The sequence below is a fragment of the Polypterus senegalus genome, chromosome 4 (assembly GCF_016835505.1).
Source record: "Polypterus senegalus isolate Bchr_013 chromosome 4, ASM1683550v1, whole genome shotgun sequence".
In the NCBI taxonomy this organism is placed as follows: Eukaryota; Metazoa; Chordata; class Cladistia; order Polypteriformes; family Polypteridae; genus Polypterus; species Polypterus senegalus.
The window spans coordinates 28,834,087-28,978,265 of record NC_053157.1 but is presented as its reverse complement, the minus strand read 5'-3'; the positions used below and the strand labels follow the sequence as shown (position 1 = coordinate 28,978,265).

The following is a 144,179-nucleotide window of genomic DNA, read 5'->3' as shown; positions in this document are numbered from 1 at the left end:
TAAGACACCACGAATTCGGGAAAGTGGACTAAGTGAACCGTTGTGAACAGTCGAGAAACTAAATAAGTGCCGAAGGAGCATAATACAAAGAAACATCACGAAACCCGAAACGTGTTGTTATATCAAGAAGGGAGACATCCTTACAAACTAAGAACTTTCGCATACAAGATTGCGAAGCGTTGAGTGAGCGCGAAGCAACAGAAGGCCGTGACAATGATAAAATACTTTTGAGTGACATAATACGGTGCATTCACGTCTTTTACTATTATAAATATATTACTTTATTATTACATTTATACCTATACATACTTATCTAAATGTATAAATGTAATCTATGATTATTAGAAATAAATAATAATATACACACATACATGTGTGTATAATTTTGTATAAGGACCCACACACCTTCTTTGCACCCGGGCCCAGTTTTTCTCTCAGCAGCCCTGGATGAAACCAGGGTGCCTAACACATGGGAGAGCGTGTAAATTCCACACAGACACTGAACAGGCTGGAACTCGAACCACGGTCCCTATGAATGTGCCACTATAATCCCAAAATAATATTATTCCCATTTCCAAAAAAGTTGAGACATAATGTAAAATGCAAATGCGACTTCTTTGGGCTGAAGTTCATCTGAGGTGGACTGATGCAAAGTGGAAATATGAGCTATGGTGTAATGAGTCCACCTTTCAATTTGTTTTTGGAGAAAATGGACATTGTGTTCTCAAGACCAAAGTGGCTAAGAATCATCCTTTGTCACCAACACCAGGTTCAAAAGCCCAAATTCTGTCTTGGTCTGGGGGGGGTGTTTGTGCCCATGGCATAATAAACTTGCTTATTTGTGAAGACAACTTTAAGGCTGAAGGGTACCTATGCATTTTGGAGCAACATGTAGACAGTGTCTTTTTCAGATATCTCCTCACTTATTTCAGCAAGACGGTGACAACCACATTCAGCGATTATTACAACAGTGTGGCTTCTCAGTTAGAGAATGCAGCGCTAGACTGGCCTGCCTACAGTCCTGATAAGTCTCCTCTTTAAAACATGTGATACATTATGAAGAGTAAAATATGCCAATGGAGACCTAGGACTGTCCTATATCAAGCAACAATAGGAAAAAAATCCCACTTACAGCATTAGAACAATTAGTGTCTTTGTTCCCAAATGGTTATTTAATGTTATTAAAAGGAAAGGTGATGTAATACATTGGTAAACGCACTCCTGTCCCAACTGTTCTGAATCGTGTTAAAGAATCACATTAAGAATGAAACTGATTAGTTTAAACTTCACATATCTTGTCTTTGTACTGTTTTCAATTAAATCACTGCTTTCTGTTTTTCTTTGCATTTCACGTCCTGTCTCAACTTTTCTTGGGAGTGAGGTTGTGCAATTAATCATTTTGTATGAAGCAAAGTCCTTTTGAAATGAAATCCATTCAGTTAAACTTGAAAGAACATTATGTGGTTTCGTGTGTAATAGTTCTCTACTGTAATGAAAGTGAATGTCGAGGAAAACAATTAGTTTTGAACGTTGGCCATTTAAAAGATAATCAGTATAACAGAAATTCTCAGCCCACTGTATTATCCAATTAATTCTGTGAATCAATGGTTTTTAAGTACTTCTGCCTCTTTTATATATATTTTAATGCCTACAGGTTTGATCAATGATCTGTAATCACTATCTTCTGTTTGTAGTTTCTGCCATGCTGGAGAGTGAGAGCATTCAGAGTCTTTCTGGAGTGAAGCCCATGGGTTATAGAAAGCGTTCATCTAGCATGGTGGATGGTGACAACTGCTACTCTCTGGAGGCTGTCATCCGACAACTAAATGCCTTCTACAATACCATGTGTGACCATGGACTAGACCCTGAGATTATCCAGCAGGTCTTTAAGCAGCTTTTCTACTTAATCAATGCGATTACCCTGAATAATCTTCTGCTTCGTAAAGACATGTGTTCCTGGAGCACAGGCATGCAGCTCAGGTGGGTGGTCTTGCCATGTTTGAAGACTATATTGACAGTACTTTGGCTGTTACTGTGTGTCTCATTTTTGTCTTATGTTAGTGTGTCTGTGTTCTAATAGTAGCAGGTTTGCACACTCATGTAGTGCTACATATAAGTGCTAATATAAATGTACTTTAAGTGGTATTTATGAAATTAATTAGTGGAAATATAGGAAATTATCAAGTTTGTCTTCATTTGCCCTATTATTCAAGTACAATTTAATATAATTTCCGTGTAATTAACAGGTTTACCGACTACTCAAGAGTATGAGTAAAACATTTGTGACCTACATAAGGCACTCCTGCCACGCAAACCCGACACAGACAGACGCAGAGGCACAATTACAGCACACATGCTTTTTATTTTTCATTTGCATCATGGGAAACGCCTTCCCCTTTTCCCAAAAGTACAGCACAGTTCAAAGCACAGCACAAAACTGTTCTTGTTTGTTTCTTTCTCTTCCTCTTTCCTCCACTCCTCTGGACAGACTTCGTCTTCTCCCACCTGACTCTGGCTCTCGGAGTAGTGGCTGCTGACTTCTTTTATAACGCACCCGGAAGTGCTTCAGGTGCTCATTGTTCCACTTCCGGTAGCACTTCTGGGTGTGGCTGTATCACACTCCAACTCCCATGGAGCCCTGCGGGAGTCCGAGGCACCGCTGCCACCTAGCGCTCCAGGGGAGGTATTGCTCTGGATATGCTCCTTTCCCCAGTCCTTCTGGCCACACATTTCATTGATATTATCTGGTAATATGGATCTCTTAACACTTCGGTACTGACGACACAGAGAGTTACTTATTTCCATCTTAATTGTGATTAAAGGACAAGTAACCTGGATCTTTGTAATTCACAGTTCCATGTAAAACCTTTGGACACCCCTGACCCAATTACATAATTTATTGATACTTGAAGTAAAAAAAAAAAAAACAGTAAACAGTAACTTCAATAGCAAACAAATACAGTTGCAATTTGTGTTCGAGTTATAGAACTTCTTAGGTCGTTTTTCTGATGTACCAGTTAAAGAGCTTGTTAGATCAGACGTGTGGTCTGGCTGAGCTCAATTAAGTGGTAATCTGTTCAAGAATTGTTAGAAGGGCACCCAAACATTTTCAAATACCACATTTACTCTTTTATTTTTTTCTTACATTTCATTAAATAAATTTTAACAATTTCCGAAAAAATGTATTTGTTTTAGGTTGTTTGCTGACAGGGTTGTATTTACTATATTTTATAGTAATGCCAACATAGTTTAGCCAGAAGTGTCCAAGGTTTTGGATGTAACTGTATAAAATTCACAGTTACTGTAATGCAGTGTACCTCTATAAAATTAAGAACGCTGACAGTTAGCACACCTATAACATCTTTAGTATTCAATTCAATAATTCAGAACTGCTGAGCAGGGAGGGACTATTCATGCAATAAACAGAACATTTTGTTTGCACTGTCTAAGTCTGAACTGATGTACAGCATATTTCCTGGTGGTGTTTCACAGGTATAACATTAGCCAGCTGGAGGAGTGGATACGAGGCAAAAACCTGCACCAGAGTGGAGCAACCAGCACTTTGGAGCCCCTTATCCAGGCTGCACAGCTACTTCAGATCAAGAAGAAAACCACAGATGATGCTGAAGCCATCTGCTCTCTTTGCGCAGCACTGACCACACAGCAGGTAGGGGTTACTTAGCAGCCCCCCAACATTCTTCATTTAATTTAGCTGTAATGCTGCTTGCTCAGACTCTTTTGACCAGAAGCAGTTGAGAAGGGTGTATAATTTATTTTTATGAAATGAAAAAAGTAAGAGAAAGTCTAACCTTACATTGTCTTCAAATTCTCACTCAGTGCTGTACCTCACAGGTCTTTTTTGACCTGATTCTAAGATTCCATTTTAGAAGCCCTGGGCATCACATTTTTCACCTCAAATCAATTTTATATGGATTGGCAATCTAAACCTGTGGCACTGATGATCCCGAGGTTTACAACAAATGACAATTAGGATGTTTTTATGGGTTTTGAACAGAGTACAATAAATGGAGAGCAAAATCCACTAAAGCATATGGTGGATCAAGATTGACCCAACGGACATGGCAGTGTACAATAAAAACTTTTTTTTTTTGCATTGTTAAGGCACTTTAATAAATGCTTTCACACTTCTCTGCTTAAAAGTTGACACCTGGTATGTTTTTATGGGACATAAACAAACAACATACCCTAAGTGCAGTGGAAATGCCCCTAAAGTCAATGGTGGGTCAAAAATGACCCAAAAGATGTGGCAAGGAAAATGTTTTTAGATGCTGTGCAAATTATGTGATGTTTACATTATTCCTTTTCACTGTTCATTAATTGGGGGAAATGTACTGAAAGTCACAAAGGTTTAACCTGAGCAGATGAGGTTCCATCCATCCATTTTACACAGGGTCACGGGGGTCTGCTGGAGCCAATCCCAGCCAACACAGGGCACAAGGCAGGAACCAATCCTGGGCAGGGTGCCAACCCACCGCAGGACACACACACAAACACACCCATTAGGGCCAATTTAGAATCGCCAATCCACCTAACCTGCATGTCTTTGGACTGTGGGAGGAAACCGGAGCGCCCGGAGGAAACCCACGCAGACACGGGAGAACATGCAAATTCCACGCAGGGAGGACCCGGGAAGTGAACCCGGGTCTCCTAACTGCGAGGCAGCAGCGCTACCACTGTGCCACCCGCAGATGAGGTTCTTTTACTGATTTCAAACAAAAAACTCTGTTATGAAGGTATGGTAACGATTAACTAAGTAGATGTTGCTTAACCTTCCCATAGGCCTCTTTATAATGAGTTATTGTGACTGTCTGGATCAGACTATTTTTAAAAAGTATAACTGGATATGCAAGCAAGATATTTGTCTGTAAGCTTGCCATCATAAAGGAATACACCACTCAAAAAAGTTTTTATTTTTATTGTTTTCATTATTTACTTCATGTAGCTTGTAGTGATAGCTGAGAAAAAAATGTAATTTCATCTTTTCATACAGAATGGAGATAAAAAAAAGTGTTTGATATAATAAAGGTCCATGGTGACCAACGATGGACAACAGCAAACGATATTAAAAAGTCCGTGAAAAAAAATTTCAAACTAGTCGTATTGTACAATCCACATGTCATGTTGTCCAGTCGTATGTTCACAATGTCCCAAGTTTATATAGTTTCGGTATATTGTTAAATAAACCACTTCCAGGAAATGCTCTTTTGAATTGTAGACCCACCTCCCACAATTACATTTCATAATACCAATGTGATGTCAAATATAAGTAAATGGTAAAAAAAAAATATATATATATATATGTTTTATAGGTATTTATATAGTGGCTTACCTGGACAAACCCTCTCCGAGATTAATTCAAGGTGCTTCTACAGCAGGGAAAATAAGTATTGACCGCGTCAACGCTTTTCTCAGTAAATATATTTCTAATGGTGCTATTGACATGACATTTTCACCAGATGTTGCTAACAACCCAAGTAATCCACACTTATAAAGAAGACAAAACAAATCAGTCCATAAATGAAGTTATGTGTAATAAAATGGAATGACACAGGGAATAAGTATTAAGCACATGAAGAAAAGGTGGTGCGAAAAGGCCTGGAAAGCCAAGAAACAGCTGAAATCTGTCAGGATGTAGAAAGCAATCCTGCCTCCTATCAGTGAAAATGAATATCAGCTGGTTTAGTCCTAATTGATGGCCTATAAAAAGGGCTCTCATTACCAAGATGTCACACGAAAAGCATCTCATGATGGGTAAAAGCAAAGCGCTCTCAAGGCCTTCGAAACCTTATTGTTGCAATCATACTGATGCCGTTGGTCACAGACGAATTTCTAAACTTCTGAATGTTCCAGTGAGCACCGTTGGGGAAAGAACATCATTTCACTATAAACCTTGAGTTTGTTATACACAAGATGCATCTGCTGCTTATTTTTTATAATAAATACACATTTTTTGGGTGATGTAGTCATTGTAATGAAAAATCTCTGTAGGCACTGTAGAAATAAAGTTTTTTTCTGTGTTTTTTAAACTTCCATCAAGTTGCATAGTAGTTCCCCAGTACTCAATAGGTAAATATGGGTACTACAGCTGACAAGTTTTTAAAACTAATAACTGGTTGAAACTTCCTGTGTAAATGCATTTTGTAAACAAATATTCTTATTTTTCCACCTTAACATTCTACTTTGTTTTGACACTAGATTGTAAAAATACTGAATCTGTATACTCCCTTGAACGAATTTGAAGAAAGAGTAACTGTGTCATTCATCAGAACTATTCAGGTAAGTTTCTTTTAACATACTCATCTATATATTTTGCAGTGTTCTGTTATCATATAATTATTCTAGTTTTTTTCTAATCATGCTCCCTCCATTTCTGCCTATTTTCCCAATCTGCACGGTAACACATTCTGAATCTATCCCTGCAAGAGTAAGTTTAAACCTGATGGTGTGGCTTTTGGCTTTTAGGAGCAAACTCCTATGTAGTCTCCACACTGAAGCCGACCCCAACGATAATTAATGTATGATCAACCGCAGGGCTGTTGCTTTTACTTCTCACTGCCAGTTATTAGATTTTCCCACATCCTAGTGTTGAATTTTGTTAATTAAATATCCATCCATCCATTATTCAGCCCGCTATATCCTAACTATAGGGTCACAGGGATCTGCTGGAGCCAAACCCAGCCAACAAAGGGCACAAGGCACGAAACAAACCCCAGGCAGGGTGCCTGCCCACCACAGGTTAATTAAATATGACTTTGATAAATTAAGTTCCAACTGTAAAATGGCTTATGCGTGTGAATGTGCCACACAGTTGACTAGACGTGTCGTCAGATGAGATACCACCTCAAAAATGAGTGCTTACATCTTGCACCCCTTGCTCCCAGACTGGAAGGATAATACCTGATAGAAGTAATTGTATGGGGCCAGTCTAGAAACACCTAAAAAATCCAAAAGGACTTACGCACTTGGGCGGCACAGTGGCACAGTGGTAGCACTGCTGCCACTCGTTAAGGAGACCTGGGTTCACTTCCCGGGTCCTCCTTGCATGGAGTTTGAATGTTCTCCCCGTGTCTGCGTGGGTTTCCTCCCACAGTCCAAAGACATGCAGGTTAGGTGCATTGGTGATCCTAAATTGTCCCTAGTGTGTGCTTGGTGTGTGGGTGTGTGGCACCCAGCCCGGGGTTTGTTTCTGCCTTGCGCCCTGTGCTGGCTGGGATTGGCTCCAGCAGACCCCCATAACCCTTTATTTAGGATATAGCAGGTTGGAAAATGACTGACTGACTGACTTATGCACAAAGCTACATAAATTAAATTGTACAGAAGAATGGGTGACTAGGCCTTTTGGTCAGTACCCATGCCAGTGTACAGAAAAGTGTCCTCAGGTAGGGACACAATCAAGCCTTGTTAGAAGAAGATTAAAAACAAAAAATTAAAGTTTTCTTAAATATTGCCCAGACCACTTGGCTGAGTAATCCTGTGGGTTACAAACATCTGCACTCATACAGATGATATAAACTCCAAAGATTCCTTCATAGTTCATGCCAGTGATGTCTTATTCACTGTAGCCAGATGATAGCAGCTAATTAGCAAGCCCTCCCGAGGTAATATTTATAAAAATAAACAGAAGAATATGCGTTACACAATCATTTTCCTCAAAATATTTTTGATAACATAATCTGTAGTGGTATTCCACAATAAACTATGCAATATTTACTGCATGGTGTTTTCTTTTTGAGAACTATAATGGGCTAAGCCAGCTCCTTCACTTAAAGTTTGACTTGGCAATAATGCTACTTGTGTGGAAGACGTCCATTTGAAATATAGTATACATAAAGCGTGCTGTTTCTAGAATTATACGTATTTTCCAGAGGCTTCAGCAAATTACAAAGAATTAACTAGGCCAGGGGACATGGGACTGAAGTAGTGGAGGTCCTGTTTTGGAAAAATTATCGCTCCTTCCAGAACTTTTTTTTTTGTTCTGTCTTATACAATTCCTTGTATTAGGAATTTGATAGTTTTCACATGTCTCTAGGGGTCAGAGCACAGCGTCAGCCATTGTACAGCGCCCCTGGAGCAATTGCATGTTTAAGGGCTTTGCTCAAGGGCCCAGCAGAGTAGGATCCCCTTTGGCAGTAACAGGGATTTGAACCGGCAACCCAACACCGGTCTTTAGCCTCAGTCATTATGGCTGACTACTGACTGACTGTTGCGAGCTGTGCTCATTGCTGTCGGCAGCCAAGTTGACTTAATGCAAATTAACTTTTCCATGCTGACAATTCACTTTAATGTACGCATATGTGTATAATGCATTCACTCGTACAGAGCTAACTCGACATGGGTACGTATGTTGAGACGTCATGTAAGATGCAACATTAATAATGCATTCCAAACAGTAATAAACTAGCACATAGAACACATGTAGTATCTGATTGATACGGAGGGGCCGGACATAGTTATTCGCCTACCCAGTAATACTGTCAAATAAATGGAATAGATGGTTAGTGATGCTACTTCACAACATGAGGGATGTGGTTTCAATTTCCAGGTGGTCCACTGACTTTCAGGAGTGTAGACATTGACTGTGTGCCCCATGTATTGTCACAGCCCAACGACATGCAGCATAGCTTAATCTGCACAATATGTAGCAGTGTGGCTGTTTGCATACGTGTGTTCTGCTTTAGAGTCTGTGCTGTCAGAATGGGCTTCATGTTGCTGCAGTCTTGTACTGAGTACAGGATTATATAGCAGGGGGTTTTCTCTTTTAGAGCTGTAATGACCTAAGCCAGCTTCCTTCCTTAAAGTTTGACTTTACAATAATGCTACTTGTCTGGAACGTGTGCATTTGAAGTCTAGCATGCTGGTGTTACTAGTCAAGCTTCTGAAACGCATAAAGTGTGCTGATTCTAGTATCCTATGCAGAGGCGTCAGATACCAGTGAATAATAACATTACAACTGCATCACTTAAGCAGTATTTAAAAAAAAGAAAGCCATGATGAGTGTGTGAATGTGCTGTGTGTTCTCATGTTATGTCTTGTAACCACCGTGGAACGTCTCCCAGAGTTTATGCCCTGTTGCTAATTATTAGGATTGGGGTGAAGTTCTACCCCAGCCTTTTCTTTTGCCTCCATTTTGCTTCTGTCCTTTTGTACCTGTGTGTGTTGCCATCCAACAATAATTATGCTGCTGTCAAGTGATTAGAGAAGTAAGATCCATTAAAACAGGATGTTCTGCTACGTCATTTGTTGAAAAACTAGTGCAAAAAAGTCGTTTTCCAAAAGCTGCTAATGTTTCTGTGATTCTAGCACCTTTCTGACTCATTTGCCTGCCTTTACCTGTGTATGGGCTTCTGAGTGTTTAACTTTAATGACTACTGGGATTTGCAGACTTTAATAAAGCATTTACAGTAATCCCTCGCTATATCGCACTTCAACTTTCGCGGCTTCACTCTAACACGGATTTTATATATAAGCATAACTAAATATATAACACGGATGTTTTGCTGCTTCACGGGTTTCTGTGGACAATTTACTTCTGGTACATGCTTCCTCAGTTGGTTTGCCCAGTTGATTTCATACAAGGGACGCTATTGGCGGATGGTTGAGAAGCTACCCAATCAGAGCATGCAGTTAAGTTCCTGTGTGCTGATTGGCTCAGCGACAGAGCGCCGAATTCGATTCCGCTGCGTTATCCAGGAAGTCTTGTCTTGCTCATTCAGCAGCAACGTGTTTCGCTGTGTAAAGAGTTAACTGTTGTGTTTATGTGACGAGGATGGATAGGATTAGAAATGAGTACATGAGCTCAAGTTGGACGGTTGGGAGACAAAGACAGAGAGGCAAGATTGCATTGGTTTGGACATGTGCAGAGGAGAGATGCTGGGTATATTGGGAGAAGGATGTTAAGGATAGAGCTGCCAGGCAAGAGAAAAAGAGGAAGGCGTAAGAGAAGGTTTGTGGATGTGGTGAGAAAGGACATGCAGGTGATGGGGGTAATAGAACAAGATGCAGAGAACAGGAAGATATGGAAGAAGATGATCCACTGTGGTGACCCCTAATGGGAGCAGCTGAAAGGAGAAGAACAAAATTGTTTACTTAATCATTTATTTTCTTTGAGTGGCACAGTACTGAGTGCTGCTCCAATAACCCTGTTTTCCTTCTCTAATCTCCATGGAGTTCAGCTGTTCTTCCCTTGTCTGTGTGATTTACTCCCACTTCCTAAGTACACAAAAGTTAAGTAACAGGTGTCTCTAGATCGGCCCTGGATGAGCATGTGTGTGTGTGACTGTGACTTGCAGTGAACTGTCACTCCTTCTAGAGTTGATTCCTGTCTTGTACCTGATGTCGCTGAAATATAGTGGCAAGAAAAAGCATGTGGACACTTTGGAAGCAACCACGTTTGTGCACAAGGAGAAGTCGAGCAAAATGACACCTTTTATTGGCTAACTGAATAGGTTACAATATGCAAGCTTTCATTGCAACCTGAAGAAGGGACCTAAGCTGCCTCAAAAGTTTGCACATTGTAATCTGTTCGGTTAGCCAATAAAAGGTGTCACTTTGCTTGACCTCTCTTTGCATCCATTATGGCTAACACGGTACAACACCGTACTGCTAGACACAGTTGTGTATAAATGTACCTATAAATATGGTGTGAGTGTCAAAGTTACAATAATGACCTAGCACAATCTCTTTTAACTAATAATGCACATATTATTGTATTGTTCTTGATAACTTCATCATTGACGAATTCACAGGTATACAATGGAAAAGGTTTGTGAACCCCTAGGCTGATGACTTAAACCAAAGCAAACTGGAGTCAGGAATTAGCAAACTTGGAGCCCAGTCAATGAAATAAGATTGCAGGTGTGGTTTTGAGCTACTCTGACCAATATTTTGACCGTTTTCACTTTGATATTCACAAGATTCATCTGCTGATATCAAGTGGGCCTTGAAGAAAAAAAAAGATCTCAGAAGGTTGATGATCAAGAATTGTGGATTTTTTAAAGTTTTACAAAGTAATTTCAAAGAGTTTTGATATTTATTAGTCCACAGTTAATCAAACTGTGCATAAATGGAGGTGATTTAGTACTATGGCTGCTCTCCCTAAGAAATGGGCGCCCAGCCAAGATGGCTCGAAAAGCACAGCTAAGAATGCTCAATGCGGTACAAAAGAACACCAGGGCAACAGCTAAAGGCTTCACAGAATCATTAACACAAGTTAACATCTCTGTTCACGAGTCTGCTTTACACAAATCATTGAACGGACGTGGTCTCCATTACGAAGAGCCTCTGCTCTTCAAGAACAACATCACTTCATGCCTGAAGTTTGCCAAAGACCACCTTGGCACTCCACAACACTACTGGGGAAAATGCTGTGCAGGCTGATGAAAATATGATTCAATGTTTTTCATAAGGAATACATTGCAGTGTGTATGGTGTAAAAAAAAAAAAAGGGCAACACGTAACATGAAAACCTCACCCCAGTGATGAAGTACAGTGGAGGAAGCATCATGATTTGGGACTGCTTTGCTGTCTCGGGGCCTGGAAAGCTTGCCTTCATCGAGGGGAAAATAAATTATTAAGTTTAATAAGATATCCTATGGGATAATGTTAGGGTGGCTGTCCACCAGCTAAGCTCAGTAGAAAGAAGATGACCCTAAATATTGAAGTAATTCTGCTACAGAACGGCTTAAAAAAAGGCAATCTGTCTTTGGTAAGTTTCTTGGTCAAACTGTCAAAACCCTAACCCTAATCCAACAGAGTGGCTGTGGAATGACCTCAAGAGAGCCTTTCACTCCAGACACCCTAAGAACATGACTGAGCTGAAGCAGTTCTGAAAGGAAAAACAGCCCAGAATTCCTTGTGAACGTTGTGCAGGTCCCGATCCCCAGCTACTGGAAGAGCTTGTTAGTTATTGCTAGCAAAGAAGGTTCAACCATTTATGAAATCCAAGGGTTTATTTTCTTCTTCCACAGCACACTGTGAATGTTTGAAGGTTGTGTTCAAGTAAGACTAGTAAGATTATACTTGTTTTTGTCATGGTAGCATAAGCATTTTGTGATTGTCTATATTTCTGACTTAGATGATGATCAGATTGCATTTTATGACCAGTTAATCCAGAAATCCAGGTAATTCCAAAGGATGCTTTTTCTTTCCACCCTAGGCTCGGTCCCCCTACAACGCTGAATTAGAATAAAAAAGTTTCTAAAATAAATGATTGCCATCATTATTATCATCATTCAATGTAATTTTTCTTTTCCTTCCCCAGGCTCAACTTCAGGATCGACAAGACACCCCACAACTGCTGCTGGATTTCAAACACACCTTCCCGGTTCTGTTCCCGTACACACCTTCAGCCCTCAGCCTGGACTCCCTGCACATACCTGCCAGTCTTAACCTGACCTTCCTCACCAGAGTTTAAAATGGCGCCATCCACAGCTGTCGCAGTTGAAGGGGAAATCGTGTGAGGTAGCCCGCCTTGGACGATCTAGGAATTTATTTGCAAGGCAACTTGAAGTACCAGAAATGTACTGAACCTTTTTTATCAAACATTGGTGGCACTTTACGACAATAGTTACTGTTCTGAATAGCACTGTGATACGTTCCTCATCACTGCAGCTAAACGTCAAGGATCAGCAGTTTGCATTTAAACAAAACAAATGCATTTGAATGACTGGCGTGGGATTTCTAAGGAACCCATTTGCACTGTGTTGAACACACTGGTTGATTGTTGTTATTTCAATGGAAAAAGTCTGGTTTTCTTTTCTGTATGTTAACTTCACGTATTTATTTTGTAACAAAATAGAAGATTGACAGTACATCAGCTTTTGTGTAAATTTAAATATATAGATATTTACCACTTTCTAAATAGCCTGCTTCACCCATCCTCTCAGCATATTTTCCCTTAATAATTATCAGCACCCGAGTGATGGTCATAGAAAGAATTAAAGCCTCACCTTTATTGAGTCTCTTTTTTTTTTATCCTTTTACCCAAATTCTCAGCAGCAGTCAGAGACTATTGACTACACCAAATAGAGCCTTATGTTTCTTTATCAGTTTTACTTCCCATTCTTTATGATAATGAACATCATAAAAAAAAAATCCTGGGAGGTCCAGGCTGATATGACATTTTAGAGCACTGTCATCAAGACAAAAGAGCAGTTGAAACTTCTCACTATTGCACACTACTTTTTGATTCTGTGAGTAGCACCAGTATATGTTTGCCCTGTTTGGTTTAGGGCTCACTCCAGCCCTCTTTTAATGATTTTATTACACTATAGAAAATGTTCTTGGTCAAGAGAACTCCTGACATTCATCTCGTAATCCACGTTCATACAAACCACACAGAATATCACCGCTACACTCAATGCAGATTAAGTGAGATGATGCCATCTAGTGGATGCCAGTTAAACCTCACATTGCACATGCAGTCTGGTCTTTATTAAGACTTGGGTTTCGGAAGCCACATCTGATCACAGCATATCTTCATTTTGGGAAAGAAAATATTCCTCCCTTCTTAACATTCACAAAGCTGCACTAAAGTGCAATAAAGTCATTCAGTAAATGCGTCAACTTAATGTCACGACGACGGATGTGGCCACTTTGGCAAAGCAGTGTGTTCAAATAATCACTGAGGATGGCAAATTTAATCAGTGTAATAGAAAACCATAAAAGAAAAAGAAAGCTTGAGCACGTTTTTATATCACATAGTAGAAAGAAGTCAATTTTGTTTTCACTTACGGTAATAATGCATATACCAAGTTTCTCATTTGTGTTTTTTATGTGAAGGTTTGTATTGTAGCATTGTTTTCTTGGCTACTCAGTTCAGAAGGCGTGTGAATATTATTATATACGTTAGAAGGATGGATGAATGTGTTAAGTGTCTCAAAGCCTCACCTTGAGTGCCCTGCGCGGGTGACGTCCTCTAATATAAAACGAATACACGTCACTCTCTTCACGCGCGAATCGTGTTGTATTTACGCAGAGTGTGTGCTTAGGAGATTTGTCTGGGACTTCCAGTGGGACGGTGGAGAGAGGAGACCCACGCACAAACCACTTGCTGAATATTCCACAAGAAGGGAACCGTTTGCCCAGATTTGTAAACAGAAGGCCCTCCCTCAGTTTTAAATAATAGACGGGTGCTTTGTTTTATTTTATGAGATTTGGTGCAAGTTTAGTATTTTATCCCTGGTGATCCCAATTAGTTGGTATATTGATGATTTGGCACTCATGATAGACCATATGACTTCAATCTAAATGAGCAATCATTCCTAAAATAGCGTTGCCATGTGCACACCAATCCAGAGATCTGAACAAAATCTTACCCATTAAAACATGACATGCTAGGAAGTTGTAGGGTCAGCCATTCTGCTGGTGACGTGCAGGTTAACGATTCTGTCGTCCATTTTTAGCACATGCTAGTTAGATCGGACTCTTCCTTACTGAGTGTGAAGATAAATCAAATGAAGCGATTTCCTCACCCAATATTTGCTGTCCCAAGCCTTACTGAGCCAGGCAGACGGGAGCTCGCGGATCTGAAGACACTGACATTCCTTTCTCATATTCTCGAATTTAGCTACGTGTGTAAATCCTAGAAACACATTCAGATCTCAAGGGCAGCGTGCTGGATTTTTATATTTGTACTGTGATCTAAACAGTAAACTGACCAATGTAAAAGACAAAAAAAAAAAAAAACGATTCTAAACTTTCTTTAATATGAAGTTCTAACACAAGCAGCTAGCTGACGTGATTGAAACACGGTACCACTTACTTCTTAATGCACGGCCAGCTAGCACAAGTTAGGAAATGGTTTGTTTTTTGTCATGTATTTGTTCATTTGTATTTATTTTGAAATATAAATAATAGATATATATTTTATTTTATGCCAATTTCTCGAACAGCTCCATCTGGACTCCTCACCTCCTCGGGCAGCTTCACCGGCCGGGCGTCTCGACGCTGTGTGAGCTGCTGGACGTGACGTGGCGTGACGTGACGTGACGTAAGCAGGGGGTACCAACAGCTCAATGTGGTCTTCTCAACCACCAATGCTTCCTTGGCTTTAGTAACTAATAAATGTTTATATGTAATTTTTTTGTATGTAAATTATACTGCAAGCCAAGGTTAAAGGGGAAATTCACTTAAAAGTACACCTTTCTTTGTTTATTTTTTTATCCAGTAATTTCTAATTTGTGTACTTAGAGTCTGCTTTCCTGATTACTGTCAAGGCCTGGGTAAAATAAGGGTGTATACAGTACGCCTTCTCTGTGTGTGTATATGAAATGTACTTAATATAAAAATGAATACTTATACATACAAATAGAAAAAAAAAATGTTTTTCCCTTTTTGAACAATGTGTAATAAAATAGTCACAGAACAAAGTTATTATATGAATTAAAATAATTTTCATTAAAGTGTTGCCTATTTGGTTACTTTAAAATGACAAAAGGGTTTTTGTATATCATCTGTATGTATATAGAATGCTGAGGGATGTGTCCTTCTGTCCCGTGATTACTCACAAATCACTTTAGCTTGGACCTTCATCTTTATTGAAAGCGATACACACTGGTGAACACACAAAATGTGGCTCCCCATAAGTTATCAGGTTTTGCGTCTTTCTTATGGCCAACAGTACGGGTGAAATGATCAAGAAGGTGACAATTGCAGAAAGAAAAAGAAGAGCAGGAACATCTGCTGAGCATGAAGCAAATTGCGGAAGTTGATTACACCATAGGAAGAAGAAGAATGTCAGCACTGGCATCTGCTATCTTAATCAAAAGCTTATGACGTGATGTAAGCTCTTAAATGAAAAAAATGTAGCTAGTGACACAAAGGTATTGGCGTGCGCGCCTTTCAGACGGGCGGCAAGCTGCATAGGTAAACTGATCGAGTAAGTGACATGGCGGAAACAAAAAGAAAAGTCAACATCTGCTGAGCTTGAAGCAATTAGCTGCAGCCTATATTATGTGATTAGGACAAGAAGAAGAAGGACAGCTTCAGCATCCGCTGCGTGTTGAACACATGTGGCACGGCAACCTGCTGGTCATCGAAAACTATAGGGGCTGCAGCCTTCACTTTGGGAGGTCCGTATGTTTCCTGATTTAATAATAATAATAATAATATGGAGAACTCATACAATTAATTAGACCTCACTCTGCTAGAGCTCTGCTGGTATCCTCCAGGATGCACAAGTCACCCCCCCCCGACATCTCTTAGATCTCCAGGCCTGGTTGCTGCAGGTTTTCATGTTTTTCCTAATCAGTGACCAGTTTTTCACTACTAATTCACTCCTTTTCCCTTCATTTTAATAGCCCTGTTTTTAAGGATTCAGCCCTCTGAACTGATTATTTTCTTCATTAAATGACAGCCAAACAGAAATGAGACATGAAACGAGCCAACAGATGACCAGCTAAATTGGGGCTTCAAACTCCAACCAGTTTCTTAATGAGAAGCCGATTCTTGCTGTTAATTAAACTCGTTATTTAATTCCATGGCTTGTTGCTGCTCTCATTGTGCCACAGCTGATATTTCCAAAACTGTTGGTTTTCTGTTTTTTTATAAGACCACCGTCAAGATGTTTAGGTGACCTGAGAGATCAGCCTTACTGAGACCTTCATCTTTCTTTATTTTCAGATAGTGTGTGCTGGGCACAGGTGAGCTGGTCATGTGGTGGTTTGTTTTGTGTCTCATTATTGTTTGGCTGCTAATTAAGGAAAAAGAAACAACTAAGGAGCCTGAGCCAAGTTAATTAAAACTAAGGCAAAAGAAGTCAATGAGCAGCAAATGAATGAAAAAGATGGTTAGAATAAAAATCTGTTCCATGACCGGAGTCCGACACCCCGTCTTAGATGTGTCATTTGCTTTGAACAGGTGTAGGCACACTGATTTATAAAGTTGTTAAGCAATTCCATACATTTCTTGTATTTATTCAAAGGGGGGGGGGGGGGTAAATGGATGGCATTAAAGGAATACCATCCATCCATTATCCAACACGCTATATCCTAACTACAGGGTCACGGGGGTCTGCTGGAGCCAATCCCAGCCAGCACAGGGCGCAAGGCAGGAAACAAACCCCAGGCAGGGCGCCAGCCCATCACAGTTAAAGGAATGATCCTCCTAAAAATGATATCTTTTTATAGGTTACTTACCCCTTGTAGCATTTAGTGATGGCTAAAAAAAAAAAGAATCTCTTATTTTCAGGTATAGAGGAGATAACAATGTTTCTCACAGGATAGGCGTCTATGGTGACCAATGAAGGACAACTGTAAACCGGATCAAAAGATCCATAAAAACAATATCACACTAGTCATGTCGCATACTCATCAACTCGTCAAGTCATACACTAACAACATCTCAAACATGTATTTCTACTAAAATATTCTCAAATAAACCACTTTCAGAAATTGAAATTGTGAACAAAAATGGAACACAATCTGATGTGCCCAAGTGTTTGAATTGTAGACCCGCCTCCCTGCCTCATTCATTGGTCAGGTGTCCAGCTAAGTAGCAACTTATTCATTGGCTAACGTCACTCTTCACCTGATATCAACAGAACGCAGGCACGGAGAGGAAAGTAAAACTAAAGATTACAAGTTCAGTAAGAAAAGTGAATGAAAGCCTTATGAGGATGAGAATATACTGCAGACTGCAGACTTGAGCATATCCAAGCTGCTTCAACAAGCAGAAGCTCAATTGACCCGTGCAGCTTCACAAACCGACACTAAGCAATCCCGAGGTCCTCCAGTCGTGGCTCACCACCGCAGTAAATATAAACTTCATGATCTTCATTTCAAATGCTTGTTGGAGTCTATTAGGGTTCTGGTTTCTGTTTTAACACTTGGATTTCTGTGATCAAACTTCATTTTACAGTTTTTAATGCTCCTGATCATGATAATGCTATTAACTTATGTAATATTTTGAACCGTTTAATCCTTCACTTTGTTATTGTTATGTGTTAAATATATATATATATAATATATATTTATTTATTTATATATGTGACAGACAGGAAATGATGTAATAGATGGGTGTAGTCTTGAAAACGGAAGTGACATAATGAGGAGGTGGAATCTGGAGCCACAGAAGAGGAATTGGTAAGTGAAGACTTCTGAGGTCCGGAGGAGGACATAAGATGCTGGTTTTTCTGTAGGTCTACCAAGAGGAAGAGGGCAGCGCTAACCCCTGGTCTGGCAGGGAAATACAAGTATTCAAACCTGTAAACAGTCTCCCATGTGCATGTGTGTGACCCATGATTGCTGCTGTGTCCTGAGGTCACCATCTGCTCTTCAGAACAGGTCATCCACGTGAAGTTAAGCATGTTTGGACTCAGCCAGTGTTTAGATGGTAACCAACCAGGATGGTTTGCTGCTGGAAGAGGCGTTGGTGAGGCCAGCAGGGGGCGCATACCCTGTAGGCTGAGTGTGGATCCCAATGCCCCAGTGCAGTGACGAGGACACTGTGCGGTAAAAATGGCGTTGTCCTTTGGATGAGATGTGAAACCGAGGTCCTGAATCTCTGTGGTCATAAAAGATCTGTGGGCATCCTTCGTAAAGAGTAGGGTGTATTCTGATGTCCTTGCTAAACTGCCCACCACAGACTAGTCATTCTGACCCCCTAATCATCCCCTGCCTCTGATTGGCTATATCTCTCTCACCTCTTCACCACCTAAGAGCCAATGTGTAGTGAGCGGACTTTAATAAGAATGGCTGCCGTGACATCATCCAGGTGGATACTGCACATTAGTGGTGTTTGAAAGAGGCTGCCCACTCCCTACCTAAAGCACTCTGAGTAGTGAGAAAAGCAATATATAAATGTAAAGAATTATTATTAACGATGAGATTGGATAAAAGGTCAAGTAGGAACTTACTTCCTTATGCAAGTTGCACATAAAAATAAACTTCAGATCACCGTTTGTAAAAGTCTTTAATTTTTTTTTTTTTTCTTGGTTCTGTCTTTTTTTGTCCTGTAGTTTTGATTTGTGTCTCTAATCTTTGGCTTTGATGCTCATGTCTTTGATCTCTTGATTTGGCCCCGTTTCTCAGATCTAGTCAGTTTGCTCAGATAACCGCATCGGAGTCCATGTTCACTTATCAGGCCCTTTTCCAGAGGTGGGTTATTTAAATGTTTTAGTATTTTGTATTATGAGCAGGAGAAAAATCTTATGTGCTTGGATAACTATTTGAGTATTAAGTGAACTGAGAGGTGAGAGTAATTGTGGTGAAAACCAGTAAGAATTGTTATGGACAGGACAAAACATGCTAGTACTGTAAAGTTCAGTCAAAATGGCCATTGAGGTAACCAGGGCTCGGCAAAACTAGTTTCCAAAAACTAGACAGATGGTCCCAACCAGGCTGACAAATACGTTCTCAAACCAAAGTAATTCTCTAATATAGTTTTATTTGGTTTTTTTTTTTATAATTTTTATATTTATTTTTCTTTATTCAAAAGCTTGGACACCAGTCAAGCCCAAGTAAATTAGTGCTATGGAGATGTCACAAAAATAATTCAAAACGGCAAAAGACAATTCCAGACACAAAAGGTAAAGCCAGAATAATATACAGTGGTACCTTGAGATACGAGTGCCCCAACGTACGAGTTTTTTGAGATACGAGCCGTCACCGTGTCGATTTTTTGTCTTGAGTTACGAGCCAAAATTCAAAATACGAGCCATCTATTTCATGACACTTGCCTAACGCTTGACTTTATGGAAAAGAAACCCTGAAAAAGTTACAACTGATCGTGCAGCAGCGCTATTTAATGCCTAACTCATTTCAGAAACATTCTAAAGTAGAGGACTAAACAAAGCTCCGATAGACAGGTTTCTATTGAAACGCCCTGCGAATGAAAGTGACGAAAGCGTGGCAAAAAAGAAAAAAAAACTAGTGAAGAAGAAAATTGAGTTAAGCAAAAGTGAAGTGAAAGAAAAAAACATTACAATACGCTAATCGGCTTCGCCAATATCTGTTTATTTGTTTAGATTGTCTTTCATGAATTAGATTTTATTTTGTTTATAATATAATATTTGTTCATTATAAATTCATTTTTCTTATGTTGAAAACATTAAACAAGAAATTGGGATGGTTTTTTGGGGGCTGGCATGAATTAATCCCATTTCAATTCATTTCAATGGAGAAAATTGATTTGAAATAAGAGCATTTTGACTTACGAGCTCGGTCACGGAACAAATTAAATTCGTATCTCAAGGCACCACTTTAAAAGGTTTCAAATTCAATTCACAATAATAGGCACAATATTATTGGAAGGAAAGAAAACATGTTATTCCGGGAATGCTTCAACCATATAACATTTTATGGAAAACTGAATGTGGCTGTTTTTTGCAGCATTCGATCAAGCATTTGACAAGAGGGGCCTCCATCTTAGGCGGGAGGTACTAAATTTGGAATTTGTTGTCATGGATGGAGTGGCATCCCAGCAAAAACAGACCCCATTCCCTTACCTGACTAGGTGGTTTGATGTTTCCCTTTTCTAGCCAGAAGATGGGTATGGAGGGGCACGGTGGCAGCAGGTACAAATAGGACTGGCATCTCAGTATAGTGGATGGGCGACTTGGATGGGAAAGCATCCTGACTGAGATGGTAAGCAGTCTCTCTCCCGGGCATGATGCCAGAAGAAATGGGGGCAGCAGTATAATGTCTCCCATGCTCAGGTTGCCCCCCACGTACACTGGGTGGCTGTACACCTTGTGGCAGACCCCTGTTTGAATATCCGCACAGTAGCATGGGAAGTGTGGTTGCTTAGAGCTGCCTTTTTTGGTTTTCCTGGGTGTTGCCAAGGGGGTATCTGTCGGGTGGTGAATCCCCTGTTCTTGGGGTGGTTCCACCTGAGATGGAAGTGCTTCCTGGAGACAATGATTTTGTTATATCTTAGCCAGGGTTTCTCCCTTGGCTGGGGTTCTAATGTTTGTTTTATGTCATTGCTGGACATGTTTGCTTTCTTTGATGATTTGCAGTATTCTTTATTTTTTATGTGTCTACATCTAATCCTGTGTTATGTTCCATGTGTTTTGTGGGTGTTTCCCCCAAAAGGCAGCGCCCCCTAACAAGCACTGCCATGAACTGCCCTTCACCCTATAAATCCAGAGGGCCTTTCAAAGTTCCTGGCAGTTCATTTCGAATGTGCTTTGGAGTGGCAAGTTCTTCTGCTTCTTGTAAATTCAATGTGCTTTGTTATTTTCTCGATGTTTTTCAACGTTGTGCATATTATTGGAATCTGAGACTGATTTGGATTGCCTTCTTTTTATCTGCAATTCCATTTTGTCTCTGTGCTCCATGGTGCTTCATTATTATTGGAGTACATTTTGTTAAGAATAAATACTATTTTATAAGGATTCTAGGCCCTTTTTGTGTCTAGTTGGGGTTTTTGATTAAATTTCCCCCTCTAGTGGCCATTTTTTGTAAGTGCTTTTGTAACTTACATACATTAGGACTCCTAGTTTACGACAGGTTTGGGCACGAGAAGTACTTCTAAGTCAGGTTTAAAAGGCAGCTCCCCAATTTGCCTGAGGATTGTGAGTCACGTGCGGAGGAAAGATGAAGCTTGCTAGGGAGAGAGTGAAGGAAAAGGAAACAGTCTGTGACAAAGCTATTATCTGTTTAACTTCTTTAGTGTTGGACCCGAGCATCACTCGGACTGTGAAAATAGTGATAAAAAAGTGTTAGTCTCGACCAATGGTACGGACGAGGTCTCGCCAACAGCGTTAGTGCCGAGCTGGGCAATGGTATAGGTGTGTTTTGCATAAGCGTCAGGCCTGAACATTACCTGGGCAATGGTGTAGGCACATTTCCTGGCCTCATAATGGCGTCTTGTAAGAAATGCCTCACATCAGCAGTGATGACGAAGTGAATCTGTCTTCAGGCAGTGAAATTGAAATGGTCAGCAAAAATTAAAGTGATTCTGGAGAGTCCGAAAGTGACACTCGCACATATGCAGTGTGCTGTCCATATTATTATTATTATTTGTATCATTATTATACTTTCTACACTTCTGACTTTGTGCTTTTAGTGTTTGGCACATTTTAAAGTAGAAAGATGAGATTTCATAAAAATATTATTTTTCAAGCCAAAAAATGCAGAAAAAAATGAAATGCTAAGGAGGCTAATAAAAGGGCTGATATGAACCCTGGGCTATTACCTGTGTAGTTGTGTAAAGGGGTTGGGACCCCTAGGGTCTACAGTGGGTCCTCTCACTTTGTGGAAAAGATCCAACCAGGGACCATCTTTACCTAGAAATGTATCTTGACTTCTGTTTTAAAAAAACACATTGTCCTAGTGTGAAAATTACGGTTATGTGGAGAAACATTGTTTTAATGGTTTAAGTGGCCAGCCTCGTATCGTTCAGCCAAAGCCTCACAGCTCAGTGGTTGGTGTCACTACCACATTGTTCCTGAGTGCTGTACTCAAATACACCAGCCAGTATTTCTGGCCAGTTTTAATTCCCTTTTGGTAACTTCAAAAATGAATGGCAAAGAAAACAGAATTGCATGATCACAGGCTCCATCTCCGTTTTGCTTGGGAAATCAGTTTTCTTGCAATGGCTACAAATGTTTTCTTTACTCATTAACTGGTATCTGCCCAAACCCCAAGCACATTATGTAGATAAGTTCAAAAATTTCTCTTACTATCCACAAGACCCACAATGGCAGGTCTACATAACTGGGAATGCCTCACTTCTTGTCATTTCCACAGCACCTGGCAAATCAACGACCATCCACGTGGAGTGGTTCAGGCTTTCATGTCTCTTGCTGGAGTGGACGTCAGCCTTCAGAAATGCCAGATTCGTGCCATTTACTTGGTGGTGGAGATAAAATTAAACTACCAGCACAGCAACAGAACTACGGCTCTAACCTTGGACTGCGTTGCTAGAGGCTGATTTAATGCCAAGCATAACCATCTCTCAAATGGGCGTACATTAAAGCTTGTGTTAAAACTCCATAAACATCATCCTCCATTGTGCATCACCACCTGTGACTTGACTGATGATTAAACTCTCCAAATTTCTCAGCACATTAAAAACATTCTCCATTGTCTGTCTCTTGTTGGAAAAACTCTGAAACTGTGCATTGATTGGATGATGATATTGCATTCTTTGCATACATAGATGAGGATACATTAAACATTGTGAAAAGATCAGACTCTACACACTTAAAAAGGTTTGGGGCAGCCACCCGTATATTATCACCACCACCTACTCAAAGCATCATGATGCACCAACATTGATAGACTGAAAGCCAGAAGTCTACGTGACCATCATCATCAGGTCCTTCCATTAAAACCCTAAATACAAAGAGGACTGTTTGACTTATGTTAGGTAGATTGCCCAGAGGGGACTGGGCGGTCTCTTGGTCTGGAACTCCTACAGATTTTATTTTTTTCTCCAGCCTTTGGAGTTTTTTGTTTTTCTGTCCACCCTGGCCATCGGACCTTACTCTTATTCTATGTTAATTAATGTTGACTTATGTTTATTTTTTATTGTGTCTTCTATTTTTCTATTCATTTTGTAAAGCACTTTGAGCTACATTTTTTTGTATGAATATGTGCTATATAAATAAATGTTGATTGATTGATTGATCGCTGGCTGCAATGGGTTGATTTATTTGACAGAAGTGTCTTGGTTGGAGTCCAGACATGAACTGATTGAGGTTTGGGAAGATGGCGGTTTTAAGTGGGAACACCGTACGTGTCCTTCTTCTGATGTCATCATAGGGGCCGGAACCGGAAGTGACCTCAGCCTAGGCACCAGAATCGGAAGTGACTTTGTCTCGGACACCAGAACCGGAAGTGATGTCTTCAAGGTAAGACAACAGAAGAAGGTTTAGTGCACCCCGCCACCCCCTGGCCTGGTGTGGAATTATCTTCACTTGATCCATACAACGTCCTCATACTCGCACATGTGTGACAACAGTTATCATGGGTTTGTCTTTAAAGATAATCATTTTTCTTCAATTTCATTGGATTTTGTGATAAATTAGACAAATTATTTTAAGGGTCATAAGTTTAATGCATATATTTATGGGGCTGCATTATAATTCTATTATCACATTCATCATAATCTACCTGATAGGCTGACAGGTTAAATAGAAACCTTTGCAAAGCTTGGTTATGCTGCTTTTAAATGGTAAATTCCTTTTCAGTTATGTGACAAAAATAAAAACTTTTTAGAGAAACGAGGGAGGCAAAAATGAAGGAATGCCTGCCAATGGTGAGCAAATACTATGTGTTTTCTGAAATGTTCTGTTTCTCCCAGACATTCTTGCCAAGTGACTCCTCTTTCATGACCATGGGTTTCTACACACAGATTCAGCAGTGAGGATTTCATCCATGAATGATGGTATCTGAGGTGATTAGCACATGCAAGTCAGAATTTCACTGTACTCCCTACACATGGTAATACTGATCCTATAAAAAAATAAAATTCCAATGAAATTCTAAATTATGTTACTGAGAAACACAATTCATAGATGTGCCTCCAAGTCATCAAAACCCCCTAAAGTGTAGTATATAAAGTAATAAAGAAAATGATGGTGTGTAAAATAAGACATCCTCCAAAAATGAAATATCAGGGCGAGAAGGTCCTTAGTGAATGAGGTCATCACAGGGTCTATGGCTGCTACTGGAGATACTATAAAATGAACTCGTGTCACCTTTATACTTAAAGAATGTCAAGGAAGTGGATGAAGAAGACTGGGTAGCTAAAAGCAGACAGAATCTGTACAGACTGGAATTAGTTTTCTCTTTTATAATGGCAGCATGAAGGAGATTAGGGTTGATCAGCGCTTTTCACACCAAATTTGCTAGGCTTGTTGGTAACCTTGTTTGCCAATTATTTTCCTGAAAATTTTTCTGTGCAATCGGCTCAGACAAACTTTTTTTTCCCAGCAGCCCATAATGCTTTGTGAGGTTAGCATGACATCACAGAGCTAAAGTAACTGATGTTGGATGAGACAGTCCCAAGTATATAACGCTTATCATAGTAGTGGGCTAAAAATTATCAGAAAACTTGCAAAAACACTTAAGTGCAAAATGCACGCACGCCCTTCTAGGAAACTGGAATCGTGTCAGTGTTTTCATGTCTTAATGTCTTTTTGTATGGACTTTAAAGTGACCTGTGCATAACACATGAGCCTACCCCTTGAACAGTATTACCCAGAGTGCTGTGCAGTTGATTCAAACAGGAAGGAGTGAAGAATCCATACGCTTTAGTATTGTGATTATCTGGTTGCTGCAGCGGGCGGCACGGTGGCGCAGTGGTGGCGCTGCTGCCTCGCAGTTAGGAGACCCGGGTTCGCTTCCTGGGTCCTCCCTGCGTGGAGTTTGCATGTTCTCCCCATGTCTGCGTCGGTTTCCTCCCACAGTCTAAAGACATGCAGGTTAGGTGGATTGGCAATTCTGAATTGGCCCTAGTGTGTGCTGGGTGTGTTTGTGTGTGTCCTGCGGTGGGTTGGCACCCTGCCTGGGATTGGCTCCAGCAGACCCCTGTGTTCGGATTCAGCGGGTTGGAAAATGGATGGATGAATGGATGGTTGTTGCAGCATCAGGGGAAAAATACAAACAAAATTTCTTCTTGGTTCAAGTGATCAAATCTGTGAGGGACAGGCCTTAATGAATTCATGTTTCCTGATCCTGTTCACAAAAAATGCATTCTTCTGATATTTAATTCTATTCATTTAACCTCAATGGGATGCAGTGGTTAGCGCTGCTTCTGCACAACTTGGGTCACACTTTCTCCCCACAATTGGACCGGCATCATTGTCAGATGCTTTCCTAGCCCTTGGGGCACTTCAAAGGCCATTGCAGTATTACAATCCATGCTAAACTATTTCAGTTTCTCCATCCACATGTGCTTTAGCACATTTCAACAAAAATTTCTGTATTTTTGCCAAAATCAAGGTGTACGCAAAGAGGTGTTTCTTAGATTTAGGTAATGGAAGATTTAAAGAGGGCTTAAAGAACATAAAATGTATTTATTGAGGTGGAGTGGAATTCTAGATCAAAACCAAAAAGATGTAAATACTAATATAATTCTTACTCCACACTACAGGGTGTATTTGTCTGCCTTTAGCAATAACCAGTTGAACCTTCAATAGTTGAAGTCTCCACCAGCTTTTATTTAGACATAATCGTGACCCAAGCTCTGAGGGCATTTGAATCAATAAAGCGACTGTGGAAGGATAAAATGTGGCACTGACTCAGCACCCTGTAACTGCAAAGCCAGACTTTTATCTTAAGAGATATCAAAGGCAAATACCCTTTGGAATGTGCGGGAAACTGGACTTCAGACTGGTGTGTGTTTTTTTTAGCCTCTACCAGTCACATTTCTATTGCCTTTAAAATTCTACTGGGCTAAGTGTTAGTTTGCAGGACTGAGGGATTAATGCAGTGGGGTTAACTGACTGCCAGCCTGCCATCATGTCAGGCACTTGTTTGTCCATGGGCTTAGTTTAGATTTAACTCTCTATCAGGAACTTCTTGCAAGAATTTTATTTTAACAAACATAAACTATATTTAGCTACAGACTCCCTCCAGAACTACATCTAATAAAAGTACATCAAGTGATGCAATTTTTACATCATTTAAAAATCTTTGTGCTTTCGAAAACAGTTCATTAATTCTCTGAACACATTACTCCATATGTGCATTTTTAAAACCTGCTTTTTCCAGTTTTGTTTTGTTAAATATTTCTTAACAGTGAGTCACGTTCAAATATAATATACTGTAATTACATGTATTTGTAGAGTACATACATTTTTTCTTAGCATATTGCGTAGTTAAAAACAGAGCCGAAGTATGCTTGTGCTATTTGAAGTAGGCTTCATATACAAGAATGTCCAACTCAACACATGTAAAAATTGCACTATTTGATGTCTTATTCTTAGTTGCTAGTTGTGGGAGGTCTGTGCCTACATTTACTCCATATTTCTTAAAAGCAACATTTTTGAAGGATGTGCCTGAGGGAGAATTAAAATCTGGTTATTAACACACAAGCAGCTAACTTGATGGTGAGTTTGTGGTCACATGTGAGTTGGCATTAAAGTAACTTATATTGGGAATATGTTTTTTGCGATTAGGAGTGTCCATCAGATGCCTAAAAAAATTATATTAAAATTTGAATCGCGGAAACAATTTATTCACAAAACAAATTTTGCATGTGCAAGATGATTTACAGGAATGTCTCAACCATCATGTTCATCACATGTACCATATGTGGCACATAAATTGTCCACAAAAATTGTATATAAGTATATACATAGCACTACCATTAATGTTAACATAATTTTGACTCACCCTTTATAAGCTGAAGCAACATTTGTCAAGGTCAAGAGAAAATTAATCAGCAGGGCTGTGGAGTTGCTATACAAAACCTTCGACTCTGACTCCCCAAATTATAGTACCACTGACTCGGATTCTGACTCCTGAATTTCCTGTACCACCAACTCTGACTCCTCTATTTGTAATAAGGCTAGTTACTCTGTTGATTAAAAGCACACAACATACAAGAAAGATGGCATTTCCTCACTGCCGCTGGAAATCATCAGGCACCCTAACCTGTTAGGGCCAATTTATACTTCACACTCAGAATATTTACACTCACGCATCATGGCTGCCCTCCTCCTTGAACCGTCACCTTATCGTGGTGGAGGGGTTTGCGTGTCCCAATGATCCTAGGAGCTATGTTGTCCGGGGCTTTATGCCCCTGGTAGGGCCACCCAAGGCAAACTGGTCCTAGGTGAGGGATGAGACAAAGAGCGGTTCAACAAACCTCCAATGATGAGCGAAACCTTTGGACGACGTTTTCCCTTGCCGGACGCAGGTCACCGGGGCCCCCCTCTGGAGCCAGGCCTGGAGGTGGGGCTCGATGGCGAGCGCCTGGTGGCTGGGCCTGCACCCATGGGCTCGGCGGGCACAGCCCGAAGAGGTAACGTCGGTCCTCCTCCCCATGGGCTCACCACCTATGGGAGGGGCCAAGGAGGTTGGGTGCAGTGTGAGTTGGGTGGTGGCCGGAGGCGGGACCTTGGCGGTCTGATCCTCGGCTACAGAAACTGGCTCTTGGGGCGTGGAATGTCACCTCTCTGAAGGGGAAGGAGCCTGAGCTAGTGCGCGAGGTCGAGAGGTTCCGCTAGATATAGTCGGACTCACCTCGACGCACAGCTTGGACTCTGGAACCAATCTCCTTGAGAGGGGCTGGACTCTCTACCACTCTGGAGTTGCCCCCGGTGAGAGGCGCCGAGCAGGTGTGGGCATACTTATTGCCCCCCGACTCGGAGCCTGTGCATTGGGGTTTACCCCGTGGAGAGAGGGTGGCCTCCCTCCGCCGGGTGGGGAAGGGTCCTGACTGTTGTTTGTGCGTATCGCCCGAACAGCAGTTTGGAGTATCCACCCTTTTTGGAGTCTCTGGAGGGGTTGCTAGAGGGCATACCTTCTGGGGATTCCCTCGTTTTGCTGGGAGACTTCAATGCTCACGTGGGCAATGACAGTGAGACCTGGAAGGGCGTGATTGGGAGGAATGGCCCCGATCTGAACCCGGCGGTGTTTTGTTATTGGACTTCTGTGCTCGTCATGGATTGTCCATAACGAACACCATGTTCAAGCATAAGGGTGTTCATATGTGCACTTGGCACCAGGACACCCTAGGCCTCAGGTCGATGATCGACTTTGTGGTGTGTCGTGGACTTGCGGCCATATGTCTTGGACACTCGGGTGAAGAGAGGGGCGGAGCTGTCAACTGATCACCACCTGGTGGTGAGTTGGCTTCGATGGTGGGGAAGATGCGGTCAGACCTGGTAGGCCCAAGCGTGTTGTGAGGGTCTGCTGGGAGCGGCTGGCAGAGTCCCCTGTCAGAAGTAGCTTCAACTCCCACCTCCGGCAGAACTTCAACCCGTCCCGAGGGAGGTGGGGACATTGAGTCGAATGGGCCATGTTCCGTGCCTCTATTGTTGAGGCGGCTGACGGAGCTGTGGCCGCAAGGTGGTGGTGCCTGTCGTGGCGGCAATCCCGAACCCGTTGGTGGACACGGCGGTGAGGGATGCCGTCAAGCTGAAGAAGGAGTCCTATAGGACTTTTTGTCCTGTGGGTCTCTGGAGGCAGCTGATAGGTACCGGCAGGCCAAGCGAACGCGCTTCGGTTGTTGCTGAGGCAAAACTTCGGGCATGGGAGGAGTTTGGAGAGCCATGGAGAGCGACTTTGGACGGCTTCGAGGAGATTCTGGTCCACCGTCCGGCGTCTCAGGAGGGAAGCAGTGCAGTGTCAACACCGTATATGGTGGGGATGGTGCGCTGCTGACCTCGACTTCGGGCGTTGTGGGTCGGTGGGAGGAGTACTTCAAGACCTCCTCAATCCCACTAACATGCCTTCCAATGAGGAAGCAGAGCCTGGGGACTCTGAGGTGGGCTCTCCCATCTCTGGGACTGAAGTCACCGAGGTGGTCAAAAAACTCCTTGGTGGCAGGGCCCGGGGTGGATGAGATCGCCCGAGTTCCTTAAGGCTCTGGATGTTGTAGGACTGTCTTGGTTGACACGTCTCTGCAACATCGCATGGACATCGGGACAGTGCCTCTGGATTGGCAGACGGGGTGGTGGTCCCCTCTTTAAAAGGGGACGGAGGGTGTGTTCCAACTATAGAGGGATCACACTCCTCAGCCTCCCTGGAAAAGTCTATTCGGGGTTCTGGAGAGGAGGGTCCGTCGGATAGTGAACCTCGGATTCAGGAGGAACAGTGTGGTTTTAGTCCTGGTCGCGGAACAGTGGACCAGCTCTTCACCCTTAGCAGAGTCCTGGAGGGTGCATGGGAGTTTGCCCGACCGGTCTACATGTGTTTTGTGGACTTGGAAAGGCATTCGACCGTGTCCCTCGGGAATCCTGTGGGGGTGCTCGGGAGTATGGGGTACGGACCCCTGATAAGAGCTGTTCGGTCTCTGTACAACGGTGTCAGAGCTTGGTCCGCATTGCGGCAGTAAGTCAGCCCGTTTCCAGTGAGAGTTGGACTCCGCCAGGGCTGCCCTTTGTCACCGATTCTGTTCATAACTTTTATGGACAGAATTTCTAAGCGCAACCAGGGTGTTGAAGGGGTCGGTTTGGTGGACTCAGGATTGGGTCACTGCTTTTGCAGATGATGTTGTCCTGTTTGCTTCATCAGGCCGTGATCTTCAGCTCTCTCTGGATCGGTTCGCAGCTGAGTGTGAAGCGGCTGGGATGAGAATCAGCACCTCCAAATCCGAGCATGGTCCTCAGCGGAAAAGGGTGGAGTGCCCTCTCAGGGTTGGGGAGAGATCCTGCCCCAAGTGGAGGAGTTCAAGTATCTCGGGTCTTGTTCACGAGTGAGGGAAGAATGGAGCGTGAGATCGACAGGCGGATCGGTGCGGCATCCGCAGTGATGCGGGCTCTGCATCGGTCTGTCGTGGTGAAAAAGGAGCTGAGCCATAAGGCAAAGCTCTCAATTTACCAGTCAATCTACGCTCCTACCCTCACCTATGGTCATGAGCTATGGGTAGTGACCAAAGAACGAGATCGCGAATACAAGCGGCTGAAATGAGTTTCCTCCGCAGGGTGTCTGGGCTTTCCCTTAAAGATAGGGTGAGAAGCTCAGTCATCCGGGAGGGGCTCAGAGTAGAGCCGCTGCTCCTCCGCATCGAGAGGAGTCAGATGAGGTGGCTCGGGCATCTGATCAGGATGCCTCCTGGACGCCTCCCTGGTGAGGTGTTCCGGGCACGTCCAACCGGGAGGAGGCCCCGGGGAAGACCCAGGACATGCTGGAGGGACTATGTCTCCGGCTGGCCTGGGAACGCCTTTGGGATTCTCCCGGAAGAGCTGGAAGAAGTGGCCGGGAGAGGGAAGTCTGGGCCTCTCTGCTTGCTGCCCCGTGACCCGACCTCGGATAAGCGGAAGAGGATGGATGGATGGATGGATCATGGCTGCCACACATTCCCAGTGTTCTTCTGACATGTGTTCAGAGCACATCCTCAGAAAATAAGGCGACAACTGTGTGTGTGTTCAAGTTTTGGTACGTAACGTCAGCATCGTTGTTTGCTATCAACATATTTTTTGCACCATTGCTACAACTTCAAAACGCAAAGCATTTTCATTTTTAACATCTCTCTCTTCCCTCAACTCACAACACTGCAAAACCAGATGTTGTTTTCTCCCCCTGATGATTTCTCACACTGACACCTGGTGGAGTCCTCCAGATTTACTTTAAGTACGAGTGCAAGTATAGACGGTACACTGCTTGCATAGCAGTGTCCTCAAGAGCATGCATCGCATAGTGTTAAGTATATACTCGGCCTTAAAGTTTGGATTTAAATGCTGTAACGATGTCACTGTGGCTTTTTTATTTTACTTATTAAATACTTAAAAATTAAAGAGGCTTTAATTTTACCAAAAGGCTGAAAAAAAAAAATGAGTTTAATTGAATTGACATAAGTGAAACTGGACATTTTAACACATTACTTTACACTTCTTGGTGTTGGAGATAGTACATTTTTATCGATTCCGACTCCAGTAACTCAATAATTGCTTCTGACGCCACAGCCCTGCCAATCAGTATCTGAGGCTGCACGGATTGTTTTCATTTTACGAAAGATGATTTGCAAATTCCAAGAATTTCTCTAAAATTTGTATAATGACCTCTCGCCAAGTGGTCTTAATGAAACCTGAACTTTCCAGAGAAACGTTCTTGAAGAATAACTGTGCCAAAAATCAATAGAACTGGCTCACTGGAAGTCCAGTTGCTTCATGCAGACAAGAAAAGGAATTCATTTGCTTAATGTTTCTTCGAGCCATCAAACAAACAAAGGGTAACAAGGCCTTCAGCCCTGATGGTTTCTTATTGAGATATTCAAATGGTGAAGGACTTTACAGTACATGTTTCATATCACTAACAAAACCAGGAATGATGAAGCCCCACTAGACCTTAGAAATGGCAAAACTGTTATCTTCAATAAAGAGGACAAGTTAAAGTGTGGAAATTATTAAGGCATCACCATGTCTGCCCACCATCACTGGGGAAGAGCCCAACGTGTCGATATGAATCAGTTAAACTAACCTGAAACTCTTTCGGATGTGGATGACACCACTGTCCCCAAAGAGACATACAAACTGGACAAAAACCGTGACTGGACCTGGACTTGAACCCTGATTTTTTTTTTTTTTTAATAATGCCATATAAAACCAAAGGTGAAACTGCTGGATAGACAACAACCTATAAAGTGCCTTCAGGAAGTATTTAGACTCCTTCACTTCTTTCACTTTGTTATGTGACATTCAGCCTTGTGCTAAAACCAAATTTATTTTGACCTCCTCAGCAACACTCAATACTACCAGAAAGACAAAGCAAAAACAGGATTTTAGGAATTTTTGATTTAAATATATAAAACTGGAATCTCACATTGATTCAAGTGTTTAGACCTTTTGCTATGTCACATGAAAACTAGCTCAGGTGTATCTCATTCCATTGATCATCATTGAGATGTTTCGGCACCTGGTTTGGATTCCACCTGTGGTCACTTCAATTGATTGCACTTGATTAGGAAAGACCACATCTGTCTATATAATGTCACAATTAGTGACAATGTGTATCAAGAGCAAAAGTCAAGCCATGAGGTTGAAGATAATGCCTACAGAGATCTGGGAGACACAAATCTGGGAAAAGCTACAAAAAATTCTGCTGCATTGAAGGTTCCCAAGAATACACTGGTCTCCAAAATACTTAAAATGGAAGAAATTTAGAACAACCACAATTTTTCAACTATGACCCAGCCACACTTATCAATCTAGGGAGAAGAGCACTGGTAAGAGAGGTGACCAAAAACTTGACCATTATCCTGGCTGAGCTCCACAGAACCAGCGTGAAGATGAGAGAAAATTCCAGAAGAACAATCGTCACTGCAAAACCCTACCAACCTGAGCTTTATGGCACAGTGGCAAGTTCACATATATAAACCTACTTGGAGCTTACAAAAGGGCACCTAAAAGATTCTCAGAATGAACAAACAAGACTCCCTGGTTTGATTACATCTTGACTGAATTTTATGTCTTCAGTTCTAAGTATCATGTTTGGAGGAAACCAGGCACTGCTCATCACCTGAGCAATACCATTCCAACAGGGAAGCATAATGGTGGCTGTGGGGTTGTTTTTCAGTGGCAGACACTGTGAGACTAGTCAGGGGTGAAGGAAATCTGAATAGAACAAAAGTCCAGAGATATGCTGAAAGAAAACCTTCTGCAGAGTGGAGTGGACACACAAACTGGGCTGAAGGTTCACCTTCCCACAAGACAATGATCTTATGCACAAGGCAAACTACCCACATGAATGGTTTAGAGTCAACATTGTGAATGTTCTTGAATGGCTTAGCCAGAGCTTTGATTTGAACATTTCTGGCAAGACCTGCATATAGCCATCCATTGACTGTCCCCATCCAACGTAAAGGAGCTCATAAGGATCTGCTGAGAAGAATGGCTGAAAATTTCAAAATCTAGGTTTGTGAAATTTGTTGCAACATACCCAAGAAGACTCCAGGCTAGAATGACTGCCAAAGGTTCTGCAACTAATTACTGAGTAAAAGGTCTGAACACTTGGGTCAATGTGATATTTTTAATAAATGTGCAAAAGTTCTAAAATCCTGTTTAATTTTCTGTCATTCTGGGGTATTATGTGTTGCCTGATGAGAAGATGAATTTAAATAATGTTAAAAATAAGGCTGCAACATAACAATGTGTAAAAATTGAAGGGATCTGAATACTTTTTGAACACACTATACATACCAATAGTTTATTAACAAGCAAAAAGTAGCTGCCACTAAACGTGTTAGCAGTAATAACACTGGAGGGGAATACCAGCAACCCCATTCATAGACCCATATCCATGCAGCCAATGTACCTTGGTGATCTCAGCCCTGTTTACAAATGTGGCTCCGTCACAGTTAGGAACTCAGATTGCGCAGTGGGCAGTTCATCATTGATCACCAATACCAAAGATATGATTAAATGTTTAAAAAAAGAGAGAGAAAAGAAAAACACGTACTACAATTTAAGTCTCACTAAATCTGCTGAAAATAAGAATTTGTAGATGGCACTGCTAAATCATCAACTTTGCTGCATACTTTGTTAGCGTGACAATATATATATATAAAAATCTAATTACATTTACGCTTTTTAAGCTCACTTCCACATGAGCCCAGCGCGCTATAAAATAAATACAAATACGGCTCAAGTACGACAAACACTAAACATATTGCTATTTATTTCACACTGTACCGTCATGAAATCGATTGCATTTTACTATACATTTGCCTCCAAACCTTTAAACGACACATTCTGAGTTAAAACTAAATCTTTAAAAAGAGATCTAAGTGATCTCTTTATCAAAACAAAAACTCACATGCATCCGAAACTTTGTCTCACCACCCAACCTATCGCCCTACAAGAGATAAATCGAATACAGAAAATGGATATTTTGAACTCCGTTCAACTATTCTGCACGAGCTGGCACGTCGCAAAAACCCGTCACCAACCATTACCTAATCATTTCAAGCCAACTGGGCTCTGAGGCCAAGGCCTGATCATATAAGGAAAATATCGGGATCACTGGGGTCACAGAACGCGAACGTGCTGCCCGCCATCCCTAGTAAATCATTTCTGATTTTCTTTTTTTTCCCCAATCTGCTTCCCTTCGAAAACAACAGCGGCAAGAATACCAAAAACGTGATTGGAGTCTGCACTTTCCATCGTGTACTATGAGGATCAATTTCTTCCCTTCGCGTCCAGTATACATTCTAAAATTAAATTGATATTATATTCCTAGTGGATGTGTATGAATAGCTGCGCACATTAACTAATTAAACATAAAAAAACTAGACAGATAAAGTACTAAAGGAATTTGTCGAATGTGCTGCCCCTAATAAGATGACACTATTTTAGACCGTTTGAACTATTTAGGTAAAAGGTTAAAAAAATGTAGGTGATAGGTCATCGAGAAGGCGCCACCTCAGAGCTGGTGTCTACTGAATTGCACACGCGAGTGTGTCCTCTGTATGTAGTACTGATGGCAGCTTCATTTTTAATTGCAACATGTCAGTTGCGTCAAATTACACTTTATTTTTATAGTTTCATTATGTAAGTATACAACTTTATTGATAAGATATTCAGCATGGCATGTCCTGAAAACCCCGATCAGTTGAGAAAATTAAACACAATACATAAAATCCTTACATACGAGTATTTTCTTCATATTTCTAATAGCATTAAAAATAAACTATACAGAGATTCAAGGCTTTATAATAGTAGTTTTGTTGTTTTGTTTTGCTTTTGCCTTAGCATTTATCACTTTTTCCGACGTATTGCTGCTATAATGAGCAATGTTAAATTGTGTAAAATTAGACACCTTATTGGAGCATTTATATTTATGACTGTGGAATTTACCATAAATCATAAATACACTTAGGATATATTCTACATTATATTCTACATTACCATTTTAACAGAATAAAACATTTTTATCCTTTAAGGAAATAGCAACACTAGTAGTCATCTTAAACAAAGATTTTTCTTCATGCCAAAAAAAAATTGTGCAAATACAGCCAAAAAATAAATTAATAATTCTTTCCCTTTCAAAGTTAGAAAATGCACAGATTAAATCAATGTTCCAAACCTTACTAGCAACTGGTTAATAGGGTAAATACAATGAATAATTTCAAAAGAAATTTTATCAGTAATAAAGGACCTTCTTGAGATATTATACATTTATTTCCATTTCAAATTTTCTTAATAAGAAAACCAGAAGCTTTTTGCTGAAGGAGTTGTATATTTCTGGCAAACGTTCCTAAGATACGTATTGTTTCAATTTTTGTCTTTTATGTTTACACCTTCCAGCTTCTTCTTTCGGCTGCTCCTGTTAGGGGTTGCCACAGCTGATCATCTTTTCCCATAATGTTTACACCTTCAAACATATTTACATTAACTTTAGATTAAAACCCACAATGTTTGTTTAGCACATGCAGTTATCTCATCTCAACCAGTAAATAGCAGATGCTGAGGCTGTATGCAGCCTGGTAAGTCCACTGCTGAACTTTAGGATGGGACAGTCATTGACGATTTGGCCCATGGTTTGCTGTTGTCCGCCGGAACAGAGCTGGTTGTCACGATACCTCCATCTATGTAGGTTTGTAGCACATCTGCCAACCCCAGTTCAGTAGCAGTTCAGGGTGACCCAGTCCCACCTGAAAAGGTCAAAACCTGGCACGTGTTTTGTCAGGTTGCTGATCCGGAAAGAGTTTGCAGGAGGGTCTACCTCCCATAGCTCTTTGCATGTGTCAGCAACAACAACATCCCTAGGCATCCACCAAATATCACATCATTTTTGAATTTTATCATTTTAGGAAAAATAATTCAGATTAATCATTTGTATTTTAACCTTGCCTGTTTTATACCCGATAAGAAAATCAATCTTTAATTGTAATACTGTAAAGGTCTCTTAAATCATTAGGCTTGTCTTTTAGAACAAAAAGTCTTTTTAGGTGCATTCACATATACTGTGTCCAGTTCCTATTGTGATAGCCATGTCTGTCGGCCAGGAAAAAACAACTTGGCCCCCAATGGATGAGTTTTGTGGAAATGTGGCACACTTTTTCTTTAAGGAAATTTCTCATGGCAGTTAATTGAGATATCGCATACAAACTGTGTTGTACACAGTTTTAAAATTTCTGAATCTTCCATTGAAAAGAGCTGGTGAATTTGCAAACTCATCAAATTAGTTTACTGTGTCAATTTCACCTTGACAGAAGTTACACTATCTTGTATGTTTGAATATTTTCCTCTTTTTCACCTCTGATAGCCGCTACTGACAGCAAACAGATCCCCAGTACAAGTTAATGAAACACCCGCACATAGAACTCGCTGTAATTAGTTGCATGCGTGCACATGGGATGGCAGTCCTGCTGGGTGTGTGTGAAAACTTCTGCATCAGCAAACTGATTCTGCTTTATGAAGTCTTTCCAGCAGCTTCACCACAAGTAGAACAGAACCGGTACATCAGTACCTCACTCGTACCAAAGCTTTAACTCATACATAACAGGTAAGTTTAACGATCTTCCTAATTATAAATGTATAAAATGCAAGCAAGGAAAAGAACAGATTATCTAAGTATAAATGAAGAACCGTGAGGCAGGTAAGCTGTTGTGCACAGAGCAAATAAATATTTATTCAGTGTTAACCTTTCTGTAAACCAAGCTTTTTTTCTGTAGATTATAATGATTCACTATCTCCCTGTCTTTTTAATTGGCTACTATGAACAGACATCCTGGTGACAGGGACAGTCCAGATTTCACACCGTGTCCCAATAAATAAATGAAGAATATTAAAACGTCCAGGTTTTAAAAGGCTACCCATCTAATAAAACATTGCTTTGCAGAAACAAACATTGTCCTAATATATTTAGAACAGTGCATACAGAACTCCAAGTGGGACTGCAATACCTAAACCATAAATGCCCCCCCTCAACCCTAATGTAATATAAATATAATAGTGCAGTTAAAACTGAACCAAGGAAAGCTTGATTAAGAGCTTGTTTAAAATTTAAACAGCATCGTGAGGAAAACCAAGAAGCAGAAAGAAACAGACTGTACTGCCATTTTTTTGACTCCAAATTAAACACTGTATGGAATCCTCTGTGTTCATTTGTTAAAGTGTTTTTTGTCCCGTGCCATGATTCCTTTCTAATGATGATGAGACAAGAGGAGGCATTGAACACGTACAGTAAGGATGAGTTTTATGTACGGGCTTACATGTGACACAAGTGTCCCAGTTTGAGACTTTGAGAATCTAGTCACTGTATCATTTTTGCTATTAGGCTGCCATATTCACCTGATATCCATAGTGGTCAGTCGCTGTAATGAATTTTGCCTTTCATTTCTGTTGTTCCCTAACATTTGTCATAACTTAATAGTTTTGCCCCATTTTATGAAAATTACTATGGCCAGAAATGTTCAAGCAAAGAAAGAATTAATTACAAAAAGGTTTTGTTTAGGTTATATTAATTACCAATTGCAAATTGTGACTGTGTCTGAGTATGAGGTGTGTAGAGGGCCGGCGCCACTATTAAGGCAAATTAGACATGCGCCTAGGGCACAGATCATAAAGGGGGGAAAAACCCAGCTGCAAGGGTTAGCCACTTGGTTGACACACTAATAAGCTTGGCCTAGGGTGCAAAGTAATCGAGTACCTGCACTGGGTGCGTGTATGTGAGAGTGGACACCAATGTTCCCTCTAAGGAGTAGCATATAGTGAGCAAAAAACATTGTTTATGAGCGACATTTTGTTTAAGCCAAAAATTTATGAGCACCAATTTTTACGATAAGTATGACGCCGTCGGAATGAGCGATCGTGCGGGAAGTATGAGCGTCGCTCTGAATTCGTGTGAGTGATCGCTCACACGCTCAGCTTAGAGGGAACATTGGTGGACACTGTAATGGACTAGAGTGCTGCCCAGGCCTTCTTTCAATTTCTTAATTCTGCTGAGATAGTCTATGGCTCCTTCAACCCTGAAATTAAATAAAAAAGTTTTAGAACCGACCTACTGAAGTCCATTGAAGGCTACAGTGCCTGCACAGACCTCAAACACACATGAGAACTGGGTTTATTTCAGTTTCCACTTTAGTCCACTCAATTTTTTGATATATTTTTATTGATTTTAATTAGAAACAGATAACATTCCATACAGTCAAGTCAAATTTAACAAATCATAGCAAAATGTGACCTCCACCCAAGAGAATGAGTTAGAATTAAACAACTGAAGCTACTTTATAAAGTGAGCAAGAAAAGAATGGTATCCATCCGTCCATTATCTAACCTGCTATATCCTAACTACAGGGTCACGGGGATCTGCTGGAGCCAATCCCAGTCAGCACAGGACGCAAGGCAGGAAACAAACCCCGGGCAGGGCACCAGCCCACCACAAGAATGGTATCCTTTTCCCCGAAATGGAAGCTTATTCTAAGATTATATTGATTAGATCCTGCCATATCTTTAATAAGTATTGAACACATCCTCTAAGTGAGAATAGTGGTGGGGTGAGGTTCTTCAAGGTGAGCAAGATAAGTATACATGCTAGTATTGTAGTAAAGGAAATTTATATCCAACGTCTGTATATATATATATATATATATATATATATATATATATATATTTTTTTTTTTTGTTTAATGTTCATTTGGATCTGACTGAGTGTTCCAGTGGAATGTACCTGTCGTACATTCAGTGACATTCACTCTTCGCTTTCAATATTTACAGGTAATGTAACCTACCATTGCTATCTGTTCATGCATAATTTTCCTGACCTTGATTAAATAAAATCTTTCTTTCAGTTCCCAGGCACTGAACCTTCAAAGATAAACCATTGCACAGCATACATTTTTTTTTATTACTTGGGTCAGAAATACATGAATCATATGGAAAAAGCACGTTCAGAGTTCAATTAAAGCCAAACAGTAGAATGGTTTTACAATTTTTAGAGGCCGGAACCTCAGGTTTATTGGTTGAAGAGCTAAAACAACAGTATTCTTGTAAAGCACTTTATAGTGCAGTGACTTTCTGACAAAGAACCCCAGCAGGTTAAAACGTTACATGTCGCCTGCCTGCCTGTCCTCTTCACTGGGCAGGTCAGCGCTATTTCAGAGCAACCTGAGATCGACACGAAGCTTCTGTACAGAATACAGCAGTCAGTGGTAAGAAATAAGTTCGTGTTTGTTTTTTATTAGTAATTAGTTAGCATCACTTAATATTTGCAGTCGTCACGTGCAAAGTTTTGGCTTACTCTTTTAGACTCTGAGTTTAAGTTGCAAATCTAATGGAGTTAACTGTTTTATAGAAGCATGATTATACACGTAAGATAATGAAGATGCCCATATAAATGTATTAAACTAGTTTGTTTAAGGGAAGACAATTTTCTTTAGCTTTATTGTTTGGCGTAATAAAGTAAAGGTACAGAATTGGTTTACGAGGCGGCTGTTTTCATGTCACGTCCAGTAGCTGCCAGAACTTCGTAACTGTCCGTCTCTCGAGTCTCCGCCCACTCAGCCCCCTTTCCCTTCAACTTCCGGTTTAGGAAGTCTGAGTAAAATCGTCACATTCTTGATAGAGCGGCGTGACCTCCAGTTGTCGAGCAGCGTACGGTGCTGTGGTGCATAATGTCACTCGTAAGAGGTAATTATGTATTTGCCGTTTTTACTGTGCTGTCTGACGTGGTTTGTTACACCGCACCTTTGCAGAGATCGGTTCGTGGTGGAAGGGCTTACGCACATTCAGCTCAGCTGTTGTTCTTCGTGAAGCGGGGACATCAGCTGAAGCAAAGTGCCAAGAGGAGCTTGTCCGCGTTTCTCTTTCTGTATGTTCAAAAGTAAAATTCTCTTTAAGGTTGCAAAATAATGAATTAGTGTACCGTCCTGTCCGATACTAATTAATGTGATGTTGGCATAAATTGTCTTGGAAGCACAGGATCAGAAAATAAATAGCAAGGTAAAGAACGTACTTCCATTAAGTACATTCGTTTCAACTTTGTGGAACTAAGCTAATTATATTACGCAGGAGTGAGAATTGTTTTTTAAAAGATCAGATCGCTTGTATAAGGAATGGTAGATTATTTTTAATTGCAAGCAAGAACATCCGGCTGGCTGTTAAGCACATATGAAAATATATTAGGATTCTTCCTTGTTGCAGCCAAAGGTAATTATTATGTAGGACATCTTCACATTTTTCCACCTTTTCTTTTCGTCAAATCAGGTACCATGTGTTTTTTTTATATACTGCAAAATCTGATATGTCAGCAAAATGACACTTGACAGTACACATTTCAGGACTTCTAAGTTGTAGGGTGTGCCAAACTTACTGACTGATTCAGTTGCTGATGCCATTGCTGGATCATGCCAATTTATATGACTGAAAATCGCAGGGTATGCCAAATTGAGTGACCATGTGCTGATTTTCCAGCACAATCATGCTCAACCCTTCTTCTGACACCCAGTAACATGCTACCTGGCAAGTTCAGTCACAATCTCTGCCCCCTTTTTTTCTTTTGTGGTACATAAAACATGACACATCTGTTTGTGAGGTCCAAAACACGCACATTCTTTATTCCTCATCATTGCATTTGGTGTGACAAGGATGGATAGGATTAGAAATAAGCACATTAGATGGTCAGCACAGGTTGGATAGTTTGGGGGCAAAGCTAGAGAGGTGAGATTGTGTTGGTTTGGATGTGTGCAGAGGAAAGATGCTGGGTATAATGAGAAAAGCATGCTAAGGATAGAGCTGCCAGAAAAGAGGAGAAGGTTTATGGATGTGGTGAGAGAGGACATTCAGGTGATGGGTATAACCGAGCAAGATGCAGAGGACAGTTAGAGATGGAAAAAGATGATCCACTGCGGCAACCCATAATGGGAGCAGCCAAAAGAAGAAGATTGCATTATATGCATTGTACTGCCGGATGAGCAGTCTTTGGTTAACAGCTCTCATGCGCACAGACCCTGCCCATACAACTAAAGACAACATTAAACATGTTTGATTTTGTCAGGGTGAGTGTCAGACTTGTTGGACTGTGTTGCTGGGTATGTCAGACTGTGTGACCGGCCTTCAGAGCAGCGTGCCACTGACTGCGTACAACTCTGTAAAATTATGTTAGAAGACTGTGACTGAGAAATGCCAGAAAAGTCCAATAATATGACATGTCTTCTAGATGAAACTTGAAAGCACACCTCAAGAGAATGACACAGTAGATGTTGTGGACTCTTCACTATCTAGATTTAGACAGTGTACAAAAGTGATCAAGAAAGGTAATGGGATGTTAGGTTATATATCATAGTATGTGGCTTTGAAGTCAAGGTGGGTTACTCTTTTAAGTTATATCACACACTAGTGAGGCCTCACCTGGAATTCTATGTTCAGTTTTGGTCACCAAATTGACAAAATGAAAATCCAGAAGAGAGCAACTAAGCTGATTCCAGGACTAAGAGGTATGATCTTTGAGTAAAGATTAATGGAGCTGAACCATTTCAGTTTAAGCAAACTGAGATTAAGAGGGATCATGATTGAAGTTTTTAAAATAATAAAAGAATTAGTAGTGCAGATCCCAGTTGATACATTATAATAATTCTGCAACGAGAACAAGGGGACACAATTGGAAAGTGATTAAGGACAGATTTTGCACAATTGTTAGAATTGTTTTCTTCATGTAAAGAACCATAGACACATGGAATAAATTACCAGGTAATTTAGTGAAGTGTAGGACTTTAGGTACCTTCAAATATGAACATGATTTTATTTAGGACAATCTCGATGAGTAGGATGGATGCACTTGTTGGGCTAAAATGTCTGTTATCATCACATATTTTCTAATGTCCTAATGGATTGTTTATTTATTTTCTTCCTTTTCAATCACCTCCCATTAGTCTCCTGATTTCATTTATTCATTTGTCTTTATTGAATATTAGATAAATAGCTCATTAATGGTGTTTCTACAGAGTACTATTGAAATGCTGTGTGTGTTTTTATAGAGCTATGCTCTTTTCTTTTCATTTGGGTTTTGTTACACAAAACTTTGCATGCTGTGTACAAGCATCCACAGACATTTAGGCACATTTAGATATTATTTTAAAGAGCTATAGATGATGCAGTGGGTAGTGATGCCACCTCACAGAATTCGTGCCTAAGGTTCAAGTCCTGGACATAGGAATTCTCTCATGAAAATGTGTGAAATCTGCACATTCTTCCTGTGTCTTCATGCACTTTCCTTCTACAATTCTAAAAGTGGGTTAGCAGTTCTAAATCAACCCATTAGTGAGTCTAGGGATCAGTAGGCAAGCTTGGGAATTGATTGGTGCTCCGTTTTTTTGCTCTATGTTTACTTGGTTTGTGTGCAGTGCTAGTCTGTGACTCCCCTGACCATACATTGAATTAAGCTGGGTTAAGAATATTATGGTAGTTATGTTATGAAAATTATGTATCTTAGCTCTTCTACTATAAGATTGGATATTTCTTCCACTTTTTTTTTCATTTTCCCATGTTGCTGACTTTTCTGTCATAAAGTTTTGCCTTTTTTAAGCAGGTTCTTTTTTGTTGTCTGCGGATTCCTTTTTTGTCTGCATTGATGCATAAAGACCAGTAGTGGGCCTTCCTTGTCCACTCTTGTTTATTGCATTGGAGCCAGTGTTAAGATTATTTCCTACTATATATACTGGACTTTTATGAATAAAGGTGAATTATACAACAGAGAAGCAGTTTGCTGATTTTTGATACCGATTGTGTTTACATTTTTCACTAGGTGTACCAATAATAACCAAATATGCAGCATGTGTTCAATTTGGCACTAGTAAGGTAACAAATTATGAAACAAGTTTAGTCATTTAAAAGGAACCATCTGCACGAGTATACTTATATACAAGTATACAGCTTACCTAAAAGCTTAAGGGTGAAAACATGCGTAAGCGCTTGCTGCTTTGGTGTTATTTGGGCTATTAATTGAAACATTGTGATAATCATTACTAGTGTACCGGTAATTGCCATTTTTCCAGATATATCCAGGATAGTTGATTGTCCCCACATCTTTTTCCTCCATGGGCCTGGGCATCTTTTGCAGTAAGATCAATTCTTCTCATAATATCTGACACTGCCTTCATCTATATCAGCTTTGACCTTCCTCTTAGCCTAATATTCTTCAGTCTAATCATGCCATGCTCTTTCACCCAGTTATCCTCTGCGTTTTGCTTTACAATCCAGAACCACCTAAGTTTGTTTCTTTTCAGCATGGAGGCTTGGGCTTTTATTTAAAAACATAAATATTTTAGTCAGGTAATCTGAAAACAAACTCCTCTGATGTTCACGATTCCAGCACACCACATTTCCATTTAAAACAAGTGAAAAATATTCATCCAGTAAACAGCGGCTGTTGACGGAGGCCGGGTGTTGACACAGCATTTGCAGTGACAGTGAAAGCTGAATACGTAAAGCGTGTGACGAAGAAAACGATTGACTGTGTGACAGTTGTTTAGGAGCTGAAGGTGACAGCGTGATAGATTCTGGTTCAAGTGTTAGTGAAGTATACCAAGGTGATGGTTTTGCTTTGAAAGCTGCTGTTCACTGGATCTCCAAGGCTCAAGAGAGAAGTGTTAGATACAGATAATCCTTTACAGAATTTTAGTCTGTTCATAAATGATGGCATGTTAGCTGTAATTCTGACTGAGCCCAAGATACAGTTACGTACACATCAACTAATACAGCAGCACACACTAAGCTAAATTCCATGGTGCATGAGTCTGATGTCTGTTATGATGAACTGTTGCATTTCTTGGTGCTACTTGTATATCAATATGTAATTCAGACACCTGAAGTTGGAACGTGCTGGTCAACAAAACCTTTACAGTATGGACAGAAAAATCACAAGCGAGTAAGTTTTCAGTTTTTCTCAGGTGTCTGTGTTTTGTTGACAAGAATTCACCTACTACTTTGCACAGGGGAAATCCTTTTTGAAAATTAAACAGCACTGATCAAGAGACTGACTAGGTCAACATACAAGATTAGCATACTGTTGCTGACCAATCACTTTTGCTTTAAAAAGCAATACAAACCATATAAAATTCTTGAGTTGGTAATGTCTCTACTTTACAACAGGTAGGGAGGTGAAGAGAGTCTGCCAACTGTTGAAAAACTAAACTTACTAACATATTTTTGTATTTATTAATTTATTTAGTTTTTAGTGTTCATTTACAGCTTAAAATACCTGATGTTGTGAAAATAACTCATTGGCATAATTATGTTTTAAAGTATTTTTCTCCCTCCTTTCAGTCTTACTCTCTCTCTCTCTCTCTAAGTAGATAGTTGAAATATCATACTCTTTTTGTACTTCATATCAGCCATGTCATACATAATGTATATAATATATAGTATTGTTGCAGAAGGCTGGTACCCTGTCTAGGGATTTTTCCTGCCTTGCATCCAAAGCTGCTGGGATAGGCTCCAGGTTTCCTGAGATCCGGCTCTGGATAAGAAAGAATATATATATATATATATATATATATACTCAGCAAAAAAATAAACGTCCCTTTTTCAGGACTGTGTATTTCAACAATAATGTTTTAAAAATCCAAATAACTTTACATATCTTCATTGTAAAGGGTTTAAACAATGTTTTCCATGCATGTTCAATTAACCATAATCAATTAAGTAACATGCACCTGTGGAATGGTCGTTAAGACCTTAACAGCTTACAGAAAGTAGGCATTTAAGGTCACAGTTCTAAAACGCAGGACACTAAAGAGACTTGTCTACCGACTGTGAAAAACACCCAAAGAAAGATGCCCAGGGTCCCTGCTCATCTGCGTGAACGTGCATTAGGCATGCTGCAGGGAGGCATGAGGACTGCTGATGTGGCTAGGGCAACAAATTGCCATGTCCGCACTGTGAGACGCCTAAGACAGCGCTACAGGGAGACAGGAAGGACAGCTGATCATCCTCGCAGTGGAAGAGCCCGTATCTCAATCCCATTGAGCATGTCTGGGACCTGTTGGATCGCAGGCTGAGGGCTAGGGCCATTCCCCCCAGAAATGTCCAGGAACTTGCAGGTGCCTTGGTGGAAGAGTGGGGTAACATCTCACAGCAAGAACTGACAAATCTGGTCCAGTCCATGAGGAGGAGATGCACTGCAGTACTTCAAGCAGCTGGTGGCCACACCAGATACTGACTGGTACTTTTGATTTTGAGCCTCCCTTCATTCAGGGACACATTGTGAAACATTTTTAGTTTATGTCTTATGGTGTTGACTCTTTTAGTGTTCATACAAATATTTACACATTAAGTTTACTGAAAGTAAAAACAGTTGAAAGTCAGAGGACGTTTCTTTTTTTGCTGAGTATATATATATTGCTCCGGATGGCATGGTGGCACAGTAGTAGCGCTGCTGCCTCGCAGTTAGGAGACCTGGGTTCGCTTCCAAGTTTGCATGTTCTCCCAGTGTCTGCGTGGGTTTCCTCCAACAGTCCAAAGACATGCAGGTTAGGTGCATTGGCGATCCTAACTTGTCCCGTGTGTGTGTGTGTGTGTGTGTGTGTGTGTGTGTGTGCTTGCCCTGCCCTGGGTTTGTTTCCTGCCTTGCACCCTGTGTTGGTTGGGATTGACTCCAGCAGACCCCCGTGACCCTGTAGTTAGGATATAGAGGGTTGGATAATGGATGGATGGATATATTGCTCCTAATCTCAGATGCTAATTCTGTCATTTTGTGACTGTCCTTACTCCCATTACCTGCTCTTACTCTTCTCATTAAGGGTTTACTGTCTTGGGCTATTCAAGTCTCACTCCTCTTACTTTAACACTACATGCTTGTTTTTCTTTGTTTCCCTCAATACTGCTAGGAGGGGTCTGCACACTGATTCAAGCCTAAGAGCCCTGTTCTTCCTAATTCCCCTATGATTTTCTTGATTACACCTGTCGGAGCAAAGTAGAATTTAACTTTATGTTTTTTGATATCTTTTCAGGGTTAGGATTAGAGGGTTAGGGGGTAGGCTAGGTTAGGGTCAGGTGGCAAAATTATGTCTATAAATTGTACGTGCCTGAAATGGAATCAGAAATCAAAATGGCTGGTAGAAAATGACAAAGCCCAGTATGGGAGATTTTTCAATGCAGTATTGTAGGCATTAATTGTAAGCACATTGTCTTGAAGGAGGATATGTTGTGTGCTGTAGATGTTTAGAATTAAAAACCCTCAAACCTTAAAATTCACCTATATTTCATCATAAATTGGTTCATTCTGGGAAAGAAAAGAAAAAAGATTAAATGTGCCAACAATCAGTGCACATTTGTTTAGCAAAAATAACTTGGAACATATTTTAATAATTATAACATTGTTCATATTCAGTATCTGGTTTTAATTGTGCTTGTTTTTAACAGTCAAAAACAAAACCAGATAGTAAACCATGTTGTGCAGAAAGCATCCATTGACATTAAACTCGTATCCAAACCCGTTAAGTGTACAGTTCTGTCTGACTGTAACACAAAGCTAAACTGGTAGCTCTTTAACCATACCATAATTACTAAAAGTAAAACATATATAAATAAAATAGAAATTTCTTTGTGAAATAAATACTAAATTAAAACTAAAAATACAGGATGAAGGAAAACTAAAACTAATCTGAATTTCCAAGTAAGATCAGAAATAATATAGAAATAAAAAGTAATATAAAAAGACAAAAGTATAAAGCTATAATAACCTTGTAAGGTAGTTATAGTTACTCTTGTAAAGATGCACAGCATTTTTGCGAACTCTGATACCAATTTTTTTTACCAAGCAAAAGTTGCAATGTACAATGCATTTTTATTGCTGCTACACTATATAGAGTTAATTTTCCTATGATGTATTGGATTTTTTATATTACTCTTGCTTTCCCCTTGGGGAAATATCTATCTATCTATCTATCTATCTATCTATCTATCTATCTATCTATCTATCTATCTATCTATCATTGTAAACTTTACATTAACATATTTCACAATTAGAGCTACAACATCACATCTGAAAAGGTGAATGGAAACCTTCCTTTTATTCAGGTACTTTTCTTTTGTAGTTTAAAACACCTTTCAAACTTCCATTGTTCAGTAGATTGCAAAAGTAATTGCATGCCAGTCTTTTGAAAAGTGAAATGTATTTAAATTCATATACAATGCTTTTAATGTTTAGGCTTCCTCATACAGTATCTGAACATTTGAACGTTTGTTTTCCATCCATTCATATATCCTAACTACAGGGTCGTGGGTTGGGATTGCGGTCTTATTTAAACATTAAATCAGGTTAGTTATTAAGAGTGACTTTTGCCAGCATTATAAACAGTAAATAAATAAAATTAACTACTTGTTTCAAGCAACAGAACAGATGAGTAAAAGCCTGTGTTTTTGCATGGAAATGTTTTCAAACCAGGAGAATTAGGCTATGGATAAAAATTAAACTTAGTGAAGTGTACCGATAAATATTTTGTCATATTTTATGTTGATCATACTAATAAAATGCACATAATACTACATAAAATCAATATTCTTTTAGAATATCCCCTATTGGAAGCAAGTTTTGTTTGAATTTGCCATTATGCAGTATAAATTTTAACTATTTACTGACATATGAAGTAAGTCTAATTCTACTATCCACTGTTTTCTGGAACCATAATGCATACTACTGCTTCATCTTACCTTCTGCCTTTACAGTTTCAGGCCAGCCTTAACTGTGTACAGTAAATTAAAGTTGATTGTTCATTTTATTTAGCAGAAAAAATATTAGATATTCAGTGGAGTTCAAAGGCAGAATTGGAAGAGGAATGACAAAATTGTGTAGACAAAAATGTATGCTTTTTCAAATAAGTAAGTAGGTTAGTGTTCTGTTTCGAAAGCTTTTACAAGAAACCACAGGTCCACACCACTGAAACCACTGCATAGTGTGTTAAATTTAGTGTAGCCAAACACAAATAAATGTAAAAAATCTGCCAGTTTATTGAAAAATTGTTAATGATCTGCGGTTGCTAAATTACATTTAACATGTTTTTCTCCTCAGCCTCTTTTCTTACATACATGACCTTTTCTCAAGGCGATGACCATTGCAATTACTACATCTTTAGACGGCAAGATAAATGAGTTCTTATTGGCTACACAGACATTTCCAGAAAAGGAGAGACACCATGTATACTTTAGGACATTCTTTTAATACAAAGAATACTGCGTGTATGAAATACTGCATAATGCTAAAAACTGAATATGTAACACATTTAAAAACGTAGACATTGTGTACAATTCTAACAGTTCACTGCTGGGCAGCCCCAGCCTTAGTTGTTAGTTTGATTTCTCTCCAATGTCAGTTTGAGAAGAAGCATTTTGCATTTTTTTTAGCTGTTAAATTGAAAGAATCTGTGTGAATTCTTTATTGTGTGCTGACACATAATCTTAGCACTTACAATAGCTTTGATTAAAATTACTTATTTATGCACAACTTTATCCATTATATAGCATTGCAAAAACAAGCTGCAACACCTATAAGATAACAGAAGAGCTAAATATGTATAAATGAAGTTTGTGTTTCAGTGGATCAAGTGCATGCACGTTTATTTGAATGTGGACTAGTGAAAGTTATACTTGATCTGTCTGCCATGTAGGCATTTGGTGTTATTAGGGTTAGCCTTCTATTGTTTGTTTTCTTTTAAACATTTCATTATCACTGATCTCCTGGCTTTTTTATCTGCATATTGTTTTCTTTGGAAAAAGCTCAGCATAAATTTATAACAAAACCATTTTTTTAGATTGCAGGGTTGAATAAATTAAAAGCCCAAGTCCACATGACTGTGTTGTAGCTGTGAGATAAAATGATTATAGGGGAGCATTAACTCAAACAATGTGTTACATGTGCTAATCAACAAGTAAAGTATGAATTCCATTGAACTTCTGCATGTGACAGTATTGACCTTACAAACCTATACAGGTATATAGCTAATACAACAGGATCTGTAGCTCAAATGATAGATTCCTCAGTCAGCTATGGATAATTTCACATGCTGTAATTCTCATTTCAAGAAAACAATAAGTGAAGGAAAATGTACCATATAACAAGAAAACCCAATGGAAGAAGAAGCAATATGAAAATTGCATACTGTAACAGGCTCAGAATTGACGCAACTTCACAACAGTTTCTTAGAAGAAAGGATTATTGGATAAGTAGGTATGGAAAATGAATGCATACATATTTATGAAAGTCTGAAATACCTGGAATACGTTTAACTATGAAACGTCTCTTACACATTGGTAACATAGATTGAACTTTGGATTATTTTAATATGTAGGACATGATGACCTTTAGGAGACATTTGTTTCCTTTAGCTTGAAGGTAGGTACTACTGACATTTATATTCCATTAGAGAAATGCAGTTGCTTTTAAGAAAAATAAAAGAAGTTAAAGGAATACCCACCCAAAAATATTTTTTTTGTCCAAACACACACATTTTATTATTTTATATTTAGTCTTTATGGGTTTCCTCCAAGTGCTCCAGTTTCCTCCCCAAAGTCCAAAGACATGCAGGTTAGGTGCATTGCCGTTTCTAAATTGTCACTGGTGTGTGGGTGTGTGTGTGCCCTGCGGTGGGCTGGCGCCCTGCCTGGGGTTTGTTTCCTGCCTTGTGCCTTGTGTTGTCTGGGATTGGCTCCAGCAGACCCCCGTGACCCTGTTGTTAGGATATAGCAGGTTGGATAATGGATGGGTATATTTAGTTTTACATGTCTCTCAGTGTATGGTTTTTAATAATAAAATGGAAAGTACAGTGTTAGCCAATACATAAGCTGTTACTGGGCTGGATTCCTGACCAATGAATGTGGCAGAGAGGGACATCTACAATTCAAAAGCTTGTTTATGCCTGTTCCTTCGTTCTATTTCCATTCATAAGAGCATTTTCCAGAAGTGATTTATTTAACAATGATAAAATACATGTGGTTCAGATTTTGTTGGCATGAGATGTTAAGATATTGGGACTGGATGACTTGATATGTAGCTTATGCAATGCAAGTAATGTTTCAGCGACATTTTGATGTTGATTGCTGTTGGCCAGCATTGGTCATGTTAGACCTCTGTTCAGTCAGTAAATTTGTTATGTCCGTCCTTCATGATTTACATTTTTTTCTCAGCCATCAGTTCAAACTGTGTGGGGCAAGTGACCTAAAGTATCATTTTTGGATTCATAAAGTGGTGATTATAGTAGCACATTGACTCAAAGGTGATTATGATCACTTTCAAGATTTAGCTTTGCCTGCTTTTAAATAATAATAAAATTAAGATGTTACCTATAATCTCTGTAATGCCTTAAATAGTTGCTCATTAATCAAACAGCAAAAAAAAAAAAAACCTTTGTGTGTTATCATGCAGATAAATGATTGTGAAATTTAAAAAAAAGCAATTTGTTCCTTTCAGTGAGTCTTTTGGTTTTTTTTTTCTTTCATTTCTACTTAAATAATGGGTTACATGAAAATAAACAGATATCATGTGTTACTTTGCTGCTTATTGGAGACTTAATAGATTTTTTTAAATATACATTTTTATTAAAGGGTTTGAATGGGCTCTCTGATGCACTAGCACTATTAGTTTGATGTATTTTCACTAAGGACATTGCAGTTTTGTTAGACAGCAATATTTGTGTTTCGTTGTTGTTTGATTAATGACACCATTTTTAAAATGCACATAAATTATCTCCTGAGAAATAAGAATAAATATAGTGTTTGATAGAATTTATATCCTGAAATACAGGAGGCTTTTTACTTTTTTGGAACAGGTGGATATAGACAATTAGGCAATGTAACGTGGAAGGCTAGCATTCTTACCTTGTAAATGGTATTTTCGGTTTCCATGTTTCATCAGTCTACCTTTACTAAAGTATATGGCTAAAAGAAGTAAAATTAATCCAAAAATTATTTTTCTTCATTCAGGAGTGTTTATTGTAGCCGCCAAGCGGATTCCTTTTGGTACATATGGCGGTGTGTTGAAGGCTCATAGTGCAACAGATATGGCTGCACACGCTGCCAAAGCTGCTCTGACTGCTGGAAATGTGGCTCCAGAGATTGTGGACAGCGTTATTGTCGGCAATGTCATGCAGGTATGTATTTACACATAATACTGAATGTTTTACTGGCACATGTACATGCACTTGGCAATTTGCCTTTTACTGTCTTCTTTTTGTTGTATTTTATGAGTCTGTAATATTTAAATAGAGCTTATTTATTACTGTAACCACTGTCAGTGCTCTTTAAAATTTTATGGGATGCACCATGCTAACTGCTATGCGATCCTGCTTTTATCTGCATAATACTGCAATGTTAGAGGTCAATTCTAATTCCATTTGTTGTATATGAATAAGTTAATAGTTAGAAGATGGAGAAACTACTTCCTAGTCAGAATAGCATAATTTCTTAAGTTTAGGTCTATTAATGTATGTGCTAATGCATATACTTTCACAAAGTATTTAATGTGATGGTTAAAAGAAAATTAGCACACTTGTTGCACTGTTTTGCATTGTCCTCCATCTGGAAGTTGTCTTTTTGCACACAGTAGTCACCCAATCAAACATTTCTGTATTCTCAGCACAGTCCATCTTGATAAGAGGCATACAACTAATTACATACATTTTTGTAAAATGGAAAAAGTTTTAAGTAAAAGGTGTAATTTTAAATTAAAAATCCAAATTACAAGAGACAGGAATTCAGAGAGTGGTATTGTAATGGTTGTAAGAAAGCTTTAGGCACATAGTGCAGTGGGGTATGATATTAGATATTAGTTTTTCTGAATGAAGAGATATAAGACATCTTGTGACCAGTGCTAAATTTGAGATACTTTTTTAATTTCTAGAGATTATGTAGATAGAAATGAATCAAACAAATCTGAACTTGACATTTAATTAATGTCAATAAAAGATACCCTGTAGCAGGAGCCCCCCATCACAGTCCTGTAGGGCAGCAGTGGCTGCAGGTTTTTGTTCCAACCAACCATTGCTGTTAATGAAAATTGGTGTTTGATTGTACAGCCTATTAGTACTTTCATTATTCCACAACTTTAAAATGTTACAGATTTTCATTTTTGTGGACCAGAAAGGATATGTACTTTTTTGTTTTTTTTTTTTACTCTCTCAAATATTTCAATATTTTATTAAAACAGAAATGTCATGATGCATATAAACAGTGTTAAATAGATTTAGTTTAGCTGGAGTGCTGATGGTTCCTTGATTGTTTGCATCTCATCATTAACTAGTGGCTTATTAAGAAAATAGTAAACAATTAAAACTGAAATTCAGCTACTTAAAACTGAAATAACAATTAAGGGATCCAAATTGTAATAAGTGGGTTAATTAAAATGAAACCCAAAAAACATATTGTTTTAGTAGCAAACAAATAGCTTCTAATTAGGAAACTGGTTGAACCAATACATGAAGCCAGTGTGTAGGACCCCTGCCTTTGATTTGCCAAGTTATGTTCAGTTAGGCAGATTTAAATTCAGGTTTGGCAGTTATGTGCCAAGTGAAGCTTTAAGACCAGTACATGAAAAGTGTTATGCACTGAAATTATCCATAATGTAAAAGATCTTAGGATTTCTTGTGTAAACATCACTGTCCATAGGCAAACAGTGCATAGGAATGATCAAAAAGTCAGTGTACTGTGTTATGTAGTATGATATATAGAGTACAAGTCAAAAGAGATTATGCTTAAGTTTTACAACAAAATTGTGGTGCCACAGGTTGAATACTTTGTGCTGTATTGGTGTCTGTATTATAATAACAGTACAACCTTTTTTTTTTAAAAAAAAAAACACAGATTGGTCAAATGTTCATAAGGTGTTTATCAAGAAGATACAAAGATAACATGTTTAACAAGTTTACTAGTTTTGTTTACAAGTGAAATAGGTTCACAGCGAAAAAAGACATGCACTAATTCAACTACTGTAGTATCTTGCATAAAGGAGAACTACAACTAAATTACTGTAAAGCTTAGAAAAGCAAATGCTCAAAAAATGTGTTTTTGTGTTCAGTCAATTTACTGATCACAAGTCGAATCTTTTGTGGTGAAAGTCAGCCAATTTGGATTGGTTTACCAATCGCTTGGAGCATCACTATCTCCTCTGCATGGTACTTTCTTGGATTTACCTGATGATGAAAAAATAGCTCATTCAGTGTTTACATCTTTCATTTTATTTTTAGATTGTTTAAAAGACTTACAAATACTTTTAATTTTATAGAGGCATGTTTGTTATTCATAGTTATGTCTTGTAAATATATATACCTCTAATTATATTACTGCTCTCCATTTTTCTTTTTCAGAGCTCTTCAGATGTACCTTATATTGCCAGGCACGTAGGCTTACGTGTTGGCATACCAATTCCAGTGCCTGCTCTCACAGTTAATCGTCTCTGTGGATCTGGTTTTCAATCCATTATCAACGGAGCACAGGTAAAATATTTGAAGAAATTAAGATGTAACATAATTTTAACGTGGTTGCAGTCACATGTTTATTGCTGTTAAGGAAGAAGAAGAAGGGCAGTCTGGTGGTAATTAACTGTGGCCCAAGAAATCTTCTGTATGGTCATTACGTTTATGACTGTTTATTGACCAGTGTTTAAACTTCAGCATTAACACATATAATATTACATACTGTATGCTGCGATTTTTGGCTTTATTTTTACATTCCATTTCTCTATATTGTTACCTGTCTTCCATACAAGCTCTCACTTTAAAGCAGTTGACAGCTCTCACAAGTATTTCCATGGCTGTTTAACTTTAGAACAGAAATGAAGCTACAAGTAAGAGGGGTATTTGACTAAAAAGAAGATTTAGTGCTGAAAAACTGCTGTATATGTCAGTGTTTTCGTTTCAGGACAGATATGGACATTTGCAGAGCTTCTTCAGTGTTGTACCTCCAAACCAGGGTAACATACTGTTTTATCAAACCAGGGTGACGTGCTGTTTCATCATGTTATTAGATCACCTATGGTATGCATCTAACACAAAAGCTACCAATGTACCTCGTAGGTTCTTTTCTATATGGGGAATAGGAAGAAATTTCAAAAGCAACTATATAACTGTTACCTGTAACCTTTTACCTGTCTCACTGTCCATTCTGCACTCTGCATGTGTAACCATTGGGATACAATGGCAGACTGCTCTCTAACTGGGGCTTTCTTTTACTGTCAGACCCTTATTTCAAACCAGTTGTGCCCTTAAGAGGCCACAGTTAGGCAAGGAATATGAACAGTCTATCCTCCCAGTACAGTAGTAGCAGTCAGACAAAGAATGACTGGCTTTAAACTTTGACTCACACATTAAAACCAACAAAGCGATATAATTCTACAACCTGTTTCTAAGTTGCAGATACATTCTACATCAAAAACGAAGAGGACGGTTACTTTTTGAGGGAGAATGGCTGTCTAAAAAGTGTCAGGTTTTTAAAAGATCGCAGCTCACACATATGTCCAATGAACATATAAACAAGACACTTTGGCTCACTTATTAAGAGGTCCTTAACTCTGCTAGTAAGGTACGCTGACATTTTACAGTTTCTCAAAACACAGGGAAGGTATTGGTAAAAACAAAATTAAGAAAATGTTACAAAACATTATCACTCAAGTTCATAAACTGTGAACACATCCAGCTCCAGGTTAATTCCCTGGGACTCGAAGCTCATAAATAACCTGACTATGCAATTCCACTTTTCATTTCAACTTTCCCAGCATATACTGTACTCCTTGTTCATCTTGACTAAATTCTAGCTAAATATCTATCACCTGACCTCTGTCAGCTGACAAGTTTAAAGTATCCCATATATACTCATCATTTAAAGTACAAGAACAATCCTTAATAGCTAATCCAGCTGGAATTCAGCACATGGCAAAAAAAAAACCCAGAATACCAGTCCATCATAGGTAAGACTATTGCGTAATAACCATTTTTCAGTGAGGACTTTTTCAAAAATAAATCTCATGTCTAATCTCATTTTTACAAACCACAATCACAAATGCATTTACAAACTATAAAAGAAAAGCTTCCTTAGGTACAAAGGTATAACTTAATAATATCATCACTTTATGTTTAATCATGAAGGACGTCCCATTAGCTGTATCCACTCCAGATAAAACATTTTGATGGATGGACTGGTACCCTGACGAGAGTGAGTGGTGTTTCCAGACCTGGCCAGTAGGCCATCATGGATAGACAGCGTGGATGGATGTGCATTCTGGGCAGAATGGTTCCTGTTCCTTTTCTAAGTTGGGAGTAATATATAAGGGATGAACAGAGGGAGACTGCTTCCTGTGAACAACTGCTCAACCATATGATAGGTAGCAGCGCTGCTAGGACAAGGCTGCATAGGAATTTTAGTCCTGAAGGGCAGCACTGCTTGGTTTACCAGGTGCCTGTCGATGCAGTCCAGTCCAGTACTCTAAAAGTTATGAAGGTAATTAGGACACAGCTGATTAGCTCACTTTCAGTGACCTTAGTATTTTGAAAGGACAAAACTACAGTTAACTATTCAACTTGGAGCTTTCGAACTCTGCTTTGAAGTCCCTTAAATGCTGAATTTTACAAATACTAATATGTTTGATAGTGTTGCTTTTTCACTGTAATTTATTTGGGTGGCTTTAAAAATGTGTAACAATGTGCAACAGCAATAAGTAATGAAGTTATACAGTCAGTGTGGTGTATTGGCTAAGGCACTGAGGCTTTAAACGTCCCTCGCTATGACCCTGATTAAGTCACTTCCCATGCCTGTATTTCAGTTTAGAACATACGTGGGAGTGTTGTGGCAGAAACACGCTGCTCAAAGGAGGCACTTGGAGATCTTGTGATGTGTAGGCAGAATGAAGCTCTATTGTGTGATGTACAGTAATCCCTCGTTTATCACGGGAGGTAGGTTCCAAGGCCGGCCGCAATAACTGAATTTCCACGAAGTAGGGACACCATATTTATTTAATAATTTAAGGTGTATTTGTACGTTTTTAAACCCTCCCTGTACTGTTTACAACCCACCCTTTACTCTATTAAGCAATATGAAATCGGTAGATAAGTTTACAGTTACTGTATAGCGAAGTACACGTACCTATATATGACGTGATTAATATGCTGTGCAGTAAAAATGATGACAATGAAGGTGATGATGACTTTTACTGCGCAACCAATGACTGTATTTTACGTCTCTTCAGACGGCAGTGCCATTTCCTGGGGCACCTCTTCCACGGTTCCCGAAGGTGCATCCGTAGTAGTAGTAGGAACTGGCTCTTTTTTGCGAGGCTGCAAAAACATTGTGATCGGCAGCTGCTCCGCCGCTTCTTTTTCCGGATGAAAAGCAGCTTGTAGGTGGTCATGACGTCGTCGACCTTGTTGCAAAATTGGACCGATCGAACCATATCGTCGTCCCATTCCTGTGACCGCTCTTGCAGATCCTTAGCCAGTCTGCAGCCACAGCCGTGAACGTTCTCCCTTCCTTCAACATATCCAGAAGTTTCACCTTTTTAGCGATCGTCATCATTCTTCGTTGGCATTTAGGCTCAGCACCAGCCTTGGAAGAAGGAGCACGTTTGGGAGCCATTGCAGGGGGTGAAAATTGAAGCGAAGTTCAACACAAAGAAACCACAAAAAAATCACACACAGTACAGTGTAAAGTAAACCGCTCGGCGAGAAAGCTTGAAGCGAAGTGGCCGCGACAGAGAGACAAGGGGAGGTGCTGTGGGATCTGGGCATCAGTCAATGCACCAATCACGGGCCAGATTAGAAAGCGGGAAGCTGTTATTTGTCGTCTCCCTCCCATGTACCAATCACAGCCTGTGTTACAACGCACTTAGTCACCAAACTTGTTTTGTTGTTCTTAGACTAGGAAATACTACTACTATATTTAAAAACCCGCAAAGTCGTGAATCCGCGAAAAGTGAACCGCGAAGTAGCGAGGGATTACTGTACACATGGTCTCAATTCAAATGAAATGAACAATTAGCAACTGGGCTGCCTTACATTTATTACAGTCCTTATCAAAGGTTTACCACACTCGGCTCATTTGACACTCCCCCCTGACTCTCAACATGCCTTTGTCAGTCATTCTCCAACCCGCTATATCCTGTGCCCTGCCTCTGATTAGTTTCAACAATATTTCCCAGCCTAATGTGCATTGCACTCTATATTATCCATCATGGCTACCTGGCAGGCCCTCTCCCCACCATGAACCTGTCCAGTTCCTGTGACCTTTATCTCTAGTCCTCTGCTCATGTTTGCCACCTGGAAAAATGGGTGGCTTGCCTGTCAGCCTCCCTATACATACTTTACCTTGACACTTGAAATATTGGTGGTTTCCAGTTTGCTAAGAAAAATAAAAAATATACAGGCACAAGCCTTTTTATGATTTAACCCTTACTATACTAACGTGCACTAGGATATAATGTTTATTTTCATATATGCTCATGATTCTCTTTGAATATATGCAAATCATGAACTGTAAGAATATACTTTTCTGTAGGAGCAATTTGTTAATTCTACTTAATTCAATTGTAAGGTCACAGGGACCAGGGGCCTCGTTTATGAAAGCTTTGTGGATTGAAAATATGTGGATGCCAATAAACAGAAAATTGCATTCACCAAAAAACCACTGAGCCATGTTTTGTCAGTCTGATCTCGGCATCACAGATGTCTTGTGCATTAATGAAATGTCAGTGCTCACACTTAACAAAAGCAACATCATTCTTGCTGGGTCCTGTTATTGCAATATCAATGCAGTAAATCGCTCCATTATGTTAGCAGAACCAAACGCTGCTGCAAATTGCCTTTTTGTATTGGCAAAAACAGGTTATGTTTTATGTATTTGCAACTACACCAAACGAAAACTGATTAATGGCTTTAAGCACAGCAGACATAAATGAGTAAAGCTTGGCTGAGATATTCCTGACTTCCCCAAGAAGTGACAGCAAGAAACTGAAACTGACGTAAAACCAAAACAGTTCTTCAGTACAAATATGCAGCATTCACTTTTGAGTATGTCTGTCACATCAATGCAAATTATAATAATGGCTTTATAATATGTAGTATTAACCTGGTTTAAAGTTGCTGTTAAAATACTTGTGTTCCCACGTCAAGTTATCTTTTATAAATCCTGACATATGCACAAACCATCCCTCCTTCATGCCAGTGAAACCTGAGTATCATGCAACTGAAACTGTTTATTGCAATTATACATTTTACTTTGAATGTTGGTGCTAAAAGAATCAGCCTGTTGACTGAATAAACTAAAATGTGCATATATGTGAGATTTCTTTGAGGCTGGAAAAGCTGTAAATGTTGACTCCAAATAAAATTTTGGCTTGTCGTGTACAACAGCTAGATTTTGATTCAAATATAGCACATTAGTATTTATGTTGCTACAAATTATGTTTTATTTTATATGTTTTTTTTTAAGGAAATATGTCTGAAGGAATCAGAAGTTGTGCTTTGTGGTGGATCAGAGAGCATGAGCCAGTCTCCATATTCTGTGCGAAATATTAGATTTGGTACAAAATTTGGAGAAGATCTTAAGGTATGAATTTATTAATGAATTTAAAAGTCTACAGTGGAGATAAACTCCACTTAGCTCTCAAATATGTTATGACAGTTAATATGTGAGGGACTATTTTGAAGTTTTGTCATATCTGTGTATGAAAGAAACCCACTGGTGACTTTTTAGTGTTTTGCTTTTAGCTAGAAGACACATTATGGGCAGGTTTGACAGATCAGCATATTAAGACCCCAATGGGCATGACTGCAGAAAACCTGGCTGTGAAGTACGAATTGAGTAAAGAGCAGTGTGACCAGTATGCTTTCAGATCACAACAAAGATGGAAAGCAGGTAAGTGACAAATTAAAGTAAACAGGGCTAAAACAAAGTCCTATAGTCCTAGAAATTTGAAGACTTCGGTGTTTGATATTATTCTTTCTTGTATTTTATTAATTTTGTGAATTACGTTACAATGAGTGAGACACAGAACAATTAGAGATTCACTCAAGATTTCCTCCCATACATTTATTTTCCATATCAATTCAAGTCAGTGTCAGCATCCCTCCCATACCTAGTTCAAAGAGCTTCGTGAACAAAAAGCCCAATAAACTGTAGTTGCGATCATATGTTGAAACATCAGAAAGCTTCAAAGAGACCCAGCTTGTTTATTTTAATACTTGCCAAATTTTGAAAACGTTTTAGATCTTTCTTTGAAAAGAAAATGTGATATATTTTTTTTCAATAACATAAGACATTCTTCTCCCATTGAGAGGTTGGTAAGGTAAGACAACATGCAAGACGTATAGTGTAAGATATTGCAAAAAAGTTTGTTCCTCTAAAAAATGTTGTCACAGGATTTGGAGTAATTTTAAATCCATTCATTATTTGAAGTTCTAATTAAAAGTTCCTGTTCCTAGTGTTGATTTAGGTATTTGATTCTCCATTTTAGTCTCTGAGGTTCCACTCTGGCTCTAGGTTTTTGTCTCAACCAATTTCAGCTTTTTACTGGACTTCTTTCTAAGTCAAGCAATCTGTTATTTCTCAGTTTCAGTTATTTTAGTGTCAATTCAGAAATCGACAAAATAGTTTTATGGAATTTTCTTGGAATGTAGCAAGCAACTGTAAACATTACATGGTTGCAGTTTTAGAGTGTGTGTTTTTTTTATTGGCTTTTAATATTTTCATTTTTCTTTTCCAGAGGTTTGTTATTTACTTTACTAATGAGTGTGCTAGTTGGCATAGCACTGAAGTACCAGCAGAATTTCAGCATTCATTGTTGTTTGTCCAGGTGTCAATTTCTCCTATTAATTATTAGTAATTTTAGGATAGAATATTAGGAACAAACTCGATAAAAAGGACAAATTAATTGTAAAATGACAAAAGAGAATTAAGAGTATGGCAAAATACAGATATATCTAAATTTCTTATAAGTCACATACTGCTGTGCTTTTCTTAATGAAGAATAAGAGAAGGATAAAAAACAGCTAATTACACAACAAATCACTTAGAGGTAAAGTGACATCCTGATAGAGAAACTGATTGGGATAAAAACCTGCAATCACAGTGAGCTCCTAGAAATGAACTCAAGAATCACCACCTTATATCATCTAGGAGTGTACTCTTCGAAAAAAAGCTTTAAGAGTTTACAAGTGTTTTGAAATTCTTCTTCAGTATTAGATTTCAAATGTGTTACATTGCTGTGAGATTAAAAAATGGGGCAAGCCTATTTTAACAAAGTATCTTCGTTGTATATAGTCAAATTGGTGTTCTTCAGAAAAATGTTGCTTGCTTAGCTGTTGAGAGGATGCTAATGTTGTCAGAATAGAGGGCTGCAAGGCTCTGAATAGCAAGTACCAAGTAAATGGTAAGTGTACATGGGAGCAACTGACAGTAGTGCCATGATATTAAAATGTCTCCTACATTGTCTCTATATTTTGAGTGAATGTTATTCTACTGGATGGCTAGTAAATTGGTGAAGACTCTGAAACAGAATTTCCTTTTCATGGATAACCTAGCAGCTGCGCTTTTTCTTACTTTCAGCTTAGTTTCCTTGTTTACAATTAATACACTTTACCTATATATTTGCGTACCTGACTTAAAATGCTGATCTAACATGTCTTTGATATGATAATGTCTATCACATTTAAAGTTTTTGTACATGTTTATTTTGTTTACAGCTCAGGATGCAGGCTATTTTACAGCTGAAATGGCACCTATTGAAGTTCAGACAAAGAAAGGAAAACAACCCATGACACAAGATGAACACCCGAGACCTCAGACCACAATGGAGCAAATGGCTAAACTTCAGCCAGTATTCAAGAAAGGTGGTACTGTAACTGCTGGAAATGCTTCAGTAGGTATACATTCCTAACTTGATGAATGTTTAGGTGCTTTGTTTAAAAAAAAAAAAAGTGCTGCAGTTCCCTCTCTCTTTTTTAGAATAGCCAATCATATTTTAATGCCTTCCTGGCAGTACTTGCTGGCTACAAGACAGAAGCAAACCTGAAACCACACCAGCAGATTAAGCTGTAATATGTTCAAGTCCTGTTTAGAGTACTCTCTAGCTTTTATTTTCATGCTGCAAGAATCTTACATTCTACTTCTTAGAACATATTTATTTTTTTTCTTTTGCACTGTTTTGTTTTTCTGATGCTTTGATAAATCTATATTGTATTTAGTTGAATTTTGCCTCATATTAAATGGTATATTTGTTATGGCAATGCGGCAATGCTTTGTTTCTAACAGGGTGTTTCTGATGGGGCTGGTGCAGTTATTGTGGCAAGTGAGGAAGCAGTCAGAAAGCATGGGCTCAAACCTCTGGCTAGAATTGTTGCTTACCATGTCTCTGGCTGTGATCCCAGTATTATGGGAATTGGTAAGTTCATTTATGGTTTATGTGTGCAAGCATGTGTGAAAATGTTTATCCACAAAGTTGCAATTTTAGGCAGTGATAGATGCAGTTCATTTGGCTACTACTTTGTTTTCCTGTCTGCTTAAACAAATGTGTCTTTATCTGTAAGTAGTAATCTGTAAACTGTAATTTTATTTATCTGTGAACCGGGTACAGTGCTTTGAGTTTTCACTGAGTAAAGAGCACATACACAAATAAAATGAAAAACTATAAAAAAAAATCTGGCTAAACTTAAAATAAAAAATTTGTAAAATCTTCTCATTGAGGTTAGTATGATGACTCTGTCCTGCATATATCAAGACTGTAATTTCTGCATTTTCAACCAATATTTTAGATTCATGAAAGTAACAAATTAATATTTTTGCTTCTTTACAAATTATTTTTATTTTTAATCTTGTTGACTAAAACATTTTATGATGTCAGTGAATTTACTGCAGGTTAATAGAACATAAAGCATTAAATTTAGCTTTTGCTAACAAACTATATTCTTCATTGAATATAATTTTTGTGAATATTGTCATACTCTCAGACAAAAGATGTGTATGTAATGGCCAAATATTTACGTTGATATAGATTTTCTCCTCATAAGTGCACTATATAATCTATGAAATGCATATGTATTGTAGGTCCTGTACCAGCTATTACTGAAGCACTTAAGAAAGCTGGACTCTATCTGAAGGATATGGATTTGGTAGAGGTAAACAGATTTGATCAGCTTTATTATGTTTTAAATCCCTCTGAAATTTTCTGTGAAACACTAAGCAAAACTAAAAAGGCTACCATGCATATAAAGGTATTCCTTTCTCTATAATTCATAATTTCTTGTTCAACTACCCTTTTCAATGGAAAACACAAAGGTATCCTTTCATGTTTCTATTCATGCATTTTCTGATTCATCACCTTTCTCTCACTATGAGGTTGCAAGGCAGTCCAGGACAAGGGTACCTGTCAACCTGTCTACTCCTGCTTCCCTAATTCATTATATCATGTTAAATTGTTTCATGGCATAGAAAACAAGATGTCTTTCTCAGCCATCCAATCAGTTTCCTATACATTAATTTTCTGCTGCCATTTTTTCAATAGCAGTGTAACCTGAGCATGTAGCAGCCCTTTACACAGATTATTAAGATAATTGTCACCAGGGGGAAATTTGGCTTTTTACGGATGCTCAGTAAATAAATTAAAAAATTAAATAATTTTGAATGTTTTTTCAAAGAATTGTCAAAAATTGTGGTGGTTTCAAATTGCATTATTTTTGAATATACAGAGAAAATTAAAGTGCATACTGTATTTCTAAATTTAGCATTTTTTGCTTAGTATCCAAAATATTCTGCCCATTCTCAAAATTATCACAAAAAGATGACAGTGCATATTCTAAATAGGGTTGGACTTCTCCTGATAGCTCACCTTCTTGAGACCTGATAATCAAACTCTCTTATTAAAAACTTGAAATTCTGTGAACAGCATTTGACAACCTCTTATAAATTGTTGGCAAGTGCTAAGTATTTTCCTTTATTGGTGGTATCTGCGAGAAACAAATGGTTGGACCTGGCTGATGTGCCAGTAATGTTCCTGTATTTCTTAGCAAGCTGTGAAAAATATTGATACAACTCATATCTAGAGGTTTTCTCAGCTTGTTGTGGTCCTTTATTTTTTGCATCATTATTTGCAGCTAAAAGATACAGGGTAATTCACTTGAAAGAGGCCCCGAATATTCTGTAATAACTCTCGCTAGGAGGAAGCAATCAGAAGGAAGCAATGTGCACCTCAGTATATGGACCTTCGAACAAGCCGGGATGCCAATGCGTTGGAGGGATGAGGTAGGCACTGGACAGCCATCGCAACGTTTAACCTCCGTTTTGTAACTTCTGGATGCATACCGCCCGTACCCTTCACTCAGTCACTCGACTTCTCATCAGGATGGTGGGGTACAGTATTGAGCAGTGTTGTCTTCATGGTCTGAATCTATTGGGTCACCAGTTCATTTAAGCGATGTCAGAATCCACTGGATGATTGTGAGTAAATGGAAGGTTACTTCCAACAAGATGGGGCAACGTGTCACACATCAGCAGGGAGCATGGCAGAAATTGAGTCCTTCTTTGGCAACAGGGTCATTTCAAAGGGGCTTTGGCCACCACGCTCGCTGGATCCGACACCACCAGACTATGCTCAAAGCAAAAGTCTATTGAAACAAGCCTCGCACTGTGGTATATTTGAAGGAAAACATCCAACCTGAAATTGCTGCTATTCCCTCCTGAAATGCTTGCTGATATGTTCAGGAACATGGAGTGCCACGTTGAAATGTGTCTGGCAAAAAACGGAAACCACTTCCAGCATTGCATGTAATGCAATCGATTACACATATATCAAGGTATATAGTGTATTTTTTTAGTTCATATTGCTTCATTCTAACGGGAGTTACAACAGAATATTAGGGGCCTTTTTCGAGTGACTCTCCCTGTATTATAGCTAGGTTTCTCTGAATTGTCGTAATAGTATATGTCATCAAATAATTAACAATTGCAGGCATACATTTTCATGCCACAATTTTCTAATACCTAATTTCTCTTCTTTAAGTCACCCTCTCTGCTAAAAATTATGTCCATACCTGTTTTTATAAATTTTAAGACTGCAGCAGCAGACAACATTGAGAATAAAAGTGGAGTTACATAGCATAATTTCTTCAATATCACCAGAGTACTGCTTCTTGATCCCAGCCAGATATCAGAGCTTTCATTGTATTTAACATTCTGGATGTAGCAGATGGATGTGTTATGTTACTATGGGAAAAGAGCTGTTGCCACTTGAATATTCAAAGAATATTTGAATTTCATGTTTTTTGCAGCAGTAATTCTCACTGAGCTATATTGTTTTTGTTTGCTTTTTAATATACTTTAGATTTTTAAGGGCCGAATTACAGTTGGTAAATTACAAATCAGTAAGACACGTATTGCAGCATATTATTCAGATCATATCAATACCCTTTCCCATCCATAAGGTAGAGAAAGAAATTATTGAACATGAATCACTTGAATGCACTGAGATATCTCTAATTACATAAAGACATTATTAATAAATGATTGTAAGATTCTGAAGACCTTTTGAACTGTTCCCCATACAATCAATACAATTTTGTTTCTGAGATTTTAAGTAAAACTTCCTTTTCTCAATGTGAAATGATAGGTTAGCTGAGTAACAGAAGATAGCATTCTAATAGTGTGGAAGTTATCAAAATAAGTAATGGTCATTAAGCAGCAGTTTAGCATTAGATATTACCCAAGCAGTTGTATTAGAAGAAAAGGGACTATTGTAAACCTACATATTTTGTTTTTTTTTCCCTAAATGTTTTGTTTCTTCAAATTTTTTTTGTTTGATAGACAGCTTCAAGCTGAACACCAGTATAATTTCAGACTATGTATAGGCTGGTAGAGAAACGTGACATTAACCTTTTTTTAATTTGGCACGTTTAAACACTCAATGAGGTTGTCTCAGTTTATTTGCTCAAATGAGCTAAGAATGTTTCTCGATCACTGTCATTATCATCAAAATATTTTTCTTGCAATAAATGTAGTTGTTTGGAAAGAGAAGCAGCTTTATACCCTTTTCACAGTGACATTACTATGGACAGTGTATTTATAGCACTATTTTCCAAAAGTTGTTGCAAAAAAAAAATTTCCTATGGTTATCCAGTAGATGGCAGCACTAGATTATGTGTAGTATCTGAGACAAGCTAGCTCAGGGGTGGCGAACTCCAGGCCAGGAGTGCCGCAGTGGCTACAGGTTTTCATTCTAATCCATTTCCTAATCAGTGACCAGTTTTCACTGCTAATTAACTTTTTCCCTATCATTTAAATTGCCCTGTTAGAAGAGTTCAGCCCTCTTTGATTCCCTTCTTCATGAAATGACAGCCAAGCAGAAATGAGAGGTGAAACGAGCTAAAAGATGACCAGCTAAACTGGGGCGTCAGACTCCAACCAAATCACTTTCTTAACGAGAAGCCGATTCTTGCTGTTAATTAAACCCGTTATTTAATTCCATGGCTTGTTGCTGCTCTCATTCTGCCACAGCACACATTGCGAAAACTGTTGGCGTTCTGTTCTTTCTAAGAGCACTGTCAAAATGTTTTGGTGACCTGAGAGATCAACCTTACCAAGACCATCACCTCTCTTTAATTTCAGATATTGTGTGATGGGCACAGGGGAACTGGTCATGTGGTGGTTTGTTTTGTGTCTCATTATTGTTTGGCTGCTAATTAAAGAGAAAGAAACAACTAAGGGGCCTGAGTCAAGTTAATTAAAAGAAGTAATTGGCAGCAAAAACTGGTCACTAATTAAGAAGATGGTAAGAGTGAAAACCTGCAGCCACTGCGGCACTCCAGGCCTGGAATTCGCCACCACTGAGCTAGCTCCATCTATAGTGGCTGTATACTTTTATAAGATAGGACTTTTGTCAAAATTTGACAGGCTCAATGAAATACTTAACTTGTACCTAGTGTTCAAAGTGTTAAAGTTGACTAATGTGTACTAATTTTTGCAAAATCTGTAAATTGTACTGTATGTAAAAATGTTTTGATGAAAATTATAGTGAAATCACTTCTGTTCAGAAGATGCATATTTATTGTTAATATACAAATGTGTGTTGTATCTAGCCTTGGTCTTTAAACCCTAAAGTGTCAGGAATCACCTTTATATCAGTAAAGTTATTTTCCTCATAATGGAAGATTAATAAATAAGGCATTCAGGTTTAGTGTCTCTTCAGATTTCACCGTGTTATTGAATTGTCCACTTGCATCATCTGAATTTGCTTCTTTTCAAATGTGATTCTGTCCTGACCTTATTTCAGGTGAATGAAGCTTTTGCTCCACAGTATCTGGCAGTAGAAAAGGCCTTAGGACTAGACCCTGAAAAGACCAATGTGAATGGTGGTGCTATTGCTCTGGGACATCCACTGGGTGCTTCTGGCTCTAGAATCACTGCACACCTTGTTCATGAATTGAGGTGAGCTGGCATGTTAATTTTCATTATGTCATAAGATATTCAATGATAAAACATTTAGCTGCATAAGGGATAAAGTAACTAGTCTGGATTTGAGCTAATAGATATTCATTCCTCTGTTAACAGTAAATGGCAATAAGTAGACTCTCATTTTTCTTTTTTTTAATTAATTTTATGCAACAAGTGGATGAAAATGTGGAAATACTTGAGTAAACTATTAGAGAGATTTATATACTGTATACTCTATAAAAATGGAGAATTTAGAAAGATACATCTTTCAATTTTAACTAAGCAGGTAAAATATTAGGTTGTCAGATTCTTGTATATAATTGTGGGCAGATCTTACCTACCTTAATGGTTAGGATAAAAGACTTGACTGATTACAGATGTGGTGTGGGTTTTCCAGCAGCTTCAGCTGCAACTTAAAGAAAACTCAAATTTAATTTCATGAGGAGTCTAAGGCGATAATACTCAACTTTTCCAGGTTCACAGAAATATCAGCAAAGAGCTAATGTAGCAAGAGCTGCCTTTCATGGATTGTATTGTTCCTACTAGTCAAACACAAGAACATTGGACTGGAATTTTCAGCCTACAACATAAACAGTCTGGTTTGTCAAAAGTAGTCTGTTGAGAGCTGCAGGGAGTCGCATGCTGGTACATGGCACAGACAGCTCATCATGCAGACCACTCTCTCAAAGTGCTCAAACTGTATTCTGAGATGCATAAAGCTTGCAAATTGGTGATTTCCGTATGTTTTGTATATATAAAATATATGGAAAATATATTAAATGGTCAATATTTCAATTTCAGGTGTTTAGCTTATTATATTCTTTTTTTAAGTCTGAATTGCAATCTGATTATTAGGTGGTTACCTACCAGATAATACTTGTGGTTGGTCGGCCTGTCGGCAAACATCTGCCACATCCTCTTGAGTTGCGAGTAGCAGATCATTGATACAGTATGCGATATAGTATCTGACAAATAATATAAAGAGTACACGACACGTGTTTTGTGATTCAGATTTAAAAAAGAATGGAATACTCCAATGTTCACCCTGCCAAAAAAGCAAACCAGCCGCTGTGACGTAACGCCTCTGGCGCTGATGTCTGAGGTTCAATCCCTGTAAGGGGATGCAAAAGTATTTATACCTGACCAGCCCATAATGAGGGTGAAACACGTATCGCATATTCTTTGTATTATTTGACAGATACTGTACCACACTCGGTATATAGCACTGAGATGGCATTGCAGCATCTGAAAAATGTATTCATGGTCTTGTTTAATATCGTGTCGCTGTATACCATGGTTCCAATTCATCTGGCCACAGATACTCTATAAACATAGTTAAACAACAACCCCACCATAACGAAATGTCGACAACAAGGCTGGCCACAAGCAATATAATGCATCTAGTTTCATTTTTCCAGAAAACTTGCTTTCATTTTAGTAGGAATTACTACAGACAGAAGGATGGTATGCCAATGGGATTTCTAGCATGGGAAAGGCACTATATAAATAAAATGTATTATTATTATTATTATTATTATTATCAGTACTCTTTCCTGAGCTGGTAATGCAGTGATTCGTAAGGCGTGGCTCTAACTCAGTACACACCTAAACTTTGAATACGTTACATTGACAACACATTTGTCACATTAAAAAGTGACCAGCTGAATGATTTCCATAACCACACCAATGCAGTATTCCCTACGATTCAATTTACTATGGACAAAGAAATAAACCGACGTGTCAATTTCCTGGACTTATCCATTGAATGAGGTGATGAAACCACCCTGATTGCAGGTGTTTATCGTAAGGAATGTTATGCAGACAAAATATTACACTTTGTTAGCAATTGCATATCATCTCATAAATGGAGCTGTGTTAAGACACTATTCAGAAGAGTTCACACCCATTGTAATACCAAGAACACTGAAAACAATGAAAGGCACTGTCTTTTCCAGCTGTTCACATCAAACGACTACCCAAAGACATTCATCAGACAATGCTTACATAGGAGACGCCAGAGACCCTAGCAAACAATCAACTCTAGCATACACTTTGTTATCATCACGGGGTATCAAAATTTCAGGTTCAAAGGTTTAGCACGTGTACTGTCCAGATCAGGCATCGAAATAGCGCACAAGCCTAGAAACATTCTTTACACAGTCCTTTTTAATGCTAAAAGCAAGAAATCGGCAGGAGAAGCACAGAATGTGCTTTAAGGCATGCCATGTGATTCACACCCTGCTGTATACGTGGGGCAGACATCAAAAACACTCACAACACGTACTGTATACAGGCACATTGCAATGCTCTCAGAGGGAAGGACCCACAATCTCTGATTTACACACACAGAGGTTCAACCAGACACACATTTTAATGGAACTCGGTGCAAGTAAAATTCAAGGCTAATACTAGAAGTGCCAGAGAACTTTCTGAATACATTTTTTGTATGAAAATGTGCTATATAAATACATGTTGTTGTTGTTGTTGAAACTTGGCTATCCAATGAAAACGCCATTAACAGACATTTGAACATATCTACACTTGAAAATAACATGCACATAATACATATGACCCAACACCCTTCAAACCCCACCTCATCAATTCCCCCCAAATAGCCACCTACCCTCCCCTCTTTATTTGCTGTATATTGCCTTGCATTCTTATTAAGTCTAATCTTTTTCCTCTGATGATGACTCCTGATAGAATATAGGATATATGTATAGGATATATATACCATTGTCTTCCACTTTATTCATGTCATTATTATTTATGTTATTAATGAATTTATGCATTTTTTTTTCCAAGGCGACGAAATGGCAAGTATGCTGTTGGATCTGCTTGCATCGGCGGCGGGCAGGGTATTGCTGTCATCATTGAGAACACACAGTGAACAACTACATGAACAGAACCAGGGCACTGAGACTGCGGGTAAATCTGGGGTTTTGTGTTTTTTTGAAAAACTAAGCCATTTTTTGCTATGTTAGGCAAATCAATACTTTTTATTTTTTCAAAATGCATTTTGTAGTCCGTTCTACTCTGTCATTGATTGGACAACATGGTATAAGTATCTTTCTCAAGATCTTTTTGCTGTCTGAATGTTTGATGGCACAGCAACCTGAGGCAGACATATTCTGTTGATATTTGGCAGATACTGAAGGCACTAGATAGAAAAAAAAACTTTTGAATTGTTGCAGTTTTATATAATGAAGGATCTATTTTCACTACACTAACACATGTGAAATGTAAATAAAGCAATTCTTGAAAATAATGGCTCAACGATTAACATTAAGTTATAAATACTTGAGACCCATCTTGTGCCTTGCATTTTTTTCCAGTTATTATATTGAATGTTACACTTTACAGCTGCTGTAGATTTGACAGTGTTCTGTTAATTTGCTAATAAAATAACAAAAAAAATGTAAAGTCTGTCTTTTACCAAACTTGCATAGTATATGTAATTGTGCGGATGTATAACATTTTATTTATATATACATTGATCAGATACAATGCTAAAAGCACTGATGGGTGAAGTGAATAACATCGATTATCTCATTGTAGTGGCATCTGTCCAGGGGTGGGATGTTTTAGGTAGCAAGTGAACAAACAGCTTTCTAAGGTTAAGTGTTGGAATCAGGAAGAAATGGGCCAGAGTAAGGACTTTGACAAGTACCAAATTATGATGGCTAGACAACTTGATTAGAGAATTTGCCAAAATGGCAGGTCTTGTGTGGTGTTCACTCTATGCAATGGTTACTACTTACCAAAAGCAGTCCAAGGATAGGCAACAGGTAAACCAGCAATAGGATCAGGGTCACCCAAGACTCACTGATGTTTTGGGGAGCACAAATGTAGCACAAAATACTGAAGAACTTAATGATGGCCATGAGAGAAAGGTGTCAGAACACACAGTGCATCACAGCTTGCTTTGTAGCCGCAGACAGGTAAGAGTGCCCATGCTGATCCCAGTCAACCGCTTGGAGCTTTAGAACTAGACAGTGGAGCAATGGAAAAAGCTGAACTGGCTTGTCGAATCACATTTTCTTTTAGATCATATGGATGTCTTGGTGTTTGTGTTGTTTACCTGGGGAAGAGATGGCAGCAGGAGGTTATATTGCAAGAATGTCAATTGGTGGAGGCAGTGTGATGCTGAGGGCAATGTTCTGCTAGGAAACCTTAGATCTTGGCATTCAAGTGGATATTACTTTGACAAGCACTATCTACCTAAATATTTTTGCAGTTCACATACACGCCTTAATGGCAATAGTATTCCCTGATGGCAGTAGCCTCTTTCAGCAGGATAATACGCCCTGCCACACACAACAGCCATGTTACAGACATGTTACATGGAACTTGCTGTTGCCCCAGTGGTAGACAACCACTCCTTGCCTGTGTTAACTTACCCATCATTTGATAGATACTTCAGTCATGATAATACACCATGTCACAAAGCAGAAGTTGTCTCAGACTGGGTTCATGAACATGACAATGAATTCAGGGTTCCTCAGCAACCTTCTCCGTTACCAGACCTGAACACCTTTGGGATGTGTTACAACAGGAGATTCGCAAAATGAATGTGAAGCCGACTAAATTGCAGAAACTGCACGATGCAATCAACATGGACCAGAATCTCAAAGGATTGTTTGCAACATCTTGTGGTATCAATGTCATGAGGAATTGAGTTTGTTCTGAGAACAAAAGGAGGTCCTACCCAGTGTTAGTATAATGTTCCTAAAAATTTGCTGTGTGAGTGTATACAAGTATGTACTGTATATAAATGTGTATATAGTGACATCTTAGGTGCTAACTTGGAACAAAGAGTGCCAAAAAGTCAAAAATGAATCTGGAAATTAAGAATTATTAACACAAATGGTAAAATGAAGGGATGATCAAGAATTCTTTCTCCAGCCCTAAAATGTTTTGAGTTCTTTTCTGTCAGTTGCTGTGGCACATCCAGTGGCCCGCCAAACATTTGCTCATCTCCCCACATTTTAGCCACACTATCTCCCTGCAAATTTTGCCTTTGCTCTAACTTCCCGCCTAACTCCACGTCCAGTGAGTTTTGGGCAAGGTGTGCCCTTTGCACTCCATGTGCTCAATGCGCACCCTGCACATTCACACCATTGGCTCTGCCTCACACTGCTCATATGGGGTCTGTGGCAAAGGAATCTGCAAGACTTTCTCCAGTTCTATGAGCCGATCTAGGCCAGGATCTTTCCCGAGGCTAGCAGCCACTACTGTGAGCCGCTCTATGGCAACAGATTTGTGTGTGTGTGTGTAACTATTTATAGATTTTCCACTATGTTTAAATAGTTACACAAGGGTACTTACCTTGACCATTGGAATGAAATGGCAGGGCAACTGTGCAAAAGTGTGCATTCAGGGCAGCAAGTCAGGGGCTTGTGGAGTGCTACACAAGTCATCTGAGCCTGGATGTGATTAGGTATCCTATTTGGGGTTGCCAGATACATTGTCTTCTCAACATGTTGGGCCGTTTTTGAAACTTTGGGGGGAAAAAAAATTATTTTGTAGTGTGCAGGTTTTTGAGCAATTTTTGAAGGTTAGATGCAGCCGCCCAAACAGCAGAACTCCAACGGGTACTTGGATGTCAACAACGGCAAATCTCCAAGGGAAGCCCAACCAGGACATCTACATCTCTATAATTCTCCCCAGTCGTGAGCAGCCCCATTCATTGGGCTGGTCCTCAGTACCATTATGCAGGCTTTTATTGGACTGGAAATATTTCCAGATCCTGGCAACCCTGATCTTGACGCAAGGTATTAAGCTGTGGGAAATAGGAAAATTTTGCAAAGAGGGTTCAGTGTGAGTAAAGGGCCCAATAGAGAGAGAAAAATGATTTACTTACCTCAGGATAACTGAAGGTTGGAGCATCCATGGCCGGGCATGTGCACATCCACGTTCGTCACGGTTTTGAAGGCTTACTTTTGGGTTACGCCGCATAAACCAGACTACATAAAGCCGTACAAGGTAATTGGAATCTGAGGAGGAGATTCTGGGGGCATATAACAATGGGAAGATGTGAATGCTGCTAAACAAAAGCAATCTCTGATGCCCGAGTGTGTCACTAGTACGGGGTACACCATAGGACTCCTCAGCAGCCTGAATAAGGAGAGGAGGGAGGTTTAAAGTACTCTTCATTGTCCACTAGAGCAATGTTTCTCTCAACCTTTTTGGTGTTGTAACCCATTCTAAACCACCCCCCCCACCACCACGTCAGATCAGGTGATCATCAGATCAGTGTGAGGGCCCCCCCCCCCTTGTGCAACCTACTTCCATTATAAACAATAGGAACTTGTGACCCACTGATGGCAGCCCGTGACCCACATTTTGACCCAGTGTTTGAGAAGACATGGCTTGAGAACACTGAGAAGTGGGGATAATTTGGTAGGTTGGGACATTTTTGAAATATGTTTCTTTTAAAAAGTCATTTGTTCCCTTGAATAGCCTGGAAAAGGACCAGAACTCTTACTGTGTTTTTTCTTGAATTAGAATGTCCTAGAAGTCCCTCTGACCACCCTGAAGATGAGTGATTCAAAAGTTTTAGTGTGTTTGACTGTTTCAGGAATTTTTATTTCATCATATGTATTCATATGCAAGAACTGCCATGGACTGATGGACTTGCTAGTGTATTTTTTTTCACTGAATTCAGCATTTGATTTTGATGATATTATTGATATCGCCTGATTTTAATTAAGGACTGTATATTTTTGTGCCATCTTGTCTGTGTCTCTCTCACTCACCCTGGTTTATCCTTGGTATGACAGCTAAATGGCCGATGCTTTGACCACTGTGTGGTATGTGGTGGTTATGGGGCTTTACAGCCTCTCACCCAGGCATATGGACATTAGCAGTGGAGAAGCGTCTCCCACATGTTTCATGGCAAGTGCTTGCATTCAAAATAAAACTGCCAACTGCCAAGAGCAGCACCATCTTGGCTTATTTTTATACCTAAATTCTGAAGTTGGTTCTGCACCTTATGACAGACCCTTGGACCTCTGATCAGCATTATTCTTGCAGTAAGGCCCACAATATTTTGAAATTTGCTTGAATGTCCCCTGTCAAATACTAAACTATGAAGCAGTGAACTTCTTTGTAGAAAACACAAGTGGTGATTAAAAAATGTACTTTTAATTACTGACCTTAACATTACATACTTTTATTTAACCATGAGGAAAAAACTGCTGAATCGAAAGATCTGTAGCACACTCTGTAAATATAGGAAGAAGTGGCTGAAGTAAATATGAGATCAATTGCCACAGCTTTGCTTGAACCCAGAGCCCCAGTCTGACATTCTAGTCAGTACACGTTCTTCCTCTGTTTCCGTCTGAGGTGAAGTCAGCTCTGTCACCGCCAAGGGCTTTCTAGCTGCTTGTGCTATCAGTTTATTTTTTCTTCTTCTCATACGCAATTAGATATTTGAAGGTTTATTTCACCAACTCACATGATGCGTACATTCCCTGATAAGGCTAGCTTGAAACAAGCATGGAATATGTCCTCTCTGCGCACGTCAAAGATCTAATGGAAAAACAAATGGCTGTCACGAGGAATGAGAGTAACAAAATCCTGAAGGACAACATGCTCTTAAAGAATTACCTGATTGATGGCGTTCAGTTATGCAGCTGCCTACAGGCTGGCACAGTGTCTAGGGCGCCAAAACGTAAAGCTCAAGGCTGCTGGTTCAGTTCCAACCTCCTCCTCCTCTCTGTATGACCCTGTAAAAGTCAAATAACCTGCCTGCCTGCTTGACTGGTGTAAATACAAAGAACATGGAGGCAATGGCAATGAATGCTGATCATGCAAGTTGCTTTGCCAAACATTTAATAATCACAAACAAGATAGGCAAGTCATTTTTGTTTTCTTATTTAATGGTGTTCCAAAATTGAAACAAGTAAGAAAATATACGCATGGTGTAACATTCAGGTACATTTGGGAACTTGGTTAGCTGGTTTCAGAGCATTTTAAACATAGTCACTTCATGTAGTAGTAGGGTGTTGTGCTGTGTTAGCCATTATGGATGCAGTGAGAAGTGAAGCAAAATGACACCTTTTATCGGCTCACTGAATAGATTACAAAATATAAACTTTAAAGGCAGTTCAGGAAAGTTGCAGTACCATCAAAGAGTTTATTGCTTATTTTTTGTAACAATGAGCTATTGTCAAAAATAACAGTGCTAGTAGAATATAATTGCATGTATTACTAATGTGCTATGGCCGGATGCAGGAATGACAGCTCCAGTGCTCGGGTAAATTTGGGGACACCAACCAGGTTGTCCCATTTATTGTCCCAGAGACCAAACAGAACATAAACAAAAGAAAATGCTCTTTGGCGTACTTCCCATTATGCGGGTCAATCAAGGCAACAATAACAAGGTTGTTGGGCTGCATAGCCAAGGTCAGATTGCTAGCAGAGCTCCGTCTAGCAATTATAATGATAATAATAATTCTTTATATTTATATAGAACTTTTCTCACTACTCAAAGCACCTTACATAGTGAATGGGGAGCAACTTCAACCACCACCAATGTGCAGTGATGACAGCCATTTTGTGCAAGTGCGCTTACCACGGATTAGCTATTAGGTGGTGAGGCAAAAAGTTAGCCAATTAGAGTCAGGGATGATTATGGGGTCTGAATGACTTAGACGTGGTGGGCAATTTTGCCAGGACATAGGGATATATCTTACTCTTTACGAAAGATGCTCAGGGATCTTTTATGACAACAGAGAGTCAGGATCTCATTTTTACATGTCATCTGAAGAACACCACCATTTTTACAGCACACTGTCTTTCTCCCTGCACTGGGGCATTGGGATCCACATTCACACAAGCGGTTAAGCGCCCTCTGCTGATTTTTAAATGAACCTAAACTTAGCTAGATAGATCTATCTTAGGTAGTTACCCAATTAGAGGCAGAGGAGGATTAAGTGGCTAGAATAGAAAAGGTCATAGTGGGTGTACGTCTTGCTCTATTTAAAGGAACCTGCAAAGGTCTTTTATGACCACAGAGAGTCAGGACCTCTGTTTTACATCTCATCTAAAGGCTGGCATCAATTTTTACAGCACTTGGCTCCTATCACAGACCACAGGGTAAGCACCCCCCATTGGCCTCACCAACACCTCTTCCAGCAGTAACCCAAGCTTCACCTGATTGGTCTCCCACCCAAATACTGGCCGGCCCTGAGCGTGCTTAGCTTCAGGTGGACAACCTGTTCTGAAGTGCATTGTTGCTGGATGATGCTTCCTTCTAGGACCCCCGGTTTTTATACTGGCAGATGTGTGGTACGTTGCCCTCACTGGCTGGCTTCTCTGCACTGTGGAGAAACAAGGAGATAATAGTGTTAGTGATAGTGCCCCCTCTCATCTGAACGGGTTATTACATATCTCACAGATGAGGAGGTCCTCTCATGTGCTTCCGTGACAGTACATAAATGATGTTTTCTAATATAGTATGTCGCTGAATTCAAGTGATGGAAAGATGGACTATTGTTAGTTGTTGGGTATGGAGGATTTGTAGTTAATAAATAAAATAAATGTTAATTGCCGTTCAAATTTCTTAAACATAACATTTTTCAATGAAGTACTCAAAGGAGATTTAAAATCTGTGTGTAGGGAGCTAATATGTTTCTGGTCCTTCTACTTAATTGCAGTCATTTTGCCTTGTTGCCACACAGTTACTTGAACCACAGTGAAACTTCACACATGTGAATTTTGGTCATAACAGTGGCCATATGCATCAGTTCCACTGTCCATGTCAAAGTCTGATGACCAATTCACATTGTCAGCACGATCACCTGATTCAACTAGTGGTTCAATGGTCAAAGGCTTCACCCCACTTATGAATATTGATGGTTATCTACAGCAGGGGTCCCCAACTCTGGTCCTGGTGGGCCGCAGTGGCTGCAGTTTTTCAGTCTAACCGTTTTCTTAATTACTGGCCTGTTTTTGCTGATAATTAACTCCTTTTACATTCATTTTAACTGACTCGCTCTTGAAGACTCAGACCCCTTCATTGTTTCTTTTTCCTTAATTAGCAGCCAAACAATAATTTATATATACAATGATCCAAAACATGACCAACAAACTGTGTCCATCTCACAATATCTGAAAATAAGGAAAGATGAAGGTCTCAGGAATGCAGATCTGCTCAAGTCCCTAAAACATTTTCCCAGTGCTCTTAGAAAAGAGAAAATGAACCATTTCAGAAATATCTGCTATTGCAGAATGAGAGCAGCAACAAGCCATGGAATTAAAGAACGACAAAACTCTGCACCTACTTAAGCAACTGGTTGGAGTTTGAGGCCCTGACTTAGTTGGTCTTCTGTTGGCTCACTCACTTTACTGATTGGGTGCCATTTAAGGAAAGAAATGAAGCAATTCAGAGGATTGATGAAGACATTTAAAAAAAAACCCCAATTAATATTAATTAAAAAGAGGTTAATTCGCAGTAAAAATACATCACCAATTAAGAAGAGGTTTTAGAATAAAAACCTGCAGCCACTGTGGCCCACCAGGACCACAGTTGGGGGCCCCTGCCTTAGAGTGACAAATCACATACCATATATACTCACGTAGTAGTTGGGTCTTGAAACCTGAAAAATCAATCATAAAATCAGACCCTGACTTATACGGCCGTTCAAAAATGCAACACATTTTTTTTTTCTTCTTGCCTACCCCAATCTCGCACCAGTTTCTCAGACACATTGAATTTTGTGGCAGCAGTGCAGTTACCAGTTTCGTTCACTACTTTTTCGCAACCACTTTTAATTTAAAACCAGCTTCATATTTTCTTCTCATCAAACGCTCTCATCATAGATAAGGGATACTCTTATGATAAAGGTGTATGAGGGTGTGAGATACAAAAAACACAAATCAGTGCAAACGTTGCTTCGGAATAGTTCGGGTATTACCGTGTGGTCACGTAGGCACAATACATAGAGAAAAAAAGGCCGTGTGCTCCGTGGCCACTCTCTCAGGTGGGTGTAGCATATCAGAATCTCTTAGACCAATAGTGTGAATTTTCTGCAATCGAATTATACGAGTGATAAAATACCGGAAATTATACATTAAAATCAAGCCCCAACTTGTCTGCGGAAGAACTTAAACACGAGTATATACGGTAGTAGTTTTCATGATTTTTGCAGCATAATGTTATTTTATCCACTAAATGACAGTAGAGTGTTATTTGGGATTAATACTTAAAACAGATCATTAAATGTCACCTCAAGTCTGATTTGTGTTTAACCGTAAGGATTCCAAGCCTGAGCCACACTCCGGGTTAACCCCATTTTATCTTTCCGAAGTGTTTCATGCTTTATAAATATCTATGCATTTCTGAAGCTGCCTTTTTTTTTTTAAACTTTACATTTTTTTCATATGGAAATAAGCAGCTTTTACCTGCTTTTGTTAATATAAGACTTCTAGTAGTAATTCATTCATTCAGTCATTAGTCGATTAATTAACTAAACAGTACAATTAGGTATTTCAGTTTTTGGGTCACCAAGGGCCAGAATGTATCCTTATAGCACAAAGTGCAAGGCAGAAACCACCCTGGATAGGATGTGTGCCCTTTGGAGGATTTAGTCAAGGGCACACACATACACACAAAGTTTGGGAACCCTCCTCAGCCTGCATAATAATTGACTCTACTTTCAACAAAAAAGATAACAGTGGTATTTTTTCATTTCCTAGGAACATCTGAGTACTAGGGTGTTTTCCGAACAAAGAGTTTTAGTGAAGCAGTATTTAGTTGTATGAAATTAAATCAAATGTGAAAAACTGGCTGCTCAAAAAGTTGGGCACCCTTGTCATTTTGCTGATTTGAATGCATGTAACTGCTCAATACTGATTACTTGCAACACCAAATTGGTTGGATGAGCTCGTTAAGCCTTGAACTTCATAGACATGTGTGTCCAATCATGAGTGGTAAAAGGTATTTAAGGTGGTCAATTACAAGTTGTGCTTCCCTTTGACTCTCCTCTGAAGAGTGACAGCATGGGATCCTCAAAGCAACTCTCAAAAGATCTGAAAACAAAGATTTGGTTTAGGGGAAGGCTACAAAAAGCTATGTCAGAGGTTTATACTGTCAGTTTCAACTGTAAGGAATGGAATCAGGAAATGTAAGACCACAGGCACAGTTGCTGTTAAACCCAGCAGATCTGGCAGGCCAAGAAAAATACAGGAGCAGCATATGTGCAGGATTGTGAGAATGGTTACAGACAACCCACAGATCACCTCCAAAGACCTGCAAGAACATCTTGCTGCAGATGGTGTATCTGTACATCGTTCTACACTTCAGTGCAATTTGCAAAAAGAACATTGTATGGCAGGGTGATGAGAAAGAAGCCCTTTCTGCACTCACGCCACAAACAGAGTCGCTTGTTGTATGCAAATGCTCATTTAGACAAGTCAGATTCACTTTGGAACAAAGTGCTTTGGACTGATGAGACAAACATTGAGTTATTTGGTCATAACAAAAAGCGCTTTGCATGGTGGAAGAAGAACACCGCATTCCAAGAAAAACACCTGCTACCTGCTGTCAAATTTGGTCGAGGTTCCATCATGATGTGGGGCTGTGTGGCCAGTTCAGCGACTGGGGCCCTTGTTAAAGTTGAGGGTCAGATGAATTCAACCCAATATCAACAAATTCTTCAGAGTAATGTTCAAGCATCAGTCACAAAGTTGAAGTTACTCAGGGGTTGGATATTCCAACAAGACGACACAAAACACAGTTTGAAATCTATAAAGGCATTCATGCAGAGGGAGAAGTACAATGTTCTGGAATAGCTGTCACAGTCCCCTGACTTGAATATCATCGAAAATCTATGGGATGATTTGAAGCAGGCTGTCCATGCTCGGCAGCCATCAAATTTAACTGAACTGGAGAGATTTTATATGGAAGAATGGCCAAAAATACCTCCATCCAGAGTCCAGACACTCATCAAAGGCTATAGGAGGCGTCTAGAGGCTGTTATATTTGCAGAAGGAGGCTCAACTAAATATTGATGTAATATCTCTGTTGGGGATTCCCAGATTTATGCACCTGTCTAGTTTTATTATGATGCATATTGCATATTTTCTGTTAATCCAATTAGCTTAATGTCACTGCTGAAATACTACTGTTTCCATAAGGCATGTCATATATTAAAAGGAAGCTGCTACTTTGAAAGCTCAGCCAATCCAAAGAATTAAAAGGGGTTCCCAAACTTTTTCATATGACTGTATATAAACTGCTCAAAAAAATTAAAGGAACACTTTGAAAACACATCAGATCTCAATGGGAAAAAGAAATCCTCCTGGATATCTATACTGATATAGACTGGGTAATGTGTTAGGAACGAAAGGATGCCACATAGTTTGATGGAAATGAAAATGATCAACCTACAGAGCCCTGAATTCAAAGACGCCCCAAAAATCAGAGTGAAAAAATTATGTGGCAGGCTAGTCCATTTTGCCAAAATTTAATTGCAGCAACTCAAAATTGTACGCATCACTTTGTATGGCCCCTGTGTTCTTGTATACATGCCTGACAACATCGGTGCATGCTTCTAATGAGATGACAGATGGTGTTGTGGGGGATCTCCTCCCAGATCTGGACCAGGGCATCACTGAGCTCCTGGACAGTCTGAGGTGCATCCTGGTGGCATTGGATGGACCAAAACATAATGTCCCAGAGGTGTTCTATTGGATTTAGGTCAGGAAAGTGTGGTGGCCAGTCAATGGTATCAATTCCTTCATCCTCCAGGATCTGCCTGCATACTCTCACCACATGAGGCCAGGAATTGTCGTGCACCAGGAGCCACTGTACCAGCATAGGGTCTGACAATGGGTCCAAGGATTTCATCCTGATACCTAATGGCAGCCAAGGTGCCTTTGTCAAGCCTGTAGTGGTCTGTGTGACCCTCCATGGATATGCCTCCCCAGACAATCATTAACCCACCACCAAACTGCTCATGCTGAATGATGTTACAGGCAGCATAATGTTCTCCATGGCTTCTCCAGACCCTTTCACTTCTGTCACGTGCTCAGGGTGAACCTGCTCTCATCTGTAAAAGCACAGGGCACCAGTGGTGCATCTGCCAATTCTGGTATTCTATGGCGAATGCCAATTGAGCTGCATGCTGCTGGGCAGTGAGCTCAGGGCCCATTAGAGGACATGGGGCCCTTGGGTCACCCTCATGAAGTCTTTCTGGTTGTTTGGTCAGAGACATTCACACCAGTGGCCTGCTGGAGGTCATTTTGTAGGGCTCTGGCAGTGCTCATCCTGTTCCTCCTTGCCCAAAGGAGCAGATACTGGTCCTGCTGATGGGTTATGGACCTTCTATGGCCCTCTCCAGCTCTCCTAGAGTAACTGCTTGTCTCCTAGAATCTCCTCCATGCCCTTGAGACTGTGCAGGGAGACACAGCAAACCTTCTGGCAATGACACGTATTGATGTGCCATCCTGGAGAAGTTGGACTACCTGTGCAACCTCTGTAGGGTCCAGGTATCGCCTCATGCTACCAGTAGTGATACTGACTGTAGCCAAATGCAAAACTAGTGAAGAAACAGTCAGAAAAGATGAGGAGGGAAAAATGTCAGTGGCCTCCACCTGTTAAACCATTCCTGTTTTGGGGTCATCTCATTGTTGCCCCTCTAGTGCATCTGTTGTTAATTTCATTAACACCACAGCAGCTGAAACTGATTAACAACCCCCTCTGCTACTTAACTGAACAGATTAATATCCCATAAGTTTCATTGACTTTATGCTATACTCTGATTAAAAAGTGTTCCTTTAATTCTTTTGAGCAGTATATACAAGGTGTGGCAGAAAAGTAATGAGACTGGCAACACTGCAAGCGATCTGGCAACGCTGCGCTGTTGTCCTTGATAGAGCACGTGTATCAGTACCCTCCCATAGCTCAGTGCGAGTTTCAACTCCTTCCGTTAACTACGTGATTTTTGTGACTGCTATTAGCAAAGTTGTGTTTTTGGTTGTGCGTCACGCAAAATGGAACAGTGCCATTAAGCGGCAAGTGTGACGTTTGAAAAGTTAAAACAAGCCTATGGGGAACATTCTTTATCCCAAGCTCAAGTTTTTCGCTGGCACAAATCATTTTTGGAAGGCAGAAAACACGTTGAAGATGAATACCGTTCAGGGAGGACTTCAACTTCGAAAACCAATGAAAACATGTGAACAATGAACGTGTGAACACTCTTGTGAGATCAGACCGTCGTTTTATCATTAAGAATGTTGAGTGAACAATTAAATTTGAACAGATTTACCGTTCATCAAATTTTGACTGAACATTTGCACATGTGAAAGGTCTGTGCCAAAATAGTGCCGAAAAACTTCCCTCTCCATAACAGAATTTGTGACCTCAAAAGGCATTCCTGTGGTTCCCCAGCCCCCTTATTCACCTGACCTCAGTCCGTGTGACTTTTTCCTAAACTGAAAAATGTCCTCAAAGGACGTCATTTCGGGACTTTAGAAAACATCCAAAAGAGTGTCACGGACATGCTGAAGACCATACCGGTTGAAGACTTCCAGAGCTGCTACCAACAGTGGGAACAACGTCTCCATCGGTATGTAGCTGCCCAAGGGAACCACTTTGAAGGGGATAACATTGATGTTTGAAAAAAATAAAAACTTTGGTAAATAAAAAATCAGTCTCATTACTTTTCTGCCACACCTCGTATATATATATATATATATATATATATATATATATATATAATGGAGGGCAGTTTAGTCTTGCCTGTCAAGCTAACCAACACATTTTCGGAATGCTGAATGAAACTGAGAACCCAAAGAAAACACAAACACAAGTAAAACATACAAACTTCACACACTCCATCTATGCGTGTCTCCATTCATGTATTTTTCAATCTTTTTCTATACCAGAGTTTGTGGAGTGCCTGGCAGACTCAAACCCTCAGCTGAAACCAACCATGGGGAATGTCAGTCTGACAAAGGTTGTGCTCATTTACTATTCCGCTTTATGTCAATTTAATTGTCTACATCCGTGACTACATTTTCAACCTGACTCTGTTCCAACTCTACTGATTCCTAAATTAATCTCAGCAGTCGACTCCCTTCGGTCCCTCTTTGCTTGTAAAAGTTTATTTTTATTTCTTTGTAGTATATTACACATCAAATAATATTCTGTGTTATCTTTTTTTTTTGACGTGCACTTGTTGTGGTATGTATATTATTTAAAAGGCACTACTGTTATAAAAGTTTTCCTTAGCATTCTGTGTGTACTGTTATCAGTAGCATTTGTTACCATCTGCAGCCACAAGGTGGCACTGTAGTCTCTTTTGAGTTTAGCTGTGCTGCTCTCTCTTGTGTAGTCTTTGAACTGAATTCCTCCTTCAAACACATTATTTTATTTTTCATTCCATACATAAGTGCATTCACAAAGAATTCAGACTCCTTTTTACACAATTTATAATGTTGCAGCCTTATGCTAAAATCATTTAAATTCATTTTTCTCCCATTAAACAACACTCAGTATCTCAGAATGACAGGGCAAAACCAATATTTTAAAATTTTTTGTAAATCTATTAAAAAAGAAACTGAAATATCACACTGACTCAAGTATTTATACCCTTTGCTATGACACTTGAAATGTGGCTCAGGTGTATCCCATTCTATTGATCACTGTTAAGATGTTCCTACACCTTGTTTTGGAGTCCACCTGTGGTAAATTCAGTTGATTGGACTGATTAGGAAAAGTCCATTCCTGTCTATAGAAAGTCTTAAAGTGAAGCAAAAATCAAAGCATGAGGTTGATGGAATTGCCTACAGAGCTTAAAGGCAGGGTTGTGTCGAGGCACAGAAGATTACAAAAGAATTCTGAAGCACTGAAGGTTCACAGGACCCTGGCAGCCTCCATAATTGTTCATTGGAAGGAGTTTAGTAAACCATGGAGCTACCAACTAATGAGGGACAAACATAATATAAAATATTTTGGCAGAAAGCTGCAACCTAAAAAATATGGCTCTTCCTAGAGCCTGACCAATCTGATTTATCATGGGAAAAGGGCCTTCACAAGAGTGGCGACCAAAAAACTCATTGTGGTTGAACTCCAGGGAATTTATGTGGAGATGAGAGAAACTTCCAGAAGGATAACCACTGTGAAGGACAGCCGGGTCTCATGCCCGGCAGGGACGCCCCTGCCGCTTATGTTCTGGGGAAGCCACCACGGGCAGTCCAGTACCTCCCCCGGGACGCTTGGTGGCAGCATCCATGGCTGACGGTGATTCCCCAACCACCCGCAGGGCTCCATGGGAGACGGAGTCCTCCACAGCCTGGTTGGGGGCTCGGATGGCCACTAGGGGGAGCTGCATGGACTCAGCAGCCTGGCTGGACGAATCTTCAGCCAACCCGGAGGTGCAATTAGGACCAGGTGGTCAAGCACCTGGAACACTTTCGGGTGGGTTATAAAAAAAGGGCCAGCCACCACCACTCGAAGGGCCAGAGTCGGGTGGAGGAGGACAAGGTTGCGAGGGAGGAGTGGTGGTGCCAGTGAGAAAAAGAGTGTTTGTGCTTGTGCTGTACTACTGGTGTTTGGGACTGTGTTGTGGCTGGGGGGAGTACGGGGAAGACGTGCCCTCCAGCCAAAGAAGAATAAAAAATCCTTTTATTTTACACGTGCCTCCCGTGTCCAATCTGTGTCGGGTCAGGCGCTATATAGTGCCTTTTACACCACCAATACAACACTCCACCAATCTGGAATTTAAGACTAAGTGGGCAGATGACACGCAAAAGTCTGCTTGGAGTTTATCAAAAGACACCTAAAGGGCTCTCAGACTATGAAAAACAAATCTGATGAAATCAAGCCTGAACTGTTAGGCCTCAATTCAAGATTTATAGATAGATAGATATGAAAGGCACTATATAGCCATAGATAGATATGAAAGGCACTATATAACTATATATAGATAGATAGATAGATTACATACTTTATTGATTCCGAGGGAAATTTAAAAAGCATCAAAGCATCACGTGTGGTGGAAACCAGGCAACACTCGTCACCTGTGCAATGCCATCTTCATGCTGTGGAGTTGTTTTTGAGCATTAAGGATTGAAAGACTAGACAGGTTTGAAGGAAAGCTGAACCGAGCAAAGAGCAGAGATATCCATTATGAGAACCTTCTCCAGGGCACTCTGGACCTTAGACTGCACCAAAAGGTCGCCTTCTAACAGGATAAACATCCTAAGTACAAAGCAAAGACAACACAGCATTTGCTAAGGGACAATTCTGTGAATGTCCTGAGTGGCTCAGCCAGAGCCTGGACTTGAACTTAATCAAATAACTCTGGAGAGACCTGATAAACAGAAGGCCACTGGGAGTCTCTATCCAACCTGACGGAGCTTGAGAGGATCTGCAGCAGAGTAGAATGGCTGGAAATCCCTAATTCCAGGTTTGTGAAGCTGGTTGTGTTATACTTAAGAAGGCTCCAGGATGGAATTGCTGATAAAGGGGGCTTAAACTAAATAGTAAAAGTAAAAGGTCTGAAAACTTGTGTCAATGTGATATTTCAGTTTTTTTTATTTTCAGTTTATTTTTATTTTAATAATTTGCAAACATTTCTAAAGTCCTGTTTTCACTTTGTCAATCCAAGATATTGAGTGCTGCTTCAGGTCAGGTCAGGTCAGGTTGGGGAGCTTGCACTAGTACAGCGCGTTGCCCGCACCCACCACATGATGAAACAGCTCGGAATCCTGTTTGGCAACCCCCCAGGCCGACACGCAGTCCAATCCCACCCACTGAAAATGACTATTTAATTGCCACAGCCAGGTGTTACGTGGGCGTCCCCTTGGCCTGGTCCAGCCACCTGGGACCTCAACAATGAGGACCCTGTAAGACGGATCACCATCAGGAAATCATGCCAAATGGCCGTTGTGCCGTAACTGACACTCCCTCACATTGCAGTTAATGTGCCTCTTTTGGGACTCCATGATCAACCACTCATTCAGCACAAAGTCAAACAAGCTGTACCCAAGGATTCTCCAAAGAGATGCAGGAGTCCAGTCTTTGTCTTGTAAGTCTTGCTTTGGTGAGGGAAAAATGAATTGAAAAGATTTTACCACAAGGCAGCAACATAACACAATGTGTGAAAAGTGAAGGGTTCTGAAAGCTTTCTGAAGGCAATGTGTGTGCTCAGTTAGGGTCAGTGACCTGTGGGAAGGAGAACCTTCAGCCCAGTTTGAGGTCCAGAGCACTCTGGAGCAGATTTACATTAAGTGTTTCTCTGCATTTTGCTCCATTCATCCTTCCCTCCTCCCTTTCAATCCTCCCAGTCTTTGCCACAGAAAAACAACCCCACACGATGATGCTCCCAACACCATAGTTCACTGTGGGAATGGTACTGTGTGAGTGTTTAGTGGTGGCTGGTTTTCTCCACACATGATGCTAATCTTGGTTTCATCTGATTAGAGAATTTATGAGCCTTTTTGCAAATTCCAAGAGGGCTTCCATGAGTCTTTTATTGAGGACAGGCTTCTCTCTGGCCACTCTGTCATAAAGCCCAGATTGGTGGAGTGCTGCAGTGATGGTTGGTCTTCTAGAAGTTTCCTCAATCTCCAAACAGGTTCCCTGAAGCTCAAACAGAATGGCCAACAGGTTCTTGGTCATCTACCTTATCAAAGCCCTTCTCCTCTGATTGCTCAGTTTGCCTAGACAGCCATCTTTAGCAAGAGATGTAGTTGTTTCAAACTTTTTCCATTTAATCATTAAAGAGCCTTCGCTGCTTCAGGAAAGTTTTGTTGTCTTTGCCACATCTGGTGTTCGGCAGAATCCTGTCATTAAGCTCTGCAGGCAATTCCTTCAACCTCATGATTTAGTTTTTGCTCTGATACACATCATCAACCGTGGGACCCTCTACAGACAAATGTGTGCCTCTCCAAATGTTGTGTATATATTAATTGAATTGACCACAGGAGGATTCCAAACAAAGTGTATAGAATAGGATGCACCTGAGCCAAATATCATATGTCATAACAAAGGGTCTGAATACTTGTATCTATGTCATATTTTCAGGGTTTTTTTTAAACAAATTTGCAAAAATATTCCTAAAATCCTGTTTTCGCTTTGTCATACTGATGGTATTCAGTGTTATTTAACAAGGGGAAAAAAAGAAATTTAAATGATTTTAGCACAAGGTTACAACATAACAAAGTGTGAAAAAGTGAAATGCTTTCTGTAGGCATCTATACGCATTGTCACAAAAAGCAGACCAAAGAGTCTTAAAAAGGCTTGGGGCAGCCACCCGTATAATATTCCCTGGCTGCAAATGGTAAATTGCTAGCACGGATGTACTCAGCACGGAGTCCAAAACAGAACTGACTAGATTAGTCAAATATGGAACTCTAGTAGGCGCTATATCAAATACAGGCCATTTACCATGATATGGTGGCTTTAAAGGCCAGAAAAGGAAGTGAAGTCATCAAGGGTGGAAGCAGAAGGGTCCTCTTCCATAGGTTCGGACCCGGACATGACGTCATCAAAAAGGCTGGAACAGGAAGTTCTTGGCCGGAAGTGACATCATCCAAGGGCCCGGGAAACTGGAAGTGGCATCATTAGGGCCAGGCGGAATTGCCCTTGAACAGTCTGCAGGTGAGAAAAAAGGTCAGTGCACTCCGCCACCCCCTGGTCTGGCGTGGAATTACTTTCATTTAGACCCTTAAGGTGCCTCCCATGCACATACGTGTGACAGCATATATCCCTGAATGTTTATATTCATTTATGTGTATTTTTTAAATGAATTCATTTCTGAGATTTCACTGTGTTGTCTCCTTTTTCTGTGCTGTTAGCAAGGCGGAAGGTCAGATTCTCATTCTGTGCGTATTTAATGTGTTTTTAAGAAACAGATCAAATAACTGAAAGGTGTTTTGCTGCTGAATTGATCAATCAGTCTCGATTGTGATCTTACTGTCATTTTTGAATAGTTCAGCAGTATTCATTAACGCAGCAATTTCTTACTTAGCAACTAATTTGTCAGACCTGTTTGGCAGCCTGCTATTTACACTATACATTTTACATACATTGGCCTTTCCCTGCAGCTTCCTCACTACTGAGAAAGTGTCCTCTAGTAATTCATTCAAATACTCCTCCAATCCGCCTTTGGCTCTCGTTGCGCTCCTTCACACAAAGTTGTTGTTGTTGTTATGTGACAAGTTTTTTTTTCTTCCCCTCTGCCCTTCAAGTATAAAAATATGCAGAACGTGTGAGTTTTTGGAAAATCTCACCACAAAACAGTCTTTATTAGCTTTTGCACATTTCTTTGTGCAGGTACTGGAAGCTTATAGGAAGTCCAGTTATCTTTTGGAAAAGTTCCAAGGCCGAGCTGGCAGGCGTTCAGCTTCTTTATTTATCGGAGATTGGTGGGCAGACTAGGCTGCATGGCCACACAAATCTAAAGGGCTAGTATAGCAGAAGCATAAAGACTGGGAATATCTGAATGGTATGAAAAACAGTAAGAAAACTTCCTCTTTCTTTGTGGGGATTTTCACAGGGTTATTAGAGACTGGATTGTATGAATGTGTGGGTGCAGATAAAACAGGAAGAAATCAAAAGAAAACATTTATGGGACAAAAAAAGAAAAAAGGTGAGTGAGATAGGACCGTTCAGTCCAGGAACATTCCACTTGAGCAGATAAATTAAACATTGTATGTGTGTGTATATATATATATATATATATATATATATATTGTGAACCCGGCCCGGACACAGACAGGTGGACATGTTGTTCATCACCACCACACGTTTTATTTACAATACTATTTACAATTATTACGTCACTAAGACTCAGTCAGTGCACAATCCAACCCCAACACACAGTCCTGGCCACTCAATGCCTTTTCTTCGGGCCGCCTCCACAATCTCTGCTCCTGCCTCGTCCTTCTTCCACCCGACTCCAGCTTCAAATGAAGGGAGACGGCCCCTTTTATACGCTCCCGGATGAGCCCCAGGTGGTTCCCGGCATTCCCTCGTTGGCCACGCCCCAGCATGGCGGAAGTGCCGGCTGTTCTCCCGGCAGCTCTCCGGGTGCCCTTCTAAATCTTCCCCCCAGCACTTCCTGGTGTGGCGGAAGTGCTGAGGTCACAAGTCCCCAAGGCATTGGGGCACCTCCTGGCGGTGACCACAGCCCCCTACAGGGTGGGGCTTCCATGCCCTGAACCCGTGGCCCCCAAAGCAACCAGGAAGGTGGCTCCCACGTGATCCCAGATGGGCACACGCCCACTTCCGGTCCTCCAAGGTGTCCCGGGTTGGTCGTTGCCCCTGGCATCCGCGACAATATATATATATATATATATATATATATATACTCAGCAAAAAAGAAACATCCTCTGACTTTCAACTGTTTTTACTTTCAGTAAACTTAATGTGTAAATATTTGTATGAACACTAAAAGAGTCAACACCATAAGACATAAACTAAAAATGTTTCACAATGTGTCCCTGAATGAAGGGAGGCTCAAAATCAAAAGTACCAGTCAGTATCTGGTGTGGCCACCAGCTGCTTGAAGTACTGCAGTGCATCTCCTCCTCATGGACTGGACCAGATTTGTCAGTTCTTGCTGTGAGATGTTACCCCACTCTTCCACCAAGGCACCTGCAAGTTCCTGGACATTCCTGGGGAATGGCCCTAGCCCTCACCCTGCGATCCAACAGGTCCCAGACGTGCTCAATGGGATTGAGATCTGGGCTCTTCCACTGCGAGGATGATCAGCTGTCCTTCCTGTCTCCCTGTAGCGCTGTCTTAGGCGTCTCACAGTGCGGACATGGCAATTTATTGCCCTAGCCACATCAGCAGTCCTCGTGCCTCCCTGCAGCATGCCTAATGCACGTTCACGCAGATGAGCAGGGACCCTGGGCATCTTTCTTTGGGTGTTTTTCACAGTCGGTAGACAAGTCTCTTTAGTGTCCTGCGTTTTTAGAACTGTCACCTTAAATGCCTACTTTCTGTGAGCTGTTAAGGTCTTAACGACCATTCCACAGGTGCATGTTAATTAATTGATTAGGGTTAACTGAACATGCATGGAAAACATTGTTTAAACCCTTTACAATGAAGATCTGTAAAGTTATTTGGATTTTTAAAACATTATTGTTGAAATACACAGTCCTGAAAAAGGGACGTTTCTTTTTTTGCTGAGTATATATATATATATATATGGATTTATATAATCATTCTGTGCTCCTGCCTAGTGGAGTCTGAGTTCTGGGCCTGTGCTTCTGCAGGTCAACTGGTGAATCTGTGGCCCTAGGACCACATACACACTTAAAGTGTTAATTTGGCTATTTTACTGTGCAGCAGTCCCTGGTGGGGCCACATATTCATGCCCACACTGGGGCCAATTAAATGTTGCCAATTAATCTAACCTCTGTGTCTGTGCCACACAGAGATGACTACCCTAACAATGACCAGACATAGAATCTGAACACTGAACCTGTCAACTGGCAATGCTAACCCCTGTGCTACTTAACAATGCACAACAAACAAACAAACAAAAAATATGATGATGTTCTAGTTGGCTTCTTGAGCCAATCAGAACTTGCTTATCTAAGCACCTGAGTGTCAAGGACTGCCCCTTGCACTTCATTTGACAGCCATTGGGCTTCTGCCACTTTCCGTCACCATCACCACCACTAGCTCTAAAGTATCAGCCTATTAGAAGAACAAAAGAAAGCGTTACTTGGCAGGTGAGTAATGCTTTCAAGAAAAAGTAGGTCAGTTTCTAAATTAAACAAATTTCTCTTTTTAAAACTTTCTTATCCAAGCAAATAGTTAAAAGTCCACTATTCAACATTTACCTCAGTTGTTGTCCCACATTAGTAATAATCCTAAAATGGCTGAGTAAAACAGTTGCACAACATTGGCACAGTCCTGGGGTATGCGCTGAGCCAAAGAACCCATCTGGTCAACTCACACTCGAGTTTCTTGTACTTTGCTTGCTTTCCACTTCCTTATATTTGACATTTTAGCATCTTAAAATCTCTTGCTTGGTGTCCTTTCTTTAATTTTAAACAATCCCTACCTTACAAGAGGTGTTTGCTTTAGCCATTTACCTCCTACAAATACTTGTGCTTCCAAGTTTTCTCTTTTAATGATTATCATTATCTTCATTTAATTTGAATTGAATTTTATACCATATTGTTCACTTATACTGGATACATGCAAGATTAACTACTGAAGTCCATTTGCTCTATCTGCCATAACCACTGTGTCATTTAATAATGCACTCTCCGTTAATATTACCATTTCCAATCCAGTCTAACGTGTCCTTGAATACGTCTTTAGAATGAGCATTGCAACATGCTGGAGATAAAACAGAACCCTGCAACAGTCCTCTCTTGATTAGGACCTCAGAGGACCTGTCCCTCCACTCTGCTTATTGCTTTTTTGTAGCAGGTATAATTGCTCAATCACTCTAATATTCTTAAGCCATAACCACAAAGAGGTTTAGTCAATATCATGTACTGTATCTTACCAAAAGACTTCTCACAATCAAGACAACATGTGTATGCATCGCATCCAAAGTCTCTGCACCTTTCTAGCAAAACTCGTAAGCAAAACTGTGCTTCCATTCCTCCTCTAAAAAACAATCTGATTCTCATCTAGATTTTACTCTGAGTTTTATTAAGTACAACTGGATAGATAGATAGATAGATAGATAGATAGATATGAAAGTCACTATTTGATAGATAGATAGATAGATTGATAGATAGATAGATATGAAAGGCACTATATGATTGATAGATAGATTGATAGATAGATAGATATGAAAGGCACTATATGATAGATAGATAGATAGATAGATATGAAAGGCACTATTTGATAGATAGATAGATAGATAGATAGATATGAAAGGCACTATATGATAGATAGATAGATAGATAGATAGATAGAAATAATTAAAACCTTAAAACCAGAAGACCAGCCTTATTGAATTAATTCTGTTAGGAAACTCAGGTCTGTGAAGACATTTCCACAATTGTTTTGTGTTTTATTTTGTTTTCCAGCCATTTAGCTACTGGGTTAGTTGGCTAACTGGGTTGCCAGGGTGGCACCTCAAATCTTTATTGTGATCTTGTATTTTTCTTACAATAGATAGATAGATAGATAGAGAGAGAGATATAGATTTGACCCCAAGAAGAAATTAAACATTTCAGAAGCTGAAGAGAGTAAATATATATACATACATATTTATTGTCATGCATGGTCACACATTAGCTCTAAGAAGCGGTGAGGGCACCTAAGCCACACCCACTGTCAGCTAAACCCCACCTGCTTAGGACAATATATATAATCGAGGGCAGTCTGAGGATCACAGTCCCACACGATGGAGCTCCCTGAGTCAGACCTGCTTGCAAGAGTCAATTAATTTGAGAAGTCAAAGAGGCTAAGAAGTCAGTTGTTTTATGGACACTCACAGTAAATGGGATGGCCCGGTTGGTACGCCAACTTTCCTTTGATTCTCCTCTCCCTCATTTGCACCTTATAACATGTATATAAAACATCAACACCCCCATCACCCACACACCCAAACACACACAAGAGCCTCTGGCTTAAATAATGGAGAGCTGCTGCTGTCAATAACAGGCTTGTAGGTGGCAGATGGTGAGACCCATCCAAACGTACTGCAGGGTTATATTTAAAATCATCAATATTTGAAAACAGAAGGTCCAGCTTGCTGTATCCATAAAATATTTTTTAGATAGTGATACATTATGTTCTTTTGGAATTGGGACAAATGTTCATACTATTTATTCCTCTGGTAACTTGTCAGTATCACATGGGTTAGTTTGATAATTTGGCTAACAAATCTCAGCCTTTTCTTTTCTGATCAAACCCTTGTAATTTTTTTTCTTCAGGCTGCTATTCAGTTTGATCATCACAAAATCATCTGAATTTAAACTAGTATATTCAGTAATTCAATTATTGAATATTTCTCAGCTTTCTAAAAGTTAAGCAAACATAGTTATCCACTGAGTTGTCACTTTATTATAGCCACTAAGATTTTATATATAAAAGACTGCACAGTTATCGAAAGCATCTTTTATGTAGACAATACTGTACTTTCAAAAAACTGAATTGCATTCAGCAAACATAAAGTTTCTCTTTGCCAAAAGATCTGCAATACAAATTGTGTTTCACGACCAGCTAAACTTGTGCTGTTAGTACACATACTTTCACCTCATCTGCCACCTTTTTTCTTTATGTGTAAAACTGATTAACTTTGACTCAACACTTGGGAAAGGGGATACAGTTAGGGAGGACTTACTTGAAAGCACTTTGGAGGTGCTTCTCTGTTGTTTAAATTCATAGGCCAGTGTGAGTAACCATTGGTTGGTCTTTGGAAGGATCCTGGCTTGGATTGGCTTATGGAGTTGGTGGATATGAATGTCGATGGTATATCCTCTGGTCCTAAATGAGCAATGCGAGACAGAACCGGTGCCGTGAATGTGGAGACTGGCAGTGCATGAGACAGATAAGGTTACATAGAGTGGCATGGAAGGAACCGTGGAGGAACAAGAGGTGGTAGGAATAATCCTTCTGGCCCCAGAAGAACTCTTAGAGAGCAATATTCGCTTTTCGTTTTTTCCAAAAAAAGCTTGTGTTTTGTAATTGTGAAATCACTTCGGAATCACAAGATTGTAGGGGGCAATTTAGTGAAATGAAATGTACCTGTTTCGTTTATGACTACCAAAAAGTGCCGACCGGTGTATATGCCTCATGCGTTCTACGAACAAAAACGTCTTTGGTGACGGCTATACAATAAAAATACCAATGGCAAATTGAAGTAAATCCATTCAGTACTTATAGGGTGAGATTTTTATATGATGCTTATTTAAATTGATTCAGTTCACATGTTAAAAAAGAGAAATGTCACGGTGTCCTGATCAATAACATCATTGTTTACATGTGTGCCCCCCACCATTCAGTGTGAAGGATCATAACTTTTTAAAAACTCACATTTGCAAAACGTGTTGTTCTCTATCAGAAATATTAAACCTGGCTGGGAATTTGTTGCTTTAAGAGACAAAATGAATTATTTGAGAAAGAGCTTACAGAAACGGCTAAGCTTACTGAATAACCAACCTATAAAGTTGCCTTCACAGTGCTGAGCAGTAATCCTTGTTGGTATGTCAAGAAAAAAAAAATCTTTGTTGACCTTAAACATGGAATTAAAAAAAATCACAGCTCACTGTAAAATTCTGCCTTTATGTGTGATTTCACAATTTACATTTGTACTCTGTAACATTCAAGGTAGACTCAAAATGTGATCAATGATTAATTCACTTTCTTTATTAGGACAACAGGACGTTTTAACAGATGCAAGGCAGGTGAAATCTTATCAGACCATTATAAACCACACTGGTGCAATATCTCCATACTTACTGGGTCAGTTTACAGTCTTTAGTCATCATGTGTTTAGAAGGTGGAAGGAAACTAAAATGAACACAAAGATTACACCCAGACTCCACAGTGAAGGCACAATGGCTTGGCATTCAGCTGACATCCAGACATTTTAGACAGCTTTCCTCTCTACTGCATCACAATGCTATACTACTATAACAGTCATAAAAATTAAAATACACCAACGCCACACAAACACTTCAACCCTTTTTTTTCATATTTAATGTTATCTTAAGGCTCCTGTTTGATCTCCAAATCCCTAAATAGACTTCAGGGCCACAGTGATTGCCTCTAAGGGCTTAATATGGAGCACTCCATCCTTCTGTCTCTGTGTGACGCTTCTTACTCCACTCCACTCCACTCCACTTCTGTTTGCTCACATTGCTCCTGTTCACTCACTCACTCACTCACTCACTCACTCACTCACTCACTCTCTGTCTTCCATCTTTTTAGAACTTTACAACAATTGTGACAAGAACAGGCCCTTCAGCTCAACAAGCTCATCCATCCTTTTCACCTTGAGTGACCAAAAGAGTATCAAGTTAGGATTTGAAGGTCCCTAAAGTCCTACTCTCCACCACACTACTTGGTAATTTATTCCAAGGGTCTATTGCTTTTTGCGTGAAGAAAAACTTTCCAATATTTGTGTGAAATCTGCCCTTCACATGTTTCCAACTCTCCCCCTCAGTTTGCTCCCTGGCCAATAAACAACCACCTGACTTGCCTCAAGGAACTCTGTTTTGAATCCCCCATGATGGAAAAGATCATTCCAGCATTAGTTGTCAAAATGTGGTCGCTGAGCCACTGGTGGGTCTTGATCATAAGTCAGGTGGTCTCTGGATTTATTTAGTCATCTGTCTTACAGATGTTTCATGTGGCCTTATCAGGAAGACAATTCTTCTAAGACACCAAACTTTCTTGTAGACCACAGAGTCTTTTCCTTCTACTCTTCTTCTCTCTTGCCCTGATCCTGTACTCCAAGCCAGTATTGTAGCTAATAGAGTAGCATTATGAGAATTAGCCTATCTACCTAATTAGCAGTGCAAGTCTGACAGAGTTCTGCTCGGTGTTGGGGTTTTGTTGTCTTGCTTAGGGACTTCCAAAGGCATAACAGCGGAAGTAACACAGGCACTTAAATTAAGGAGGTGGTTATGAAAGACTGTTGACCATAGGTGGTCCTCCATATCTTTGACTTTAAAAAAGTGGCTTTTGTTCCAAAATAATGCTAAAAAAATAAGCTATGGGAGTGAGGACGACAGAGAGAGAGCTCATATTTGAAATAAAAATAAAAACAATCAATACGTAATGTCAATGGGCCTGCTAAAATGGCTGCTGAACTCCTGTGTGTCTAATGTGGTAGCTCAGTACTTTGTCTCCCTAATGTTTCTCCTCCCAAGTTTCGCTCTGCCCAGACCCTCACCTGCTCTCCTCCCCACCGTCTGCTCGATCAGCCTCTGCTGGTTAGGCAGCTTTGTGCCCAATTTCAAGGTCACCTCTAGTCAAGCTCAGGAATCGCGTGTCTCCCTCTGTCCTGGGCATTTGATGCCATCTTGTTGGTGTACTTAGACTTGGCAAACTCTTGCCTGCCTGCAACTTTTCACAACTGGAATCGTGTCGGCTTTGAATTTTGAATTTTATTTATTTCCCTCTTAACTGGTTTTGCAATCTTTTTGCTTCTATTTCCTCCCTCTCCATTTACTTTCCATTTCTCACTTTTCTTTTCCTGAGATTAAATTTTGTGAAACAATCTTATTGGACATGTTAAGAATTACGGTTGTCAATTCAGCAGACATTATTTCATCCACTATAGCATATTCTTTTAATAAAAAAATGGAAAGAAATGTCACCATTTGTCACCAGTACTTCTATGAATATTAAATTCGTAACAAGTGATTAACATGATTTCTCTCAATATCCATGAGAGTTTCCTCTTGGTGCTTCTGTTTCCTTCCACAGTCCAAAGAAATGCCGGTCAAGTGAACTGGCGCTGCCAAATGTGATGGACTGGCTCCTATCTAAGTGTTGTCCTCGCCTTGCTCTTCATTACGACTCATTCTACTGCCAGCGATTTTTAGTGGAGAATGCATGGCTATGTGCTTGATGTTATACACCTGTTAACAATGGATACGTATAAAACACCTGCATTCAATAATGTGCGGGTTATCCACATGATCTGTGTACATTATCTTGGCCTCAAAAACTCCAAAACCATACTTAAATTATTTTTAGAAGCAAAGGTACAGATTATGACCCTGCCATCAATTTAAATCTTTGTTCGTGCTTTGTGAACACTTTTCTGCATCTCTCCAATTTCATACTGTGCGTTTTTAATCCCAATGTAGCCGATAGGATTTCTCAAATGTCTCAATCTAGTTCTAATTTTGTTTCAAGCTCTTTTCATGTAGTCCCCTTCTTTTTTTTAATTTGCCCTTTCTTAGCTTTCTGAACTTAATTAAGTGTCTTATATTTGTTAATTACTTTTCAATGCTTTTCTTATAATTTTATTTTAGTTCACGATCTCCTCTCTGTTGTTAAAAATGTAATTTGGGTGATTAATATTAGTAGATGGGACCCCTAATTAGCTTACAGCCCTCAGGAGCCTAATGTTATTAGGTCTGCCGTTACCTGAGGGTTACCAAAGTCACCTGTTGCCACAGCTTCTTTTCAGTGGCATTAGTTGCTCCTGTAACTGTGTTCTTTGGTGCCCTTTTAATCATCCCTTATCTTGAGTGAGTTTAGTGATCTTCTGTTATTATTATCTTTAAGTTTTCTTTAATATTTGTCTCATTTGCAAATTTTCCTTTAGCTTGCTTTCAAGTGACAAACATAAGAGACACTACTTTTCTTGGTATGAAATTTTAGTGCAAATAGAAAGTGTCACACATGCTTGCCTAATGATTACCATCTAAGCACTTCCTAGGTAAGTGATTTCATTGTGGCCTGAGAGGAGCCACTGCTGCTAACAATCTTGTCATTTTCTTCTTCCATGGCCTTGATAGACCACACAGTGAGGGCAACTGACCCTGCTTTTTCCAGTACCTGAGATTCAAACTGACAACCACCCAGAAGGAGGCAGACAACCTGACGGAAGGAGCTCCGAGTCAGATGACCCATTGGCAGAGACAAAGCACTTAGAAGCCACTCCATGACATGGCAATCACTTTTGTTGTTTTTCTCATGCATTCGAGTGTTGTTTTTTCATTGGAGATCATCAGTAAACAGGGAGGGCCATGTTGGCACCCCAAAATATTCCTGTTTTGTTGACCTTCATCACTCAGGTGACCACAAGAGTAATGTCTGAAATGATCCTGAATTACCTGTTAGTTGAAGTCTTGTTACAATAGTCTTCTAAGTATTAAACTTCCGCTAGTTTCCTCTCACCTTTGCTGATCTTGCTCTATGGGCATCAGCGCCTATGTGAGCCTGTATGACTCTTTTGGTCATAAAGTGTAAGCCGCACCTATAAATTAAGACTTTCTCTCTTGCATTGGGATCTTTATCATTTCCTTTCTTTGCTTATTTAAGAGTCTTTATGACTGTTTCTCAGTTTTCACTGTCCACTGACGCTCATTAATATTCTTTTCTTGTTGCTAGGCTGTCTGACTGCATTCTCCTACTTGTAATATTTTTCTGTCATTTATCTCAGACTCTATCCCATTATCCTTTGTCTGTGTCTTTGCTTGGGTTGTAAAGAACCTTTCTACATTTGAATAAAGAGTGTTTTTTTCAGAAGTTGATTAATTATTCCTTCCAATGAATGGTTACTTTGTCACTGGTTTTAGGTTGAAATACATGTATGTCTGGAAAAGCAGTCCTGGGTTCAATAGACATGTTATTTAAAGTAAATACCTCTAAACAGGTGTTCTTTTCTTGCAAATTAAATGTAATCACAATTGAAAATGCTTCTTTAACCTCCACTCCTCTCAGTGAATTATGTGAAAAGCAGGAAGGTAAGGAGGTTAGAGGTAGATGTGCTAGTAGATAGATAGATAGATAGATAGATAGATAGATAGATAATACTTTTAGATCAATATCTATTATAACATTATATTTGAGCCTGAATTAAGGCTGTTGGTCGAGATGACATACCTGTGGAAGCATGGAGGTGTTTAGGAAAGATGGCAGTGGAGTTTTTAACCAGATTGGAATCTTGGAAAGTGAGAGGATGTGTGAAGAGTGGAGAAGAAGTGTACTGGTGCCAATATTTAAGAATAAGGGGGATGTACAGGACTGTAGTAACTACAGGGGGATACAATTGATGAGCCACAGCATAAAGTTATTGAAAAGAGTAGTGGAAGCTCGGTTAAGAAGTGAGGTAATGATTAGTGAGCAGCAGTGTGGTTTCATGCCAAGAAATAGCACAACAGATGTAATGTTTGCTCTGAGGGTGTTGATGGAGTATAGAGAAGTATAGAGAAGGCCAGAAGGAGTTGCATTGTATCTTTCTGGACCTGGAGAAAGCATATGACAGTGTGCCTCGAGAGGAGTTGTGGTATTGTTTGAGGAAGTCGGGAGTGGCAGAGAAATATGTAAGAGTTGTACTGGATATGTATGAGGAAAGTGTGACAGTGGTGAGGTCTGCGGTAGGAGTGACGGATGCATTCAACATGGAGGTGGGATTACATCAGGGATTGGCTCTGAGCCCCTTCTTATTTGCAATGGTGATGGACAGGTTGACAAACGAGATTAAACAGGAGTCCCAGTGGACTATGATGTTTGCTGATGACATTGTGATCTGTAGCAATAGTAGGGAGCAGGTTGAGGAGACCCTGGAGAGGTGGAGATATACTCTAGAGAGGAGAGGAATGAAGGTTAGTAGGAACAAGACAGAATACATGTGTGTAAATGAGAGGAAGGTCAGTGGTATGGTGAGGATGCAAGGAGTAGAGTTGGTGAAGGTGGATGAGTTTAAATACTTGGGATCAACAGTACAGAGTAATGATGATTGTGGAAGAGAAGTGAAAAAGAGAGTGTAGGCAGGGTGGAATGGGTGAAGAGTGTCAGGAGTAATTTGTGACAGACGGATATCAGCAAGAGTGAAATGGAAGGTCTACAGGACGGTATTGAGACCAGCTATGGGTTGGAGATGGTGGCACTGACCAGAAAGCAGGAGACAGATCTGGAGGTGGCAGAGTTAAAGATGCTAAGATATGCATTGGATGTGACAAGGATGGATAGGATTAGAAATGAGGACATTAGAGGGTCAGCTCAAGTTGGACAGTTGGGCGACAAAGTCAGAGAGGTGAGATTGTGTTGGTTTGGACATGTGCAGAGGAGAAATGCTGAGTATACTGGGAGAAGGATGTTAAGGATAGAGCTGACAGGTAAGAGGAAAAGAGGAAGGCCTAAGAGAAGGTTTATGGATGTGGTGAAAGAGGACATGCAGGTGATGGGTATGAAAGAGCAAGATGAAGAGGACAGAAGAATATGGAAGAAGATAATCCGCTGTGGCAACCCCTAACGGGAGCAGCCCAAAAAAAGTAGAAGAATATATGAGCCTGAATTAAAGCATTATATATTTTAAATTAAGCAATTTATTATATAAATATATATATATATATATAGCATGTCCTGCGGTGGGTTGGCGCTCTGCCCGGGATTGGTTCCTGCCTTGCACCCTGTGTTAGTTGGGATTGGCTCCAGCAGACCCCCGTGACCCTGTGTTCAGATTCAACGGGTTGGACAAATGGATGGATATATATTTTGCTTTGGAAGGGGTGGCCAGTCCTGATACCTGGGCAGCTTTAAAAAAACTAATGGGGTGTTTTTTTTTGTTTTTTTTAATTTGTGTCAAGTCAAGTCTCCTTCATGGTACTGCCACTTCTTTGGTATCGTGCTGAGTGACTAGAGTTCGTTATGGCAGTGTGGCATGTCCCCTTCCTTTCAATGTGTGTTTTTGGGTTTTTATGAGTAGCCAGTTTCTTTTGGAACTTCAGTATATTTTAGTAGCTGCAGTATGCTGAGCTGCACAGATAAATGCGAGTAAACACCGGAGATACATTTTAATGCCAGATGTAAATGTAATCCATCTAAATTATATCTCACTTTCCAAAGTCATTTTATCTGGTGAGTGTTGTGGAATAAATTGTATGTGTGTGAAACACACCTTAAAGGGGGTCTTTCAGGAAACTAACAGTCATTTATAACATGTTTTGAATACTGAGGAAGGACCTTGAATTTGTCTCCCCTGTTTTAGAACAAAGGTGTCCTATGTTTGATGGACTAGAATAACGAGGCTTTAGTTGTATAAAGTGCCTAAGAGCCCCAGAGTCCTGCTTTCAAATCCTGTTGCTACCTGTGTATATCTTATATGATACAATCTATATATATAATTCACTAAGGCAAGACAACCATGAAAAGCACGCCGGAAGGGGCGTGGATTCACTAAGCCACCGACAAGTGAGACACCTATGGCGCACGCAGGAAGGAGCCATGCCCACCAACTCCAAGACCATTGGATACGACGACAACTCACAGGGCCACGCCTACCAACTTGGACGCGAGGACACAGAAAAAATGGCGTCATTTATATTCGTCTGTCGTAGAGGCCACATGCAGTGCAGGTCAGGTTAATGTCATGTGCATGTCATGCACCTCCGAGCTACGTTGACTGTTCATAGAGGCATGTTTTCTCGCGGAGGTGAATCGCCATATGCAGCGTGTGAAACGGTTTGCGAGGGTTATCCCATGGGATCCTTAAAACAATAATTTACAACTGAGGTTAAAGCACAATGAAGTAAGCAGTCTTTAAAAAACGAGTTTTCGGTTACGATGCACGACCGCGTGCACCATAGCAAATTGTTTTACATGCTACATACAGCAATTCGCATCCGCGACAAACATGCGTCTTCTTAGATGCTCCTGCAGGAACACGGAAGACGTTTCCCTGCCCACCAACAGTCCTTTTTCACCGGCCGGCGTCTATCCTCGCTCTCTAGGCATTCACACTGCCTGCCCATTTGCCCGGACGCAAAAACTCACTGACCACCCAGTTAGTCACTTTCGTCTGTGGTAAGAGTCCACATGCACGTCTGAGCCATGTGGCGTTTGTTATGCCGCGGGTTCACTATTGTGTTGTATTTTGCTCTCTCCAGAATTCCATCTTTTCATTCCCTTTCTGTTGTAGTCTCACACCAACCCGTTTTAGACATCCGTGTCTTTCCAGAAGTGTTTAGCATTCAATAAATAATTATGCATGAGATTGACCGTGTGTCTACCCGGCGCAGAGAGGCGTGGGTAAGCTGTTGAACCCCATTCGGGCTGCAAGCCGTGGAATTCCCACTAAGTGTGATTCATACGCTCCCACTCATTACGTCCCTTCCCTTTGTGCACACCCCAACCGTGGTCGGGTATCTTGGTGGATTATATATAAAAAAGCAGCCAAAACCGAGGGGTATCCCATTGGATCCTTAAACCATTCCTTTACAACTGAGGCTAAAACACAATGAAGTAAGCAGTCTTTAAAAACCGAGTTTTCGGTTACGGCCGCACACGTGCACCATAGCAAACTGTTTTACACGCTACATACAGCAATTCGCATCCGCGACAAACATGCGTCTTCTTAGATGCTCCTGCACTTTGTACACACCCCCCTCCCTCCTCGCTACTACCGTGGTCGGGTGTCTTGGTGGATTATATATAGAAAGGCAGCCAAAACCGCACAGAGGAATGAAAAGTCTAGAGTTCCATCTTTTCATTCACTTTCTGTTGTATCCTCAAACCCTCCCTTTTTAGACAACTTTGTCTTTCCAGAAGTGTTCAACCATCAATAAATAATTATGCGGCATATGCCGCGGGTTCACTATTGTCTTGTATTTTGCTCTCTCCAGAGTTCCATCTTTTCATTCGCTTAATGTTGTATTCTCACACCAACCCATTTTAGAGAACCGTGTCTTTCCAGAAGTGTATAGCATTCAATAAATAATTATGCATGACATTGAGCGTGTGTCTACCCAGCGTGGGTAAGCCGTTGAACCCCATTCGGGCTGCAAACCGTGGAATTCCCACTAAGTGCGACTCATACGCTCCCACTGGTTGCGTCCCTACCCTTTGTACTCACCCCACTCCCACCTCGCTACCACCGTGGTCGGGTGTCTTGGTGGATTATATTTAGAAAAGCAGCCAACGACTCAAGTGACGAGTTGGAGGTGGGCACATTAGTGGGCAGTGCATACTGAATGAGAATTCAGCAGACTAGCATGACGGAGGGAGCTGAATGCACGTCCTTCTCCTCTCCTCCCGTTCCACACTCCGCGCCGTGCACCCCCATCCCTCCGTCCTGGCAAGAGAAGGCGCGATTGCGGTCCGCCAGTTTTCAGTCACGGACGATTGTGTGTTGGTTCGTTCCGTGCATTGTTACAATGTTGCTTTTCTTGCTGATTTATTACATTACCGATTTTTCAAATGTTAATTTTCTCCCAGTGCTTAAAAATTATTAAAAAACTGGCCCGATTATGCGGCGTATGGTACGCCGCGGGTTGGCTAGTACAATTTATTTTTTGGATAGCCCAAAATCACACAAGGAGTGCCACAATGTGCTTTAACAGGCCCTGCCTTTTGACAGCCCCCCAGCCTTGACTCTCTAAGAAGACAAGAAAAACTTCCAAAAAATAAACCCTAGTAGGGGAAAAAATGGAAGAAACCTTGGGAAAGGCAGTTCAAAGAGTGACCCCTTCCCAGGTAGGTTGGGTGTGCAGCGGGTGTCAAAAAGACGGGGGTCAATACAATACAGTACAATACACAGAACAGAGTTCAAGTAATCCTCAATACAGTATAATCTACTCTATATATGTATAAAATCCTAAACCTAAAAGTGCAACGATTTTATGTGATGTTTTTGTGTCACATTTTTTGCCACTCTTTAAATCAGGCTTATTTTAAAACCTATATATATATATGTTTGTTGTTGTTGCTAGATTTTCAGATTCTTATTCCGTTTTTAAATTATAAACTAAAAAATATCAAGATCTCATGTCCTGCGAGACGAGACCTTCTACCAATAAATTTAAACATGCCCAGGGCTGGAAATAAAAGACAAAGAGTAGGATAGCTAAACTACTGTACAGGCTTTTAAATGTTTGAAGTGCTATGCGAAATGCAGATCATGTAGCACAGCAGCCAAAGAAAGCCAGAAGCTGATCCAGCAAAGAGGAGGTAAAAAAAAACTGTATTTGTTTCCCATTATATCATTGTTTAAGAGGGGGTTTTGGAGGAGCGTCTCCTTGTGGTTCGTTCAGCTCCCTCTTGAGCGTGAGCGGCAGAGATGTGAAGTGGCTGGCACATAGCGCAAGCCAGGGGGATTGGCGAGAGAAGCGAGCAGGGGGCGAACCCCCTAGTAGTAAAATAAAAATATCACCAGTATAAATGCAGAGCACAATTTAACAGTAGATGATATCAGATAATATGATTTGGATTTGGATTATATGCTCTTATCATTTTTGCATGGATTTTTTTTTCAGGATGATCCTGCTTACATATGACTGACTGTGTGTCCTCCGATAAACTGGCACCATTATCCAGGGTTGATTTTTGCCTGGCACCCAGTGCTACAAGGACAGACTCCTGGCCCTCTTGAGGATAAGCTAACTTTAGCAGCTTCAAAATGGGATGGAGGGATTGGCAGTCATAGTTATTGTATTGGCGCACATTCAGAACACAACAAAATTCTTACTTACATCCAATCAACATGCAACATGGTGCTGCTTTCAGGAGCCATTATAATCAGAAGGGATTACAATCCATTGTTATTAAATATTTTGTATGATACGTTTATCCAAATCAACTTACAGCATTTGCGATACAATTGGTTCCATTTCTTTTGTTTTTTCCAATTGAAGCTCAGACAGGTGAAGTGCCTTGCTCATGGTCACACAGTGTCAGTAGCAGGTTTGGAATCCACAACAACAGAGTTTGAAGGCTAAAGCTTTTGCCAGTACACTTACTTATTTAGACTTTGATCCTCTTAAGCTATGTGGCATATCAGGTAGCAAAGGGTCTCCAGCAGTTCAGATCTTGGGCGAGTGCTTTGGCGTCATCTCATGTGGTGTTCAGCACATTCAGGTCTTGCACTAAAGTTCTTCTCCATATAATTCGGGGTCATCTTCTTGGTCGCTTAGTGCCAGGAGGTATCCACCTCATTGCCACCTTAGGGATCTGATTGTTCTCCATGCAAAGGATGTGGCCGGCCAGTGAGAGTCTTTGGCATACGATGATGTTATGGAGTTTGCATGAGCTGCCACTACATTAACTGCCCCAATAATTAATAACTTTTTTTAGTTAAAATAAAATCTGTATTTGGGAGATCAGTCTCTTAGAGAAAGAAATCCACCCCAGACATTTCTCAAAAAATGTCAAGGAGAAGTGAAACGGTCTGATGGATGATATTCCCCTGTGTGCCATGTGTGGATACATTTGTGATTTCTAAATTCCGCACAGCATCAGTTTTGAACCAGTCGGCTTCCATGGAGGTTGATTCTCTCGTCAGGCAGATAAAAAAGTAAATAAACTTGAATTCTAGGGGGAGAATAACTAGAAAAGAAAGCATATGGCCTTGGAAACCCAAGAATGTGTTTGGAATAAGAGCAAGGAGTGGAACTGTTATAACACGTACCTCCTAGAATAAATCTGATGAGAATGAAAGAAAGAAAGAAAGTTCTTAGAATATAAATTCCTCAAAATGACCACAAATGTAAATTCTTTTGTGGAAAGATGGTGAGTTCATGAGACAATTTATAGAGTTGAGGATAATGAGTTGACTTTTTCTTATATGAAATATGAATTAGATATTGACTTCTTTTTGGGGGTGAGTTGGTTTTTTCTTTGTTTCACTTAAGATAATGTAAATGATTTGTTGATGATTGATTAATAAAATTCAAAATGCAAGAAAGAAAGAAAGAAAGAACCCCACAATTCCTTTCAGAGAGCAACTCCTTGTACCTTCTTCTGTTCTTCAGAGCTTTTCCTTGTATTTTTGAATTATTTAAAAATAACACCTTTTCTTTTATAAAAATCCTTTGCTTGCCATATTTATACAACCTGAGGTTTATGGTTACACCTTGTCTGTTTTTGAGACTAACATCCTTTTTTTTGGGATTTTTTCTTGTGTTCTTAGAGAGTCAAGGCTGGAGGGGGCTGTCAAAAGACTGGGCCTGTTAAAGTCCATTACAGCACTCCTTGTGTGATTTTGGACTATACAAAAATAAATTATATGGTATTGTATTGTATTTTAGGCCTGTGAAGCCTCAGGCAGGCCACTGGAGTAGGGAGTTAGTCCATCAGAATGATGGCAGAGGAGGCCCATCCTGTCTGTAGGATTCCTTTTGGAGGCCTCACACCACATTTACATTCACTGAGGCTCCAAATCATGACATGGGGGGCTTTGGTTGTATTTTTGATGATGTTTATAGTTGTTTTGCCAGCTCCCAGTTTTTGGGCCTAGTCCATTTGAAGGAGGCAAGTAGTCTTTAGGGCCTGGCTGAGTCAAAGAAACTCCCCTTGATATCAATAGGAAATGTCCCCAAAACAACACATACACCCGACAAAGCCACCGTGCTCCTCATACTGTCTGCTCTTCATTAATGTGGGGTGATTCCTCTTGCAGCACCTCCTTTTGTGTGGCTAAGTCCAATATGCAGTCTCCTCTGACAAAGCAGGCTGTTATCTTTTGGTCTGCTTCTCAACCACCTCAGCAAAGAATCTTCCTGAGCAATGGTATAACTAGAACTTGATGAGCCCTAAGGCAAAAAAGGCCCTTCTCACAAAATTAACTTAAAGTCAATAGAAAATAACCACCATCAATGAGAAACATCAAGTGTATAAGCTACGTAAGAGGGCAATACTTGTATTTTAGGTTTATGGAGCTGTGGGAATGATGACACCATTAACCTCTTCATCGTAATGTCAAGTAAGCAAGTATGTTATGTGATACGGCACTATTTAGGCGCCCGACCCGACACAGACTGATAACAGGGGCACATGTAAAAGTAAAACAAAAATGTATTTTCTTCACCCATGGGGCACGTCTTCCCCGTGTCCCACAGGCACAGCACAGTCTCACAAAGCTCCACTTTTCTTCCTCCTCCACTCCTCCTAGGCAGCTTTGTCCTCCTTCTCCCGACTCTGGCACAAAGAAGACAAATAATCCTACACGCACCCATTCCAGCACTCAAAATGGCTGGGGCTCCACTTCCTCTTCCGCACCCAGCTGAGATGATGTCATTTTCTTTCCCTCCCCATGAAGACGTCACTTCCTTTGATTGCATTTCCTGTAGCCATTTTTGTTTTCAGTATAGATAGCCCTGTTTCCTTGGTATCTGTTGTCAGATAAATGATTTATTTTGAACCTTTTTGTTCAGAGTTTTGTTTGATTTTGTACATCGGACAATATACGGGGCAATTCCCCAACATTTCATGACGACTGGAGTCACTTTATTTCACAGTTAATAATAAAGCCTTGTGAAGAAACAACCATTCAGTCACCACCCCCAAGCCCCATAGGCCCCTGTGCTGTTGCCCCACCGCACTGCCTACAGTTATGCCCCCTGTTATAGTAGGTCTGAGTGGTACTCTGGGGAGTCTGGAAAGCACAGGTACCAAAAACATTTTCCAAAGTTGCCCACTTTGTTGTGGGAGAAACACAATCAAAACCCCAACTAGAAACCCAAAGAGTCAAGAGAATTCTTTAGAAAACTAGGGGGCTCTGCCCCCTGCTCGCTTCTCTTGCCAACCCCTGTGTTTGTTTAATCGGATATACAATTTTAAAAGCGTTTTCTTCTTCTTTGGAATCGTTGCTTTAACTGGTGCGGGACCAGAGATTCTTATAGCGTATGGTCCATTGTTGTGTAAATCCATGTTCTGTGCATTGAATGATCCGAAGGCGAAAAGACTTTGTTTTCCACTCTTTGCCTTTTATTTCTGACCTTGCTTTGTCCTGCTCTTTTTTCAATTACACCTGGTTCTGATGATGAATCACCTTTTGATTGTGCTAATGCGATCTTTACTATCTTTATTTTTGATACTGTAGCAACTGATGTAATAAAGTGTCACAAAAGTTCTACTTGAACAATCGCCGACTTCGTAACCACAAACACAACTTTCTAGCACCCTCTCCAACCCCTCTTCCCCCGGGTCTAGCCCCACCGCCTTACCGCATCAATCAATACCCCGCTATCAGTCTTCCGTGCTGTACTCAGTCCTCCCTCAATCAGACGTAACAGTCACTTAAAACAAAAAAGGCTTCAACTTGGCTGGGACGCAACAATACTTTCGAATGTTACTGCTTTTACTTTAAAGCTTCATTAAAAACAATATTTGGAATTACCTTCTCTTCAAGATCGCATTGAATTTTGATTCCGTCTTTGGAGACACACTTATAACTGCCCGTGAGTAAATATTGTTTCTGTTTCTCTAATAAATAATCTGACTTTTTCTAAAGTTTGTTCCTGGGATTTGTTAATAGTCATAGCAAACGCTATTCTCACGGTAAATGGTTACAATACAGTACTTTTGAATTTTACTGCTTTCATATTCTGTACCTTTCTCTGCATGTGTATCGTGCCATCGTTTGTTTGAGCCTTTCGAATTCCACTGCTTTCATAATCTCTTATCTGCCTTTTCTTCTTTCTAACGCTTTTGGGTCTCTTTACTCCGCGCTGCTCTTTCTTCTTTGCTGAGAGCACAGGATCTGTGCGTGCTACGTGCCGTGCCTTTACATGAACTGCTTTTGGGTCTCTTTTCTCCGCGCTGGTCTTTCTTCTTTGCTGAGAGCACATGGCTGTGCTCTTATTTGATAAGAAGGGTGTGTCTTGCAAGAATCTCATGTTCCACGTCCCAGCAAGACGGCTCTGGGATAATCTCTTGGCACCAAGTCTCATGTTTACAGTCCCCGCGAGACGCTGCGTGGCCAGTCTCTTTTGTCTCGCTGGTTTTTTAAATGTCTTCCGAGAAGATCATGTATCGTCGCCCTGGAAAAGTCCTTTCCAGGAATTTTTTTTATATATAGAGAGATAAAAAGGCTTATTTTCACAGAAGCCTGTGCAGTCACAAAGCACCAAGAATTGCCTGAAAGGCAAGGAAAAACAGTGTCCTAAAACAGAATTCAAAAATCGTGGTCAAAAAACAGAGCAGAGGTTGAGAATAACAACAAAGACAGTCCCAATATGAGATCCAGAGGTGAGGCCGAAAACAGAGCAAGGATTCAAAATCCAGAAAATCACAAAGCAATAACAAAAGCACAGAAACACAAGAAAACACTTCACTTCCAAGCACATTCAATGAACCGGCAGGAACTACGGGATGTCTCTCCCTTAAATAGGATGGAGGACGTGTTCCTGGTGGTGCTTGGCAGGTGGTGCTGCCCTTTGGGGAGCCACCCACAAAACACCAGGGACATAATCAAGGCTAAATTCACTTATAAACGAACACAAAGAAAAATGTTCATAATAAACATTAATATAAATAAATGGCATAAAATAACACAAAACGAACAAGAAACACCACTTTGAACCCCAGCCAGGGGAAACATGCTGGCTGAAACATGACGGAGGGTAGAGAAGATTGGGTCTTGTCACTCCAGGTAACTGGTCCCATCATGCCCCAGTCTCAGTGCTCAGTCTGTCAGCTACGACAACATTGGACATCACATCTGTTTGCTCTCATTTGCCTCTCTTCTGTTTTATTGTTCTATGTAAAACACTTCAGGTGGGTCCTGTTTGCTTTTTTTGCAGATTTCAATATCAGACACCCCCAAAGTAGGCTAAACTGTAGCCTCAACTGATGGTGATTTGCTAAATTTGCTAAAAAATCACTTGTCAAAGACACATTGTTGATTCAAAATACAAAGCCCTATCTGTCATTTATGAAATAAATTCTCACTCCTACATGTGTAATCTTTGCTCTGATGGTTACGTGTTTTCCAAAACTTTTGTTGTCATGCACATTCTTTGTATGTGCCAACTTTGGACGGAGGGAAGCTGATAAGCAAGCAAGCAGTAGTAGAGCTCAGTACAACTCACTCTGGCAGCCATACACAGCTACTGTACTCCTGCAGGACTGGGCTAAGTAACAATTAGAGTCGTCATCCGTCCCCTCACATGATACAGCACTGAGAGTAAAGCATTGGCTGTGGCAGCATCAGGCCATTAACTCGTGTGATTCTGTTGACCAGATGTCAGATGCTATTTCGGGCCAACAGCTCGTGCCAGGGTTTTGCCCTTAACTTCACTCTTTCCACCAGCGCAGCAGGAGCTCACATTACACATATGCGTAAGAAAGTTGCAGTGGTTGCAGACTGGAAAGTAGTGAGGTGTAGGATATACTGTAGTTCCTTGAGACTGAGGCTAGTGTGGCATAGTGGTTAAGGCTTGGACTTCAAACTGTGGGTTTGTGGGTTCAAATCCTGCTTCTGACCCTGTGTGACCATGAACAAGTCACTTCACCTGCCTGTTTTTCAACTAGAAAAAGAAATGTTAAGTCACCTTGGATAAAGGTGGAATTGTAAAAATGAGCTGATTACTAATACGTTCTTCCTAAAAGAAAAGAAAGGGTACCTTTGATACAGGCACTAAAATACATTTTTAGTGAGGCTGTAAACGACAGTTTTAACAGACATGTAAACCAATTAAATTCCCATAACATCTGCATGAGGAATGCTCAGTGCAGTGGTTAGACTTAAATACAGCTCCCAACCGCCCGCCATTCTGGAATGCCTTCACTACACTCCACTACCACAGAGACAGACTCCTTAGATCTGCAGATTCTTGATTTCAATTAATATTATAGTTTTTGAAGAGCATGCAACTTGCAGAACATCAAGGGTAATTCACTAAGAAATACTGTACGGGCTAAGTACCCAAATATTAACTGGGTCATACAGCCTTACAAATAGCGGAGTGCAGGCATCAGAATTTAACAAAGTATGTTAAAAACACCAACGATAAGGGACATCTGGAATTCAAAGTGTAGAGGTGATTGAACCACTAGAGTCAAGCAACCATAATCTAAAACATTTCACTGTTTTTTGACAGAGCACAGCTGGAAAAACTGAAACCATCAAGTTTAATATTAGAAGGGGAAATTTTAAGCAGATGTGACAAAGTCTTAAAGGGATAAATTAAAATAACTGTTTAAGTGTAGAAACAGCCAAGGAGCAGTGGAACAGGTTCACCCTAAAATTTGGAAGCAGTAAGAAATTAAAGACAACTCCACAGCAGTATAAAAGGAGATAAAAAAAGAAGCTGCAAACCAGAAATGAGCTTTATGAGGCATACTGTAAAAAAAAAAAATAACTGTTGGGCCTACGGGAGCAACCATTAAAATTATATTAGAAAAGCTAAAAGACACAGAGAAATGTTACAGAAAAGGTAAAAGACGACCCAAAGAGATTCTTTCAAATTTTAGTAGTAAAAGAACAGTCAAGAAGGAGGTGAAGTACATCAGGAATAGTAAAGGGGGATTTAAAAAATACAGACACTGAAAGGTCCTGGGTATGACGTTAAACTGCATCCGGCCCTGCAAGCGATCCTCCAACTTGCAGGGAAATCATGGGGGTTGGTGGCAGGATTAGCACTCCAGCCACCGTAAAAAAACTTCACAAAGCTCCGAGACTACAGAAAGGACTCCTTTTTGCTCTCCGCGGGAGTACCTCTGCTGTAGCCGCCCATAGGAAGGCTGCTCACATCATGAAGGGGATGGGGGAAAGCCCTCGGGAGCCCCATCCCCGGAAGAGTTGAAACCGTTGGAGAGCCAATAGGGTCAGGTCTGTTGGGGATCAGAACTGGTGTGGTGCTGAGGCGTCGCCTGCTGCATGACAGCACTCGGGTCCCAATTTGAGGCGGCCCATATGGGCAGGCGCATGGAATGTCTTGTCTCTCTGGTAAGATGATCATCTTCCTCTGCTGTTGGAGGAGCTGTGTAAACTCCGCATTTCAGTGGCGGCACTCTCTGAGGTGCGCAGACCGGGTACTGACCAGATCTCTGTAGGTGGATACACCTTTTATTGGTCTGGTTGGTCTGATGGCTGTCATACTCGGGGAGTAGCTGTTGCTGTAGCGGATTGGCTTCTTCCGATGGTGTCCGAGGTCACTCCTTTCAACGAGCGTATTATGGGACTCGGATTACGGCACTCCCTGGGTGCCTTGTCTGTTGTCTCAGTGTATGCTCCGACCGCGGTGAGTGATGTCTCGGCGAGGGAGACATTTTATTCGCAGCTTCACTCGGTGGTTGATGGAGGTGTTCATGGGGTGGCCCTCCTCTGGTCATGGGTGACTTCAATGCAGCCACTAGCACTGACAGGGCTGGCTATGAGGACTATCTTGGTCCCCATGGGTCTGGTGACCATGGTGATGAAAGTGGCTCCATGTTCCTTAATGTTGCAAAAGGTCTGGGGCTGCGAATCGCTGGATCCTGGTTCCAGCGCCCTGAACCACATTGTTGGAATTGGTACTCCAATACTGGTGGTGTGGTGAAGGAGATCAATCACATCCTTGTGAGCAGACGCTGGAGGCTCTACTGCAGTGTCTACAGAAGTTCCCAGTTTGTGAATTCTGACCATAGACTTATTATTGCTACTCTTAGGATCCAGCTTAGGTCCACTAGGTTACCACATACTAGAAAAATGATCCTGGATGGAACGGTCCTTACGGATGACACTGCAGTTATGACCCGCTAGGCTGGCTACTTTGAGCAGCTGATCCTCCGGCTAGGATGTTGGATAACTCTGGGTCCACAGTTCTTGAGGCTGATCCTCCAATTAGCTGTGAACCACCCAGTCTCACTGAGATTGCACAGGCGGTGAACCAGCTGAGGGGGGGAAAGGCTGCAGGGATCTGTGGTATCCGGGGTGAACTTCTCCAGGCTGGTGGTAAGGCTGCCCTCCAGGCATTGCAAGCAATCTTTGCTTCCATTTGGGAAACTGGCATCATCCCAACTGACTGGAAAATGGGACTTGTCATCCCTATCTGGAAAGGGAAGGGTGATCGCCTGGATTGTAGCAACTACAAGGGGATAGCACTGCTCTCGGTGCCGAGTAACGTCCTTGCTAGGGTCGTCCTCAATAGGATCCGTGATCACTTGCTCACCTACCAGCAACCAGAACAGTCTGGTTTTACGCCTAAGAAGTCTACCATTGACTGCATCCTGGCACTGAGGGTTCTCATAGAGCACAAACGCGAATATCGGCAGAGTTTCTTTGCAGCCTTTTTCGATTTTCGCAAAGTGTTCGACTCAGTTGATCGAGCTGCCCTGTGGGACATCCTGAGGGTCCGCGGGATCCCTTCGAGGTTGCTGGATATCATGGTTGGCCTGTTTACTGGTTCTGTGAGTGCTGTCCAGAGTGGAGGCAGGACCTCTGCGTTTTTCCCAGTTGATTCTGGGGTTCGTCAGTGGTGTGCTTGCTCCTGCTTGCGAGTGTCCTGGATAAAAACCAAGATCCAGGCCTTTAATGACCTCTTGGGCACAGCCATCAGCAGTGTGTCTGTCTGTGGAGAGAGTGTCAACCTTGTTGAGAGGTTTACTTACCTTGGCAGTGACATTCATATCTCTGGTGACTCTTACTATGCAGTCAGTAGACGGATTGGGAGAACATGGGGGGTCATGAGGTCGCTGGAAGGGGTGTGTGGCACTCCCGATATCCATGCAAAAGGACGAAGGTCCAAGTCTTTAGAGCCCTGGTGCTTCCTGTCTTGCTATATGGTTGCGAGACATGGACGCCATCCAGTGACCTGAGATGAAGACTGGACTCCTTTGGTACTGTGTCTTTCCGGAAAATCCTTGTGTATCATTGGTTTGACTTTGTGTCAAATGAGCGGTTGCTCATGGAGTCCCAAATGAGGCACATTACCTGCATTGTGAGGGAGCATCAGTTACGGCACTACGGCCATGTGGCGTGTTTCCCAGAGGGAGATCCGGCTCATAAGATCCTCATTGTTGGGGACCCAAGTGGCTGGACCAGGCCAAGGTGTTATAATACATTTTTTCTTTAATATTTATGTCACCATATCTGGACAACACTGTTATGAGTTTCATTCACATGTGCATGCTAAGTTTGTCACACAGGGCCTCAGCATTTAGAATTGCTAGCCAAGCATAGACTAGATAGCCAAAGACAACTGGAGGATTGTATAGTCAGCTTAAACACAGAACAGTATTCCTGTCCTCTGTCAGTACAAAATCTTCTTTCCTTGTTGGGAGAACAAGAACCGGCATGTAGGTATTATGCTATTTCTGTATTATGTGGAGGAGGAGTTCAGTCCCTACCTGCCCTTGTTTGGAGACGGAGAAGACCAGCAAGAGAAGCAGACAGTATTAAAAGGCTTGGACAACAGCCAAACCCTTCGAAGCTGTTGTCGGACCTCCGTCTGAAAACCCTCTCAGCGTGGTGACGAAAAAATGGCAGACTGCGTAGATCCAGACTCCCACCTGGATAAAAGTCTGTCATAAGCTTCCCATCTGTAACCGCGTCAACCGTCAGTAAATGTAAGCTAAAGTATATTTTTCTCATGTGATTCTTATACCGCCGTAATCACGATGGGAGGGATATCGCCTTTTCTGTCATATTAATATATTGTTTAGTTACTTAATGTGCCGCAATTTCAAAAGAACACATTTCTGGAGAGCTAATGCCTCCAAAGGAAACACAAGGGGTCGCCCATGTAACACCTGGCTGCAGCAGATAGAGGGTAATTTCCGGAGGGTAGGACTGGACCGTATGTCTGCCTGGGGAGATTGCCAACTGGGATCCCGAGCTGTTTCGACGTGTAGTGGGTGCGGCAATGCACTGAAATAATGCAATCTCTAAATTTCCACTTTTCTGAAGTTTACACATTCAAAGAAGTGGACAACCACCCAGTGCCAGCAGGGACTACTAAGGAGATTCTTAGTGATTTGGAAATTCTAACTCTATATTTATTTTTCTCGTATCAGAATGTAGTTTAAGTTAATTTGTTTTGGTTTCAATAGATATATTTTTCCCATTTTCGATTCTTGTTTTCTTTTTTTTCACATCTTTGCGACCCCCTTTTTGTTACTTTGCCCCCCCCCTAGGGGGACCCGCCCCACAGTTTGAGAACCACTGAGCTATGGTGCTATCAGTTAATCAGATGTATCTATGTGATTAATTAAGTACTTTTCTGTATGCAATATTTGTATTTTTTAACAAGGATTAATATTAGTTCCAGGCAGTGTGATGAAGTGGTTAAGGCTTTGGACTTCAAATCCTGAGTTTGTGGGTTCAAATCCTGCTACTGACACTGTGTGACCAGGAGAAGTCACTTCACCTACCTGTGCTGTAACTATAAAAGCAAAATAAATGTAAGCAATTGTATCTCAAATGTTGTAAGTATCCTTTAATAAAATCATCAGTCAAATAATAATATTATTATGTGATTGGAACTGCTTACTTTTCAATATGCCATACACAGTTGTCCTTGAGGAAAACGTTTTACCATCGATCAATTTCTGTTTTTCCCACTGACTTGGTTTTTGTTGATGGTTATTGCAAAACACAGTTTTACAGGAAAATGTATTCTTTTGAATTTAAACTGCTAATTGGAAAGAATAATGTGAACTTTGAGTATTTGTTATTATCTGTTAGATGTTTGATAGTTTCATTTGTGTATTTGTTTATTTGTTTTATTTGTTCATTTGTGGACTGCAGAGCTTTACAGCGTGTGGTGAACACAGCACAGCAGATCACGGGCACACAGCTCCCTGCAATCCATGACATTCACACTACATGCTGTCTCAGGAAAGTGAACTGTACCAGGCAGGACCCCAGCCAACCTGCACTGTCACTTTTCACCCTCTTCCCATCTGGGAAGTGACTAAAGTCCATTTAGACGCGCTCCTCCAGGATCAGGAACAGTTTCTACTCAACTGCAATCAGACTCATGAACAATCAGTAACCTTATGTCACCTCCACTGCTGCCTGCACATATACTTCTGCAACTGTCTCTATTTATTCATAGGATTCTGGTTTATATATTTACTTATTTATATTCATTTAATTATTGAGTGTTTTTTGTCTATGTTCACTGTCTGAGGGGGCACATGCAAGCAAGCATTTCATTGTACATGGTACTTATACTTGTACACATGACAATAAAGAATTGAATTGAATTGAATTATGTCATTCACTCAAGTTTATCTTTTCATCTTTTCAACATGGATGGTCCACATTTAATGTCCACAGATACAAATGTATATTGTGATATTGCAGAAACACAGGTGACACATCTGTTGGGGGTTGTTTGTCCAACCGTGAGGCAACTGCAGGTTTGCCGCACTACCAAAGCAACTACGAGTTGGCAGCCTCACTGAGTAACGTGTCTGTTGGCCAAGGGATGATCCGGCCACTGACCTGGTCATCTCTTTTCTTTTCTGTCTCCTCCCCTCGAAGATGACCCATTCCCAGGCACTGATCCACAGCTGCTGGACTGACCAGAGAAGGAGGAGTATCCGTTCCTGAACTGAAGAAGGGAGTCAAGGCAGGACAACTGATAATGTCACTGCTTGTTTTCTGCGTCTGTGTGTATTGAAGTGGTAGCTCCCTTTTCAATAAATACCCTGGCTGTTCCTGTTTTGATTGGAATCCCTTGGACTCAGCCACATCTTTCGGGTGCAAGACAGTGACTCATGCGTCACAATGTGTAAAAAAGTTTGGAGGGAGGGAATGGGGCATCTCCATTTAAAGTAAACAGATGTTCATGTAAATGTAAATCACTTTAAAAGGAGGGCGGGTGGTCTTTATTCAAAGTCCATAGTTGTGAATGAATATTACAATGGAATAGCTTCTGTTTGGGGGGGATCAGTTAAGCTTAAACTGGCATAATTCTTCCTGCTAAACAGTAAGTACCATCTCATATGTTATTCACACACTGCTGCCCCCTGCCATGAAAAGTGGATGGGAGGATAAAATGAGATGTTATTCACATCTGCTTATCAGTAAAAAAAAAATTAGTGGGAACTTTGGTAGCATAGTGTGAAATCCTGCTACCTAATGGACCTTGTATCTCCAACTTCAAATCCTGTGCCAGGTTGTTACTTTATCTATACAGAGTTGGCCTGTTTCCCCATGCCTATGTGGGTTTGTCCCTGTGCCTGTGGTTTTCCTCTACACCCCAAAGATGTGCATATAGGAATATAAGAACAGACAAATAAGAGGAGTCTGTTCAGTTCAAACTGATTTGATTGGCTGCTGTTGTCTTAATATTATATTTTGACGCTTTAACAAGTTGCTAAGGTTTCTGATTAAATAACAGACTCGATAATTTGTTTCAGATCACCACTTGAACATTGTGTGAAGAAGTGCTTTTTGGTATATCTTATAAATTGATAGGTGCTTCCAAATTGCTTATCTGTGGGTGAGTGCGTATAAAATACTAGGGATTTGTGGTGGTATCCAGTCCACAAAGCTCAAAATCTAGGATTTCATTCTCTAGAAAGGACTAGAAGCACAAAACAAGTCTAGACGTGAAACTCAGAAAGCAGAGCCTCCTACAGTATTTGCTCAAATAGGCTAAGCCTCAAAAGGTAAGAGTGTTATGGTTAGATTTTGCTTTAATGAGGGCCTGGTGTCCCACTTGGGTTTGGTGTTTTCTGCCCAGTGGGATGGGCTGCCACCCCTGAAACCAAGAAATGGATTAATTGGATTATAATATGGATGGATGCAATACACATGCTACAAAGCATAATGTTTGTACATATGTATGCATTTTGCATTGTATTTTACACTATAGAAATAAATGGTGTTGTTCTGGACTGTTTTCTGCCCATTTGTGGGTGGGATTTTGACAGTTATTTTTCCGAAGTAGGTTATTTGGCGTTGTTTTTTGTGTCTTTACTGATGCCTTTTGTTTTTCCATGAACACTGGTATTTTGTGTATCCATTGCTTTGCAGTGTCAAGTTCTTAGGGGACGCCGTACCATACAGTATGTCGCAATTGGCGTAGTCGTTGTAGAATCTGTATAAAAGTCAATGCCTAATATGGCCGATTCAGACATCATTCAGACCCCTTCGTTTTTTCACATTTTGATATGTTGCAGTCTTATGGTTAAATTGTTTAAATACATTTCCCCCACCACATCAAGCAACACTCAAAACCACAGTAAGACAAAGTGAAAACAATTTTGAAATTTTTGCTAATGTTTAAAAGTAAATTACCCAAGAAGACACCAAGTTATTTGCTTTGTCAATTCTGCGGTATTGACTTTTGCTTGAACTGGGAATAAAATGAATTTAAATGATTTTAGCACAAGGTTGCAACATAACAGAATGTGAATAAAGTGCAGGGCTCTGAATACTTTCTGAATCCACTGTACTTCCTGCTTATCCAAGTTTGTGGATAAAAACTGCAGTCTCTGCCGAGTTTGTTTGATTAGTGTTTTACTAGCAACAGGCATGGTGCTTTGACTTCTTCGACTTTCATTTTTGGATTTTGTATGAGGTTTGATGACACACTGAACTGACTTTGTTAATGAACTTGGCTAGGTTTTTGACTAACATTTCATCTTTTGGTCTATTTTCATTAAAAAACAACAAAAAATTGCCTTATTATCTTATCGTGTCATAGTGGAACTGTAAAACCCCTGGCCTAAGCACAGAGCAGAAACTATTTTTATATTTTTATAACAATCTTTATAATATAGTTTATAGAGCAAAAGTTTCCATAAAGCAAAATACAAAAGATTGCCTCAAAGAAACAACTCAAGTTTAGAACCAAAACAAAAATCCATAATCCAAAGAACAAAACTTTAAAGAAGAATGCAAAGTCTAAAAAAGTGCAGAATCTATACAAAAGCAAAACTTTCAAGATTTTCAGGAGGAATTCAAAGCTGAACAACATAATCAGAAATGAATGGCTCAGCAAAAAGCTGAGCCAAACTAATGATATGCAGTTAGGTCCATAAATATTTGGACAGAGACAACTTTTTTCTAATTTTGGTTCTGTAAATTAGCACAATGAATTTTAAATGAAACAACTCAGATGCAGTTGAAGTGCAGACTTTCAGCTTTAATTCAGCGGGGTGAACAAAAAGATTGCATAAAAATGCGAGGCAACTAAAGCATTTTTTTAACACAATCCCTTCATTTCAGGGTCTCAAAAGTAATTGGACAATTGACTCAAAGGCTATTTCATGGGCAGGTGTGTTCAAGTCCGTCGTTATGTCATTATCAATTAAGCAGATAAAAGGCCTGGAGTTGATTTGAGGTGTGGTGCTTGCATGTGGAAGATTTTGCTGTGAACAGACAACATGCGGTCAAAGGAGCTCTCCATGCAGGTGAAAGAAGCCATCCTTAAGCTCCTTAAACAGAAAAACCCATCTGAGAAATTGCTACAATATTACGAGTGGCAAAATCTACAGTTTGGTACATCCTGAGAAAGAAAGCAAGCACTGGTGAACTCAGCAACGCAAAAGACCTGGACATCCACGGAAGACAACAGTGGTGGATGATCGCAGAATCATTTCCATGGTGAAGAGAAACCCCTTCACAACAGCCAACCAAGTGAACAACACTCTCCAGGGGTCGGCGTATCGATATCCAAGTCTACCATAAAGAGAAGACTGCATGAAAGTAAATACAGAGGGTGCACTGCAAGGTGCAAGCCACTCATAAGCCTCAAGAATAGAAAGGCTAGATTGGACTTTGCTAAAGAACATCTAAAAAGCCAGCACAGTTCTGGAAAAACATTCTTTGGACAGATGAAACCAAGATCAACCTCTACCAGAATGATGGCAAGAAAAAAGTATGGAGAAGGTGTGGAACAGCTCATTATCCAAAGCATACCACATCATCTGTAAAACACGGTGGAGGCAGTGTGATGGCTTGGGTGTGCATGGCTGCCAGTGGCACTGGGACACTAGTGTTTATTGATGATGTGACACAGGACAGAAGCAGCCAAATGAATTCTGAGGTGTTCAGAGACATACTGTCTGCTCAAATCCAGCTAAATGCAGTCACATTGATTGGGCGCCATTTCATGATACAGATGGACAATGACCCAAAACATACAGCCAAAGCAACCCAGGAGTTTATTAAAGCAAAGAAGTGGAAAATTCTTGAATGGCCAAGTCAGTCACCTGATCTTAACCCAATTGAGCATGCATTTCACTTGTTGAAGACTAAACTTCGGACAGAAAGGCCCACAAACAAACAGCAACTGAAAGCCGCTGCAGTAAAGGCCTGGCAGAGCATTAAAAGGAGGAAACCCAGCATCTGGTGATGTCCATGAGTTCTAGACTTCAGGCTGTCATTGCCAGCAAAGGGTTTTCAACCAAGTATTAGAAATGAACATTTTATTTCCAGTTATTTAATTTGTCCAATTACTTTTGAGCCCCTGAAATAAAGGGATTGTGTTAAAAATGCTTTAGTTGCCTCACATTTTATGCAATCGTTTTGTTCAACCCACTGAATTAAAGCTGAAAGTCTGCACTTCAACTACATCTGAGTTGTTTCATTTAAAATTCATTGTGGTAATGTACAGAACCAAAATTAGAAAAAAGTTGTCTCTGTCCAAATATTTATGGACCTAACTGTATATAGATCTCATAAGGTCACACCTGAAGGCTCAAAAATACATGATAATAGAGAAGAAAAGTCAGAATTACAAATAATACAAAAAGGTTAACAAAGAACAAACAAGGGACTGGAGGAACATTACAGAATTCACAAAATACTACAAGACAATTATTTTTTTTTTTATTAATTTTATTGCACTCCATACAAATTTGGTGCAGGCCCAGAAGATGTGACCCATTGAGGCTGGAACTTGGTTGCAACGTTCACAGGTTGGATCATGTCCTGGAAACATTTTGGAGAGTTTTAGTCGAGACAGATGTGCTTGATATATAATTTTGAGTTGTATAATTGTATGCTTTGCGCATATGGAGCTCGAGTGAATTCTCTGCATTGCTACTTTCCACTCCTTTTCTGATATAATAATTGAGAGATCTTTTTCCCAGTGTCCTCTTGGATCTTTGAAAGGGAGGGATTGTAAAATGATTTTATATATTGTAGAGATGGAGTCTAAGTCCTTGAGATTGAGCAATATTTTTTCCAGCATGGATGAGGGTGCAGATGAGGAAATATCTGGAAGGTTCTGTTTAACAAAGTTCCTGATTTGAAGATAGTGAAAGAAATGTGTAGCTGGAATGTTAAATTTGGAATGTAATTGTTCATAGGAAGCAAAGACGTTGTCTATATAAAGATCTCTAAGCAAGTTAATTCCAAATTTGTTCCAGATATTAAAAACTGCATATGTTTGTGAAGGTTGAAAGAGGTATTTAAACTGTTCAGCAATGATAAAAGGTAGGGTATCTAAACTAATATTATATACTTGAGAATACACTGGAAAGAGTACATTTTTATTCAGATTAATTCTGAGACCAGAGATCTTTTGAAATTCTGTGAGTGCTGCTAAGACTGCAGGCACAGAATTTTCTGGGTCCGATATATACAGTACCATGTCATCTGCATATAATGAGATTTTCTGTTCCAGTCCTTCTCTGCTAATCCCCTTTATCTGATCAGTATTTCGACAATGTATTGCCAGTGGTTCAATGGCAATCGCAAGCAGAAGCGGTGACAAGGGGCATCCTTGTCTAGTGCCACGTTCTAGTTTAAAGTAGTCTGAGCAAATGTTGTTGATGCAAACTGAAGCTTCTGGGTTAGTATAAAGTAATTTAATCCATGCACAAATGTTCGGGCCAAACCCAAACTTCTCCAATGTAGTAAAAAGGTATTTCCATTCAATCATGTTGAATGCTTTTTCTGCATCCAATGATAATAATATTTCTGGGGTGTTTGATTTAGTTGGTGAGTATATTACATTAAACAGGCGTCAAAGATTTGAAGATAAGTGCCGGCCCCTAATAAATCCAGTTTGGTCTTGTGATATTACCGAGGGGAGCACTTTCTCCATCCTTCTGGCTAAGATTTTAGAGAGTATTTTAACGTCGTTATTCAGAAGTGAAATTGGTCTGTATGATGCACATTGTAATAAGTCCTTATTTTGTTTTGGAAAGACAGTGATTAGTGCTTGGCAAAGGTTTGTGGAAGAGATTGGTTATCTCTGGCTTCTGTAAATGTTGCTAATAGGAGGGGAGCTAGCTGAGCGGAGAATTTCTTGTAAAATTCTGCAGGGTAGCCATCAGGGCCTGCTGCTTTCCCGCCTTGGAGTGACTTTATAGCATCTAGTAATTCTGATAACGCCAGAGGTTTATCAAGTTCCTCCACACTAAAAGCGTCTATTTGTGGTATCTGTAATGTATCCAGAAATGCATTAGATTGTGTATTGTCTTCTTTAAACTCAGTAGTATATAGGGATTTATAGTAGTCTCTGAAAGTGTGCATTATATTTTTGTGTTCGACGATTTTATCTCATTCGTGTTGGTGATTACCGAGATTGCGTTGCGCACTTCTTGCTTGTGAATTTGTTGAGCTAAAAGCTTATTAGCTTTCTCTCCATGTTCATAATAATGATGTCTGGATTTGTAGATTAGTTGTTCAGTTTCTTTAGTTGTCAAGAGGTTTAATTCTGAATGTAGAGCCTGCCTCCTCCTATGTAGAGTCTCGCTTGGTAGTCTGGCATGTTCTTCATCTATTTTAGTAATTTCCTTTTTATCTCTGCTACTTTCTTGGCTTCGGATTTATTTCTGTGGGAAAGATATGAGATAATCTGACCTCTTAAGAAGGCCTTAAGAGTTTCCCAGAGTATTCCTGCAGAGATCTCGGGTGATGTATTTGTCTCTAGAAAGAATTTGATTTGTTTGGATATAAATTCCGTACAATTCTCGTCAGCTAATAGAAGCGGGTTGAGGCCATCAGCGGGATGAGTGTATGGGGCTTAGTAATTTTAGCTCCAAGATCATAGGTGCATGGTCAGAAATAACAATAGCATCATATTCGCAAGATTTAATCATAGGCAAGAAGACTACAAGACAATTTAACATGGCTTGGGGTTGGCTCCTAATCCTGGAGTAGGCTCTCAGCTCCTAAAACTATGGAATGAATGAAGCAAACTTGAGGATGCTATGCTGTGTAACACTTTCATTTCAAAGTCACCATTCCTTTATGACATACAGTATGGTAATGTGATAACTCTTTACAGGAAGATGTTTGCACTCAGGATGGCTCCCTGGCTGACTGAGGAATGCCATTACAGTATTGTGCTTTGCTCCCATATAAACCCTCTGTCCCTGCTCTTTTAAGGTTTATAGGCAGTGGTAATTTTCTCAGGATCAACAGTACATTTGAGTCTTCTAGTGTTCTTCTAGTCATATTTTTTTGTTTGTTCTCTAGTTATTTTATTTATCATCCTTAGCCATCCATTTCTCAAACAGGAAATAAGTAACCTTCAACTGTAGTTTGGGGGGTTGTCGGTATGCATTAGACACACAGGCTCATCACTAATATAAATATGTTAAAGAGCAAGCAGATGGATGCACTTTGTGGCTAAACAATATGAAAACCAGGTGCTCTGTGACCGAGAGCTGGATTAATCATTTGAGCCATGTGATTATCCAGAAACATAATGATTGCATGGCAGTTGCACAGAAGCCCTAGTCTAAAAACAGCCAAACATCATTAAATGTGGAAGGCAGTCCTTGCAATAATCAAAAGAAAAACGTCAATCCGGCTGTCCGGTTCTCACAGTCTCATAGCAAATGAAATGCCACCCTCCACGTTACTGGCTGAGCCTTTGCCCCGATCTAACACTCCATTTCTTGGATATGTTAAAAATGACCTGAGGCAGAGGATGCCAAACAGCAGCATTTACAGATGCCTGTAATTCTCTGCCAAGATTATGCTCCACTTGGAGCAAGTCTCCATTTCACTAATATTGGCACTTTGCTCATTCTTAATATAAACACTGTCTGGTGCACAGATTAGCCCCCCATTACTCTTGGTCACTATTTCTTAGGGCCCCTTTAGATCTGGAATGTGCTGATCCTCTGTCCTGCAATGGTGTTTTATAAAGAGCCTGTTAATCACGAGGCAAAGGAAAAGATTTGAATGGTGGCAGCTTTTCATTCTAGTAGCATGTATGTTAATATTTAATAGCAAAGCATGGTACTATGGTGGTTAGCAGCAGTGTGCCAGACACCTTGTGATAATCAGAAGGTTCGGTTACTGCTCCATTGTTGGCGGAACACTGAAGTCCTACTCTGGTACTATGGAATATACAATACATTAGCAATGGAGAATGCTGTCTGTTAGGATATGCATTTATTGAGCAGACATATTTCATCACAAATACATAATGTGCTGCAAAAGCCATGATACATATAACTTCAGACCATTGTCATGCAAAAGAGACACTTTCTGTGACACATACAACCTTACTAAAGTGGCTATTTTATCATGTGGATTAGGTTGTGTGCCATGAAACATTTAGCTACCTCACCACCGACAGGCTGTTCAGCTCTAGTTAGTTAAAAGCACAGACGTCACAAACAGGTCACTTCAAGTGTAATGCAGTGTCCTCCTTTAATGTGAACAATGGCAGTGTCGGTCATTTCTGTAATTGTCCCCTGTGTTCTGTCATACTCTTCAGCATCACTGAGACTAATGCATGCACTAATGGCTGCATGAGATTTGTTTTCATAGACTTATAGATCTTTCTCAAATCCTCCTGAGCCTTGTCAAAGGATGTGCTTCTTGTCTTAAGTGGGCTTAGAAGATAGTATGGTATGGTATTGTATGGTGCATGGTGTGTAAATAATGAAAGACTCTGGTTTATTCTGTGTAAGATGACTAGTTAATGGAATATTCCTGATACTCTCCTATATTTCTGGTGTGACTATAGAATGATCTCAGATTAGATAGATAGAAACATAAACTGTCAGACAGATTAGACAGAAATGCTTATAGTTTTTTGAAAGTATGTGATGACATAGACTTTAAAAAATGAAACTGAAATACTTACCGTAGATCCCGTTATATAAGCCAAGAATTTCATCCTAGATTTTTGGCTTGGAGTTTGGGGGTCGGTTTATACAACGAGTATCGTTTCAGATTCAAGATTTCCAGCGCAATGCCGGTTTTGCCGATGAATACAGAAGTAAATAATGACGAAACCACAGAGCCATCTTTCAGATGAAGAAGTTACTTTGCATACCAGTACTTTAAATTAAATAAAGAATTTATTCAAAAAAGTGTTCTAGTTGTTGATTTTATTAATAGAATTTATAATAAATTATCGGGAAGTTTAAAATGAAATTTTTGTTTTGATTTACGATCAACATCTTGCTTTACGAAACGGTTGCGGTCACGAGTATCCACTTGCGCGATTGTAAACAAACAACCGAGAGCGTTAGTAGCGTCAGTCGGAGCCCAGATACATGTGTTTGTGGATGTAATTTCCGTCATTGCAGTGATTTACCTATATATATATATAATTCATTAAGACCATGCAAGCAAGACACATAATTGCTAAGGAAGGAAGAGAAGGTAAAAGAAAGCGATCGCAATCGAAATGAAGATGGACATTGTGTGGAAATATCTCCTCCCTTCCTGCAGCCCAAAGATGTCAAATTAAATGGTGAGTACAGTATGAAATTGTTTCTAGAATAGAATGCCTTTTATTGTCACTATACGCATCTACAATGAGATTAAAAGCAGCTCCTTCAGTGCAGAAAAAAAGTTCTGTATAGGGCTTGTATGATTGTTTTTTAGCCTTAGCATAACGCCGGATCTGTGGCCCTGCTTCTGCTTTCTTTCCCTCCTCCGTCTGTGTCGTCTCCTAGACCCGACAACAATCCACAGAGAGCCCGCTGGTCTTGTTATGTTGTCTGGGATGCTGTGCGTGTGATGAAAAACACTCGAAACAGATGTCTGGCTCTGGACACCGATGTCTATAAGGTTCTGAATGGTGTAGCGGATGTTCGCCAAACCGATCGTGCACAAACAAGAAAAAAAGTACAAAAACAACAAAAAGTGCACTGAAAAGGAGAGCCCTGAGCCGCTGCGACCATACGCGCCGCCATGCTCCTAGCTTAATCGAAGTAGGCTAGGCACTTTTTATAACTTTTTGGTTAGTACATTAGAAAAATTATTGGTGTTTTGGTAAATTATGCACATTATATTATATATCAAAAATGCCGGCAGTCTCAAATTCTCGCCGATAAACATTATAAATATACCCGAAGAGACACTTTTAAGGAAATTTAGAAAATTTTGCTTGGAGAAGGGGGTCGGCTTAAATACCGGTCATCGGCAAATACATGTAATTTAGTAGGTAGAGAAGGGGTTTGGCTAATATACCGGGTCGGCCTGTATTCCGGGATCTACGGTAATGTGCAAGTTTGATATTTTTCAAGTTGAAGTTATTTTGTTTAGAAACATGCTATCCATTTGCCACAAGAAATTATCTTCTAAAGTTAACAGCTTTGTATAAATTTAAAAGAAAGCTTAAAAAAAGCTATGAACATAATAAAAAGACAAATATATTAAAACAGTAAAAACACATAATAAGGTGAACGTATAGTAAAAAAAAAAGATAAATTATATTGCAACATAAAGGAAATCAATATTGCAATTAGTGCTGGACGGTATACCTGTTCATACCGAAACTCGTTTTTTATTTTTGCTATGATATGGATTTTTCTTATACCACAATACCAGTTTAAATGCCCAGAGGGGACTAGGCGGTCCCGTGGCCTGGAACCCCTGCAGATTTTTTTTTTTCTCCAGCCGTCTGGAGTTTTTTTTTTTTTGTTTTTTCTGTCCACCCTGGCCATCGGACATTACTCCTTTTCTATGTTAACTAATGTTGTCTTATTTTAATTTCTTATTTTGTCTTTTATTTTTCTTTTCTTTATTATGTAAAGCACTTTGAGCTACTTTTTGTATGAAAATGTGCTATATAAATAAATGTTGTTGTTAAATTGCCTTAATGATGTTTGGAACGTGGCGCAGCGGGAAACTGTTCAAGTGGGGACCTTTTTCACTGCTACACTGCTAATCACAGAGGTGTTGCGCGGGGGCTCTTTTTCAGTGCTACACCGCTAAATAGGTAGTGGTAGTGTAGGTATTGCGTGGTCAAAATGGACAGAGAACATTCTGAAACTGAAGCTGTAGCTGACGAAAAAGTTGAACATGATGACACAGAAGAACTTTTTCCAAAAAAATGGAGATACTTTGGTTTTAAAAGGTCGGAGGTGGACCATTATGTTCAAATGTGTAAATATTGTTTCTATACTACTGGATAATACTGCAAGCCAAGTTGTACTTGTTTTATTTGTTTTCAATACAGTGTAATGTACCTGGGTACTGTGTAATAGTGTGACGACATTTGACTTTATTCTCGACATTTCCACTTTAATCTCGACGCTTATGATGAGAATAAAGTCGACATTTTTACTTTATTCTGGCCGTTTATGTCAAGATTAAAGTTGACATGTTGACTTTATTCTCGTAATTTGTCATTAAAGTAATCTAAACTTCATCGTAAAATGAATATTTAATTTAGTAGATTTTCTCAAACCCCATCATAAGTTATATAGCACATTAAATGCTTTGTGTTAAATGTTCCCCAAGCCATGTTAAATCGGTACGTGCTTCTTAAACTGACTTCCTCTTCTACTGAGGAGGTGCAGGCAGCAATCGCCACACAGAATAAATTCACTTCATGATATTCCTGCTCCCTGAACATTAAGAATGCTAAGGTAAATACTTGATATAATTTTCATGATGAAATGCATTAAAGCAGGTATTAATCATGTGGGGGCACGGCGTGGCGTGGAGGTTGCACTGCTCCCTTGCAGCAAGGGTGTCTCGGGTGAATTTGCATGTTTTTCTGGTGGGTTTACTTGGCATGCTTCAGTTTCCTTTCAAAGTCATGTAGGATGTGGGGTTTTGTTATGCTATATTGACCCTGCTAGTGTATGTTTTGCTCGTATTCACCCTGTGATGTGCTGGCGACTCGTTCAGGATTTGCTCCTGCCTCGCACACAATGATTGCTAGGATAAGTGCGACCCTGAATGAATGGCATAATTAAACATGTATAACAAAGATATTTTTAAAGTTCTGAACACTCCGTGGGCTAAGTTTATAACTAGTTTTAATTTCACAAAGACGTTTATCGTGTGGTGATTGGTTATGTGGAGAAAGAAAAAGGAAGGATAGGAACTGGGGGTTTGGTATGTCAGACAGAGACAACACGCGTGCAATAAAGAAACCCCGCTCAGAAGAACATCCATTGAATTCTGTGTTCGTGTCTCCGACCACCAGATCAGAAACCCAACATTTACACAATATTTCAGTTAAATGCGTGCGATACCATTCATACATCCAGTTTTTTGGAATCTCGTCACACCTGCCATAAAGTTCTCTACACTGAACATACACCTGGGGACCCCTTACTGCGAGGGAGCAGCACTATCGCCATGCCACCATGCATGTTTAATATCTGCTTTAATGCATTTCATCCTGAAAATAATATCAAGTATATATCTTAGCATTCTAAATATTCAGAGAGCAGGAATATCATGAAGTGAATGGATTCTGTGCGGTGATCTCTGCTGGCGCCTCCTCTTAGTGTGGAGGAAGTCAGTGTAAGAAGCGTAGTGATTAACAACTGGGTCGGGGAACACTTAACACAAAGCATTTCATGTGCTGCATTCACTTATGCGGGGGTTTGAGAAAATTAAGTAAATTAAACATTGATTTTAGGATGAAGTTTAGTTTACGACATTCTACTTTAATTATAAAATAAGCTATGAGAATACAGTGGAAATGTTGACTTTAATCTCGACATAAGCGTCAAAATTAAAGTGGAAATGTCGAGAATAAAGTCGACATGTTGACATATAGTTTGTTTTTTTCTTCCCTGTGTCCGTATTTTTCTTTCTTCACCGTGGCCCTAATGCGATTCCATAGGGCTATACCACAAATAGCATTATAAATGCAAGTTGCAGATTTATTATTTATGTATATAGCTTAGCTTGAAGCAAGGTCCATATTAATGCAGTTTGCCTAAATGATGGTTCAGTTCGTAAAGATGTCATCACCAAGTTGCACTTGTTTTATTCTATTTTAATTTAGTGAATACTGTGTAATGCACCTGGGCTTGAAGTCTTGAAGTAATAGTGCAACTATCAGTAATAATACTATTATTTATTGTATTGTTATTATTTATTTGTTTAAATATTATGCAGTTTAATGATGGTAAACTTGTTTAAAAAGTCACTTTAACGTGTCAGTGGACAAGTGTAGTTGGTTTACAAAAAATATTTACTATTTATTCCTTTTCTAAGACATGTTCAGTGCAATACAACTTTTGACAAGCACCTCTGGATATTTTACTAAGTCGAAATGCCTCTTTAGATGGTTAAAAATATATTGTTGTCAAAATTATAGTTTAAGTTTTTGCAAAATTTGTTCAATAAAAAGGTTGTATATTGTGACTGCATCTGTCATGCAATGTGATTCCTTCTTTTCATTACTGCCACCCCCTTGAAAACTATCACTTTATGGGGCCATGGAAACCTGTATTAATACTTGTGTGAACATTAAAATTTTTTCTTGTACAATTTACAATTCTCATGACAGTGGAATAGGTTATTCTTAGCCAGTCTACTGCAGTAATTGCAGTGGAAAATGTGGTTAACATCCACTCATGCATGGGAAAAAAATATCATCGAATACCGTGAAACTGGGATAATTTAGAAAAATACCATGATATAGAATTTTGGTCATACTGCCCACCCCTAATTGCAATAAAACATGTATTGCACAGTGTGAGTCCCAACAGGTCTAAAGGCTATAGATGACTGATTCAACTGCACTACTGTACGGGGATAAAAACTGATCTTGAGCTGCACTCTGCAGGCTTCCATTGTTCTGTTCGCCTCCCAAAAGGCAGGAGGGTAAACAGATGGTAACCAGGGTGAGAAGAATCCCTCAAAATATATGATGCTCTGTTCAGACGGCACATGTGGAATATGTTTTCCAGAGAGGAGAGGTGAGTACCACTGCTTTTCTGGGCTGCTTTAATGATTCTCTGATGTGACTTTTTGTCTTCAGCTGTACTGCTGCCATACCAGACAGAGAGTGAGCAAAATCTCAATTGAAAGCTGTAGAACAACACTAATAACTTTTTGATATACATGTCATTTTCAATATCCATAAGAAGTACAATCGTTTCTGTGCCTTTTTGATTACTGCTGATGGTTATGTATTTCATGTGACATCATTAGAGATGTGGATTCTAAGTTATTTAAAGGAGGACACTCTCTCCACAGGTGGCTACAGGAAAGTGTTTCGATTGGCTGTTATCTCTGTCTCCTGAAGTCCACAACAACACTAAGCAACATTCTTCACCTCCTCACTCCATCATTGTTTCTGATAAGGCCAATAGTGGCTGTATCATCTGCAGATTTTATGATAGTGCTGTTGTACAGTCATGTGTGTATATGGTATAGAAAAGAGGACTAAGGACACAGGCCTGTGGAGCCTCAGTTCTGATCAAGAGAGTGGAAGATGAAAAGGCGCAGAGTTTCACTGATTGGTGTCGATTAGATAAAAAGTCCTGGATCTGCATACAGTGGAATATTCTAAACCAGCATCCAGTAGCCTAGAAACCATTTTCTGTTGGACAATGTTGCTAAACTTTTAACCAAAATCTACAAAGAGAATCCTGCAATAAGTGTTTATCTAGATGAGTCAAAATTGTATGGAGTAATGTAGCAATGGTGTTCTCCATTGGTTGATTGGAGCGATATGCATATTGATATTGGTCGACTGAAAATGCGAGGCAAGTATTGATGTTCTTTAAGATAAGCTGCATATTTTCCATACAGTGACACACCAAACCACACCATCGTTCACTTTACTGCATTTTCTCCACTGCAAAATGTCATTACAATGAAACCTGCTCACATGCGTCTTTAAAACCGTCAGAATAATTGTGATGAGAACAGGCCATTCAGCTCAACAAGGTCAGCCATTCTATTGACCTAGATTGTCCAAAAAACAATCCTTTCCATGTATTTTTTCTAAAATAACATCAAGTTCAGATTTGAAGGGTCCTAATGTCCTGCTCTCCACCATCCTACTAAATAATTCATTTCATGCATCTTTGTTTTTTTGTATGAATAAAAAATTTTTAACGTTTCTGGGTAATTTGTCCTTTTAACAAGTTTTCAGCCATGTCCTCATGTTCTTGTTGAAGAATTTATTTTTAGCTAACAGGTGGGATCCATTGTACCAATTCCTTTCATAACTTTCATCACTTCAATCATATTCCCTCTTAATCTCCATATTGATTTAAACTGAAGAGGTTGATCTCCTTCTGTCTCTTCTCATAGCTCATACCTCTCATTCTTGGAATCAGCCTAGTCGCTCTCCTCTGGACTTTCTCTTGCATTGCTGCGTCACGTCTTGGGGGACTCTGAGAGTAACAGGAGTTTTCCTACTTAATCCTGGGTCCTCAGTAATCCAGTTATGTATCAGTAGCAACACGTGATGGTTATAAAAGGAGTTGCTACCATAATCACACCATGAAATCTTTTTATTGAAACTTTGGCTTTACCCTCAGGGAGATTTCACATTCCTTTGATAAAATGACACCACCTTGGCACCAATTTTAAGAGCAAATGAAAGACATGCTGCCTTAATATTGACATAATAGCAGAAGTAGTATGTGATGCCAAATCTTAAACTGCTGCCAATGAGTGGATTGAACCACTGGAATGTTAAAAATACTACACAGAAACATATTGTCTAATTTAGTTTCAAGAAATGAATAATATTAGGTATCACAACTTAGCCAAAATCCACACTGTATTCACTTTTTAATGTAGAAAACAGAAAGATCTGTTCAGGAACATTTATAAAAATTAATACATTTGCAGTAACTGCTAGTCTTTCATGTGCAAGACCACATATTTATGATTGCTTGTTAACTTGAAGGTGCGATCAGCTCAGCTGTTCCTTATTGATGTTCCTTATTGTTAAGCAGAATACCTGTACCCCCAAAATATAAAGAAGTCTGAGTAGGTCAGGGGCAGAAAAAAGAAGATAGGAAAGAAAAAAGACAAAAGAGAAAAGAGAGAGAAAAATCAAGGTAGAGAGTTTGAAAAGAATTAAAAGGTGGAGATCAAGAATGTGAGCAGGTGCAACAGACAGGTGGGATGATGGTCAAGAAGAGACACAGTGGGGGGCGAGAGGAAAGGCGCTTCAGGGATGGGTCACTCCTGCTGAGTGTCCAGGGAGCAGAAGTGACTGAAGGGCTTCGAGGGCCACCCTATAGATGCCTAAGGATGTTGGTGGGATCACGAAGCTGGGCTTTAGATATCCCAATGGTGACTGGCTGAGGTGGCTGGGATGAAAGTCGATTTAATGGATGACCGCACTGAGGAGACCCAGTACATGAGCTGGGGGTGAGAAGGAAAAAGAAAGGCGCTGAGGCTCAGGGAACAGAAGAGGAGACCCTGATTTGATCACCTTGGTTTTATGCTTGATTTTAATCCTTGTTGGATTATTTTTTATTTATTTACTGATTTTACTCCCATGAAGAGCATCTGTTTTTATTGGATTGTTTGTTGAAAAGACTTTGCACTGAACTTATTTATCGGACATTTATGGTTTGAATAAAATGCATCATGCACATTTTGATACACTAATCTTGTTGTTTATGTGTCTTCATTCCACTAGTCCATATCGGTTTTGTGACTTTCGATGTCCTGAGTACAGTAAGTTGTCAGGCCGTGGACAACCCCAGTCTTTACAATGATTCAGAAAGCTCTTTCGATTTCGGTATTGTGATAACACACACGTCAACAACAAAGAGCAATCCAAGCTAAATCTTTGAGGTTTTAATAAGACGCCTTCAGACAAACCCCTCATGACTGATGTTTTAATCATTTATACCTGATCTGGTGCACCTGGTTCTAATTTTAGGTATTTGGTATGGTGATAAATGCAAGGGAGTACTTACTTTTTCCACATGCAAAATTTGCATTTACATTTACTTAAATTACACAGTGTGCTACAAAATTTATACTGGATCCACAAAACATTCTGATGGTGATCTGAGGAAAAGAAAAATTAACAGCTTTCAAAATGTCTGGTGTGGAAGAATATGAGCAACAACAAGCCATTGAATTAAATAAAGGTTTCACTAATAACAAGAATTAAGAAGTCAGATTTTGTGATCCCCTTGATAGATGGTCATAGTTTATATTGGCCTGCTTTGCATTTCACTTTTCTTTAGCTGCTAGTTCCATCCATCCATCCATTATCCAACCCGCTATATCCTAACTACAGGGCCACAGGGGTCCAATCCCAGCCAACACAGGGCGCAAGGCAGGAAACAAACCCTGGGCAGGGTGCCAGCCCACCGCAGGACACACACACACCCACACACCAAGCACACCAATGCACCTAATCTGCATGTCTTTGGACTGTGGGAGGAAACCGGAGTACCCGGAGGAAACCCACTCAGACACGGGGAGAACATGCAAACTCCAACCCAGGTCTCCTTACTGCGCTACCACTGTGCCACCGTGCCGCCTGTAGCTGCTAGTTAATAAACAAAAAGAAACAATTAAGAGGTCAAAGTGTTAAGAAGTCAATTAAAATTGGTTACTAATGGAGAAAGTGGCAGGAACAAAAATCTGCAGCCAGCAGGATGTGAGTTTGACACCTCTGGCTTAAGTGCTTCGCTGAGTAGCCATAAATTAGTTGTGTGTACAGCAGGGGACTTAGGACATATTCTTGTGGGACAGCGGTGTTAAAGACAATGTTAGAAGAAAAGAAGCTGTGAGCAGTGGGGGAGCAATGGTTTAATGTCTACCCCAACTATACTAATGTATTGTAGTGGTTGGTTGCAGAAGATGATTTCCAAGCTCAAGATTTTTGGAAGCAGAGGATGGTTTCTGGGTGGGGATGATGAGAGTGGTGGGTTAGGATGGTCTCCACGGTCATTTATTATGGTTGTTTTCGTAGCAGGTTGAGGGATGGAGCGACTGGTTTCCGGGTGGGGGTGTGTGGCAATTGGGACCTGCGTTTTGAGTGAGCCATTTATTTGACCACTCTTCCTGCTAGATCTGCCACTTTCCATGAATCCTTACTGATTGAGGTATGCTGGTCATAAAGTTCAGCACTGGATTACACAGATGTGTAAGGTATGATAAATTATTCACCAGGGTTTTTGGAATAATAGTACTAAAGGCAGAACTAAAAATCAGAAACAGCCATCTAACATATGCATTCTGTATAAAGGTGAGTCAGGGTCAGGTGCAATAGCATCCATGGTGGAGCAGTTTTGTTTGTGTTCTTACTGTTGAATCTCCAGTGAGACAGTAATAAAATTTTTCTTAGATGTCATAACTAGCTATTCAAATCTTTATTAATGTAAGTGATACTGAATGGTAATCATTCAGCCCTGTGACTGTGGAGTTTTTATATACAGTACATGTCTTTTATGAATTCATTTTTCACAACAAATTTGTTTCCTTTAAACTTTAAAGCTAAACTATTCTTCTTTTCAATGAAATTGTGAAGTTAAAGATCACATGAAATAATCAAATGATTTATGGACAGGACCATTTTAGTAATTCTCAGCCCTTTGTGTTTACTTTCTATAAATTTCATTAAACCAGATGCTTCATGGTAAACACTATGATGGAACCCGGGGCATCAGCGAACCCCTAACCCCAACATGAACACACGAGCATGCTCCTGGGTTCAAGTAATGGAAGGTTTATTAAACACACCTCCATAAAGTTGCAAAAGCACACAAACACAGATTCTCTGTCTCTCTCTCTCTCCACAATACCTCTCTTCTTCTCACTGCACTGACCTCCTCCAGTCGAGTGTTGCTCTACGTCCTCCCAGCTCACACATGTCCATTTAATCGGGGCTTACCGCCTGAGTAAGGAACTATTCAGTATGGCTGGGATGCCCATCCAACTGATAGGACTGCCTAGTCCAGGTATGACCTACTTCCCTCTCTTGGCTGGGATGTTTTTACTTTCCCACGGGTCCTCCTGTCCAGGTAAGGGATCTTCTGGACTCCTGGCTGGGGTGCTCGTCCATCCTGTGTGCCTCCTATAACAAACGGGTAAATGGACTCAAGTTAGAACGTAAGCTGCTGCCTTCTTTGTCATTTGCACTCCATTGTTAAAAACAAGGAGCAAATGAAAACAGAGAATGGAGCAGTTGATGGGTAAAAGAAGACACTAAGGATGGGGTGTCTTACCAAGCGAGTTCACTAAAATGAAACTCAAAGTGCTGCTAGAGCACTAGATGATTCCGCAGTAATAATTGTCTACTAATTAAGAAATCCATTTTGAACAAAAACTTGCAGTCACTGTAGGCTCCCAGCGCTGAACTCGAGGACCGCTAGTCAAGATAAAATGTGACCACTTTAACCAAATAAAGGACGCTTACCAGCTTTCATAAACATAACTCTGTAGAAAGAAAAGTGGATATTAATGCGGAATGTGCTGAAGTGAAGAAAAATATGCAGCATAAAGCGATGCTTTGTTTATTCAAAACAGTGGCGTTATTAACATACTGTAAATCACTCAAGCCATGCGACTCTAAATCCAGTAGTATTATTTTTTTTTTGTTGGATTTCTAACATTCTTTTTTAAATCAACTGGCTCCACATCCAGATCAAAAACATTAATGCATTTGTTACCTTAATTTCTTAAATAACTGATTAACAATACACAGCCGTTGAACATGGTCAAGTGAACAAAAACATCGGATCAGTGACCAACAAGGAATTAATTTTTCTAAGATTAAAGGACTTCTGGACGCCACTGGGTTTAGGGAAGTTATGAAAACTAAGCCATGTTCCTGCCAATTCTTGTTAGTCTCCCAAGTCAATCCAAAGGATTGAAGAGGCCACGAGGGTTTTTCTTGGAAGGGCCTGCTACTATGGACTGAGAGGCTTCTGAAAGGAGGAAAGTAAAGCTGGTGTTTAATTAACCTGTACTCTGTGCTGCATGTTGGTTAGACATCACGTCAAATTAAGTTGGGGAGAATGCACTGGTACAGTGTGTTGCTGCACCCACCACGCGATGAAACAGCTCGGGATCCTGGTTGGCAACCCCACAGGCAGACACGCGGTCCAGTCCCACCCTCCGGAAATTACTCTCTATCTGCCGCAGCCAGGTGTTAACGTGGGCGACCCCTTGGCCTAGTCCAGCCACTCGTGTCCTCAACAATGAGGATCTTATGAGCTGGATCACCCTCGGGGAAACACACCACATGGCTGTAGTGCCGTAACTGACTTTCCCTCACAATGCAGGTAATGTGCCTCATTTGGGACTCCATGAGCAACTTCTCATTCAACAAAAAGTCAAACCAATGATACCAATTATTTTCTGGAGAGACACAGTACCAAAGGAGCACCAGGGCTCTAAAGACTTGGACTTTCCTCCTTTTGCATAGATATCAGGAGCGACATGCAAATAAAAAAATCCACTGTTGTCTGTACATATGACAATACAACTTCAACTACTACTACTACTATAGATATAATAACCAGTATTAAATCCTGCCTTGTGTCTTATCCATCTAGGATTAGTTCCAGTGGACTCAATTCTAATAGGAACCTAAGCAGTTAAGTGGATGGATGGCTCCTTTGTCTAATATTGTTTTCACAATGCCATATTCGGTGTTTCAGCGCATGTATTACATTGTGTGTTTTCAAATTTGTATCCTATTCCACACCTTCTCAGGTTCCTACATCAAGAACGTCTGCATGACAAAGGTTTTTCTCTTCTGTGAAAACCTTTGCTACAGTTTGGACAGGGGCCCATGTGTGAGATGTGTTCAGATCTTATGCCTTGCATGGACGCTCATTGTTTTTTCTCTTCACCCTTTGACAGCTTTGTTCAAAGGAGTCTCTAGGTGTGTTTCATGCCAACAACACTCCATTTCAATAGCACTGAAGACCGAGTTTCACTTCAGCAACACACAGGAAGTTCTCAGATGATACCTCTTTGCATTACCTAATAAGAAGTGCAGATGCCCAGATGGTAATAACGAGGACTGCAATGCTTCATTATAACATGTTAGAGCAGCCCTGGCCAGGGATCAAATAATAGACTCACTATGAGGCCACCAGCTACCTCTCATCATGTTTCCCACTGCAGAAGAGTAAGAACAACACTGAGGCCAAATCATTTGTTGTTCGGTCAGCAACATTTCTCCTTAGGCAGTAGACATAATCTACTGTCATATTGCAAATACATGATCTGCAATCGCTTCCAAAGATATTATCTACTGGTAAGATAGAAGAATGGAAAAAATGATGAAGCTATAAACCATGAGTAATCCACCTGATCTTCATGTGCTAACAAGTTTATCTTTATTACCAGTCAAGTTTTATAAGTGCCAGATAGCTTAAAGGTCTTGGCCTAATGCAAGCAGTAGAACTGATGTTACTCTTCTGGCAAGCTGGAACCAGAATAATGGATTATTTTTTTCAATTAGACTAATACAAAGAAAATGTTTTCTCTGAAATTAATAGCCGATTTTCCAATCTATGGATTTTTTCTTATCATTTATCTTTTCTGTTACTAGGATCATTAAGGTCTTAAGTTAGGCAAAATAGAGTGAACGGCATGTCCTGAGGTACAAACTGTCTAGGGCTGTTTTCCTACACTCCAGGTGCCAGAGTGATTCTTTAGAGTGATACCACAGGGACACCAATCCACATGAAGGTTCTACAATAAACCTTCACTTATTTAGATCTGTAACAGGCTCCATACAGTAAATAACCATGAAAAGATGGCGATAGAGTTGTGAAATACCAATGGGTCATGATGCTAAAAGGGCTCTTACTGCATATGTTCAGTAACACACGCTAAGTCCAAGTTTTCTTAATCTGTTACTGTCCTGCTAGGTAGCCTTTCAAACATCAAAGATTTCAGGTTTTTTTCCACATATTCGGAAGTTTTTGAAAGCACAAAGAACTAACTTCATATGCAAAAAACCCATCTCAGAATGAAATGATGCTTGTTATCAAGCAATGGCTCTACGAGGAACTATTCAACCCAGTAAAGAACCATAAAGTGCCAATAAAGAACTATTACTTTTAAGAGTGTAGTATAGTTAACTTAGGCAAAATCGTTTATAAAGTAGAGGCAATGCAAAAAATAAAAGTTCAATCAAAACCAATCTTTGTTCTAAAAAGGTACACCAGAACCTACAGTAACCCAGGAAGTAGCCTTTGGTTGTGGTGTTTACCAGAAAGTGACTAGTGGCTCAGCAGGACCCTTTAATGCTTTTTTGGCTCACTCTGTTCACTGTTTTTTTTTTGAGAAGGTTTAGGTTGCCCTGTGGACATTGCAGAGGAAAGAACCTGCCAGCCAGGGTTAGGGTTAGGGCCAGATATGTGAAATATGACTGTATTGCTCAACCAAATGACAATGTTATGCCATTGGTTTTATAATTCATGAGGTTTTCCACATTTATTTTAGGTTTCTTATAATTTTTTATTCTAGTCAAACATATTTGTACTTCACCTTTGAACCCCAGAGAGTTTGAATATATCTTTAATTACTGCATATTTACCATCTGAGTGCCCATGCATTCATTCTTCTGTAATATTAGGGTCTCCACCCTGCACAGATGAAAACAGTGTTAGGTTGTTAGAGGCAAGGACATGCTGTACATGACCATCAGTTGCAAACTATCACTCAATTGTTTTTTTTAATGATCAAAGAGAAGGATAATGAGTTAGATTGTCAAAGACTTGAGTCATAAAAATTCTCAAGTGGAGTCTGTGCTGAATGAGAAACTGAGACAAATGAACTATTTGTGTACCAAGTAGTTTTAACAAGCTAAATGGCTAGCATTACTGTGTATTAAAATGACTTCATTTCTGATGAATGGTCTTCCATGACTGTTCTGAAGTGTGACTGAGGTGCCCTCTGTATTTGACCGGGTTTTGACTTACAGTGGTATAGCAGTTGCCCGTTTTTAAATAAATAACTGAATTGCTGGCTAGATCTCCATTGGTGTGCATGTTCATGCAGCTGTGGGAGGTTGGTGAGGTAATTGAGGCGAGATGTACCCACACGTGGTCTGTCTCAATTGCTTCCTTGGCCTTCTGCGGTGTGCTATTGAAATACTGCATCCATGGATGCATATAAGTAAGAGCCGGCTGAGAAAAGAAAAAAAAAACAAATGGAGGAAGAAGAGACAATAGACTGGCCAGCAAGAGAGAAAGGTAACACAAAGGAGGTTAAAGTAAGAAAAAAGGCAGAGATGGAGATAGAGAGAGCACTCATGCAAGTGGCAAGTGTTGGGGTGTGAGTTTTGGGACTGTAGGAACCGGAGGCTATGGAAGGATCAGGTCTACTGAGTATTTGCTTGGGAGTAGGAGTGGCCTGATTTGCGGTGTGCCTATGGATGCTGAGGGACTGGAGGTGAGAGACTTAGGTGGCTCAGTGTGGTGCCCCAGGATTGGGATTTGAAGATTAACTGCACCTGTTGGTGGGTGTCTCCTCCTTCTGCGAGGTCCGGACAGAAAAAAGGGAGGAGATGCTGGATTTGAGAAGGAAGCATCGTGGCTCACTTTTTTCAGGGACTGTCTCTGGTTTTAGCCATTGATTTTAATGAATATTCATCATATGTTGACCTTCACCTTCACCATGTTTTTATGGATTATTTACCAGTAACGGCGCACTACATACACTTGACTTGAGCATTCATGGTTTCCGTCCTCTTTCTCTGTACGTTTACCATTCGTTTGCTCAGAGTTTGATGCGCTTGCTGCTTCCTGAGCAGCTCTTCTTTTCCCCATCCTACTGGCCCGCTTCTTCTCATCTTTTGCGTTAAAACTGATTAAGTCAGTGTTTGTGTTGCAATTACTTAGTACATTTTCTTTAATATTTCACTAAAGCTGGCACTTAATTCTTCAATCTGCCTCAAGAATGATTTAAGATATGAAGAGGTAGGGGAAGTGATGGCGAAGGTGGTAGGGATGAGAACAGCGCCTGTACGGCTGCCCTGTTGGCCGCTGCCGATAGTTGATTCTACAATAAAATAAGATAAAAATATAAAGAGTAATAACCTTGGAGGTCAATCATCACCCCGAAAGCGGATAGCAGATGTGACGTAGTATATGTGTACCAAATTTCAGGTCAACAGGTCAAACGGTTTGCGAGCTACAGGTGATTTAAAATCCTGGACAGACAAACAAACAGCCACGGTAGCGTATTATCATATATAAAGATTGACTATTGGAGTCTTGCACTTATTCAGCACTGTTTTGATTTGTAATTTTTTTTTAAATAAAAGCACCAGAGCACTTTTACATCTCCCCTTTGCTATGTTTGTGTGTTGTGTCCTCATCCACTGGCTTATCCCTCGGGTTTGTTAGCAGTGGTAGTGGGTCCAAGAGGCTCCCCAGATGGACCCAGTAGTGTAGGGCCAAGCCACACCCAAGTCACACTTACACAAACATAACCACCCATAATGTAACAACATCTACACATATTCACACAAGTCATACAAGCTCTGGGTTTCAAGTGAATGGACTTGCTGCCATTCCTTCTGTAGGTGCAGATATGTCTAACTGCTAAAAAGGAGCAATACACTAATAAATTGAGTGGTCACTACAAAGTCTCTGAACCACGGTGTTGTTATTCCACTGTCAAAGTATTGCCGAAGACTTTGGCACCTTGCTGGCTCTGTACAGCCTTGTAAAATGTTGCATGTGTCTTTTTCTATCTACGCCATTTTCATTGCAGAGCTCCTGGTCAACTTGAATAAACCAAACTGCAATTATTCTCTTTAGTTATTTTTGGCATGTCAACCATGGATGTTAAATATGGAAAAGCAAGCAAAGTAATCTGTTTGAAAAATATATTTTAGGTCAGCTGAAAGAATTATTACCTGAATGAATTTGAACAGATGTAGTTATAAAGGTGTATATTTCCTAAGCTGCCAGAACAGATGAGAACTCAGGTTTCCTTTAAAATTAACTTTAATTTATTTCTGTTGTTCTGGTTTCTTTTTCTAACTACAGATTTGATCAGTGCTCAGAAAATGTCAGGGTTTCTCTAACTTCCGCTCTACCAAACCACTTACTGTACTCTCCATTTTGTTCTTTGCGTCCCAAGGAAAATCCTGTCTCTACTGGTTACTTTGCCAAGCATCTTACATAACCACTGCCCTTGATTTCTCTTTGATCCATAGATTTCTCTTCACGTCTCTCTTGGGACATTATTTTCTCCAATGTAAGGTACTAGAAATCCAAACTATCAGCACACCCAATTCAGTATTCTACTCTACTCTAAACGTTGTCCTGTCTTGACATGCCTAGAAAGAGAAATGATGGTCAGCAGATATGCAGAGGCAGATCGGAGACTTCATGAAAGGCTGTATAGTGTATAGCGAGACCAAGGAATTGGAACTATTGAGGAGCAGAACTGGTCAGAGAACCATGAGTCAAGACAAGAATTTTAAACTGGATCCTCACAGCAACAGAAATCCAGTGGAGAAACCAAAAGAGAGAAGTAGTAGCAGAAAAACGAGCGACAGAGAACATCAGTTGAGCAGCTACACATTGGCAGAGATGGAGAGATCTGATGGCAGCTGAAGGAACTTCCACCAGGAGAGGCTTGCAATAGTCCAGATGAGAGAGGGACAGCATTTCAGTAATGAAGAGTCAAATCTTCAAGGATAGCATGAAGAGAGAAATGACAAGATGGGGTCATTGGAAACATACAGTACGTCTGATGAGTGAAAGTGATGAGTTCAGAGTCAGGCCAAGACTCTTAACCGTGACTGCTGATCCTCTTTGTCGATTAAGTCCCCAGGGTTTCTCTGTCACTTTCCTCCATAAGTTCTGGCACTAACCTCCTGTCGTTTCCTTTTGTATACACATATGTCACCTACTATCATATTTTCTTTCTTTTTGTACTCCTCTGTTGCCTCAAATCTTTCTTCTTTTAGATCTCTCTATTCTTTCGCTTAAACATCTTGAACAGAATTTCATTTGTCTAGATACCCTGGCAAGCCAAATTAAATATTGGCACCTGAGCGCATTACTATAGACAACTATAGACTTCTACAATTTAATACAACGTGAACTGTCTGCAGCATGGATTAATGGTGCCTCCAGCAGTTCATTTGAAGTTGAGTCTACTGCTGCTTATTTCTGTAAATCCTGCTTTGCTGGAACACTTTGACTTTCCTTTTCTGTCATCTCTTGCTTATTTTGTTGTTTTTGTTTTTTTGCTGTTGTGGCTTAGTCCTGATTCCTTAAGTCCCCTCTTCTCTTCTCCCACGACTGAATTCTCCCAGGTTATTTTACCCCTTGGCTCAGGCTGGGTGGGAGAGGGAGGTTTGGGTTCCTTTGTAATGCACTTTGGTTTATTGTTTAACCCCCATATTGTCTTTATTTAATAAAAAGCTGATCACAAAAAAAAAGCACTTCAATGCTCTTGCAAAGTAAATAAAGCACATTTACTGTAATGGAAAAAAAATGTTAAAAAGCTACTGCCATGTGTGTAAAGCATCTACAGTAAAAGGATGTTAATGGCCATGTGCAGCCAAGGTCATTGCTCATTAAGTTAGTGCCCTCCTGGCCTAAGCAGAAATACCGGCCAAGTGCTTGTCCTCCTCCAAGATATCCCAAGGGACGGTAAAGGAAAACGCAGAATGGTAAAAATGATTTAAAATTCCTTATCTGAAATTTCTTTTTGAATTGTGCTCCATAAATGAACACATTTGTAAATACATTTTTAATGAAAAAAAATTGAAGCCAAGGTAAAAAGTTATTGCAGACAACAAAAAGATAAGAAATGTTTGTTGTATGTCAACTGAGAGAGGAAGTGTTTCTCCCCCTTTACATTCATCTGGTGGTCCCAGTAATATAAACTGCCATAAAACACAGTGAGTCACTTAGCTGGACGTATTTCCAATGTGACTCAGGTAACTCGGGCTTTCTCTGACTTTTCTCACAGGCTTTTTTGATGACTGCTGATATTCACTGTAACTTATATGATCATTTATTGAAGTATTAGGGACTGAAGAATTTATTCAGTATTTTGAAGAAATCGAGACAATGATTATTCATACAATAGCTTACTAGAAGCTGCCATGTCTAACAATTACAACGGTGCAATTTGCTAACCATGGAAGATGATGAGCTGAACGGAATACTGTTGGTTTCCATTAAACCGCTAAAAAATATTAATAAATAAAATCTTTAAAAAATATATCATTATTCTGTTGTGTTGAAAATAGTGATTGTTGAAGTCAGTGCAGATGTAATGTTTGTTACTTTCTCTAAATGGAATATAAAAAACTATTGTAATGAGACTATCATTTCTAATTACATATTAAAAGAATACTCCATAAAAAATGTTATATTTTTTGTTATGTATCTCATTTAATCGATTCTAAATTGGCCCTAGTGTGTGCTTGGCGTGTGGGTGTGTTTGTGGGTTGGTCCATTGTTGGACTGGTTCCTGCCTTGTGGCCTGTGTTGGCTGGGATTGGCTCCAGCAGACCCCTGTGTTCAGATTCAGCGGGTTGGAAAATGTATGGATGAATACAAATACAATTGGTACTGGTTTGAGTGGTTCCTCTTAGGGCCGTTGCTCCACACAGCACCATTTCATTCAGAGAAGGGCTCTTTGCATATGAAGTTGGGCTTTGAAAAGCTTCCTAAAATGATGAAAAAAAATGATTTAATGTATGGCAGGCTATAGTAGAACAATAACAGATTAAGAAAACCTGGACTTTATTGTATGCAGCAAGAGTCCTTTTAAAATCATGACCCATTTGTATTTCACAAATCATTTACTGTATGGATCTTGTTAAACATCTAAATAAATTAATGGATCTTTCAGGAATCCATTACTCCAAATTCAGGAATTTCCAGTGACCCTGTGTTCGGATTCAGCGGGTTGGAAAATGAATGGATGGATGGATCTCATTTAATTTGAAGTGGTGGCCTAAAAACATTTTTATTCTCTGTTCTGATCGAGCAGGTACCTTTAGTGGCCAACACTGGACAGCGTCAAAAATGTGAAAAACACCCAAGGACAAAAAGCAAAAAAAATCTCATGTTGCTCATGTCGCACACTCCACATGTCATCTATCCAGCCCTATGCTCAAAATGTTCACAATGTGTACTTTTATGCTAAAATATTATTATACAGTTAATTCCAGAATTAACAGAGCAAATCATAAGCAGGGAACTAAAAGCTTTATGAAGGTTACTTTTTGAATTGAAGACAGGAGTCTTGACCAATGAATGAGGGGGTGATGTGGGTGTTCAGTTCAAAAAGTGACTCCCATGAAGCTTTTAGTGTTCTGCTTATGATTTGCTCCATTTATTCCAGAAATAATTAACAATATTTTAGCAAAAAAAAACCAAAACAAAAAACATGCATTTATCACATTTTGAGCATAGGACTGAATAACTGACGTGTGGATTATACCACATGAGAAAAGCAGGATTTTTCTTTTCTTTTTTTTTTTCACGTTGTTTAGATGTTGACCAGCATTGGTCACCATAGGGGACCATTCTATCAGACACATTATGATGTCTTTTCTCCATAAAAACATGAGATTGAAAGTTTTTCTCGATAACTGGTACAAGTCACATGGGGTAAGTAATATATAACAAATATCATTTTTGGATGATGGGTTCCTTTAAGGTTTTACATGTTGTAATCATCACTAAAAAAGAATTTGCTATTTTCAGCTTAATGTCCAGATGTGTTTAATATGCAAATCACATGAGCCATTTGCGCTCACATGTAACACTTTCTTTATAAACTTGAAATACTAGGGCTGTGATTTTAAATAT

General features: G+C 40.0%; 2 protein-coding genes and 1 non-coding gene across 4 annotated transcripts in view; 2 read left to right on the top strand and 1 right to left on the bottom strand.

The window, feature by feature from the left end:
• myo5b (myosin VB) overlaps positions 1–14,706 on the top strand; it is a 537,981-nt gene extending 523,275 nt beyond the window's left edge. For both annotated transcript variants that reach the window (XM_039750391.1, XM_039750392.1), the window contains 4 exons: positions 1,695–1,980; positions 3,493–3,667; positions 6,217–6,297; positions 12,281–14,706. In XM_039750391.1, the coding sequence (XP_039606325.1) occupies positions 1,695–1,980; positions 3,493–3,667; positions 6,217–6,297; positions 12,281–12,433 (695 nt within the window). In that variant the 3' untranslated portion in view covers positions 12,434–14,706. The remainder of the gene's footprint in view (positions 1–1,694; positions 1,981–3,492; positions 3,668–6,216; positions 6,298–12,280) is intronic.
• Positions 14,707–33,898: 19,192 nt separating this feature from the next.
• LOC120529184 lies at positions 33,899–33,978 on the bottom strand. Its single transcript, XR_005633690.1, has one exon.
• A 6,107-nt stretch (positions 33,979–40,085) lies between these two features.
• On the top strand, positions 40,086–70,280 carry acaa2 (acetyl-CoA acyltransferase 2). Its single transcript, XM_039750390.1, has 10 exons — positions 40,086–40,210; positions 51,494–51,660; positions 53,872–54,000; positions 58,982–59,098; positions 59,260–59,407; positions 61,234–61,409; positions 61,802–61,931; positions 62,594–62,664; positions 66,810–66,964; positions 69,776–70,280. Exons 1-10 carry the CDS (start codon positions 40,195–40,197, stop codon positions 69,858–69,860), a joined length of 1,194 nt encoding a protein of 397 aa, XP_039606324.1. The 5' UTR covers positions 40,086–40,194; the 3' UTR covers positions 69,861–70,280.
• The last annotated feature ends 73,899 nt before the right edge of the window (positions 70,281–144,179 follow it).

Coding starts and splice junctions, on each gene's coding strand:
- acaa2 (XM_039750390.1), top strand. Junction 51,661..53,871: donor TTGTCGGCAATGTCATGCAG/GTATGTATTTAC, acceptor TTTCTTTTTCAG/AGCTCTTCAGATGTACCTTA. Junction 61,410..61,801: donor TAACTGCTGGAAATGCTTCA/GTAGGTATACAT, acceptor TGTTTCTAACAG/GGTGTTTCTGATGGGGCTGG.